Genomic DNA, 144,179 nt, shown 5'->3' with positions numbered 1-144,179 from the left:
TTATAAAATCACATCTCTAAAAAATCTTTGCATAGATTTTTTAGAAGTACAATCATCTTTAGCCTTAAATGTTTGGCTCTTCAGACATATGTTTTTTTAAATAAATCCTTCAAAAGAGCACCCTTACCTAAAATACACATTTTCATTTTAATTACTATAGTAAAAAAACTTGCTTCCAAAGTCCTCTCTGTCCATCCCTTTTTCCCTTCAAGCCCCCCTCTCCCCCCCCGCAGTTGAAGAGAGACCTTAAAGGGACAACATCCCTTTTCTTCCAGATAGCTGGACAAAGAGTTTCGTTTTCTTTACTTCTGACTATCTGATGAACTAGTTTTAAGAGATCACTCCAGAAAAATCAGTACCTTAGTAATATATAAAATCCTTTATTATGCCTAAAATCTTTGGAAACATACTTTTTAAAGTTGGTGAAATTTCATAAATGTGTCTATTGTTAGGGAGATCACACAAAATAAGTGTTCCCTTTTTCTAAAAGCAATGAACGTTGTTATGAACATACTTAACCTCTGTGCCTGATTAATTTAAAATAATGTCTTTATTTCAGGGAGTTGAATATATAATAATCTGGAATGATTACTTTATGAAGGCTTAAGAGTACATTTAAAATATAAAATCAGCTTAGAAATACTGATTTAAGAAAATGTAAAGCAGAGAAGAACTGCATCATCTGTTCCATGATATTTAATGGTGTATTCAGGAAGACAGCTTACCCTTACTACAAAGATTTTGCAAATAAATGTCTGAGAAACTTCAAGGCATATCAAAAAACCTGTGACTGACATTTTTTATTCCCAAATTGAGTGCTTTTAATTACGTATCTTCTGCGCGTCCATTCTGCATGAGGGAAAGGGTACGGGGGTCTCTGCGGGGAACTGTGACTGTGAGGTGGGCTACGTGTCTTGCTATCCTTTGCTGCCTTGTCCACCCCTGCATCAGGCTGCGAGCCCAGGCTGCCATCGGGCGTAGGGGCACTGGTTTAATAATATTGCATAGGGCCCCATAAATCCTAAGGATGGCCCTGCATCCACAACACTTGAAAATGAGAGGAAAGAAATCTCAGCGCTTGTCTACATGGCACCACAGTCTGGTCTATGGGAGTGTAAATTGTAGAGAACTCTAAAGTGTTCCCCATATTGTGATAGATTTATGTTACCAATCTGTCTGAGGCATCAGGCGATTAAGGTGAGGCCATAGGATTATTAGGGGAGGAGATGAAGCATGGCAGGCAGGCTGCCTTCCGCGGTTGCCTGCGGAGGGTCCACTAGTCCCGCAGCTTTGGAGGATCTCCCTCAGGCACGCCTGCGGGAGGTCCGCCAAAGCTGCGGGACCAGCGGACCCTCCACAGACAAACCGCCGGAGGCAGTCTGCCTGCCATGCTTGGGGCGGCAAAATCCCTAGAGTCGCCCCTGCTTCAACCTCTCACAACCTGCAAAGGTTTCTTTCACTCCACAGTCACACCTCCAACCCTTCCCAAAACCCTTTCCAATGTGTGTAAAAGCATTAGCAATATACAGTGCTGGTGTTTACCCAGGGGACCCCCTGGGGGCGGGGCAATTTTATTGTGACATTCCCCACCTAGACCCTGAATCAACATTCTGTTTTGAGAGGTCACCACTTAGGTTTCCATCCTCCTTTCGACACCAGGGCCAGTGTTACCATTGGCCTCCTACCCAAGCAGCAATATAATCCAAACAAAATTATTAGAGCAGCAACAATTGCACACACAAGCCAGTAATGGCTTCTGGCTTTAGTAACACAACATAACACATTCCCTTGTTGACATAGATGCTCCATCCAAATGGCGGTGGCAAAGGCAGCTTACTCCATATTGAAAGTGTGCTGCAACACTGTAGAGGAGGAGGCGTTTGTCTGGAATATGGCGAGTTGCTCCCAGACATGCGTCAATGCAGGGCCGCCCAGAGGATTCCGGGGGCCGGGGTCATCGTCGGCGGGGCCCTTCCTTCCGGGACCCACCGCCGGTGCCCGAACACCAGCGCGGGCCCCGCCTCCGAATTCCCGCCGACGCGGGACCCGCTGCCCATGTGCAGCCCGGTCTTCGGCGGAAATTCTGGGGGGGGGGGGGCCGCCGCGGGTCTTCGGGGCACTTCGGCGGTGGGTCCCGGAAGGGAAGGGCCCCCCGCCGCCGAATTACCGCCGAAGACCGGGCTGCACTTCGGCGGCGGGTCCCGCTCCGTCTTCGGCGGTAATTCGCCAGCGGGGGGTCCTTCCGCCTCGGAGCGGAAGGACCCCCCGCCGGCGAAGACCGGGAGCGAAGAAGCTCCTGCGCCCGGCCCCGCAAGACTTTTCCGGGGCCCCTGGAGCGAGTGAGGGACCCCGCTCCAGGGGCCCCGAAAAACTCTCGTGGGGGCCCCTGTGGGGCTCGGGGCCTGGGGCAAATTGCCCCTCTTGCCCCCCCCCCCTCTGGGCGGCCCTGCGTCAATGAGAGAAAAACTTTGGGCATAATCCATGAAAAATTAAACACAATATAGTTAGAAATATTAACCATACGTTGCATAGTTGCGGGCCAGTGCATTGAAAAAATTTGCACCTGAAAGTGTAACAGCAAATCAAGGGGCACCCTGAGGTAGGTGGTCCTTCAAACACACGCAGAGGTATTGATAAACATATGTGCCTCAGTGGGGGCATATCCCGATTCCTCCTGTTTTCAGCAGATGTGTTGACGCACCTCATAAAAGCGACCCTTGAGGGGGCTTTATAGGCCATAGCTGCCAAGTGTTGCCCTTTGCAATTCATATGTGCTGATAGTCAGAAGATGTCATCAGTACATACCGCTTAGCCGTGTTATTGGGGGGGCTCTACCTTCCACACATCATGATGGACCACCCAGTTGGATTTTTATAGCGGGGGCCCACACTCCTTTTATAGGGCCAAAGGCCATGCAGGAGCAGGCTATGTCTGTGCACTCCCAGTTAGTGAGCCTCCAGGAATAGTGAAAAGGCCATTGCTTTCGGGAATCCCTGAGTGGGAATGGATTTTCCCAGGCCAGGCTCCATGGAGCACATCCTTATGGCTGCTACAGCCTTGTTGGGTTAACTATTGTTGGAGCTAGGAGCACACCAAATCCCACACTAGTTGGTCCCTGGCTTCCATTATGGTTTTAATCAGTCCCCTCAAGGTGTCCCGCGTGTGGAGGGCCAATTTCACAGTATGTTTGAGTGTGGAGATGGCCACTGTAAGATGGATAAGAGCCGCATTTGTGACCAGCCCCATGGCCTTTTTTAACTGTTTGTTTTTATGGCCCCTTGCTGAATATTTTAAATACTAGCCACTGAATCGGCCCCATCTCACAAGGAGCTTACTCAGGTTTACCTTTTGCGGGGGGGCAAGGACAATGTCTGCGTAAGGAGGGCAAGTTTGGGGGAAATTCTGGGCCCTGGAAGCGTGTCTGGAGCAGGTGAATGTTTAAAGCTTTTAAGGTGGCATTGAGGAGGATTTAGCATTGAGTGGCTGCTTTGTATTTGGTGGCTGGTAACATTTACCATCAATTATGTCAAGTATGCCGAGCTGGTGAGGGGAGATGTGGAAGTGCTTTTTTAGAGTTATTTTTGCAGGGATAAGCGGAGGAGGCTACAATTTAAAAGGGATGCTGGAAATTGTTTGGGGCATGTAATATTTACCTTTTTACACTGGCAGGATGTGTGTGTGAATGAGTGGGTGATATACTAACATTTGGAACTCCAGGGGCCAGGTTGAACCCTACACCATCCGGGGACCAACACTGTAACTACATCCCGATAACAGCTGTTAATATTGAACTTTTTTGTGACATTGAAAACCTCCTCATGTACCCTCCCATCGGTGGTTTATTTGAGCCATTGCTTTTAGATTTTTCCTGGTTTTTTTGGTGGAACCACAAGTGCTGGCAGTATGGATATTGATTTTTTGGTTTTTTTTAAAGGTAGGAGCCATTGTTTGCAGGTGGAAACAAACTTTTTGGGAGGGAGGCTTTAAGGGAGATGGGACGCAATATTGGTTTGAGTAGTGCTATTTTGTGGGGTATGGCGTTTTTGGGTTAACCCCATATGGGACCCAATTGGGAAGGGAGACACAGGGCCAGGGGACCTGGGGCTCTCGGCAGGGGGCCGTCCCTGGAAAAACACCCAGGTAATACGTGGTGCCTCACTTCCAGGATGACGCGCCGCAACTGCCCCCTTGCCAATGGACAACAGACCTTGTTTTGTTTTTTTTTTTTTTTTACCAGGGCCAATTTTGGATAATGGTAAAATTAACAAAGGAGGACAAAAACATCAGAAACCCAAGGAATTTTATAAAAATATGCCACCATAGATACATTGTATTACAATGAAGGATTTTGAAGTCTTGAAGCAGCAAGAGCAGTTTTACCATTTTTGTTTGGGGTGTTCCTGGGCTTTCGCTATTACTGCTTGTTCTGTTAACAAAGCAAAGGAAAGAAAAAGGAGAATGTAAATGCACCTATTGGGGAAACTGAGACACATACAAAAACATTTTAAGCCATTAGTTGTCCTCTTTCAGCCCACGCTGGCTTCCGTTATGGATGTTGTTTGCCTGGTTTAGGAGGTTACAAGAATGATATTGCACTTAGGGCTTACTACTTGCTATTACCCACCAAAAGGTCTTTTATTTTGCTTCAGGCCACCATATGAGGAATGGGGTCTGCCCCTTGGGGGTCCATGGGAGGTCTGGGGCCACCCACCAGGTATTTTGCTGTGGCCATGCTGTGTTTATTTGGACTATGCATTGCCTTTATGGCTCCTCCCCTCCAGCCTTACGCCACACTGGGGCTTGGGCCCTATCAGTTGCTTGAACCAGGGAGAGCCTTTGGAGGTACTTTCCCTCCCCATAATTATAATTATCCAGATAATCCCATGAGCAGATGGAGACCCAGCTAGTCCAGGCAGATGGCAGGTCCACAACCAAGGCCCATGATGCCATGACCAGAAACCTAGGGAGAAGCATATGTTTTGAGCTGATTGGCATACACCCATTTTAGTTTACCTGGTAGCTGAAGCAGGTACACTACCGGGGAGATGCGATTTACAATGGAGTACAGACCCACCCACTTGGCGTTCAGAGTGTGGGCCGCCTTCCCCAGCTTTTGCAACATTACTTTGTTTTTAATTTGCCATTTTTAGATGTTTTTAACTACAATATTTTTACACTTGGCCTTTTATTTTATTTTTTTTTAATTTAAAGTGGCCTTTAAGGCTTTGCTGGTTTTACATAGCTTTTTCTTTTTTTTAAACTGGGAAAAGCTGAGACTTTTTTGGTTGTGGCAAACAGTAAATGTGATTATTGGTAAATACAGCATTTACATTACATTTACATTTGTTTGCTAGCGTGTTGCTAACACTTTTTTTTTCTTAGGAATTAACACATACACATTGCCCATTATACAGTACTTTGGTTTTATTATGTAATTTATTTTATATACAGAATTTTAGTAAAAAATTTTTACTAAACAACAGGGAAGGAGAAGCACACCCACTTTTGAGGAGTTTCCTTGGTACAACCGCTGGTGTTCAGTAGCTTCCCTCCCTCCCGAGCCCACTGGCTTGAGGTTTGGGGTAGTCAGAAGGATTTTATGTGCCATATAAGGAGTGGGCTAACTTTTTATATTTTTGCTTTTAGAGCTCGTTGGTGTGCGTTTTTAACAATTTTTTTAATTAAAAGGTTTGGCCTTACTATGCTAGAAACATACTGCATTTATTTGTATTGATAAGTATTAAATAGTGATTTTTTGAAATTTTTTTTTGCTTTAACAAGTATATTAAAACCTTATTATTTGTTTATATTACCCAAAACATTTTGTGTTTTAAGGTGGATAAAGAAAGTATTTGCATTTTAGTACATTTTATAGCTATAGCAGTATGTTTTTTATTTTTATTTGTTTTTGTATTAGGCTGTTTTGTAGCTGGGACAGAGAGCTTAATTTATTTTTAATTACCTTTAGGTATACAATATTTATAATTTTTGCTTTAAAACCAATTTCTCCTAACATGGTGTTTACTACCTGAGGATGTTTTTTTGCAGTATTTTTTTTTAAATACACAATAGTGCTAGCAACAAGACAAACACCACAAGATAGAACATAGAACACAAAACACAATTTTTATTGTGACCATAGATTTATGGTATTTTGGGTTGCTTTTTAGATGATATTAGCTTTTTTTTATTTTTTTGAAAGACAAAAAGAAAATGTTTTTACCCCTTTGAGGGTGGCAGATTATTTCTTAAAATATTTTTTTTCTTATAAATTCCCTTGCTGATTGCAGGCAAAACAGAGGAATTACCCCCATTTTTTGTGTGTTTGTTTTATAGGCAGGTGACGTTTTAATGGTTTTTACCTTTATTAGTTATGCAATTTGCATTAACCCAAACGCTTTTTGGCTTGTTTTTGGAGTCAAAACCATTACCAGCTTAGAGACTTTGTTTTAAAAGGGATACAATTAACTTTTATCAGAGTTTTGATTACTTTTTACTTTTGATTTTAAAACATACAAAAATTTGAAAAAGAAAACACAACCTATTGTGGCTTTCTTTGGAGCCCTAAAAGGATTTTAATTAACTAGCATGGTACGTTTGCATTTTTTTTAACCTCTTCGACAATACGCACTGCACATGTTCTGGGGAAAATGCACATTTTTTTACACTGCTTTGTTTTTATATAGCTGTATATAGTTTATATATATATACATATTTGGGGCAGTTATGTTTTAATAGACCCCCCTTATATTTTTTTAGCAAATTTGACTAAATTCTTCAGACTGGCTTCAAAGAAACCAAGGTTTTTTTTTAAAACTGCTTTCATTTTTTTAGCCTTTGTAGAGTTCACTTTTTACTTTTTTTATAATTACTTGCTTATTTTTTAAAATGATACCTTACCTAACTTAGATGTTACCATTTTAAGTACTATTTTAGGGATTTGAATTTTCCGTGTCTGCATTTACTCCTTTCCTTACTCCTGCCACTATGCCCTCAGGGCTTCCAACCTGTTTTTTTAAAATTAATTAATTTATTTTATTTGTTGCCTGCATGCTTGTTTGGGGCCAATTTGTTGTTGTTTGTGGTGGTGGTGAACCGTCCCTTTTCATGGGCACATTGGGTTGCCGCCTTGGGTTGCCGCCTGGGTAGTAATTTGCGCTTTTAGTTGCTTAATTTTTACCAGCTGCTGGGTAAATACTTCTTCACTTTTCTCCAACTTTTTTTTTATTTTGACAACATTTGGTACCACATGGCCGCTGCAGTTTATATCAATCCCATAACTGCCCCTAAGTTTTCACCCTTCTGCCTTTCATACTTGGCATACAGGTTTAACAAATTGTGCCAAGTATAGACGCTTTTTTAAAGATTTGCCACGGAACCCCAGGGATTGTATCCCACCTTGGTGAGGTTCTTACCCCCACCCCTTGAAAGAGTCAACAGAGTCCCATCCCTTCTTGTCGCCCTTTCCATGGCTCGGGCTTCAAGTCCACCAGCCTCCCGTGACACCAGCAGGTCAGGCAGCGGAACTCCCATGTCCGAGCTCCCTAATGCCTGTCCGTCCAGCCTTGAACCCATTGTTGATACCATCACACATGCCTGCGGGACTTTCAAGTCTGCACTTGTACCCTTCTGTTTCCTGAACATGTTGTCACAATTCATTAGTACAACTTTTCAGGTTTTTTTAGTTACTTGAGATTTTACGTTGCCCATGCCAGCACCGGGGCTCACAATGTTAACCCAGCCTGGGCCAGAGGGAGAAACGCAAAGCCTTCCCCTGTATTACTTGGCCTACTACCACCGAGGGTCCATACACCAAATACAAAACCCTTCCCGGGCAGAGCGAGAAACCCTAAGTTCGTCTTTATGCTTAGTTATGCTATGGCTGAGGGTGTATGCACCGAGGATTTTTTTTCCCCACTTGGAGTGGGGATTTTTAAGGGTTTTTTTTATTGCCCCTCACTTTTACGACTGGGGGGATACCCACCTGCAACTGTGTCCCATGCCGCCTGAAGTGGACCGGGATGGAGAGAGGAATGCTAAACCTTTTTTTTGTTTTTTTTTAGCCCTGCTACGACTTAGGGTGAGTATACCTTTAATTATAGAATCCTTAACATGAAATACCAACAGTGCCGGGCAGAGGAAGCATGAAATACCAAGGGCAGAAGAGTTGGTGCGTTCAATAGATCATTGTATGAAAACAGACCTCCAATCCACTTTCTAAAGCACCGGAGGTCTAATATTGTCAGAGAAGGGATGCCTGTTGGAAACTTTTATTCTTTATCATAGCAGCAAACCAACAAAAGGTTACGCTTTGTATAGCGTATGAAAGGTCATTTACTATAAAATTACACATGTTTTTACTGCTCTGTACTTTGTTTGTTTAGCCCTTCCTCTTTTCAGTCAGACTATATGCTATCAACACAGGAGGAGGAGAATCATCAATCAGTTTTGGAACTACTTAGAAATACTAATATAAAACTTCCTGAAGTGGGTCATCGAGCAAGAGATTATGGCTGAGTTATGTCAGGTCAGTTGTAAATAATGTAAACACTTTCCATGACTACCCTTAATGTAAATTTGTTTCTCTAGTAGCGTTGCCTCCCTCCCTGGTTATCGTAATGAGAAACAAGGAGTGCATTAGGTACTGTAATTGAGACTGAAATATTTCTAGATAAACAAACACTAAAAAGAACTTGGGGAAAAAAATCCAGCTCCCAATTTTTTTTTCTAATCACTTTAACTTCATTGGAACTGGAAAGGGACTGTTAGCTGCATCCACTGTATTTTTTTTTGTATTAAACATAATACTGAAGACTTGCTAAACTACCCCATTGTTTCAAAAAGCTGACTTATAAATGCTGACAATTAGCTAATGGACTCGTAGACCTAAGCGACTAACTTGGAAAACATCATGAGAAATGGAACTACAATACTACAAAAGAGGAAAAATGATGTTACTGTGCCCTCAAATGGTGAGCAAAAATAAAGTAACATTGGATAGGCACAGCTCCAGCGAGGAAATATAAATGAAATATTCCAGCGAAGAGTAAATGTGCTGTCATCTTCAAATAGTCATGCCCTTACCATCAGCTTTTAAAGTTCTTTGAATAAGGGTCTCTATTCATGTGCACAGTCATTACTTGTGCCTAATGAGACACAGCTACAATAGGCATCATACCATTGGCATTCACCACACAAACTGTTTGAGCAATTCATTTCCTAGAGAAATTGGTTTCATAGTATTTTGCAAACACTACGCTGCCTCTCAATCAGAACCAGGAAACAATAGAGCCAACACTACTGACAACATGACACTACAGACAGAACACTATAGACAACGTTTTACATGGCACTTTATCTAGACACTCTGGTGTGGCAGGCCAAAAGATAAGTCATTTCAGCCAGGTAAAGATAATTCTGCCGAAGGGTCAGCCTCAACTGTTCTGCCTTCCGTTGTGGAGCGGGGTGTGGGGTGTGGGGGGGGGCAGGGATATCTCCACACAGTGCAGTTTTGGAGCAAATACACATAAAATACCATGGAGCAGAGATCTCAATATGCTTTACTGGGTTAGACCCGTGTAAACTAGACTAATACAAGAATGAATCAAGCTCTCTAATACAAATTTTGTTGCATTTACATCTCTGAGAGTTTTGCCTGCAAGGACAGCTGGCTCTAGACAGGCAAAAAAAGGAAACACTAATGAGCTATGATAGAGTGGTGTGTACAGACCGCACTGAAGATCTGCCTCCAATGAATGCCACTGTTTTTCAGCTCCAGCCAGTAGTTGTTTTTGAACGGCTTTTGGCTCCAGCCAGTTAGAAACATGGGACAGCAACATTGCTTTCCTTTCACTCACACGCAGAACTACTGAGCTGCTGTTACAATCTACGGTACATACAATGTACCACTACATCTGATCACCTCATAGTCTTTAATGGGGATAGTATGAGACTGCCTACAATGGTATGTAGCCGATTTGCGACTGCTAGCAGCAAGTATCTCCAATGGCTAGTGATGGGAAAGCTCTGAGTTACTACAGAGAATTCTTTCCCAGGTGTCTGGCTGCTGGGTCTTGCCCACATGCTCACGGTCTGACAGATGGCTATATTTGGGGTCAGGAAGGAATTTCCCCCTGGATCAGATTGGCAGAGACCCTACGGTTTTTTGCATTCCTCTGCAGCCTGGGGCACGGGTCACTTGCAGGTTTAAACTAGTGTAAATGGTGAATTCGCTGTAACTCAAAGTCTTTAAATTATGATTTCAGTAACTAAGCAGAGGTTTGGGGTCTATTACAGAAATGGGTGGGAGAGGTTCTGTGAACTGTAGTGTGCAGGAGGTCATGCTAGATGATCATGATGTGTCCTTCTAGCCTTAAAGTCTATGAGTCTAATTCACTGATCCTCACAATGCACCTGTGAGGTAGGGAAGTGCTGACATCCATATTTTGCACAGGGGGAACAGCAGCACAGGGAGACCAAGTGACTTGCCCAGGGTGAGACAGGAAATTTGTGGTGGAGCAGAGAATTGAATCCCTGTCTGTAGCGGTCCAGGCTAATGCCCTAGCCATACTTCCTACCAGGGAACAGAGCATGCTCCCTGCACCATCTCTCACTGAATACATAATTCTTAATAAACATATCAGTTTAGAGAATCTGTGAGATCTGTGATGTCATTGCTGATCACAGTGGTGTTCCATCCTTTTTTCATACCCTCAGTCCCTATGAAAGTTGCCTCTTATTTTCACCTGAATCACTCCATCAACCTGCCTAATCTTTTCTTCAAGCCCTATTCAATACCTGGGACAGCCAGGCTGCAATGGTTAGAAACTAAGCTTAGTAGGCCTTGCCATCTCATAAATCACACAGAGCCATTGTTGCTCATGGGGATGATGTTAGAAGGCCACCCAGACACTGTCCAAGGTAGCAGTGAAGATGTCCGACTGCTGAATATTCTCTGGTTGTCCCAGCCTTGCCCCATCTCTACAACCAGTCCCACCACCTCTTGGGGATAGCTGGGTTCCTGCTCACTCAGTTGCTCACTAAACTACATGGGGAGATTTAAAAAAAAAAAAAAGATGGTTACTCACCTTGTAACTGTTGTTCTTTGAGATGTGTTGCTCATATCCATTCCAATTAGGTGTGCACGCACCGCGTGCACGATTGTTGGAAGATTTTTACCCTAGCAACACTCGGTGGGTTGACTGAGGTGCCCCCCTGGAGTGGTGCCCTTATGGTGATGGATATATACCCCTGCCAACCAGGGCCGCCCAGAGGGGGGGGGGGAAAGAGGGGCAATTTGCCCCAGGCCCCGTGCCCCACAGGGGCCCCCACAAGAGTTTTTCGGGGCCCCTGGAGCGGGGTCCCTCACTCGCTCCACGGGCCCCGGAAAAGTCTTGCGGGGCCGGGCGCAGGAGCTTCTTCGCTCCCGGTCTTCGCCGGCGGGGGGTCCTTCCGCTCCGGGGCGGAAGGACCCCCTGCTGGCGAATTACCGCCGAAGACGGAGCGGGACCCGCCGCTGAAGTTCAGCTCTGTCTTCAGTGGTAATTCGGCGGTGGGGGGCCCTTCCCTTCCGGGACCCGCCGCCGAAGTGCCCCGAAGACCCACGGCAGGGGTCCCCCCACCGCAGAATTACCGCCGAAGACCGGGCTGCACTTCGGCGGCAGGTCCTGCTTCGGCGGTAATTCGGCGGCGGGGGGGGGCCCCGCCGCGGGTGTTCGGGGCACTTCGGCGGTGGGTCCCGGAAGGGAAGGGCCCCCCGCTGCCGAAGACCCCGGGCCCCCGGAATCCTCTGGGTGGCCCTGCTGCCGACCCAGCGCCCCCTCAGTTCCTTCTTGCCGGCTACTCCAACAGAGGGGAAGGAGGGCAGGTTTGGAGTGGATATGAGCAACACATCTCAAAGAACAACAGGTACAGGGTGTCAAGTATCAGACGGGTAGCTGTGTTAGTTTGCATCTGTAAAAGCAGCAAAGAGTCCTGTGGCACCTTATAGACTAACAGACATATTGGAGCATGAGCTTTCATGGATGAATACCCACTTCAAGTTACAGGGTGCAAGTTACAGGGTGAGTAACCGTCTTTTCTTCTTCGAGTGCTTGCTCATATCGATTCCAATTGCGTGACTCCCAAGCCTTACCTAGGCAGTGAGGTCAGACTGAGATGTCGTGGAGTGAAGAACCGCGGAACCAAATGCAGCATCAGCCGTGGACTGCACTATTGCATAGTGGGAAGCAAAGGTATGTACCGATGACCAAGTTGCTGCCCTACAGATCTCCTGTATGGGCACATGAGCCAGGAAGGTGGAGGATGAAGCTTGAGCCCAAGTGGAGTGGGTGGTAAGTTGCATAGTTGGGACACCAGCCAAGTCATAGCATGCATGGATGCATGATGTGATCCAGGACGAGATGCGCTGGGTGGAGACCGGAAGGCCCTTCATCCGGTCTGCCACAGCTACGAACAGCTGGGTGCTCCTCCTAAAAGGTTTTGTTCGTTCTCATCAAGAAATGTGCGGCTTTGTACAGAAGACCAGAAGGAAGATGTCTTGGTTGACATGGAAGGCAGACACCACCTTAGGAAGGAAGGTGGGGTATGGTCGCAGCTGTACCTTGTTCTTATGAAACACCATATACGGTGGGTCCGACATGAGGGATCTAAGCTCCAACACACGTCTCACCAAGGTGACAGCTAAGAGGAAGGCTGTCTTCCAGGAAAGGTACAGGAGCGAGCAGGTGGCCATCAGCTCCAACGGGGCACCCATGAGTCTGGATAGGACCAGGCTGAAGTCCCATATAGGAGCCGGATGCCGAATTTGCGAATACAGATGTTCTAGTCCCTTGAGGAACCTGCTGACCATGGGATTGAAGAAGACCGAGCGCCCATTTTCGCCCGGGTGGAAGGCTGAAATCACTGCTAGGTGAACTCTGATGGATGAAACTGCCAGGCCCTGCTGTTTCAAGGACAAGAGGTAGGCTAAGATGGTAGGTACTGGTGTCTTCAGGGGGGGCAGTATTGCTCAGAGCACACCAGGAGGAGAAGCGCTTCCACTTGGCCAAAATACGTGGACCTAGTAGAGGGCTTTATGCTACTCAAAAGTACGTGCTGCACCGAGCGGGAGCAACGTAGCTCAGATTGAGTTAGTCATGCAGCATCCATGCTGTGAGATGGAGGGATTGCAGGTCCGGATGACAAAGTCGGCCATGTTCCTGAGTGATCAGGTCTGGCCACAACGGAAGTGGAATTGGAGTGGTCACCGACACATCGAGGAGAGCGGTGTACCACTGCTGCCTGGGCCATGCAGGGGCGATCAAGATTAAGCGGGTCTTGTCTCTGTGCAACTTGAGAAGGACCTTGTGGACTAACGGGAATGGAGGAAAGGCGTAGTACAGGTGGTCTTTCCATGGTATCAGAAAGGCTTCCGATAGGGAACCCGGGGAGTGACCCTGGAGAGAGCAGAACACCTGGCACTTCCGGTTCTTCCGACAGGCGAAAAGGTCTATGAATGAATAATGTCCGGGCGAATCGACCACTCGTGAGCCAGAAAGGATCTGCTGAGGCAATCTGCCAAGGTGTTTTGGATTCCTGGGAGAAACAATTGAGTGGGCTATGCAGAATTCCCACAGGCGAAAGGCTTCCGGATAGAGGGGGGACGATCGCGCTCCCCCTTGTTTGTTGATATAAAACATGGCCGTTCTGTTGTCTGTGAAAACTGCAACACAACGGCGCTGAAGGTGTTTGTGGAACACCTGACATGACAGGCATACTGCTCTCAGTTCCCGTACGTTGATGTGCAGGGATATCTTTTTTGTGGACCAAAGACCCTGTGTGCAAAGGTCCACAAGGTGAGCGCCCCAGCCCAGAGATGATGCATCCATGGTTAGGACCAGGGAAGGCTGCGGGGCATGGAATGACATCCCTTCGCATACCAAGTTGGGGTTCAGCCACCAGACCAGGGAGGTTAAGATTTCCGTCGGTACTGTGAGCACTGTGTCTATATTAACCCAGCCTGGGCAGTACACGAATGAGAGCCAGGCCTGAAGTGGATGGAGGCACAGTCTGGCATGTCTGGTCACAAAGGTGAAAGACACCATGTGTACCAGTAGACCGTGTGTGCTGTCGAGGTTGGGAAGCTTTGGAGGCCATGGATAATACTCGCCATGGACTGGAAGCGGGCATGCGGTAGGCACACAAGGGCAAGATTTGAATCCAGGACTGCTCTGATGAAGTCTATTCTTTGGGTGCAAAGTGGACTTTTTGACTTTGAACAGCAGGTCCAGCTGTCTGAACAAGCTCATGGTGAACTGAACATGAGATTGCAGCTGGACCTTGGAGCAACCCCGAATGAGCCAGTCGTTGAGGTACGGAAACACTTGGATCCGATGTCAATGGAGTGAGGCAGCTACAACGGCCATACATTTTGTAAAGACCCTTGGTGACATGGATAGGCCGAAGGGAAGGACGGTAAATTGGAAGTGCTGTTGGTTGACCACAAAGCGAAGGAAGCGCCTGTACGGCAGGTAAATCACTATGTGGAAGTACGCGTCCTTCACACTGAGGGTGGCATACCAGTCTCCAGGATCCAGGGAAAGAATAATGGTCCCCAGGGAAACCATGCGGAACTTCAACTTTACCATGAATTTGTTGAGTCTATGCAGGTCCAGAATGGGCCGTAGCCCTCCCTTTGCCTTGGGGATTAGGAAGTAATGGGAGTAAACCCCCCTGCCCCTCAGTTCCTTTGGAACCTCCTTTATAGCTCCGATAGTTAGGAGTGTTTGCACCTCCTGTAGGAGGAGTTGCTCCTGAGAGGAGTCACTGAAGAGGGGCAGGGACAGAGGGTAGGAAAGGGGGGAAAAACAAATTGAAGGTGGTATCCACTTTCCACCATACATAGGACCCAGCGGTCTGACGTTATGCAGGACCATGCAGGGAGGAAATAGGAGAGGCAGTTCGTGAAAGGTGGGGAAGGATCCTGGAAGGAGACTGGTGCTCTGTCCTCAGGCGCACCTTCAAAAGTTTTGTTTGGGTCCCGCTGATGGTTTAGGGGGTCCCTGGTTCTGGCCCATCTGAGGACCAGATTGCCTCCTCCTACCGCTGCAGCCGCATCTTCTAGAGAAGTCCTGTCTTGGCCAGGGGTTAGGGTAGGTGTGCTGTGGTTCGGGTCAGAAGGACCTACGTTGCGTCATTGGGGTATGCATGCCCAATGAACGCATGATGGCGCAGTTATCCTTCAGACTCTGGAGTCTGGAGTTAGTTTTGTCTGAAAATAGACCATGGCCATCAAAGGGTAGCTCCTGAATAGTTTGCTGCAGTTCCAGTGGGAGACTGGAAACCTGCAGCTACGAAATGCAGTGCATAGCTAGGCCCGAGGCTAGAGTCCTAGCCGCCGAGTCTGCCACATCTATTGAGGCCTGTAAAGATGTCCTGGCTACTTTCTTGCTCTCCTCTAGTATGGCCCCGAACTCCCCCCTGGACTCCTGAGGAATAAGCTCTTTGAACTTTCCCATTGAGTTCCAGGTGTTATAATTATAGCGACTCAAGACAGCCTGCTGGTTAGCCACTTCTAGCCGCCAGTAGAACAGATCTTGCGCCCGAATAAATCCAGGAATCTAGCGTCCTTGGATTTAGGAGCGGGTGCTTGTTGGCTGTGTCTTTCCCTCTCATCAATGGACTGTACAACAAGGGAGCACGGTTGGGGGTGAATATACAAGTACTCATAGTCTTTGGAGGGGACCAAGTACTTCCTCTCCATCCCTTGGCAGTGGGAGGAATAGACACCGGAGATTGCCAGATCATATTGGCATTAGCCTGGATGGTCCGAATAGACAGCAAGGCTATACATGTCGAGGTATCGGCAGATAAAATGTCTACTACTGGATCCTTGACTTCCACCACCTCCTTCACCTGGAGGTTCATGTTTTGTGCCACCCTGCGAAGTAAGTCTTGGAGTGCACAGAGGTCTATAGGTGGGGGGCCAGAGGAGGACGTACCCGCCCCTGCCTCGTCAGGTGAAGACGAGGATACGCCAGGGACTAATGGGTCCTGGGACAAGTCTTGCTGGGGGGGATCTGGCTGCCCTAGGTCCAACATGCTAGGGTCATGGGCCTGAGCTGAGGTTAGGGCCATCGCTTCTGAGCCCCCTGGGGGGGGCATGACTGACAGTGCCCTCCGGGACCCGGGGTTCTGAGTGGGCAGAGCAAGAAGCCCCCAAGGGGACACCTTGGGCCTGATGGTATGCCCAAGGGGTCCAAAAGGACCGTTGTGGGGGTCCCAGAGCAGGGTCCTTCCCCTCGTCGTGCCATGGGCTAGCACCGTCTGCATCTTGGTCGTGGATGTGGTAGCCACTTTCTGCTTGGGATGACCTCGAGTTGGGGTGGGATGGCCAAGGTGGAGCCGATCGCTCATGCTGGGTCGCACTGTCCTGCATTGTTGCCCACGCTGCGGAGATGTAGAGGGCGCCAAGGTCTCGAGGGATACCACGACCTGGATCGGGACCGAGGGTCGTATCAGTGCCGGGAGGCAGATCTGGATCTTGACAAAGATCTACAGGTGGAGAGGTCCCGGGATCGACTCGAGTAGATCGGTGCTGGGAAGAAGATCTTCGCGAGGTGGAGCGGCGCCACGAGTGCAACCGGCGCCTAGATGGTGATCGGTGCTGGGACTGCGAGCGGTGCCATGGACGAGACCAGCGCCTGGATTGAGACCGTGACTGGGACCGGAATTGCTGCCGTCCCGTCTCGCTCTGCAACGGAGAGCACATCATGGAGGGCTTTCCTGTCAAGGGAGCAGCCCGCACTGGCGGTACTGAAGGTTGCGACGGTCCTGGCTCAGTGAGCGCTATCAGGTTGCATGCTGTGGAGAAAGTCTCTGAGGTGGAAGGTAGGCCGAGCTCGACCACAGTACGCACCAGGGAGCTTACATGCACCGGACTCAACGGCACTTGTGGCGCCAGAATCGATGGTGCCGGAGTTGGAGCCTTTGCGGGGTGGTCCAGCATGGGACGTGATTCCAGGGGAGGCAGAGGCAGTGCCGGCAACTGCACAGGAGCAGGTTGCTTGTGCTGCTTCTTGGGTCCCAGAGACAGCGAACTATGTTGCTTCCATAAGGAGCTGCTTCAAGCAAAAGTCCCGCTTCTTTTTAGTACGAGGCTTGAATGCCTTACAAATGTGGCACTTATCTGACTGATGGGATTCCCCCAGGCACTTCAAACAGGAGTCATGGAGGTCTCCTGTAGGCATTGGCTTAAGGCAGGCTGAGCACGGTTTGAAACCGGGGGACCTAGGCATGAGCCCGGGTACCAGGAGGGAGGGAAGAGGAGAAGCCCCTTACCCTCAATTACTATATACACTAACAACAATAACTACTATTAACTACAACTAGAAACTACTAACAACTATTCTATAACGTCTATCTACAGGTATAAACGAGCTAAGAGCTAGGGAAGTGGAGATCAGCTAAGCCGCGCTCCACAGTTCCAACGACTGTCACGGGCGGTAAGAAGGAACTGAGGGGGCGCTGGGTCGGCAGGGGCATATATCTAGCGCCATAAGGGCACCACTCCAGGGGGCACCTCCGCCGACCCACTGAGTGTTGCTACGGTAAAAATCTTCTGATGATCGTGCACGCAGCGTGCGCACACCTAATTGGAATCGATATGAGCAAGCACTCAAAGAATAGGAAATGTAGGAGCTTAAGTTCCACTGGGACTTGGTAAAATTTTCAAACACATCTAAGCAATGCAGGAGAGGAGCCTAAGTCCTATTGAAAGTCCCACACAGTTACTCCTGGTTAATAAAAACTGTGAAGGAGATATTTAAAAGTACTTGGGATTCTAAATCCTTTAGCTGCTTTCAAAAATCTATCTCATGGTATTTACTAAGCAGGAGTGTTAACTGGAGAAATATTATGTTAAGCAGGGAAAGAAGATCTTGCTGTTTCTACTTACACATTTTTGTTTTATCTCCTTTTTATTCAGAACTGAGTCAATGAAGCTGTGGTAAGTTCAATGAGTCAGGGAATCTGTGGGCTTGTCTTTGGTGGAATTGGGGGAGTAGCATCTTGGACAACTGGACTGGGAAAGAGGGAAAAAAACCTCCCTCCAAAGTCCTCTCTCTTTCCTTGGGCCATTATTAATCATGTCCAAATATTGTAAATTAAAAATGTTAATATTGCCTCGTTATTTAATACCAAATATGAGGGCAAAAATGTACAGTGGAAAATAATGAATAATAAAACAATAATCTTTTAGGCCTTAAAACTAATAAAAACTGTTCCAGATCATATTAGGCACAAAGTCACAATCATAGCATCAGCCATCGTTTCCTTCATTTAAAGCTCACTCAGAAAACACCTTCTTTTGGGTCCCAATCCAACTCCCATCAAAACCAATGGAAAGATGCCCAGACTTAAAGGGGAATTAAATCGGGGGCCTTAATTAACTGTTAACTAAATCCACAGGATTCAATGTGTGTTAATATAACAATATATATTATTTTAAAATCTAAACCATTATTTCTCTAAGATGAAGCATGCTTCACATAATACTAAATACAAATTTTCATACTTTGCCCATTTGATTTGGGTTGATTTGAGACAACTTGAGATGAATGCGATTCTCATGACTTCACTGCCCTCCCTTTTTCAAACACAGGCATTTTATTTTAATTTTAGGCAATGTCTCTTCACTCCCCAGTCAGCACAGTTGGAGCACCCGGGGCCTTTTAAGGGTGAACTGAAAAAGTGCCACAATGAAAGAATGATCCCCCAATACGTGAGTCAATTTTATCAAATACTGAGTATTGTCTTTAAAAGCCACCTTTGATATACATTTAACAAAAGATATGCATGTAGATATGCATGAAGATATGCACGAACTAAATGGAGTACCTGTGTGATCCTATTGTTGTAATGCTCATCTTTCCTTGCCCCTTCACCTTCTACTGTTTGTCATCTCATACATGGTGTCTTTTCTTATATTATATTTTACGCTCTTCAGAGAAGGGACAATGTCTTTCTCTGTGCTGCACAGCACATAGGATATTTGGCACTAACATAATAAATGACATCTCAGGACATACTGCTGTACTGTCAGTAGGTGTGACAGAATTCTGTTGTGAGGTTTAACAGCGTCTTCAATTTTCAGTGGCACAAAGAAATAGTTAAATAAATATTAAACAAAAATGGGAAGAATGTGGGTGCAAATTACATGCAAACCAGTTCAAAGAAAATTACTTATGGACAAGTAAGAATGGACATTATAAATTAGAGACATTTAAGTAGGATATGGATTAGCCAGGCTACAAGTCTAAATAGCAACACGTTCAATTAGTTATTTCAAATAGTTCCCATGTGTGAGTGTGTGAAGTTTAATATTTTATAGTATACCCAAAATATGTAATAAAATATACTTGGGCAGGGCACAAAATTAAGACAATTAGGACTTTTTATACTCACCCAAATAAAGGAGAACTTGCTTTCCTTTAAAATCCACAATATTTCTTTCAAGCATAGAGGTTTTGCTAACAGTAATGTCTTTTCTTGGCTAAATACTAAGGTGATTATTTTCTAGTTACGTGAAAATGAGTGACCCCACATCTCTGCCATGTTTACTTTTATGTACCTTGGTATGTGCTTTTCAATCTTTACTATCTAAGGATCTTATTTTTATCACTATCTAACAAAGTGCTACTGTCACAGCTATCTAGTTTAGCACTTATATGGTCTCATTAGTGTTGTTACTGAAGCCCAGATTCTCAAAGATATTTTGCTGCTGATTTCAACGGGAATTAGGCACCGAATAGCTTTGAGAATCTGGGCCTGCCTTCCAAACACTAATGAATTTATCCTCAGAAGGAAATTTGGAATGTGGGTGATTGATGTGTATTTGCTCTAGAAATAGCATAGAGCCATTTAAGAGCAGATGAAAGGACTAAGTGATGCTCTTCCCCCACCCCTTCCAGCTCTAGTCAGAATCTAATGAATTGTTAGAAGAACACATCTGCCAGCAGTCCTGGATTTTACACTCCAACCCATGTAACTTCACTATGTTAAAATAAAGCAAAAGTAAAAAAATATTTACAGAACAAGAGCAGAGACTTTCCAATCCCTCATGTTGAGGTCTTCTGGAAGGAAGCCTGGAATGCCACCTACATCTCCTACCTCTGTTCCAATCAGCCCCATAATCCTATGTCAGATACAGCACCAAACGGAGAAAGTTTGCTAATAATTTCAAAGCCCTCTAAACAGAACAGATGCCATCCTCATTGCCGAGAATCCTAACTGTGTCTGGTGCCAACCAACCTTTTTTTCCTGTGTGTGTTTTCCTATGCCTAAAACTGGGTTTTAACTGGAAACAGCATGAATGACAAGCTGCCCAATGATTTAATTAAATGTCCCTCACTTTCACCATTTTGCGAAATAGATCAAACTTAATGTATAAAATTATGTATACGGCACCATAGCTATGCATAGAGGTTTGCTGCCTAGTGCAAAGCTCTGTGAGGAGTATGCAGTCTAAATAAGGCAAAAAACTCATGATGGGATGACAAATTAAATATGTGGGTGGAGGTTCGAGTACACAACATAAAGAAAGAGTGAGGTATGCTTATTATTACTTAAGTTACACCATGCAAAATTTATGCAAGCATTGATGCAGGCCCAATATTTCACATTTACACATATTTGTTAGAACAGCTTAGATGCCTGCCTTTGAAAAGATAGCCCTTACAGATTCAGACCAAAGATCTCATCTCTGTTTCCTATCTGCTTGCAGAAGTCCCATTGACTTCACTTGTGGGTTCTATCTGTTGTACACTTATAGGATACCCAACACAGACTTGCACTGCAGATAATAATGTGGTTGGAATGCAGTATAAGAATACCTATTAGCACTTTCCTTTTTCAAAGGACCTCACAAAGGTTGATCCAAGATCCAGTTCTAAACAGGTTGCCTGATATTGCAGAGGCCCTGGGTCCTACTCCTAGTGAAGACTATAAACGTTTTATCATTGACCTTAAATTTGTCAAAATACCTTCTCCCAAATGGAATTGCATTAATGAGGAGTTAAGTGGAAACTTGACTGAAAAACTCTTATCAGCTAAACAGGACTTGATTTCCCTTGGGGACCAAGAACAGGTAGGTCCAGTCAACCTTAATTTCTCCTCATTACACTTTATCAGTGGGAACTAGGTCCAGGCCAAACTTACGTGTTTTTAACAAGCCTTGGTCTGCAACAATAAGAAAAACAATAAGAACTGAGAAAAAAATGAATTGAGTGAAATACAAACAAACAAAATTGTGCAATTTTTGAGTTATCTAAGGACAAATAAGTATCTGATTTTTTAAGCATGAAAAATTGGGCTTTCCTTGAAAGAATAACTCAAAAATAACCCAATGTAAGATTACTAAATGTACCAAAAATTTCACCCACAGCTTGAGACCAAATATGAGATTTCAACGCAATGGATTTTTTTTCATGAAAGTTGGCAGTGTCTGAAAATAAAGGTTAATAATAAAAGTGCCTTTTTCAGCCTCAGTGCTCCAATATAATGGCACGTACCAAAGCTGTTTTACAGATGTGGATATTTTCAGGGGGACCCGGGCATCTCAGACTACATTCTAATAAATGACTAGTGGTTTTGGATGCCTTACTTTCTTTGTGTCCAAAGTGACATGTCTTGGAGGGGCCTGATTTTGAAAAAGGGGCTGAGCTCCCACCATCTGAAAACAAAGCCATTTTAAGTTGTCTTAAATTGGACACTTAAAATCCCAAACACCCCACCTAACTAGCCATTAAAAAAAATTTAGACCAAGATATAATTTTGAGTAGCTCAAAGCACTTCCCCTCAAGACATATATACTGTTTCCATAAGAAAACAGTTACAACTGGGTCAACTATTCTTTCTTATCAAACTGCAAATTACAAAATACAGTGAGAACCCACAGCAAGTCAAGTCTTTTAGGGGCATTATCACACTACAATGTTACCAGGAGATTTCATAGAAACTCTCAGCTGCTGACTGTGCAGTTATTATCCCTTGTCATTCAGAAAATACATATCCAATTCCTAGGGAAACATTTAATTCTTTACAGACAATATCATAACTCATGGTCCATGTTAGCAATGTGCGGAGAAAGAGAACCCTGCCTCCATGATAGTGGTGGTTCTAAGAGCTGATATGGCTGATTCAGTCAGAATTCCTCTGGGGGAGCACACATCAGAGAGGGAGCTGCAATACAGGGTGCAACATATGCCTTATGATGGGAGCTCTGCTCTCCCTTGCTTCCACTCCTTTTCAGTCCCTTTAGGTTGCGTTTGTACTTGAACCTGGGGAGCACAAGTCCTGTGACAAGCCCAAGCAGAAGTGCAGAGGGATGGGAAAAGGCTTCTTGCATCCTTCTCTACTCTGTGAACTCTCTTGCAGGGCCAGCAACAATATTGCCCTTTACTTGTATTGTAACTTCGCATATTTCCAAACTTACCATACACACTGTATTGCACTATGAAACGGGGCTGGTTTGGGCACTTTTGGTATTGCGTAATACATGATCTACAACTTAGTAATCTACCATCCTTGTAGTGATGCACTCTTTCTCTAAACATTGACTCATGGAGCGGTGCCTTTTACTGCGTATTGTGCCATTAATGTCTATATACAGAAGAGGGTGGCTAGTACATTGAATTTCTCAAGCCTGGAATTTCTCAAGCATGTGACAGCACCAGCACAGTCCATAGGAATATTCATCTTATTCACATTTTTCTGTCTCAAATATCATAGAATCATAGAATCTCAGGGTTGGAAGGGACCTCAGGAGGTCATCTAGTCCAACCCCCAATCTATTTTTAGAAGATGCATTGAGTGGGTTCTTGCACATCCAGAACATCTAGTCTGTTACTCTCATCACATTGTAGTCATTTACTTTAAAAAATCCATGTTAATTAAATCTATCCTTAAATAAAAAACTACCAGAATGATCACATTAAAACAGTTTATATAAGTTCATCTAGCCAGCCACTGGATGGCACAATTGCTCTACTTAAATAATGACAAACCAGTTTTTTTTTTACTGAATAAATAACGTGACCAAATAACATGAACAGTCTCAATTTGAACTATTTCTCTTAAAAACAATGTAAAAATGTAAATCCAACGAGGTACAGCAAGGAAGAAGCACAGTGTTTGAATCCATAAGTGTATAACATTCTGCAAAAACTACTGATTTTAACAAATAAAAAAAATCAATTATTTGAGCAATAGACAAATGGCAGAACTCTGCTTTTATTTACACCTGTGCAACTTCATTAACTTCAAGGGAGTAAACAAAAGCAGAAACAATGACAGGTAAGTCTTCAGTGGCAATACAGAAGTTTAACAGAATGAAATTTGGCCTGGTTATTATCCTAAAAAAATATTAAAATTCGTAGGACCTAATTCTGCTCTCATTGAAGTCAATAGGAATTTCACAGTTGAGTTTACTGACACTAAGATTCGGCTACTCATGTTTCCAGGACATTATTTATTATGCAATACACAACACAAACTATTGTATCTAGCTGCATAGGTGCTGGAACTAGGAGTGCTGGGGGTGCTACGGCAGCCTCCTGGCTTGAAGTAGTTTCTATCATACACAGGGATTGAGTTTGGTTCAGTGGCTTTCAGCATCCCCACTGTACAAACCGTTCCAGCGCCCGCCTTGCTGTGGTTCCCTTTTTTAGAAAAAAGTAAGAAAGATGTGAAATTGATTTTACATATGCAATTATATGGAAGCTTTAGATTATAGGCTACTACAATCTGGTGGGCTATTGTGTTATTGGGAATGGAAAATTCTATAGGGGTGACAATTCATCCCTGTGTAGCACAATGTCCATGCACCACAAATCTCACATAAGAGCTCAGGTTTAAGTGTAACTAAAGAGGGGCACAGTCCTTGTGTTGAACCTCCACACAAGGGTGAATTTCACCATCAGGCCCTGCTATTGGAAGTTGTATCTAATGGGTAAGGTGCAGGGGCGGCTCTAGGTATTTTGCAGCCCAAAGCACGGCAGGCAGGCTGCCTTCGGCGGCTTGCCTGGGGGAGGTCTCCGGTCCTGCGAATTCGGCGGCAGCCTGCGGGAGGTCCGCTGAAGCCGCGGGACCAGCGGACCCTCCACAGGCATGCCGCCGAAGGCAACCTGCCTGCCGCCCTCGCGGCGACCGGCAGAGCGCCCCCCATGGCTTGCTGCCCCAGGCACACGCTTGGCATGCTGGTGCCTGGAGCCGCCCCTGGTAAGGTGCATGAGAACAGGTGTCTCCTCACACAAAACTAGGCACAGAAGTGGAGTCTAAGTGTTTATGACTTTAAATTGATTGGTTTTAAAATTTGTAAGGCACCTAGAATCCCAGACAGGCCCTGTAAAAACGAATGGAAATATATATAACCATGAAGTTGTAAAAACACAAAAGAACTATGGAGATTGAGAATAACTTGGAGTTTGCATGTGGAAACAATGGCACATGGCCAGTTTAGATATACATTTCTCTCTCTCTCTCTCTCTCTCTCTCAATCAAAAAAAAAATCAATTTCTTGGAATTTCCCTGCTCTATTGGCACAAATTGAACCTGAAGCTGACAGTGCTGGCATTACTCCAGCTTTATAAATAGGGTCAATCCAATTTTTGGCCATGAAAATCATTAACAGACCATGAAATTTGGTCTCCTCCATGAAATCTGGCTTTTGGCTGCCAGCTCTGAAGGCAAAGTGGAGATCAATGGCTGAGGGCAGGCACCTAGCGCTGAAGGGAGCACCGCTGCCAGCAGAAGCATAAAAGTAAGGGTGGCAGTGCCACTACCCCCTAATAGGTTTGTGGCCCCCCCTTTGGGTCAGGGCCCCCAGTTTGAGAAATGCAGCTGAGAAATCACATGTTTTTGTGGCTTGGTCATGGCATAAACAACAAATTTCATGGACATGTTACACATCCACAAAATTGCTATTTATGCTGTGACCCCAACCCGTGAAAAATGTGGGATTTCTCTGAAATTTAAGTAGACCCCTATTTATAAATGGAATTCACACTGATATAACACTGGAGTAATGATTCTACTCTTTAACTTTAATCTTTAAGTGTTTATCTTTTTAAACATTCACAATTATTAACTATTCAAAGAGTTAAGGATTTTCACTGACTCCATGCTCCACGTTGCCAGGGAAAATGAATTGCGGATTTTGTCTTTCCCACTGTTGTCTAAGAAATAAACTTACTGGCATATTTTACAAAACACAAATATTGAGCAATATATTTGGGGCTTATCATCTAGGCATTTTGCCGCCCCAAGCACGGCAGGCAGGCTGCCTTTGGCGGGACCAGCGGACCCTCCGCAGGCAAGCCACCGAAGGCAGCCTGCCTGCCGCCCTTGCAGCGCTGGCAGAGCGCCCCCCGCAGCTTGCCGCCCCCTGGAGCTGCCCCCGCTTATCATCTCTCTCCATGTGCCAGTGCAGCAAGTGAACATTCTAATTATCCAGCAAATGTACTTAGTATCCACAGTTACTCCTTATATGAGCTTCCCCCTAATATGGCTACACCATTCAGGCTCCTGTGCTGAACTAAGCCCATTATAAATATTGGGTGAAATCCTGAGGTCATTGCAAGTCAATGAGAGATATGCCATTGACTTTAATGGGAGCTGTGATAACACTCTCCAGCTTTATTTATAATACAAAAAGTGTTAGATGGCTTTAGGACAGGCACCTCATCAATACAAAGAATGTTGTGTTCCCAAAAACAAAAATTAGGCCTGGATCCAACAACTGATGGCATGGACTGCGCACACCTCTGCACCCAATTGCAGGATTTAAAAGGAGAAACACTTTTTTCAGCAATCAGTTTGTGAAAAGGATTCTATTTCTGAGAAGTTTCATCACAAGACCAGAAAGTTCACCTGTGATCTTGAATTCTATCATGTCCCCATATCAACTAATTCAATAAAGCAAATGCCATGGTCTGATGGCTTATTGTTGTGAATCAAATGTCCGAAGATGGAATGTGGGCCTCACCCTTTAAAATGTGGCCGTGAAAAGGAAATACACTCGGCACCTGCCCAAATCCCACATTTGCACATGCAGTCCATGAGATCACACACCTACTCCAGCTACCCAGGAGTACATGCAAATTTTTGGCAGGTGTGGCCATTGCATCCATGTTTGGAAATTTGGTCCAATTCATTTTAAAATACAAAGAGGAAGGTTCAACTTAATATACAAATCAGGCTAATGATACAGATTTCCAGGATACGTTCAGCTTGTGCACTAATTTTAGACTCCTAGCTTCTTCCTTTGTCATAAAATTTCCTCGCCCTATATGTCAAATGAAATTTAAATGCACAAATAAACCCCTAAGTAAAACACAATCACCAAGAAATTAAATACAACTAAAAATCTTTTCCCATCTCACCGTATCCAGTATTAGTATTATACATTATGAAATAAACAGTAAACTGAGGACTCCTCCACTGTACCACATTGACATATGTCATTCACTGAGTTCTTTACTTTTTTCAAAATACTGAATTAAAATTAGTCCAGTTTCAGTTTAAATTGTCCATCAGTCATTCACTTTAAAACAAACTATATTAATTTTGTAAAATATATCCACTTCATGTTCTGTTTGTCTGTTGAAGGAATTATACCACTGTAATTGCTGTTATATCTGAGTGCCTATTTGTTTAACACTACTGTAAGTGGTACCATGTTTTACAGTTTATAGAACTCCAGTGTTGGAATCTTATGTTTAATATTAAAGGTAGCTTTTACCTTGTAATTTGATGATTAAATAGAGTAAAGTGTTGTACAATGGATTAAACTTTCTTGTACTTATACTTTTCTCGGCCAGAATGGATTTTTTTTTTTACAAACCATCAGTCAGCAACTAAAGGCCCAACACTTCCTCCCAATTACACAGGTGCAGTTGCTTTCACCTCTGAATTTTATGAGAGAAGGGTTTGCCCCTTACAATTCCATTTCAATAAGCAAGATGTTACTTCTACATTACAATAGTTCAAGCAATGTTGCAGATGCGCTGGAGAAAAAAAATCACTTTTCTATGACCTTGGGCAACACATACGCAGTTCTGGTTTCTATTGTGTCTGGCCCAAGGTTTTTACATGGAAAAACTAAACTGTTTTTTCCGAGTCTTCTCAGTGCATGTTAGTTATGGCTTGCAGCCATACCATCCTGGATTGTGACCTCCCCAGATCTTAATGGGGTCGGTCCTGTTTAACACCGCAATAAGAAGCCACCAAGAAAACCCATCATTCCGTAGGAAGTGATGTTAGCGTAGGTGGCATTCTTCCCTTTGAGTCAGTACTATTACACAAAATGTCCCACTAGCAGAGCAGTAGGGAACACTGTGCTGATGAGATGAAAAGCTATGACCCTTACCACTTGTGCTCATTAAAGCGTCAATATCAGTTTTCTCAACATCAGAGTTGTTAAGCCCAGTGTACTCCCTACATTTCACTATGTGTAATTATATTCTAGCTACTTAAATTCCATCTCTAGTTTCAACTGGATAAGCAATTCTTCATATCATCCTGTCTTGAAGTATTGTGTAGTGTTACTATGCATAAACAGCTGTTGCAGTCCAATATATAAACATCTGTATTTGAGTAGGGGGTGAAATAATTTCTGTTAAAATAAACCAAAAAACAAAAACAAAAACCCAAACAAAAATCCCTGACACAGGTATTATATCCAGGCATAACTCATCTGAAGACAACAGTGTTGCTATAGATCAGTGGTTTCCAACCTGTTGTCTGCAGACCCTTGTGGGTCCGAAGACAATGTCTAAAATTTCCAAAGCGGTCTACAGCTCCATTTGAAATTGTTTAGAGGTCTGCAAATGAAAAAAGGTTGTAAACCACTGTTAGAAATTAACAATGTCACAGAGAGCAGAATTTGGCTTATAATTTGTAAAAGTGCTTTGGGTTTCTTTGGGCTGAGAACTTGCTAGCTATATATATATATATATATATATATATATATAAAATAACATTCTTGTAATGTCACACACACACACGAGTTTGTTGTATACAAATTGAGCAAGACATAGACAAGTCAAATAAAAATAGTTAAAATAATGTCATTCTGATTGTAAAATTTGACTTTTAAATTCTCCCATTGGTGTATGGAGATTTAAGCACAGATAGAGGAAAAATAGACTTTTTTAGGCCTTGTCTACACTAGAAAGTTTTGGTGCTTTAACCATGGTGATATGGTACAACCTCCCCATCTAGTGCTGATGGAATTGCACCACTAAAAAGTGCAGACAAATTCAAGTTAGAAAGAGAAAGTTACTCACCTTGCAGTAACTGAGGTTCTTCGAGATGTGTGTCCCTGTGGGTGCTCCACTCTAGGTGAATGTGAAGCAGTACCCATTATGGCAAGTGGGATTTTGGAGTTGTGAGAGGGACAACGGTAGACAGTACCATATGGTCGACTATGGTGTCTGCCGTGGTATCCTGTGATAGCATAATGTTTGGCAAATGTGTGGTTAGAGGTCCATGTGGCCGCCTTGCATATATCTGTAACAGGTACGTTGTGGAGGAAGGCAACGGATGTTGACATTGCTCTAGTAAAAGGAGTCCTAACACCCTCTGGTGGTTGAACATTCTGGGTCTGAAAGCAGGATCCCCCCTTTCCCCTGCAAACCAGCAAAGTTATAGTGCCATACTTTTTTTGTGTGGACCATGCCTAAGCAAGCAGTTTTACCCGCTGAAAATTTGGGAATCCAGATTTATTTATTATAAATTATATTTGCAGCCAATCTAATAAGATGGAAAAGCCAGGGACTGCTTAACCTTGCATATGTGGATAGTGTCTAGTACCTGCCCTAATACAAATAATAAAAAGTAACTATCATGAAATTGCAGCTTTACAGAGATTTAACTGCAACAGATGTAATTTCAATAAAAATGGCAAGCAGCTGAGTAAAATCCTACAGATTTGTTTTTATTGCTGCTGAAGATGGCAATAGAAATTACCTTGTTTGTATTGAGACTCGGGTGAGAGGGGCTGCATAAGTGAAGTTTTCTCATGTGCTCGAAAGGCAAATATTATGCGATTTATCCTCAGAGCTATTTGGCAATTCCAGAGATGCTGGAAAACTTTACACTATTACAGAGAAACATTTTCTACATATTCTCATAACGATGTGAGTATATATAAAACTTCTTAAAGTGATACACATAGCATTCCTGACAGATACAAAACCAGACCACAATCAGTGTAGCCTAGTGCACTCTTTCTGGGCCTTGTCTACACTGGAGATCTGTCCTGATTTCAGCCATTAGTGGTGTAACTTCCCTACCATGGAGACAAGGAAAGCCACTATTTGCACCAGTGGCACTTACCCTTGCTGAAACTGACCAACTATATCAGTGGCTGGCCACTGATGGCTGAAATAAGGACAGATCTCCAGTGCAGGCAAGACCTTATTTATGAGAGGGGTGAGCTACACGCACAGCTGGCTACCAATGGCTGGAATTGGAGCAAATAACATTTGGTCTTATTTTGATGTGTCATGTTTTTGGCTAGAGGTGAGCCTGTGGAGTGGTATTTCCATCGGGACCTAGGTCTTTCTGCAGAAAATAATAATTATAATAATTCTGCTTCAAAGATATTCCCAATAAGGAAGATGACCACTGTAATTTCACCAGATGAAATTACCCTGGCAACTCTGGGAGGCAAACTGATGTATGTTATGAGAAAAACATGCAAGATAAGGAGCTGGCTACCTTTTAGGAGAACACTATGGACTAAACCCTGCCTTCAGCTATGCATGTGCAATTCCCATTGAGGTCAGAGAGATTTGTGCATGCCTATCAGCAGAATATCGTCTCTTGTTTAGATGTCATTGTGCGGAATTTACTTATTTCTTCAAATGGGCAGGATTTGGCCCTTTAAGTAGACTTTCATAAATGCAGGCCCTCAGCTGCCCCTTCCCATTGTTTTCATGCTCAAAGTAAAACAAAAGTGGAAACACATTGATTAAGAGTTGTATTTAGGATGGTATTGCCTCACCTTGCAAGGGCCTCCACACTTTAGCCCCAAGTTAATTCCTTTATGAAGACTCAGTGGTTTGAACTGCAGAGAATCTTCTAAAGGCCTTCTGCATGGGGATGAGATTTGCCCTCATGTGAGCACCACCAGCACTCTGGGTTTTTTTCTTTTTCTCGCCTATCCATTTCTCAGCACAGTATCACTAATATAAGCTATGGTGTTTTGGACCCCTACTGTATAATACAGGCATACTGTTCTCTAATGAGTGAAGTGCTTTGGGATCCTGCGTGATGAAAGGTGCTATAGGAAAGTGAAATATTATATTGGTCTATATTAATCTGCATATTTTAAAGGGTACTATAATCAGCCAAAGAGACATTTCATGGTGATTTAACTAAAAAAAACACACTTTATTTAATAGTCTTACTTTGTACCATAATCTTTGGGTTTACTGAGATTTCTGATCTACTTAGAGAGTTTATTCTGGATGTTTCAGGGATACCTAGTTATGAGTATCACTTGTGATTTTACATAGGATATAACTGCAGTAATCCAGGCACTGTAGTCATAACAAAATTATAACACTGCCTTCACTGCCAAAGTTTGCAAAAGAATAACAATTCCTTTATCTCAAAGGCCACTGCAGGCTTCAATTTGCTGGCAAACACGCACGTTATGCTAAGAGAGACATAGTAACCAGGTACTGATCCAATAAGCAGAAAGAATTTGGCAAGTTAAGGTACTTACATTCCATGTGAACTAGGTCACTACTACTCAGCATCAAATTGCTCATATGAGATTAATTACATTTAGTGACACCATGAAGATTTCTATAGTGTTGCTGGAAGCATGGCCCATTTGATGAATTTTTATTTTTCAAGAAAATAGAACTGTATTTATTTCTTAATATACTTAACAAAAAGTAACTAACCAGGAAAGCAGGATCCTTTTAGGAAAAAACCTGAATGACTAAACTGCACATTGCATTACAGTTTCAAGTAGTTCTATTCCAACCTCTCAGTTTTCAGTGAGACAAATAGAGATAAAGCTAAAATGCAAGAACCGTGCGAGTGGGGAAGCACAAATGAATGCTTCCCAATCCAATCAGGGACATCAAATTAGCCAACAAATGAAGTTTTTCATTTTTTGGTCTGCAAAATAAAAATAAATATTTAAGAATTTTACTTTTTATATCATTAGAGGCTCTCGAAAGGTTTTACAAATATTAATTGATGCCATCACTTTTGTAAATCAGATAGAATTACATTACACCCATTTTCAGAGGTGAGATTTCAGGTGCTAACGTACTAATAGTTCTGACTGACTTCAACTGGTATTTTGGGTGGTCAGCAATTAAATCTGGCTTTATTAAGTGGTTGCCCAATCACACAGAGAACAGTCAGTGAGCAGGCCAGAATTCCCAACTCCTAATTTCATGCTTCAACCACTTGATAAGAATTTTCTCCGTTGAAGCTTTGGAGACACTTGAAACAAAACATAGAAGAAAATCTTAAATCAAGGCTAATATCAAATCATGGAAACTAAAAGGGCCTGGTCCTTTGGCTGGAACTTGATCCAACTAATTTTTATTTTTGATAATGTAACACAGTAGATGGTCCATTTTCCCTCTTTCCTACAAGAATGTATTTTCTTAATAGGAAATTCAAGTTTCTGCTGGTTTCCAGAACAGTCTGCATAAGCATTCTCCTTCATACCTATTCTTGAAGAACAAGAAAACATTGACCTCCTAATTGTTTGTCATATACCAGGTCACACTTTCAAAGTCCTGTCCAATAACTGAGCCATGGAAAATATGCATGTACCCATTTCACATGCAAAATGATTTTTCCTGTGAGTGAGTAAACTCCATGTATTCCCATGTGCACAGATACACAGAGAAATTTCATAGTTACACAAACATGTTTATGCTCACTCACAACTATGGTATTTGATGGGTACTGTGCACATTGTGTGGCATATCCATTGCAGACACCATGAAACAATGGGACCCACAGACTATAACTTAGCTTGAGAACCCCTGTTTATTTTAGGCTGGATAATCCCAAAAGAAACAAGTGTGTCTTTTCCATGCTTCAAGAGACCCAGAAGGCTGTGGCTGCAGAGCAGGTCAAGTTGACCTATTTGAGAGTCACTGTGCCCGGCACAATAGACTTCCTTCTCACGAAAAAAATAAAAAATGAAAAAATAATTACCAACATTGCTGAGAAGGCCCTTTGTGTCAATGGGTGAGATATCTACAGTGAGGAGCCCTCAGTGATGGATATCACGTTCTCTATTAGCCAAATTCAGACCTGTTTCGAGCGCAGTTCTGTTGATTTCAATGGAGCTGCACACTCTTTTACAGCAGTAATGATTCCGGCCAAATGTGTTGGTTTCTGTTTGCTAATTAAAATTTGACTGAATTTAAAAATATATTGGAGAGCGTCCCTTCAGTAACTGATACCTGAATGATTTGTTTTGCTGGTAATAGTTTTATTGCATCTCTATTTACATTCACTAATGTCATTACAGAACAATAACATTCATACTTCGGGACATTGTTTGGTCTGAAGTCAAGAAAATGATGAAAGGCCAGATGATGATCTGGGCTGAGTGGAAAGCACAGGAGCTGAAGTGGAGCATGACACACTCTCGCCATGCAGCCTTGGTAGGCTCTGGGTCCAGGTATTAGAGGTTGGTGAGTGCTGTGCACCCACTACTCCCCATGATGGGGAACAGCTCTTATTTACTGGGTTAGCTAAACATTTAGGGGTCAGTTCTTTGGACGTGCGCACACACGCGCTCTCTCCCAACAGCGCCAATGGGAAGTAGCAGCTTCAGTACCACAAGCTATTCACCCTCTCAAACAGTTTCAGGCCAGGCAAGTTTTCTATACAATTAAAGTTTTATTTATTTTGTACATTTTAAATGTTTTGTTATAAACCCAGCGTTGCAAGCGCATATTTCCAAGGTTCTTTTCTTTATTGTAGATCAAGAAAATAAAACTCCCCAACACCCTTCAAAATCCACTCTTCTGCTAGTAATGCTCAGCTCGATAATGGCTTCTTCTCCTCTCTCCCCACTCCCATTGATCCCTTTCCGGTTGCTTTAGTGCCACCACGTACTCCAGATCTTTACTCAAACCATCATTGTGCTTTTCAAACACAGATCTTTGTGGTCAGCTCTCTCTCTCACTCACGCGGACACAGACGACTCTTACACTTCTTTAGGTAATGTTGGGACAAATCTTGCCCTTAGCACAATGGGAATCATGCAGAGACTGAAATTACACAATAGGGAAGTACACCTGCATCACTGTTGTCAAAGAAGTAGTTGATGTCAGGGCCTCTTTCATCCCTAGGCTTTAGAGGCTGTAAGGTAGGTTTCCCTCCTCTTCTGAGAGCTTGAACTACAAGCTTTTTTCTTGTCAAGGGGATCTGCAAAACAATATGAGTAGCATTAGACTGGGGCCAAACCACGTTAATCCCTATTAGGGTCACTGACTATGCAATGAGGTGAATGACGTGAATAATTATAAGACATTATATGCTAGAATGGTGCCAAAAACTATCACTATGTGGACAAATAACTGTGTAATAGTCCGGTTTAATAGCTGCATTTCACATCCTATGTGGAAAAAAAGAAAGACTTCATAAAGCTCATTTACCATCATTCCACAACAGGGGTGAAGACTGGGAGGTGCACCACATAGCTTGGTACCAGGACCACTGTTGTTAATGGGGAGAGGGCTTTGTAGGTGCATAAGTTTATTTGCTATAGCTCATACTTTGCCTCTAACAGTTCCTCAACTTCGTCCTCTTCCACTGAAATTATGAAAATTGTGGTCATCGTTCTAACTTTTGAAAGAAAAAAAAAAGGTAAAATGATACATTTTTCCTTTTCTTAACATTTAGAACATTCTCTTATGTTGCCCTATATCATTTCCAAGGTTTATCTCTTGCGTTGCTGAGTCCAAGGGCTCATGTAAGTGACATACAGATTGTCATGAACACAGCAGCCCTTACTTGACTGCTAATTCCTGTCCAGGCATTGTTGTGCTATTTTCAATTAAGCAAAAACAGTACTTGCCAGAATTAGCAATTTATGGTCATGATGAAAGAATGACTAAAGGGTAGGAAGTGATTATGTGAAACAAAACAGAGCTAAAAAGGTTAATTTTGGTGGTGTCACATCATGGACAAGTTTTGAAAACAGCTCTGCTCATTTAGACTTTCTTGGCCCCCTGTCGGTCTCTGTAGGTGATCAGGTATGTTCTTAAAGCATAGAAGTCCTTTTCACGTCAACGGTTTGTCCTAGAATTTTGTAGGAAAACTAATATGACCAGAATCAACACAAGAACAAAGTGCATGTCCCTTTCACAATTTACAGACACCATTTTGGCCAGTGTTAGAAAAGCAGCATAACGTGTCCTATGAGGGTACAGATGTATGCTCAAAAGTACAACTCTATTCCAAGCCAACCTCAACAAGCCAATTCTTACCCAGAGTAGGAACAATGTGTAGAGACAGGGAGGAGGAATATTCATAGCCACGTATTAATATTCAAATCATGCCTTCATGCCCGTTGCTATGCTATGTTACACTTCTCTGAGGTTCAGAGACAGTTTACTGAGTAGTGTCTCAGCATGTGCTAGTGAGCTTCCCAGCCCAGGTCCACAGACTTGTGCCAGTGGGTCTCAAGCTAGTGCTCTAAAAATACACGTGTAGACTTTGCAGCTCAGGCTGGAGCTCAGGCTCTGTAACCTCAAAGCACTGTCTACGAAGCTATTTTTAGAGCACTAGCAGGAGCGCTACTAGCACAAGTCCGGAAGGCCCACTTCCAGATGCAGCATAGACATGTCCAAAGGGGAGTCAGATACTAGTCCAACATACTCAATGCTGCCCATATGTTTGCTGATAAATTCCTAGCTACACTGTCAGAGAGAGTTCTGGACCATCATATGCTTTCATATGTTTACCTAAACCCAATAATCATGCTTCTTGAGATTTTGGTCCAGCACTCCTTATGCTGTCCTATTTCATCATAGACAAGTTTTAAGCAAACTTCTCTTTCCTTAACACAGTCCTACAGACTAATGAACTACCTTTATATTCCTAGAGGAAGTGTTATAGTGAGGATAACAAACATTTTTCTTAAAGCACCAATGATAAAATACGAGTGTATTACAAAACATGACACTTCACAGGGATGAAATACTACTTTTTTATTTTTTTAGAGAGCAAGTACAATAATGTTGCATTAACTTAATGCTATGTCATAGCTGTTACAGCTCTGATAGAAAAATAAACATCTCGCAGTACACTACAATGTCAATTCATTAATAAATATAATCAAAATAGAAGTTAGTAGTCAACTGAAATGAATAACCAGTTACAAAGTATATTATTTTAAACAAAATAGTCAGAACATTTTCAGACACATTTAAGTAGTGATTTGTTTAAAAAATGTCATTTCAAGCTGGAAATGAACAATAAGAGTTACAAATCTATTAAAAACCTGCTTCCCTTCCTAAAATGTTCTATGTATCAAACTTTTTAAATCTAAAGAATCATTATATATCCACATCTTTTTTTTAACGAAAGGCAGCACATTAAACATGAAGATAACCCCCATATTGTATTAGTAATTTTATCACTACTTTGCTAAATGAGACACTTTAAAGTAGTTTTATTTTTTGAAAACAGTAGTAGTAAGTGTGAAATAGATCTCAGCACAGTGAATGTGTCTAAAACTAATGTGTTTGCAAACAGGAAAGAAAGGAAGGTAGCTGAGGTGAAGCTGTGGCCCCAATGAAAACTCCCATTGGCTTGAAAGGGGACAGGATTTCAACTCACATCAACACATGCCAGACATTTTACTCATTTTTTCCTAGCTACGTACCTTGTTTCAAGAGTGTGCAACAGAAAAATAAAGGAAAGAGGAAATGGTAGCTGAAGAGGAATTTCTAAAGCAAAATAACTTCCTGGACATTTATTTTCAGAAAGAATCATCTTGAACAACATGAAAATATACTGGGCTCTAATTCTAAGCTAGCTTGCACTCTGTGCAACTGCACTGATTTGTCCCATTATATACAAATTATTTTTGCTAGGTAATTTTAACTTATTGCTGACATCAATGTACAGGACACTCAAATTTCCCTTGACTTCCATCAGAGTTCTGGGTATAGAGCAATAGCTAAAAACAGTAACATTCTTCCTAACTACTGCTTCATTATTGTTTACTATGTAAATCTTATTTTTATATTTTAAATGCCTGGCATAAACGCTATGGATACATTTCATTTCTAATTTGATTGGACAGTTTGTATCATTCAGCATTGATTGACCGATAAATATAGTGCAGTGAATCAATAAAATTTCTTGCTCCACACCTTGGCACTGCCAACTAAAAATCAAAGCGGATGTATCTTTCAGATGTGCATTTTTCTAACTGTGAATTGTGCTGCTTACTTAGGGCCTGCTCCAAAGCCCACCGACGTCAATGAAAAAATTCCCACTGACTTCAATGGGATTCAGTTGAGGCTCATAGGTCCAGTCCTACAACCCTACCTCAAGTCATCCATCTTAGTCAGTCGCCAACATTGTCCTTTGTGTTTACATCAGGGAACAGGGTTAGGTACAGAGAGTGCAGCCTTCTCATCTATGCAGGGGCTGGACACAAAATGGCCCTTACACTCTACTATGCACAAGGAATACCTTGTGAGTGCCTCTGCCAGTCTAACCTCTTCAAAGTATCTGGGAAGGGACATGGTTTCCTGCACTGGCTAGCAGAACAGGTTGGGCACAGAGGATGGATACTGCACTCTCTTCAAGGACTGCACTCAAACCTCGCTCCCCAAAGCTCTTGGATGAATTCTGCCTGCTTTAGACACTGCGCCTCATCAAGCCCCAGCTAAGGCAGTACATTTCTGCACGTCCCTCAACCCTGAGCTCTGCCTTAAAGGGCATCATAAAACCCAACGTGGCTAGTTGGAAGAGTTGGTGTTGCCTGAAAGTAAGTTTCACAGGTTCACTGCCATAGTTAACAACACAGTCACAATCACACACGTATGGGAAAAAAGAACTAATTCCCCAGTGTGACTTGAGAAAGCAAGGGTATCATAATATTTTACCATGTACAGCAAATTATTTCTTCTAATACAAAACCATACTTTGCATAGGAGATTTTTGAGCCATGACACCTAAAAAAATTAATATAATTCAAATAACTGATAACATGTAAAGTATGGCTAGACAAATGCGGTTTCTTTTTAAGGTCTCCATTAAACACCGCTTGTGAATATTTCAATCTGGAACAATGAAAATTCCACATACATCATGTGCACATTTTCTGAATGAACAAACCATTTCCCCATACTCATTTGTGACACTGTAATAAATGTATTCATAGAGCTTGGAAGTAATTGACACTGAGTCACTGTAATTCTATGAATGCTTTTTTTTAAATTCAGAAGTAATGTGCACATTTTTAATGCATAAGCATCTCTCCTTTCTAAAATACACATGAACGAGTAGTTAGAGATTAATAGGATTCAGCTCTCTCTATGCTCAAGTATCTAGTTTAAGAACTAGAATAATTAAACCATTCATAGAGATGTTTAAACAAGGAATAACAATTTTTCTGCAGATGCTCATGTAAATATTGTGCTTATGGGGCATAAAGTAAAACAAATAAAATAAAAAGATCCCCAAATGACCAGTTAACCATACAAATATAGTACCTGTGTGTATTTCTTAAATGAAGTGTTCCATATTTTGGAGCTGGCCTACTGTCAAATTATTTGAAATATGATTCATTTTTCAGTGGGCTTAACTTTCTCCCATAAGCCTGTAGTGACTTTGGTTGAGGCCAAATGTTATATTTTTTGTTTGGAGGGAACACCTTAGAGGCACAATAGAGAGAGAAGAAATTGTGATATGAACTATGTAGAACGAACTTGTTTACAATAGCTCACACACTAACTGCTACACAAAGCACAGCCACAGTACCGTAAGTGCTGATCAAATTTCTTGTGAATTATGGGCTAAGTGCTTTCTCATTTAAGGTTATGTGCAAATGGGAGCACAGATCTCCACCACTGTGAGGCTTTTGTTGGGTCATTCCTCCTCTGCACCATCCCTTCTGAAAAGCAGGGCCAATGGCTGAGGGGAAAGCTAGCAGGCAAGGCTACAGTTTCTCATGCATGGCAGCCATCCATTAGAATCAGGCACCGTCTTGAGGATCTTGTTCTGTCTGACCTCCCCACAGGCCTTCTAAAGATTAGCTCTTGGCCTTCTGCATTGCTAGCAGCTAATTCTTTGTCAATAGCCCACTCGTAACCTCCTCCATGGTACATTAACACAGTGGAAGGGGGAGTTACAACTACTCAGGACAGCAGCAGCTTACAATGACATTTCTGTTGCAAAGTTCACTGACAGTGGAACATAATGCATTGAGCAGCTGTTCTGATGGCAACATGCTGGCCATGCCCCCACTGGAGTAGAGCTGGAGTTCCAACAAAGTGCAACCGAAGGAGAGAAACAGCGATAGGAGGTATTTTGGAGGTAGGGGGAGATGTTACCATAAAGACCCCTTTCTCTCCTGTATATGAAGTCCCCAACTCCATTTCTGTTCCATAATTTGAGACTTGTGAACAATGAAGAGAAGTTATTTTAAACAGTTATAAGTTATTTTTACCAATTATATCACTTAGCTATATGTTGTCTTAAGGGCTATTATATTTCATTCCAAGAGAATTAGGTTAAAAATCATATTCCATTATTTAAAGAATAGGTTCATATCTTTTGTGAAGCACATGAAATCTTTCAATTAAATAAACAGTTACTGATATCCAGACAGTACCCTGTTTCCTCCTCTCTTTAGCAAGTTGTGACCAGAGCAATATTAAATATGTTTATTTCACATGAGCCTTTATTCTGTTCCCAGTAAAGTCAATGGTAATCATCCCGTTAACTTCCACGGGAGGAGGACTGAGTCCCACACTGTGCAGTATAAAGAAAAATAATTCACGTTAAATATAGTATAAAGTTGAAATGATTCACTGTAGTTTACTTTTCAATAATCTATAATTAACAAATAAAAATGAAGGCTATCACGAACACAAATAAAATCAGTGTAATGTATTCCAATTTCAAGGAAGACTTTTTAAGCTGTCTGAAATGAAGTTCAGATACCACTGTGATGTGTGACATAGAAATACTTAATAGAGGAGTTTAAAAGGTGGCTTATTAGGGGAAGTATGTAGTGACTACCACTGATATCTAGAGCTGTTAGAACAATGACAATGGAAATTTTGAGCCATTGTCTTTGTAGGATTTTTTTTCAAACCTCCATTTGATCAGTGTATTAGGGAATGCAGTCTGTGAAACACAACCCATAAAGCTGATTATCAGTTCCAAATCCTGCATTCCTTTCACATGCACATCGTTCCCAGATTTCAGTGGGACTTGTACAGAAGGAATGCAGAATTGGGAGAATTCATTTTTCTCATTTCTTATAAGTATCTCAACCATGTGTCTATTCTGCTTTTTTTTTTAATAAAGACCCCTTTGTTTCAGTGAAGCAAATACTCTCTGCAACAGGCACAGATTAGTATTGAGTATCAGTATTTAGCACTGATAACATATGTCATCTCAGATAATTTTTTGCCAACTATTTTTAGTGCATATTTCAAAGAGGTTACCAGGACTTCCTAACTTTATGACAATGTAAAACAAGCCAGTCTGACTACTAGCTGTGCACTTTATATGGCATATAGCAACAAGACAACAGCCTCCACTGTTGCAGAGTTTGTTTTATGGAGAAGCAGAGTAGCTTTGCACAGTTTATTCTGTGGTACAAATTCTGCCCTCAGATGCATCCATATTGGTCCCATTGAATCTAGGAAGGATCTTGATGACTTCTGAAGGCAGAATTTGAATCTACATTGGTCAATTCAACTAGTTCTCATGGGAAAAATTCTCTCCTCTTTTCTGTATTCTTTTTCTTTTGACACCTTCACATCCTACTGGATACATATCTCAGTGCACTACAACAACAATTTAGGTGGTTAAATAAAGGATTCATGCAAACTGATTCTCTCAGCTAAAAAGTAGCAGATGTGGAAAAATCAGGCATATCAGATATTTAACAAGAAGAGAATCCTTATTTGGCAAAACACTGAAATGTAGCTAGCAGACCAAATACAGCCCTGGTGTAATTCAACTGACTTCAATGCAGTTCCTCTTGCCAACCCCAGAGCAGAATTTAGCCAGTGTGTTTAATTATTATGTAGCGTATTCCAGTCAGCTAAAACAAAAAAACAAAACCACACTAGAATAACTCTCTCCCCCCTTCCCCTTTTTATATTGACTCAGTTCTCACATATCTTAAAATATATATAAAAGTCTCTATTTTGGAACAAAGGGAATACTAAAATGTATACACTTTATCACATAAGAAGAATAAATCCTGTTTAAGTGACATTATAATCTGTAGATTTTAAAAAATACCAGTAGTAACTAAGCACTCATTAATCCAGTTATTTTTTTATAAGTAACTATAAGAAGATAAACTGATGTCAAAGCAGACAAGATCAGTGGAACTTTGAAAGGAAAACCATAAAAGTTTTAAGAAGTATCGTTTCTACATGTACAAGTACTCCAATAGCTCCATCTATTACCATAATGTATAGGAATGTTAATATTTTAATCACAGTTTTGCCCATTCCCACAGCGCACATCAATACTAGCTACATGTAAAGTGAGATCAGTGCTTTGTCCCCCCATGTTCATATCTACATTCTATGCCATAACTAAATAAATTATTTTACATTAAAGTGCTACACCAACACTAATGGTCTTGAACAGTAGTAATGCACATTTCTCTTTCATAAAATACAGCAGCCATAACTTCAAACGTAGTCACATTATGTGACTATGCTCACATGTTGGTTTGTTACAGTATTCAACAAATGCATGCCACAAAAACAAATAGCATCAATCAAGACTCTTACACAGTAAAAATAAGATAGCTTTTTAAAAAATGATGGAAATAGAGATTTTCAGAAAATGGTCTTCAGAACTCGCACTTGAAAGTTTCATTTAATCGTAACTTGCTGATGTCGATATTTATATCTTCTGGTTTGTCACGTCTGTATGTTACTGTTCTCGTACAAACAGTAGGCAAAAACATCTTATCCTTGAAGGAGAAGATACAGATTAGTAACAAATAGCTAACACTTATATGCAAGCAAAAAAAAAAAGTACTGAATATGATTTTCTCTGAAATCAATTACCTTCTTTGTTGCAGATGCTCTGTAATCTGAGGAAGATTTAACTTTATTGCTATTCCACTGTAGAATTATCTGCCTGATGATAAGTACAGTAAGCAATCCAATCAGAAATGTAACGATAAAGATTATGAAAAAGATTCTAAAGTAGTTTGGGTCAGAGAAACATTCTGCAATAAAAGGAAAACAAGAGTGTAAAGCTAAAATATTGATAAGGGGCACCCATTAAGCCAAGTTTGAATTTAACACTGCACATTAATTTAGCTTCATGAAATCAAATTCCTAAAATAACCCCAAACGATTGTACATGTGAAAGTATTTAATGAAGAAGGCATAATGATTCAGATTGCCATATGCAAACTATTTTTAAAATAGCTTTATCAAGAAAAAAAAATTCCAATTAGAAAGATCCAGATATAGGGTCACAATTTTTTTATTCTTTAATGTTACAGTAGCACCTAGAGGTCAGGACTCTATTGCGTTAGGCACCATAAAACACAGGTTTCAGAGTAGCAGCCGTGTTAGTCTGTATCCGCAAAAAGAACAGGAGTACTTGTGGCACCTTAGAGACTAACAAATGTATTTGAGCATAAGCTTTCGTGGGCTACAGCCCACTTCTTCGGATGCATCTGTAGAAGTGAGCTGTAGCCCACGAAAGTTTATGCTCAAATAAATTTGTTAGTCTCTAAGGTGCCACAAGTACTCCTGTTCTTTTTGCATAAAATACAGTATAAGACAGTCTCTGCCCCAGACAAGACAGACAGAGGGTGGAAGGTAAAAGTCAGGCTTGTCACTTTCCCTGCTGGTCAGTAGCAAAGTCAGGAATAGAACCCAGGTCTCCTGACTCCCAGTCCCATGCCCTATGCACTGCACCGAGATACTTCTCTCAATAGTCTTGGCCTCTAATGGTTTTAAAAATCTACAGATCCTTCTCATAAATCCCAAATAGAATCACTGTTACTTTTATATGCCTCTTTAAAACAAAATGTCTACGTAAAGCTATTAACTGACAAAAAATGATTACATATATGTAATTTTCTTTGCCATTTGGGCCCTGTCACTTGAATGGGCTTTGGATGTGTTTATTAATAGAGAAAGACTTTTACACACCCTCATTACCTTACAGCTGTGTATACTTAAGACACATTAAAATGTTTCATTGAGCTATGTGTTCTACTTCATTTGTTCAGCTCTTGTAATGTGAAATAATATAAACATATGAGAAGTAGTAAAACATATGGCTACTATAATAAATTTCTGTAAATCTTTCTTTAAACATTACTGAGGCAAGATTCACTATTGGATGCAACTTCTCAAGGATCCTGGAAATCTGATCTAGCAAAGCTTGCCAATCACATTTCCTGTTATTATTTATCTTTCATTTTCCCTGAAGCAAAACAAACTTTCTTCAAACAATCACCATCCACTCTTGAAGGAGAATATAAATGCTAACTAGAGCAAGTAACGTTATTACAGAAATATCTGTGCATCAGTGCCAATTTTTAAATACGTCATTCATACGAATATTTAAGCAGGACGATATCAGATTTGATTTTGTTACAAAATAACACGTCAAGATGTAGCACATTTTGTAGGGCTGAGGAAGGCATAAGGGAAGGGAAGAGTGGAAACTTTTTTACAATTAAGTATTAACTGTTAACTAAGGGGAAAAATTCACCCCAATGCAGAGGGCCTATACGAAGTCCTATACATAACTTACACTCAATTTTAAAGAATTAAGTGGTTCTTAAGTGATGCCTAATGTGTTGTGTGGCTCCTCTACTATGAATTTTGATGGTTTTCATACTTTTATTAAAGTGATTAGGCAAAGCTAGGTTTTTACATACCTGATGCTGGATCAATATAATGCACCATATAAGCACATGAGGTTTTGCACTGGTCAGGTGTAGTTTGTGATGCATTGTTAGAATAATGGCACTGAACACAATTCCTGAAAATGAACATATAAAGAACCACCACTATAACTTCACTGCATTTTCCTTAAACGATTAAATCAACAGAATAATTATTGTGTTCAAATAATGTTCTCTTGCTGCTAGAAAAATACTGAAGCATTTATTTATTAACTTTGAGACATATTCTCTCTCTCTTGCAATATTTTAACCCATTATTACTTGCAGTGTTGTTGTAGCTGAGTTGGTCCCAGGATATTAGAGAGACAAAGTGGGGGAGGTGATATCTTTTATTGGGCCAATGTCTGTTGGTGAAAGAGACAAGCTTTCAAGCTACATAGAGCTAATACAGTGACCAGAAGAAGAGCTTTGTGTAGCTTGAAAGCTCGTCTCTTTCACCAGCAGGTCCAATAAAAGGTCACCTTGTCTCTCTACTTTAGGCCAATGTCGTTTTTCAAAACTATTTGGTGAAAAGTAGTGAAGTAAAATAGTTAGACTGGCTCAAAGCCACCCTCCCCTGGCCCTGGACTACACCTTTCATGCTGTACATCTAAGATGTTGCAGCACAGAATCTACCCCATGGTTTCTTTAGCTATCAGACCCACAAACTCAACATGAGCTACTAAAATAAAGGTGGGTTCTTTCTTTTCATGCATCATCAATAATAATAACGCACCCTTACACCACATTTTCACTGTGTTCAATGGGATGCACAGGAATAATTACAGGGAAACATTTAGCCTTGCAAATGGAATTCTTTTGATGATACATTAGGAAGAATAGACAGGAGCACCTTCTTTGCACAGGACTGGGTCTGCCGTTCCTACAGAAGTAAAGTAGCAAACAACTTGCTGTTGTCACTAAATGTCAACAGATCAGACTCTGAATACAAACGGAGTAGGTAGTGCCATTTTTACTACTACTTTCAGAGTAGAACTGAACTTTAAATGACTAGAGAAGACAAACATCATTAGTATTACAAGAAAAATGCAATTGATTTTTTAATTAAGTTGAGATAGATTGTTCAAAGGCATGGGCACTAACTCCCTTTGACTTTCAGATATAACCCAGCTGCTCTATCTTCATATCATTCTGCCAGGTCTTAGCATTCACCTCTTCAGACATGGTCTGGGGTTTTCCTCCAACTGCATGTATACTAAACAGCTCAGAATTCAACTGACAAATATCAATTCTTTCTATTCTTACTGTTTACTTTTTTAGATGAAGGGTTAAATTGCCCACAATGGAGATTGCAGAAAGATGTAACATTCCTGCAAGAGCTTTTGGCAGAAGTGTGCCTGAGAGATTGACAAAAGCCTTCAGGAGCCTTGCTTCAATCTTTGAAAGAGTGGAGAATTTACTCCCCCTTGTTAGCCCAGCTCTGCTGGCTAGTGGGGAGGGAGACACATGGCTGAGGCCTGATCTACATGAGAAAATTAGATTGGCTTAAGTATGTCCTTCAGGGGTGTGAAAACTCCACACCCCAGAGTAGCGTAGTTTAGTTAATCTAAGTCCCTGCACAGACAGCACTAGGTTGACAGAAGAATTCTGTCGACCTAGCTACCGCTTCTGAGGGAGATAGATTACTTACACAGATGGGAGAATCCCTCTCGTGTGCGTAGGTTGTGTCTACACTGAAGCGCTACAGCGGTGCAGATGCAGCAGTGCAGTGTGTTGCTTTCATGTTTTGACTGTAGACAAGCCCTTTGTCTCCAGGCTCATTCTTCCTTGTCTTATTTGGGGAGAGAGCACAAGGAAAGGGTTGTGACTAGTCTCTCTACAAGGGCCAGCATGGCAACAGGATTGATGCCTTTCTACCTCGTCGCACATGGGAGCGGAACTACTCACCCTAAGTATTTATCTTTAAAACTCAAAGCTGCACCTTTCCCCCCAGCCCTGTAGATGTTGTATTCAGAACCAAATGAATGAATATACTACCCTCTTTAATACTCTGTTCCCAAAACAACAGTGTTCCCTTAACTACTTATGAATAGCCTTGTTTTCATTGGCAGCAACGTTATTTTTTTATGTTTTAACCTTCCTGATAAAGGGTTAGTGACAGATACAGGGTTAGTGTGTAACAGATACCACTTTCAGACCATCTCTAAATTATTCCAGTTTAGTAATAATGCAGTGGAAATATATGTTGCCATGATAATCCTGTATTTATGGAGAAATATATAAAACAACCATCTTGATTACAATTACTGGGATACTTCAGGTAAAAAAAAAAAAAAAAGTAAGTTTCAGTGTATTGCATGTGGATCTGGGCATGTCAGCATGAATACCTCAACTGCAGATGAACTGTACAGTCCGAGCCTCAAGTCGAGACTCAAAGCTTCATGTTTAAGTAAGGCTACATTGAGAATAAAATTCTAATGTATACAGCATCTGAATGGGAATATTCTGGGAGAGGACAACAACATTAAAAATGGAAATTAAGTCACATATTAGAAACATACCTGTTTTCATCACAGACATTGTTACAAGTAGGGCAATATTCACAAAACCGGCCAAAACTCCTTGGATCAGTACACTCGCATTTTCCACATACACATGCTCCTCTTCCACTGCAAATCTGGCCTTTGGAATTCATGCAGTGTTTTGCTGTCAATAGTGAACACTGACAGCGGTCACCTTCCCAGCCGCGAAAGCATTTACATTTACCAGCTTCACATTCACCATTGCCTGCAACATCAGAGAGTATATAAGTGTTCAGTTAAATCCCCATCTGCCATAGTAAGTGCGCGTCTTGACTAGAACATATTCAAAATCCTTAGCATTCTCTAGATTTCTCAGAATTGGAAATGAGTAGAGTTAAATTTAGAAGTGTGAAATCCCTATTCAAGTTGAGAATAGAAGATATTAATAAGTAACTGTATATGGCAGTTGTTTCTATTTCAAATGTCACCTTAGTTTTCCCTTATTAAAAAGACTCATGGGTATGCCAGATATTTAGACAGTCTGTTTAATAACTCACTAAGAAGGGCCTTTACAGTACTCCATTTCCAAACCATGCAGACAGCTTACTTAGATGGTCGATATACTGACATGGAGAAACATAACTGTCGCTGTCCATGCGGCTCAGGATAAGGGGAAGATCTACCCCATTATTGATTAGGTTGCATTGACATTTGAGGTCAATATGGCTTTCTGTGTTTTTGTCTCAGATGCCTTTTTCTATGATCTCTCAGAAATGAGAGAGTTAGAATGGAAAAACTAAGTCAACCTAAGCACATGTTTTGCTTATATCTTATTGAAATTTTCACCTTTCAGGCTGAAATTTCCCCAGTATGATATAGACCTATTTTTTTTTTGTTGAAAATCTGAAAAAAAGCAGTTACATTGTTCTCATCAGACAATGTTATTCTGAAATTTTCTAAACAGGTCTCACATTAAAGCAGATAGGGTTAAAAAATGCACATCTAGAAAGGAGACAGTCTTTAGGGATGAAAAATTCATTTTAGTACTTTAGTGAAAAATAGTTTGATTTGGCCAAGCTCTAAAGGTTTGAAAAAAATTATGTACGAATGGTAGTTCATTTTTGTTTTTAAAGACAGGACTATAACAACCTCTCCTAGTGTTCTAAATGAAAGAGGTCTGTATCTAATTTAGAACCACAGTAACAACAACAACAACAACATGTAATGAGCTCTGCTTCATTCAGTGGGAATTTAAGCATGCATGCTAAAGGAGTAACGGGCTATACAGAAGCCCTTATCTCCTTTAGAGTTTTCTATGTGAAACTGTGGCAGCCTGAGGCAGCTAAAAATGTGTTCAGGCACGTGTTTTCCATGTTGTAGACACTTGTATAGTTTCACTTTTGACGTCTGGTAGTGTCTATTCTGCCCCCACCTCCCACCAAATGTGACTAAAGATAGTTTTAAACTTTGCATTTTTGGATTGGGGGGGGAAGAGAGAGAGAGGAGGGGGGAAGAAGACCATAGGCATATACATTATATTCCAATATATAAAGTACATGTTAAGAAAACAGTAAAGTTGCAAAGTTAGGCATTCAAAAATCAGGAAAAGTGAAAAGTAAACCTTAACTCCCTCCCCTTGTGCATATGCATTACAATACTGTAATTATTTAAACGATCACACACTATTATTTCTACTTCATCTGAGCAAAGTTATGTTCATAGTTACTGTGATGAACTGGGAACATGTATTTTTATGAATGTATTATAAGTTTGTTTTCTTGTTCTGTTTTGTATTGCTGCCTAACTGAATGCACACAGCTATATCAAAGGAGGCTGTAAAGAAGCTGTTACAGAACTGAACAGGAAAGGTAAAACAATGACACAGGTAAGACATTCTCTCAGGTATCTTGGTTTTCTTCCATGGAATTAATATACCGGATGGGCCCTCCAGCTAGCGGGAGAATTTGCCTGGCTGGCTCCATCCAGGTTAGGATGTTTAACTCTTCCCAAGACTATGCCTGGGATCAAAAGAGACCCTACAAGATCAAAAGACTAGGAATGCTTTAAAAGATGCCCCTGGAAAAGGAGGGGTTTTTTTGGAGGGGAGAGAGGGGGTCAGCTGGGAGAGGCAGCCCTGGGTGTGTCAGGAAAAAGCTGACAGGCTGTGAGGTCTCCAGTGAAGAAGGCTGTAAGCAGTAAGGGCTGGTTCTCCCAACTTAGAGATGGGGAACAAGTCAGACCAACCTGAGCATTGGATAGAAATGTTAAGCTTAGATAAGGGAACTTTTGTGTAAGTCAGTTATTTTAAATCTACTTCTCTAAGGACTGTGTACCTGTTGGGCAAATTAAAACATACTTTGGTTTGAAGAAACTGAATAAATGGACACAAATCTGACATCAGGAATCATAACATTAAAAAACCAGTAGGAGAAAACTTCAATCTTCCTAGTCACTCAATAACAGACCTAAAAGTGGCAATTCTTCAACCAAAAAACCCTTCAAAAACAGACTCCAACGTGAAGCTGCAGAACTGGAATTAATTTGCAAACTGGACACTATCAGGTTAGCCCTGAATAAAGACTGGCAGTGGTTGGGTCATTACAAAACTTAAACCTAATTTCCCCAATACTAATTTTCCTCTACTGTTACTCACACCTTCCTGTCAACTGTCTGAAATGGGCCACTTTCATTACCACTTCAGAAGTTATTTTTCCTCCCTTGGTATCCTGCTGTCAAATGAATTGTCTCGTTAGACTGACCTCACACTTGGCAAGGCAACTCACATCTTTTCATGTATTTATACCTGCTACTGTATTTTCCACTCTATACATCTGATAGAAGTGGATTCTAGCCCCCAAAAGTTTATGCCCAAATAAATTTGTTAGTCTCTAAGGTGCCACAAGGACTCCTGTTTGTTTTTATTGAAAATGTAGGCTGTCATAGGTGCCCAGAGAAAAAGATCTTGTAGGTGCTAAGCTCACTGAACCTGCTAAATAACACGGCTGGCAACCAGGGAAGTAACCCAGAAACTCAGCTGGAGAGTGGCTGGATTGCATGATCTCATCCCAAAGAGAAGTGAATGCCTGACACTTGAAAGAGCTGCACTCTCAAGGGACTGGAAAAGGCTCTCAGTGTGGGCAGCCTACTCAGGTACTGCAACAATTACAGTAGCGTTAAACCAGAATAACTCTACTGAAGTCAGAGGAGTTCTAAATTTGCACTACTGTAAATGTGACCTAAGTTTGACCATCAATGCACAGGTTGTGCACCATACAGTGAAGTGAAATTAAATATATGGACACATTTCATTGAACAGTGAGGACTACAAAAAAGATATTTACGTATTAAGTTATTTTAAAATAAAAAAATAAAATAAAAATTTAAATTTTACTTCCACTGAGAAAGAGAAAATAAATTTTGGCTGACAGATAACAATGGTACTGGGCACAGTCTGCTTCTTTGCTTCTGTTGTAATGGTGTTTTGGCATTCATGTCACACTCCTGCCTCAGGCAAAATTTTCATTTTCACACTTCTTTGCAAACAGAATTTCACCCCAAGAATGGAATGAAGGTCTCAAGTACCAAATCAAGAGCTCATTTGGTTTCATACTGCTCACATTGTCCTGTTTTTGGCTTGGTTGTTCTGAGCTACTTTAGTCTGTTTGTTAGCATATGAAATTGAACATCAACCTAAGGCCTGATGGCATTAATTTGGGGTGACTTGTAGTTATACTATGCTATGCACTTGCATCTTCTTCGGAATCCATGTCATAATATAACCGGAGATGAGCCTGAGACACAAAATCAGATCCAGAAAGATATTTTCCAAAGTTTGGTGGTGTTCACACAGACTCATATGTAGAAGTTGCTTCTCTTCTTTTATAGAAATAACAATATTGTTATCATGGATAAGCTATCTCTGGAAAAATGTATGAGTTTAGTGTTGAAATTCTTGAATTTAGAGATTGTCTAAGTCCAGTGTTTTGGTTCAGACAATCTCAAAAGCGTATGAGATTTTGAGACACCTGTAGTTAACAGAGGACTTCAGTCTCCAGAGCTACAGACACTCTACCAGGCTTTAAAAATAAATAAATTAACTTAATGGAACATTTAGTGTTTGACAACCATATTCATTATTGTTAGACTACATACTGTACATAAACACACGGTTGAGAAAAAACACACTTAAATTCTGTAGCTTACCAGCACACAGGTTTCCACGGTAATATGGGCAAGAAAAGTCATCCATTTCACAGTATTTGCCATACACTTTGCCCAGCCTGGTTTTGTGACAGAGACATCTTCCACCTATGCAGTCTCCTTGACCACTGCAGATGGGCTGGTCCGGGTGCAACTTACATCTCTCAAAAGGAAATGTATCTTCACTGGAAGTACAGTTAGTGTCTTCGCAATGGGTGCTTTCACCATCGATAAAAGTTTCATCGACACATATTCTTTTGTGCCTTGCACTGTCCTCACACTGACAGGCACAGTTTTTATATATATTAATTATGGTGGTTTCATTGAAACCAATAGGTTTGATTATCACATATTTTCTTCCTCCAGTTGTACCACATCCTTTCATTGAAACTGATACATTAAAAAGCACCTAAGAAAAAATAAATTCTGCATTTATAATGTAGTAATTATTTCCTGTAAATTGTTTCAACATTCTATTATAAATTAAACAAGAAATCATACCACTTATAATACTTACCAAGCAATAAGACTGAAGACACAGTAGCAATTGATGAATGCATCATATTTTAGTAATGGCAAAAGTAACAAGCATAGTGAAACCCAATAGTACAAGACCAACAACAGCCTACATTTCGTGTTGAAAAGGCATTGTAAATAATCTGCAGAATGCAGATTTAAACAAAGGAATACAGCATTTGCAAAGGTAGCTGTTCTATTTCTAACTTCTGACAGTGATGTCAGAAATTTCCTTCTCTTATTATTATTTACATTATGACAGCCCCTAGAAACCTTTATCATAATCGGGACTCTGCACTGCACAATAGACATATCCCTGCCACAAAGAGTTTACAATTTATGCCAATACAAATGTATAAACCTTTCAGAGTAGCCTAACATCAGTGAGTTAACATATTGGTAACCATTGTGTCACTGTAAGACATAAATAAAAGTATTTGTTTGAACAACATATACATGCCTATTGCACTGTTAAGCCTGTAACACCACTTACACTTTTTGGCATTTCACCAACACTAGCTCAGCAAATAAAACAAAGTTAAAATATTAAATATTTGAAGGTTCACTATGTAATCTGAATAATACCATATGTATGTTTCCTTGGAGACCTGATCTGGTTTTTAGGACTTCTGCATGAATACCTTGGATTAGACCATGCATGACCTCTGCTACTTGAGGACTACATATGCTTAGTTTCCAATATGAAAAATATGATATCACTGGGACCCTTAACACTGTGTGTTGCTGGCAGCTTAATGAGTGCATGAGTAGGTTCTTTCCTTCATGACTTATAAATGAGCAAGGAAAAAAATAAGGACCGTAGACTGTACAGAGTGAGATCTTTCTGGCTGCTAACTCATTCCTGCTATAAGCAAACAGAAACCAGGGACTCATCAAACCTTCTTCCACCGGACAAAAAGCCAGCTGGAGGGGATGATGGAGAAGACCAGCCTCTAAGGAATCTTCAACAATATATTCTCACTACTTTCAAGTGGTTAGGCGTGGGAAAGACCTCCCTCCAACCCCCTGGATCCTATACAAATGTAACAAAAACAACAACAAGAACCAGCCTGAAGTCTGAGCCCAGGGCACATCCAACTCTTGCCCTGTGGTGCAGAGAGGGCTATGGGAGCTCTCGGTGCTATCCAGATTCTAACAGGGGGCAGGAGAAGGACAGAAAGATCGAGGACATAGAACTGGAGAGAGCTAAAGGCAGTAGTAGTTCTGCAAATCACTTCTGCAGAGCTGTCCTTTTTTCTTCTGGTCCTTCTGTCATGGGATACCCATCTTCTTTGATATGCCAGTCCACTGATGAACTAAAACCCATGGCCTTTGGACACTTTGAAGGCAGTAGATATTTTCCCATGGGTTGGATCAACCAAGTATTCAAACCTTTACATTTGGTGCTTGTCTTTTTCATTGGTAGGGTACTGCCTATGAAGGCAACCAAGCACAGGGGCCTCTTTTGAAAAGCTGCTCAGCCTGCTGATTGGAAAGGGAAAACTCCCATCCGTGTTCATCAGAGCAGGAATATAAACAGAAAGAAGGGGTAGCAAACGAATTAGGGAAGAAGGAGATGTTTCCTCCAGTCTAAGGAGGTAACTAGGTCTGTAGACTTCCAAATCAAAGCCCAGATTCAGAAAATAAGAAACTGACTATTGTATTACACAAGAAGTTGGACTAAGTAAGAGAAGCTAAAACTGCTTATTATTTCTCCTTTTTTTTCCCTCCCCACCACCTCTCTGACCCCCACCTGGAGAAAGCCAGACTTTGTTTGGCAGTTACCTCTATCTTGGGATCAGACTGAAGAAAGCCTCAGACCTGATTTGTACATGGATAACAAGGAGAAAAGCTGTGCCTCCAAGCAGCAGGACATGGTATTTTGTCTTTCTCCCGTGTTTTTTTGATGCATGAGCCTAAAATCCTGGGCCACCACTGTACAACATTTAAAGGAGTAACATGTTTTTAGGACACAGTGTGAATACCACCAAACATTATGACCAGCCTTACTAGAAAGACTAGCTGAAGTGCTTATACCCTGAAGAGATCACAGAATCTTCCAAAGCATAGAACAGTTTTGTGTTTTGGTAGGAGGAGAAAGGAAGGAGGATTGTGCAATGAAAGGAATGTGAGAATTAAGGAAAAGCATTCTCCAAGTAAACAAATACTGAAAGGAAGATTTACTGTTAAGAAGTTAACCTCTTGAAGAAGGCTAATTTTCAGCTGCTGCTGGTTTTGGACCACATTTGCTTTGTTTTAATTAAAAGGAAACAGATAAATATTAGACAACATAACTAATTACAATGATACTACCTATGACAAGCATAGGTGGGAACACTGTAGCTGAGCTTAAAGGAAAAAACTAGCAAGCTCATCTGAAACTAGTCACACAAACAAAATCTACACAAGTATAAAGCATGGTGTAATTTCTAAATTTCACACAGCAAATCCACTGATTTGTGACTGCATACATCCATACACATGAGTGACTTTAGCTAAGCTACATAAGCTTGGTAAGAGGAACAGAACTCCTTGAACTTACACTCCAAAAAACACAGAACTCTTCTTAATGAATTAAATAAATTACTTTGCTAATTTAAGCAATAGAATAAAGATATAAATGCACGCACAAATAGAACCGATTACATCCACTAAAGGATAATCCTCCAGATGGACATAAATTGACACTTTAATCTGATTTACACAATATACCAATTACCAGGATCTCTGGACATGTGTAGGAGACACACTTTTTAAACAAAGAAGCAGAAAAAAAATGCCCCAAGCCATGGCCAAGCAGTTGTCAATCTGCCCCTAATGACTCTTCTCGCATATCTGTAAGGCTCTTCAGCTGAAGAGACCTTTCATATAGAACATGAGCACATTCAGTGGTGGACTGTGGGGAATGGTCCTCATAAATATTATTTAGATGGTTGACAACAATGCTTTGAACCTTATCTCCATGAAATCAGTGAGAACAAACAGTAGCTTTTGGTTTTAAATAAGGTTCAGGAGAAATAATGCCAAGGAGAATGTGGAGAGTTGATGATCAAGAACACAGAAATCTACTTTCAGTCTTAAAAAAGCTCTAGAAGATACCATACAACTAAGAAAAATACAATAAATAGCTCAATTCCTTTGCAACTCAGAAACTCAACATACTTCTTCATTATAGGCCACATTTTTGCATCCTTCCATGCCTGTTTTTCTACTTCCATCAGGGCAGAGTGCAGTTATGTTAAAGTGTAGATCTTGGATCTGGTTATCCACCTGAATTTTCACTTCAGAGATTAGTTTCTGTAAGGAAAAACAATTTTTAGTTACATTGCATTTCAACATTTAATATGCATTAGGGTCTAAAACATGAGCATGCTTGACTGAGAGGCTTTAACTGAAATGAATAAATCTTGTCAGTCTGTCTGAATAAAGGAATGAATTAAAGCATTCTTTTCCATATAAAGACCCAATTATATTCCAAATACATACAATCAGTTAGCTAGTAATCCTGAAAAAGAAAACATGGATACTAACCTTTCTGTAACTATTGTTCTTCAAGATGTGTTGCTCATGTCCATTCCAATATAGGTGTGCATGAGTTGGGTGCACCATTGCCAGAAGTTTTCCCCCTAGTGGTATCCGTCAGGTTGACTATGATGCCCCTGGGAGCGGTGCCTTCTTGGCGCAGTATATATTAACTTGCCGCCTCCTCAGTTCCTTCTTGCCGGCAACTCCAACAAAGGGGTAGGTGGGCGGGTTGCGGAATGGTCATGAGTAACACATCTCGAAGAACACTTACAGAAAGGTTAGTAACCGTTTTTTCTTCTTTGATAGCTTGCTCATGTCCATTCCAATATAGGTGATTCCAAAGCAATCAGTTAAGTAGTGGAATTGGAGTTTTGCTGAAACACAGACTGGAGGACCGCTGTACCAAAAGCTGCAGAATTTCTGACCTGTTGAGTGATGGCATAGTGCGAGATGAATGTGTGGACAGAAGATCAGGTCACTGCCCTGCAGATATCCAGGATCGGGACTCGAGCCACAAATGCCGCTGAAGAGGCTTGTGATCTTGTGGAGTGTGCTAGCAAGCACAGAAGTGACACGTAAGCTAGGTCGTAGCACATGCGGATGCAGGATGTGATCCAAGAAGAGATTATCTGTGATGAGACAGGATTCTCCTTCATCCTCTCTGTGATAGTGACAAAAAGCTGCGTGGTCTTCCGGAACAGCTTGGTCCTTTTCTATGTAAAAAGGTGCGCATCTAACGTCCAAAGACTGTAGCCTCTGCTCTTGCCTATTAACATGAGGCTTGGGAAGAAAAATTTCCTGGCTACTGTGAAAATAAGAGACCACTTTTGGAAAGAAAGATGGATGTGGTCGAAGTTGGACCTTGTTCTTGAAGAAAACTGTATACAGCGGTTCAGAGGTGAGGGCCCCAATTTCCGAGACTCTTCTAGCCAAAATAATTGCTACCATGAAAACTGTTTTAAAGGACAAGAACAAGAAGAGGCATGTTGCCATTGGCCATTGGTACTGTCAGTCTTGACAGTACCAGGATGAGGTCCCAAGGAGGCAGAGGTTGGCACCCCTGTGGATACAAATGCTCTAATACCTTCAAGTATTGGGCACAGATTGGGTTTGAAAATACCGACCGTCCATTCACTGCTGGGGCCAAGATCACAGCTAAGTGAACCCTGAAGGACAATACCACAAGATCTTCCTTCTTCAAGTAGAGCAGGTAGTCCAGGATAACAGGCAGTGGGGCTCCAAAGGTAGGATCTTTCTCTGCAGTGACCACAGCATAAACCTCTTCCACGTAGCCAAATAGGCCGCTCTAGTTGCCTGCTTTCTGATACCCATAAGGACAGCTCACACCAGTGCCGAGCAGTCTTCCTCTGCCTCACTCAGCCATGGAGATTCCAGGCCAACAAGTGTAGGGACTCCAGGTTCGGGTGGAGCATATATCTGTGCTCTTGGGTGATCAAGTCCGGCAGCCTGTGCTATAAGGATTATGTGCACCTTCTCCCTCCTTACCTTGAGTAACACCCTATGGATGAGCAGCGTGGGTGGAAAGGTGTAGAGAAACCTCCCTCTCCAGGGAAGGAGAAAGGTATTGGAGAGCGAGTCTGAGCTGTGCCCCAGGTTCAAGCAGGACTGGGGGCATTTCCTGTTAAATCTGGTTGCAAACAGTTCCACCTGGGGAAACCCCGACCTCGGGAAAAACTGCATTCAAGACATCTGGTCAGATGGACCACTCATGATGATTGGTGAAAGATCTGTCAGCCTGTTCTGAGTGCCTGGTAGATAGGAGGCTTCCAGGGAAATGGAGTGGACTATGCAGTACTCCCATAGTCTCAGCGCTTCCTGGCACGTGGGAGAGGAGCGAGCCCGCCCCCACCCCTTGTTTGTTTATATAAAACATTGTGGTTGTGACACACATTTGCCATGTAGGTTGTGACAGAATGCCTGACAGGCTAGGTGCACCACTCTTAATTCCCTGACATTGATATGTAGGGCTATTTCCTCTGGCGTCCAGAGGCCCTGAGTACTGAGGGGCCCCAAGTGAGCTCCCCATCCCACGTCCAAATTGTCAATGACCAGCAACATTGAAGGGGTAGGCCTTGTAAAGGAGATACCGGCACACACTGTGTCTCAGTCCAGCCACCACTGGAGAGTGAGCATTCCTGCTGAGGGAAGAGTGATCACTTTGTCCACTGGGTGATGGCCTGGTCACCCAATGCCAGCCAGGCTTGGAGAGACTGCAGTCTAAGCTGCGCATGCTGCACCACATAGGTACAAGAGGCCCTATGTGCCAGGAGCCTCAGGCATCTCCATGCCCTGGTGATGGTAAAGGATTTCAGGCTGTTTATGGTCTCTTGGATGGCCCTGAAGCAGTTCTCTGGCAAGGAGGCTCTGGTCTGGTTTGAGTCAAGAACCACTCCTATGAACTCTATCCTTTGAATAGAAGAGAAAGTCGACTTGTGCTCATTTATCAGGAGCCCCAGGTCCCTGAAAGTGGACTGTACGAGGTTCATATGCTCTTCCACGACATCTCTCGACCAACCTTTGATCAGTCAGTCGTACAGGTAAGGGTAGACCTGCACTCCTTGCCTCCTGAGAAAGGCCCCCACCACTGCCATGCATGTCGTGTATGCTCATGGAGCTGCTGATAGGGCAGCAAACCAGTCCCCTGGATCTTAGGGAAGAGATATTAGAGGCCAGGAAGACCATACAGAACTTCACCTTCTTCAAGAACTTGTCTAGGATGAGTCTGAGATCCCTGTTGACCTTCAGGATCAGGAAGTAGTGTGAGTAAAACCCTTTGCCTCTTAAACTCCACAGGAATCACTTCCACGGCTCCCACCCTTAGGAGCGAATATACTTCCTGGGCCAGAAGTCTCAGGGTACCTGAAGAAGGACAGGGAGGGAGGATGGGAAGGAAGGGAAGAAATTAACTGCAGGGTATATCCCACTTCTACCGTGCAGAGCACCCAGTGCTCCGAAGTCAGGTTGATCCAGGCACAGTAAAAAATGGGACAAATGGTCCACACACATAGAGGTAAGATCCAGACTTTGGTCTGGTGTGCCATCCTCGGGCGCACCCTTAAAAGGACTGATTAGACCCTGCTGGTTGTTTTGAGGCACAGATGTGGATGCTGAAGGGGCGTGAGGTGTATGCCTCCTCCTAAAGCCCTTGTTCCTCCGCCGACCGAAATCCTGCCTCTGCTGTTGATGAGGCTGGTAGAATCGACCCTTAGGTTGGGGTTTATAGCTGACGCCGGTTTGTGATGTCCTAACGACTTCAGAGTGGCTCTGGAATCCTTCAGATTATGAAGATGGGCGTCCATCTAATCTGAGAAGAGGAAATTTCCCTCAAATGGCAGGTCCTGAATTGTTTTCTGGACCTCATGAGGGAGTCCAGAGGACTGGAGACAAGAGCTCAGTCTCATCACTACAACTGTGGCCATGGCGCAGGCTGCTGCATCTGCAGCATCCAAGGCTGCCTGGATGGATGCGTTGGCTACAGGTTGACTCCAAAACTGCGAACGCTGATCTGGACTCTGTTGGTAAGAGCTCCGTGAATTTTAACATGGCAGACCATGAATTAAAGTCATAACAACGTAAGAGCGCCTGGTGGTTCAAGATTCTCAGTTGTAGGCCTCATGTAGAATAGAACTTTCTCCCCAGTAGGTCTAGTTTCCTGGCCTCCTTTGCCTTAGGCGAGGATCCTTATTGTCCCTGTCTCTTCCGCTTGTTTGCAGCAGCCACAACTAGGGAACCCAGCGGGGGACGGGTATATAGGTACTCATACCCCTTCGGGGACACAAAGTACTTTTGTTCCACTCACTTAGCTGTGGGTTGGAGAGATGTGGGGGTTTGCGTTGATGGCTGTAAAATGGCATAGTTTAAAACTAGAGCCACTCTAGATGGACATGAGGATGTCAATATGTCCACCAAGGCCAGGGCTAACTCCCCTATCTCCTCCACTTGTACATTCAGGTTCTGAACCACTCGATGCAAGAGCTCCTGATGGGGCCTGTAATCATCTTGCATGGGCGTTATGGACATACCTGCCACTGCCTCGTGGAAGAAGACGATGAAGCGGCTTGGAATGTCATCTGGGCCTGCATGTCTTCTGTGGCTGGTGGGTCCCTTGTGGGGGTGTCCTAGGCCTCCTTCACTTTTGCCCCTGGAACTGAACCCCTCTCCGAAGGGGAAGGTGGAGGTACCCTCATCTCCGAGGGCGCCAAGTGGGACTGGCCCATGTGGGAGGCTTGGTAGGGTTGCGCTGCCTACGGAGTCCACATTGGCCACTGTAGTGGCATCTGCCACTGGGCAGGTGGCCATGTCGACCGGGACAACCCCTGGATCACTGGCATAGGATGCCCAAGGTCCATCTGATGTCTGCTCTGTCGCGAGGTATAGACCCTGCCAGCAATTTTGGAGCCTGAGGACCCGCTCCTGAGTGATCATGATGGTGCCGTACCCATCAGTACCATGGAGTGGAACCACGTTGAGGAGCAGTGCCTCAATGGTGATTTGTTCCAGGAAATTGTCCCTCAATGGGGAGCAGTGCCAGGGTGGTGACCAGCGCCGGGATTGTGACTGGCACCGGGGCTGCAATTGTCGAGGAGTGGAGCCCCTAGAGGATGAACGAGATGCCAGGTGATGTCTCACCATCATTGTTGGCTTGCCTAAGATAAGCATTTGCCTCTGTAGGACAGGTTCCTACATTACCGGGGCTGCACCCAACGGGCCTCAGCTCAGAGAAGGCGCTGGAAGGGACAGAAGGCCTTTTACTGCCTGTAAGGGTCTGGTGTGGGGGCTCGGCCCTCTCAGGTGTGGCTGGGAGTCAGGCCGCCTCACTACACATGTCTGCGATCGGCGGTGCGGTCTGATAGGACAAAGGACAGTCAGGGCTCAGGCCCTCAGGTGGGGCTGAGCCGGAAATTAGTCTCTTTAGCCCGGGCCCTGGCTCAGGGCGAGCACCAAACGGTAAGGTAGGGCTCAGGCCTGCAGGCAGGGGCTGAGCGAACAAGCAGTCTAATTAGCCCGGGCCCTGACTCAGGGCGGGGCGACAGCACTACAGTTCAAGGCTCAGACCCTCAGGTAGGGGCTGAACAAACAGTTCAATATTAAGCCCAGGCCCTTGCTCAGGGCGGGGCAGCAAACAGTTCAGGGCTCAGGTCCTTAGCGTTGGGGTGAGGGGGAGACTGCCAACCGTGTGTAGGGGTGGCAGGGGGGACGCAGGCCCACCCACTCCACTGCGTCCCAGCCCAGGGCCCTAACAGCGGCAGGCCGTCTGCTGCTGTGTCAGTGGGGATCCTGGCCGCAACACTCTGACATTGGTTCAGGGTCTCCTGCAGCCAGACTAGGGTCGGCTACCCCCGGGCCACTTCCAATCTCCCCCTCTGTTGGTACCTGTGTATCACCAGCATCTTCCGCAGTGTCCCACACCATGGGCTCCTCAGGATACTGAGCGCTGGCTAAGCGGGGCTGTTCCTCAGGATACCGGGCGCAGGGAAGTTCAGGCAGCTCCTCAGGATACCAGGCGAGTGGAAGCTCAGGCAGCTCCTCAGGATACCGGGCGATGGGAAGCTCAGGCAGCTCTTCAGGGTAGCGAACACGGGGCAGGCTCAGCCAGTCCTCCTCAGGGTAGCGAGCACGGGGCAGGCTCGGCCTAGCAGGAGCTAGAGGCACCAGCGTCTGTCTTCTCCGGCGGCCAGCGGTCAACTGAGCGCTGGGGCTGGGCTTTTATACTTCCTGTCCCGCCCCTGGACTTCCGGGAACAGGCAGTGGTGGCTCCGCCCACTTCGGCATCTGTTCTGGCTCGGCCCTCTCAGGCGCGGCTGGGAGCCAGGCCGCCTCACTACACTGCCTCATATGCCTCTGGCGTAGTTGACACGGCCAGGGCTGAGTCACCTCTATCGCTCACCCTAGGTAGGGAGTCCATGCGCACCGGACTCAACGGGTCCCTTCCCGTGGCTGAAGTCAACGGTGCAGCCTGGTTGCTGCCCATGTGAGAGTGGCCCAGCACAGGTCTCACTCTGTCTGTGGCTTTTCTCAGGGGAACTGTTCCCAGTCGGACTTCTTTGTCCTTTACTTCTGCACTGGTGATGGGGAGCAGTCCCAACCAGTCAGGGTTGACTTCTTGGCAGTCGGGGAAGTGTGTTGGTGCTGCATAACCAGTGCCAGGGATCCTGGGTCTTGCTGAGCCTCTCTAAATGAGGCCAGGGAACTTCTGACAGAGGAAGTGCTCGGAGCTGGGTTGGGTTTCGATGAAGGGTGAAATGCTGCCTCCATTAAGAGAAAATTTAGTCTATTGTCTCTCTTCTTCTTAGTCCAGTGCTTAAAGTTCTTACAGATTCGGCACTTATCCTGAATGTGGCTCTCTCTGAGGCATTTCAGACAGCTATCATGCGGGTTGGTTACCGGCATGGGCTTGTGGCATGTTGCACACTGTTTGAAGCCCTGAGACCAAGGCATGCACCAGGGACCCTGGCGGTAGGTGCCCTGGCGCAGGAGCTTACAAATACTCTGTCTTATCTAACTATTTGCTAACTACCGACTAATTTAACTATTTACACTCTATTTTACAGAGAACCATTAAGGAGTATTTGCATGCAGAGCAAGAGAATGAGAGTGTTCCAGTGACTGTCATGGATGGGAAGAAGGAACTGAGGAGGTGGAGGGTCAGCAGGTGCCTATATACCACACCATGAAGGCACCACTCCAGGGGGTACCAGAAGCGACTGGACGGATCTGACCAGGGGAAAAACTTCCAGCAATGGTGTACATGACGTTCATGCAACTATACTGGAATAGACATGAGCAAGCACTCAAAGATGATGATTAGGGTATCCACATTCAAGTTTCCTGCTGTTTTTACATAGTTTTGTGACTGTGTATTTATGACCACTGAAAAACCTATTCTAATGACTGTGTGTAACAAAAACTGGTTATTACAGCGACAATGCTGTCTTAACAGCACTCTTTAAATAAAAGAGCAAGTATGCATCTAGCAGGAAAGGTTCCAAATTAGTTTGACAGTTTCCTCTTCTGACATTTTGCATCTACTTAGGAAAAAATTTCTCAGGACAAGCCTCAAGTTATTCTAAAAGTTACTGGATTATACTAACTGATTTATTCAGGACGAATGGTATGAAGCAGGCAACTAGCCAATCCTGATTGGGGCATTTGAGTGCTACCACGTATGAAACAAAAACCCATCATCATCAAAAATTGTTCTACTGTGCAATGAGTCCGCCTGTTCATTTTAGAGGGAATATTGCTTGTATTTGGCTTATTACAGATTTATTCAAACTGATTGCTAAAAGCTACTACTATCTGTACAAAAGTGGTATATAAAATTTCCCCTATTTTAGTAGGTTTTAAATATTTGTTTAATTGGACATTTTCACTGTTACAAATGGAAGATCAATTACATGAATCTGAAAACATGTTTTGTGACCTCTGAAAATTAGTGACTCATCTATGTTTTTTTAGCCAAGGATTTTCAGGCAGTGTTTTCCATAAATAAGCTGACAGATTTCCCTGCTTAGAACACAAGTGCGAAAGGCCCACTCTCTAACATTAACATTTATTTTCTTATATTAAAATATTTGCTTTCAGGAAGGCAAAACATCCAAGGCCAGTTCACAATGTATTTGTGTAGCACACATGCTAGAACCATGTTAAAAATGGAAAGTACCAAATCCACAAGGAAGGGAGGAGGGAAGGAAGAAGAGAAATAATGGATATTAGAGAAGTAAAAAACAGGACAAGAGAGTGGGTGGATGGAGCAGGAAAGTCCCAAAGAATCTTCAAGGAAATAAAAAGGTTACATTGTGAAATTTTCATTTCTTCTCATTACATATCTGTCCAGGGTTATCTTCTAGAACAGGGGTCTCAAACTCAAATGACCCCGAGGGCCTCATGAGGACTAGTGCATTGGCCCGAGGGCCGCATCACTGACACGCCCCCTTGCTGCCCCTGGCCCCACCCCCAATCCACCCCTTCCATGAGGCCCCGCCCCTGCCCTGTCTCTTCTCCACCTCCTCCCCTAAGCGCGCGGCTCCCCGCTCCTCCCCCCTCCCTCCTGGAAAGTGCTAAGCGCCACCAACAGCTGTTTGGCGGCTTGGCGGAAGGAAGCGCCTGGAGGTAGGCAGAAAAAAAATGAAGAGTAATATAGTAGTATAGTATTAAAATATAGTATGCTATTAAAAGTCAATTTATTAACTTTTTTATTAACTTCTTTAACTGTAATGTGAAACGTCAGTGCTAATTTTGACAGTCATTTCATTTTTGGCCACTTAGCTGGCAGCGTTTTGCATCAACCAGAGCATCAATATTAGGTTTGATATCCTGAGACGAAACCAATCTCAGTGTTGCTTGCAAATGTTCATCAGTGAGCCTTGACCTTAACACAGATTTGTTAATCTTCATGGAAGAGAAAAACTGTTCACATATATATGTACTTCCAAACATTGCCATTATCCTTGCAGAAGCAGAGAATAACATGGGAAATCTTTCTCGTGAAAGAAACCTGTAGAATACTGGAATTCCAACATCTGTATACTTCTGCTTCAAAATCGTGTCACACTGAAGCTCCACTAACTCCATCTGCATTTCCTCTGCAACATTGTCAATTTCAACAGCAAATGGTGTGGAAAAAAGTTGAAAATGTGGTTCAAGTGCCTTGAAATCTTTAAACCGCACATCAAACTGTTTGTGTAAGTTAGAAATGATCTCTGCATATTCTTTCAAGGATTTGGGTTCAACTTTTCCTAAGGAATTCAGAGTTGAGAAATGGACCAAATTGCCAGCAGTCAGCTGTTTCCCCCATAAAGTAAGCTTGACTTTGAATGACTTAATACTGTCATACATCTGTGTTATCACCTGTTTTCTACCCTGAAGTTTCAAGTTCAGTGCATTCAGGTGATCAGTTACATCTGTTAGAAAAGCAAGGTTGCAGATAAAAGTGGAATCAGCAAGCTGTGGAACCTCCTTGTTTTTCATTTTCATGAAGGAATCAATCTCCTCTTTAAGTGCAAAAAAACGCTTCAAAACATTTCCACGACTCAGCCATCTAACTTGAGTGTGATACAGAAGTTCCCCATATTCACTGTTCATACTTGCTAGAAAAGAAGTGAACTGTCTGTGATTCAGCCCTCGTGCACGTATAAAATTAACAGTTTTAACAACTACATCCATAACTTCTTTCATTTGTAGACTTTTACTACACAGGGCTTCTTGGTGCAAAATACAATGTATACTGGTGAAGCTAATTCATGGTATATTGAGGCTGTTCAGTTTGGTCTTCAATAATCCAACCACACCAATGTTTTCAGAGCACATTGATGGTGCACCGTCCGTAGCCAAAGATACGAGTTTGTTCCATAGCAGCGCAGCTTTTTCAATGCACTCTTCCAATCCTTGAAATATGTCACGTCCCGTTGTGGTACCCTTCAGTGGCATTAAGTCTAGCAATTCTTCAGTTATATTCAAATTGCAGTCCACACCTCTAATGAACACTGCACACTGTGCGGTATCTGATACATCTGTACTCTCATCAAGAGCAATTGAAAATACTTCAAAGTCTTTTGCCATTTGAATCAATTGTTTTTGCACATTATCAGCTAAATCCGTTATCCTGCAGGCAACTGTATTTGCAGACAAGTTTATGCCTTCAAAAACTTTCTTTCTATCAGGACATAAAATTTCACTGGCCTTCATAAGACATTCTTTTATGAATAAGCCTTCTGTAAAAGGTCGCGATGATTTAGCTATCATTTTGCTTATCACAAAACTTGCTCTTACTGAATCTTCGCTAGACTTGTTAATCCCTGAAAATAAATTTCTTTGCTTGGCAAATGCTGCTTTAAGTTGCTGAACTTTTTCCTCTTGGATTTTTCCGGTGAATGCATCATATTTTTCACGGTGCATCGTGTCATAGTGCCGACGCACGTTATACTCCTTGGGAACAGCAATCGTTTGCTGACAAATAAGGCATTGAATTTTATCTTTTACCTCTGTGAAAAAATATAAATTCTCCCATTTGTCTTGGAAAACTCTTTTCTTCCATGAGTGTTCTTTTTTTTTTGACGAAGTCATTTCCAAGCAGTTTTAATAAATATATACACTCAGTAATGCACCTCACTCAAAGGACAAAACACGCACTTAGATTTACTGCCTAAGGCTCTGGGAGGGAGTTTGGGTGGGGGTGGGGGTCTGGAGTACAGGCCCTGGGCTGGAGTTTGGGTGGGGGAGGGGGTCTGGAGTGCAGGCTCTGTGCTCGGTGCAGGCTCCAGGCTGCGGCAGGGGTGCAGGCTTTGGGACGGAGTTTGGGGATAGGAGGGGGTGCAGGGGTGAGGGCTGTGGGGCTGAGGGTGAGGGGTTTGAGGCATTGGAGAGGCTCGGGGCATTGGAGAGTCTCAGGACTAGGGCAGAAGGGCAGGGGAAGGGCAGCCTGCCCTGGCCCTAGTGCAGGGGGGCGCTAGGACCCTGCGGCAGCAGGTGATGCCGGAAGCCGGCATAGCGGAGGAGTGGAGTCAGCGTGAGCTCCTGGGCAGGCTCCCGGGCGGTGAGGGGGCAGCAAGTGGGGGCCGGGAGACACTGGGGGGAGGCACGTGGGGGCGGCAGCTGGGGCCAGGGGAGAGACCCGGCCCCAAACATTGGGGAGCAGCGCGCGGGGAGCTTAGGCACAGAAAATAACTCGGGGAGAGGGGCGGGGGTGAGGGGAGTTTGGAGGCGACAGGAAGTAACTGGGGGAGCTCCGCGGGCCGCAGGGAAGAGCTCCGAGGGCCGCATGCGGCCCGCGGGCCGCATGTTTGAGACCCCTGTTCTAGAAATTGGGGGAGGATATTTGATGACTAACACATACGTGCTATGTTACTGGTCAGAAACTGTGTAGCAAGAAATAATCCATTGATAATATGGAATGCTAAAGAGGACAGTGGCCTTAATCAAATGATGCTTAGCACAAACCTTGGACGTTTTCTGGAAATCAGCTTTCAAAGTTAACGTTATGAGAGAAGACACAACACACAGATTAAATTCTTTGAAATAAACTGATTTGTATTAATTCAACTCCCGCTATTTTGTCTGTCTTTGGCTATTTCATAGTGCTTGCCTTTAACAGCACTGCAAGCTAAATGTGCACTGACATACTTTAGTGACTTATTTGGTATGCCTTGACAATCCTCAGACCTCAAAAGACAATGGTTTGTAAAACTTTTTCTTTACACAAAAGATGGAAATTGCTCTGAGATCTCCTTGCAAGTCCAATTTTAACATAGTTATTCTGCTATGGCAAAACCTACTTTAAGACTATATCACAAGTGGCCATCAGTAAACAAGACACTCCCAACTCCTACAAGTTAAAAAATGTTGTAATATACAGCCATATCACGGTTGCAATGTCTTTAGTTTTGTATTACATTTCTGAGCCTTTTTTGCGAAAAACAGCTAACAAAGAAAGCATATGTGTGGGAAAATAAAATAGGTAAAAAGGAAGAGGATAAAGGAGAAAACAGAGACAGAATATAAAACTAAAAGGGAGAAATAAAGAGAGACCAAAAAGGAAAAAATATTAGAGAAGGCAGAAGTGACAGAAAACAGTTAAGGAAGGTGGAAACACAGAAATGCACCTAAACCCACAAACCACTTCCTAGAAAATAGCATAGCAACCAGTGCAAAGGATCCCCTGGGACAGTTAGGAGCAATTAAGGCACCAATAAACTGAGAACTCATCCTAACTGTCAGAGCATTAGGTCACTTAGAATGTTCACCAGATATGGACCTCATGCTAGGAATTACAAAGGAGCCGGGCACCCAACTCCTATTGACTTTCAATAGGAGTTTGGCACCTAATTCCCCTAGGCACCTTTGAAAAGCTCAGCCTTGGGCTGTAGTTTATTCTATGTAAGAAAACTGCACAAACAAGAAAAAAAATTCCATGATCTTCATGGGAAACATACCTGATAGGCGTCTACCACCAAATCATTCAGATTAGCTGCTTGCGATTCTATTTGTCTTGCGACAGTACCAGGCAACAGAGGCAAAAGATCCTATGAAAAATGCAATAATTTATTCACAATCATAATCTAAAAATTGCACTTTTAAAAAAGAAATCAATTGCAATTATGACTTTTATCACACCTTATACCAATTAAACTGGTTTCCTTGAACTGCAAAAATAACATTGATGTTGTTGTCTATCAGTTTTTCAGAAAGTTGCCCAAGTGATGGATGTTCCTGAAAAATAAAATAAATTATAAAGAAGACTTCAGTTTTGGTAGACAAAATCCATGTTAATCATATTCCGTGGTCTCTGAGTAGTAAAATAAACATACCTGGGAGTTATTCCAATCTTTGAATACTTAACAAGAATTAAATTAAACACATATGATTCCTGGGAAAGTACAGAGAATTAATCAAGATTTGGTTCAATGCTTCCCAACCTTTTGATAGAGACACCATTTTCCATTGTATTGCTTTATGGGCCCTGATCCACTGATGCCAGGCCCTGGTACCACAGTTGTTACCTATTAACCTTCCTCCCCCACACCTTTCTTGTATTTTTCTGTGCCTGTTTTCTCTTGCCATTACCCATCTAGCTCATCTCATTTTTCAGCTTCTTTTTCATTATTTGTTTCCGTTCTTCTGTTTGCTCCAAGCTTCTACATTCCCTTGTTCACCAGAAGACAACATGCTACTCAAGATGATGAAAGGGGCAAGGACATAGAGGGTGGGGCATTTGTTGGTGTTTCTATAAGGGCAGGCTGCGTATGTCTGTTATTGACAAATGAGGTGGCCATGGAAGCAGAGAATAGCTGTGCTAGTGCTAGCTGTGCTAGTGCCAGCAGCTGCTTTCACTTGTGGCAAGGAGGGAAGGGAGGAAGTTCATAATTCAACCACAGGAGGATGCACCTTACCCATCATTGTTGGAGTAAGATAACAGGAGTTATAGATAGGACCGACGAGAGGGGGGGAAGCCGGTACAAATTATTGGGGCCCGGCGGTCCAGAAGAGGGTCTGGGGCCTGGCTTTCCCGACTTCGTCGGCCCTGTTTAGCTGGTCCGACCTTGCTGGGGGGCCTGAAAATTTTTTTTCACTGGGGCCTGAACCCGCTCTTGGCGGCCCTGGTTATAGAACCCATCCCTACCATTGCTTTCTTCCTATTCACATCACTCCCACACACCCCAGACTAATTTAGCACCACCCCTGGGGACCTACCACTCAGGCAGACACACACGGGCTAGATCAAACTCTTAAGTCCAGCAAGGAAATCAGATCTAACAAGGACAAGTGACTTTTTTGCACATATTTGTAGCAAACTTTGGAATAGAAGTTATTTTGGTAACCCCATGTGGCATTTCCACAAAACTCCTACTATATAGACTACACCTCTACCTCGATATAACGCGACCTGATATAACATGAATTTGGATATAACACAGTAAAGCAATGCTCCGGGGGGGGGGGGGGGGAGGGGGCTGCGCACTCTAGTGGATCAAAGCAAGTTCAATATAACGTGGTTTATTTTGGCTCCCGAGGACAGCGTTATATCGAGGTAGAGGTGTATTGTATAAAAACTAAATAAAATCTACTTATAATAGGTCTTTGTGCCTTTATAACAGAACCACCCAAACAGCACCGTTGGCCTGTATGGATGGGGGGAAGGGGTGGAAGTTGTGGAGATGTCATTTATTAGGATCACCATGGGATATCAATGGGAAGACCAACTGTACGCTTGCAGCTGCAACAGCTCCTGTTTATATTGGCACAGCAGCAAAACATGATGGGTGAAACAGTGCTTAGCTTTACTCAGAACAAGTGCAGTCACAATAGCAGACTGAAAGCCCATTCACCAAAGGAGGAATTGTGTGAGTGGATGCAAGGTGCTTTTTATAGAGTTGCAACACCAAAATGCTCTAGTGTAGACAAGGCTTAGTCCAGCTGGTGAAATGCAGTTTATGAATTTGGGTTGAATTCAGTTTGGGCTGAATAAAAAAAAAAATGAGGAAAACAATTTTGAAAGGATCAAAACAGTTTTGAACTAAAACTGAATTTTTTCCAGTGGGGGGGGAAATAAAAAAATCAACTGTGGTTCGAAATAAACTATTTTTTTCCAGATTTTTTACTTTGACCACTGAACTCAAAAATCAATTATTCACTCAGCTCTATTTCTGAGTTTGTGAGGCCCAGCCCAGTAGTCAAACTGCAGGAACAAACATTCAAGCAAGGTCAGCCAGAGGCAAATCTGAAATCAATGGCAAAAGCTCTTAACGAGTTCTGTGGGAGCAGGACTGGGCTCCTAGGCCTGATGAGACAAACTCTTACTCAGATGGGGATCACTGAAGTCTTATGCAAGTAACAGTTTGTAGCATTGGGTACCGGGTCTATGACTCAGCTAGTTAATTTATAAGTGCAACTACAGGTTACCTATATTTTCATTTTAACTCATTGTAATGTCCAAATATGTTATGTCATGTATTAAAATATCATTTTAGATGAGTCTGAAAACCTATTTCTTATTTTAAAAAAATAAAGGCCAAAGTAAAAAATGTCATCTGAAAATTCCAGAGAGAGCAAATTTTCTATTATATTACAAACATATTACAATATCATAACAAGGCACAGCTGGCAACAGGATTAGTCATCGACTCCATTCTGCTTCCTGTAAGAATCTTACTATGTTTTATGTATTTTATCTTATCTTTTCCCTCTACTAGCCAGGAAAATGTACTCCCTTTTTAGATAGTGTCTAGTTTTAGTTACATCATTGCTCTTTCCCTACTCAAACCTACTGTTTTCTTGAGTTTAGAAGATAATGATCAGAGATGTTAAATATTTCAGGGGAGGGAGTGAACCAAGGACATTTCTCATTAAAAAAGGAAAGAGTCTTCTTTCCTCCCATCACTCATGCTTTCTTGGGGACCTTTAAAAGCCACAAAGAAGCAAAGGAAAAAAGTGACAAACTGGAAACAATTTCTGTCTTAAAGGCAAGTATTTGTATATAAATACAGCGGAATCCTCTTAATTAGCACAGCCAAGTGAAAACAGAAACACACCAATTATGCTTTCTTCTGTTATTCCCTAGTTTATTTCTAGAGTCTAGTAGGAATATAGCCTGATAGCAAATGGTTCTTCTACTTTGTAAAAATATTGTTGGAAAGTGATCTATAAGGGAGAAAAATAAAACCAAACACAAATAGGTGTGAGCACTTTTTCTTTTGTAGGATGTATTTTCAAGGAGGAAAAACAGTCATGCCTTCTTTCTGTGCCAAAGCAGAAGTTTCCCTGTTGTTTTTGCTTGTTTTATTAGAAAGTCAGGTCTGTGTCTATTTTTCTTGGAAGGCTCTCTACGTGACTAGAGGATAAGTAGGATTATCAAAGGTATCAAGAAAGTAAAACTTAATCAACGGTGAGGAGGAGGACTTTTTCCCCAGATTTTAAAATATCTTATTAAAAAGTGAGTCCCTCCAGTCCCTTAATTAAACACAGAATAAAAGGAAACCTCCATCAAAAACAGGGTAGACAAGATTTGACAACCCTGTTCCTACAGTAATTAGAAAACCAGAATCACCTAACCAACTAGTCTGTCCAGGTGTCTATAAGCAATAAACAACATCAGTCCCTATCTCTCCCAACACCTTGCTGGCCATGCTTAGAAGAAGCCACAACAAATTTGATTTATTAAAAGGGAAGGGAAGCAGCCTGTAGTGCACAAATGAGGACCTAATGATCTCCTAGATCAGCAGTTCTCAAACTTCATTGAACCGCAACCCGCTTCTGACAACAAAAATTACTACACGACCCCAGGAGAGGGGACTGAAGCCTGAGATCGCTTGAGCCCCACCGCCCCAGGCGGGGGTGAAGGGGAGACCAAAGCCAAAGCCTGAGCCCCACTGCTCCGGGTGGTGGGAGAGGGCAAAGCTGAAGCCCAGGGGCTTCAGCCCCTGGTTGGGAGCCTGTAACCTGGGCATCGCTGCCCAGAGATGAAGCCCTTGGGCTTTGGCTTTGGCCCCAGCCCCCAGGCAGTGGCTCGGGCTTCAGCTTCAGCCCTGGGCCCCAGCAAGTCTAATCCCAGCCCTGGTGACCCCATTAAAACAGAGTCCCGACCCACAGTTTGAGAACTGCTGCATTAGATCTTTTCAGTCTCCAAGATCAGGCTGGCAGGGACCACCAGACATGTCATGTACTCTGTATGGAGAAAAGCCACAGAGAAAAAAACAGCAGCGATTTGTGTAGGAAACTGCACAGCAGCCCTGCATGGATAAGCGTTAAACTGCTGCATCACATCTATTCCAAAAAGTCTGATATTGTGAAAGATCCACAGTGTAGAGAAACTCTTTCCCATGTCTGCAGCTACACAACTTCCCACATATCTGCATGCATCAGCCAATGGCAAAACTGGAAAGAGGGTCAGCAGAGCAGTTGTATCAAAACATGCTTCACTGTAGGAAATCCACTGATGACTTCGTTTGGGAGGCTAAACCTACTGCCCATTCCACAAAAACTTCACCACAAAAACTCAGGGCAAGGTTTGATGCCATTTGGAAGTATCCATGCACAGAAGAGTATGACTCCAAAGCCTTTAGTTCTTGAAGAACATTTAAAACCCTGTCTGCAATCAGCAGCCATCCTGGCTTAACAGAGTAGCTCATTTTTTGTTTTGTTTTATACTGGTGATGGTTTTCAGTTGAAAACTGAAGTATTCAGTATTTCAGTTAAATTCTCAACACAGAAAATAATGGACTTGCTTTGTAACAGATGGACTATCTAGAACATCAGAAGAGTCTTTGGCACCAGATAAAAGATCTATATTTAAAGCAATTGTTTAATATAGAGAGACAAATTCTCCTCTGTTATAGTAGTGCAACTCCTCTGAAGTAAAAGGGGTCACACACACCAGTGGAACTGAAAAGATACTATAACTCACAAGTATATAGTCTTTTGTTCTGATGAAGGGATGCCTGTGGATTACTTTCATGAAACAGATTAAATGGAACAGTTGTTTACATCATTGGAGCAGTACAACAATACTGAAACTAAACAGGCTAGCCGAAGGGGAATAAACAAGCCTGATAAGCGAGGGGAAATATAAAAGGTGACAGAAGGAGTAAATTAATGAAAGGACATTAGATAATCTGAAATCCAAACAGCCTTCCAGTCAGTCTGCCAAGCTTCTAAACACCCACTTGTTCCGAGAAGCATTTCAGCTTCAATGTCACACAACACAAAGTGGCTGTTCTGGAAGGTATTCTACTGCTTTTGTACATACACACTGTTAGCATTATTGTGCCATTCCTGTGTACACTGGGCTTTTGGGATCAAAGTCAGCCCTGGCATACACAGATGGAATTCCTACTGAGTTAATGGGGACGACTGCCATCTTACACTACAGCTAAATGTGTGTCTTACAGTGTGAGCTCCTGGAGGCAGCAAAGTGCCTGTTGGCAATGTTTGTCTCATGGACAATGCTGTGTTGCAATGGCACTGCATAAACCAAAGACCCACCTGTCATTTCATATTTCCGGTATCTACTAATCAGGGCTGGCTCCAGGCACCAGCCAAGCAAGCTCGTGCTTGGGGCGGCAGATTCTAAGGGGCAGCATTCCATCCAATGCTAGGGCAGCACAGCCGCCCTTTTCTTTTCTTTTTTTGTTTGCCGCTCTGGCCGCCCTGTAGGGGGCGGTGGCACGGAGGAGAGGAGGGCCCTGCTGGGAGCGGGCTGCACCCTCCATCTGCCCCAGCCGGTCTGCAGCAAGCCCGGCAGCCAGCGTCCTTCCCTCCCTGCCAACTAGGGTGACCAGACGTCCCGATTTTATCGGGACTGTCCCGATATTTGCTTGTTTGTCCCGCGTCAGGTCGGGACACTGGACAAACAAGCAAAGGCTCCGGAGCCCGAAGGGCTCGCGCCCTCCCCTGCCCCGACTCCGCCCCCTCCTTCCCCCATTGGATCCTTCCCCAAATCCTCGCCCCCATCCCCGCCCCCTCACTGCCCCATTGTCTCCCTCCCCAAATCCCCGCCTCTTTCCAAGCATGCCATGCCCAGGAGACTCAGGGGAGTGCGGGGCCGGGGTGAGTGTGAGTCTGGCCTGGCCCCGAGCAGGCAGGACTCGGTACCTGAAGGGAGAGTAGGGGGGCGGCCCGTGGGGCTAGGTGGCGGCTGTTCTCCCCACCTGGGCAGGGGACTCGGGAGCAGCCGCTGCTGCAGCTCCCACTGCTGCGGGGGGAGGAAGTGGCCAAGCACGTGGCGCTCGGCGGCTGCGGCTTTGGTGCCCGGGCCCGAACCCCCCGAGCCCGGGCCTGCTGCGGGGCAGCGCACACACTGCGCTCAGCCCCTGGCCAGTCCTGTTTGGGCTGGCTGCCCGGCTGGTGCAATCCCGCAGCGGAGGCATCGGCAGCCCAGTCCCGTTCGTTCCCCTGCAGGACCCGAGCGGGATGCGGGGGGCTGGGGCCTGCTGCCCCCACTCCGAGGCCGCCCGCAGGATTGCACCAGCTGGGCAGCCAGCCCAGACGCGAGTGGCCAGGGGCTGGGTATGCGCAGCGTGCGCGCTGGGTCCCCGCAGCAGGCCCGGGCTCGGGGGGTTCGTGGGCGCCAGAGCCGCAGCTGCCGAGCTTGGCCAGCGGCCGCTTCTTCCCCCCGTGGCAGTGGGAGCTGCAGCAGCGGCTGCTCCCGAGTCCTGCTGCCCAGGTGGGGAGAACAGCCGCTGCCTGGCCCCGCAGGCCACCCCGTACTCTCCCTCCAGGTACCGCACCTGAGTCCTGCCTGCTCGGGGCCAGGCTGGACTCACACTCACCCCGGCCCCGTGCTCCCCTGAGTCTCCCGGGCCTCCCTCCAGCGCTTGCGGAGGGAGGAGGAATCGGGGGTGGGGGATTTTTTTTTTTGCTCTGCCCCCGCCCCGCCCCCCCGCGTCCCGATATTTGACCTGGGTGATCTGGTCACCCTACCACCAACCGGAAAGGCATGGAGCCCGCCCGGCAGACGGTGCAGCGGAGGGACTGAGTGGTAAGCGCCCTGGCTGAAGGAAGCCCTGGCCGCCTCCCTTCTCTCTCTCCCCCCCGTCTGTCCCCCTCCCCCCTTGCTAGCTGGGGCACACACTCCACTGCCTGGGGCACGTCTGCAGGGAGTCCTGCTAGCTGAAAGTTTGCACCCTGCCCCGCAGGGCTTTTTTTTTTTTTTTTTTTTTTGCTTGTGGTAGCAAAAAAGCCAGAGCTGGCCTTGCTGCTAATTTATGGTATTGTATCGGTTAGGCGGTGATTCCTATTCCCTCAACTGAACTAAGATTAAGCAATTTCACTAAACCCTACAAATCTGACAAAAATTGCTTTCCAAAACTATAGAATCTTTCATACATTATTGAAGAAGACTTCTGAAAGCTAAAACAAGCCTGCTGAATATAAACAGATTATCATTGCATGCCAGTGTATTTGATGCATTTTTTGCACGAATATATAAAACAGTAAGTCATGCCGGGTGGAATTTAGATGTATCAAAATGCATGCTAGCTCTTTAAACCCCTCTGGCACAAGACTCCTTTTAGTGTGCCAAGATCGAATTAGTTTCTTGCTATCATACATCATCCTTCCTGCGTGATTTCTATAAGGCCCTATCCTTTACTCCCTTCAATGCCACAAAGCATCCTCCCTGACTTTAAAGCACTATCACTGTTTGATTTACTAGAACGAGTCCCTACCATATAATGCAAGACTTCTGCAAATTGCTAGCATATTCTCGTGCAGAGTAATGCAACAAAATGATGATTTCCCTCCTTCCCTTTTACATTCTATACAACAGATGCAGGAGATCTATCAGATAGTAACTTTCCTCCTAAAAATACCTTCTTATACTGTGCTTTGCAGAACACTGCTGACCTCACCAAAATGGATTATTGAAATATTTTACATTGGCTAGAAAGGATGTCAATAATTTTACTTCCACCACACTTCTTCTTGGTCCTACATCCTGCTTACTAAGGCAAATATTAATGTTTTACTAATTTGAGTAGAAGTATCATAGACTCATAGACTTTAAGGTCAGAAGGGACCATTATGATCATCTAGTCTGACCTCCTGCACAACGCAGGCCACAGAATCTCACCCACCCACTCCTGTAACAAACCCCTAACCTATGTCTGAGTTACTGAAGTCCTCAAATCGTGGTTTAAAGACCTCCAGGTGCACAGAATCCTCCAGCAAGTGACCCGCACCCCACGCTGCAGAGGAAGGCGAAAAACCTCCAGGGCCTCTGCCAATCTGCCCTTGAGGAAAATTCCTTCCTGACCCCAAATATGGCAATCAGCTAAACCCTGAGCATGTGGGCAAGACTCACTAGCCAGCACCCAGGAAAGAATTCTCTGTAGTAACTCAGATCCCAACCCATCTAACTTCCCATCACAGACCATTGGGCATATTTACCTGCTAATAATCAAAGATGAATTAATTGCCAAAATTAGGCTATCCCATCATACCATTCCCTCCATAAACTTATCAAGCTTAGTCTTGAAGCCAGATATGTCTTTTGCCCCCACTACTCCCCTTAGAAGTCTGTTCCAGAACATCACTCCTCTAATGGTTAGAAATCTTCATCTAATTTCAAGTCTAAACTTCCTAGTGTCCAATTTATATCCATTTGTTCTTGTGTCCACATTGGTACTAAGCTTAAATAATGCCTGTCTCTCCCTGATATTTATCCCTCTGATATATTTATAAAGAGCAATCGTATCTCCCATCAGCCTTCTTCTGGTTAGGCTAAACGAGCCAAGCTCTTTCAGTCTCCTTTCATAAGACAGGTTTTCCATTCCTCGGATCATCATAATAGCCCTTCTCTGTACCTGTTCCAGTTTGAATTCATCCTTCTTAAACATGGGATACCAGAACTGCACACAATATTCCAGATGAGGTCTCTCCAGTGTCTTGTATAATGGTACTAACACCTCCTTATCTTTACTGGAAATACCTGGCCTGATGCATCCCAAGACTGCATTAGCTTTTTTAACGGCCATATCACATTGGCGGCTCATAGTCATCCTGTGATCAACCAATACTCCAAGGGCCTTCTCCTCCTCTGTTACTTCCAACTGATGTGTCCCCAATTTATAACCAAAATTCTTCTTGTTAATCCCTAAATCCATGACCTTGCACTTTTCACTATTAAATTTCATCCCATTACTATTACTCCAGTTTACAAGGTCATCCAGATCTTCCTGTATGATATCCCAGTCCTTCTCTGTGTTAGAAATACCTCCCAGCTTTGTGTCAGCCACAAACTTTATTAGCACATTCCCATATTTTGTGCCAAGGTCAGTAATAAAAAGATTAAATAAGATTGGTCCCAAAACCGATCCCTGAGGAACTCCACTAGTAACCTCTCTCCAGCCTGACAGTTCACCTTTCAGTATGACCTGTTGTAGTCTCCCCTTTAACCAGTTCCTTATCCACCTTTCAATTTTCATATTGCTCCCCATCTTTTCCAATTTAGCTAATAATTCCCCATGGGGAACCGTATCAAATGCCTTACTGAAATCGAGGTAAATTAGATCCACTGCATTTTCTTTGTCTAAAAAAGTCTGTTACCTTCTCAAAGAAGGAGATCAGGCTGGTTTGGCACGATCTACCTTTTGTAAAACCATATTGTATTTTGTCCCAATTACCACTGACCTCAATATCCTTAACTACTTTCTTCATCAATTTTTTTCCCAAGACCTTGCATACTACAGATGTCAAACTAACAGGCCTAAAGTTACTCGGATAACTTCCCCCACCCCCTTTTTAGAAACAGGACTATGTTAGCAATTCTCCAGTCCTACAGTACAACCCCTGAGTTTACTGATTCATTAAAAATTCTTGCATCAGTTTAGTGCCAATTTAAAATCTTGATTTTTAAATTTGACAATGCATTGGCTTCCCAAAGGTAAGAGTGTATGACATATACCTTACCATACTTGTAGCTTTGATGTACACGTTATCTTTCAGATGGCAATTTCCATCATTGGGAATTACTATCCCGGCCAATTTACTATCAAGGGCCAGATGAGAGGTCTGATCTGTCATCACAAGAAGTAATCGCTTTGCTTCTTTGCGCCAACCAATATGGCTCTAAAAGAAAAAAAAGTAGGCATGAGAATGAAATTTAACTCTTTTAATTCTATAATGGTAAATATGACTTAGAAGTCCAATGTAAGTCTATTTTCAGGTACTGCACTGCTTAAAAATAAAACATAAGCACTGAAGCTGAGTGTTAGCACACACTCGAGGCAGATGAAGTAGTTAAAGCACTAATTCTTTACACATGGAGCTTGGTATTTATCCTGATCCTGCAAAGCACTTATGTGAGCAAAGTCCTGCACATGTTTAAATGCTTTGCAGGATTGAGGCATAGGGTTAGCAAGTCCACAAGAAGTGAGTTCTGTTAGTTTCAATCCACCTTGGAGCAGATGGATTTATTTTCCATTGACTTGTCTCTTCTTTTTAAAAAAGGGGGCGGGGGAGAAGAGACATCACCCATAAAAATTGAGTCAGAAATATGTGTTGTGCAATATACATGTTGGTATAACACAACTGCAAAATTCCATTTGTGATGTTAGTACCTATCAACTCAACTGCACAGTGTTTGTAAAATTCTTTGATTTGAGATCATTACATACAAGAAACACACAAAGCAATTCTCTGAATGAATGCAACACATTTTTTAATATACTTGATACCAGAGTCAAAATAAGAGAAACACTGTTTTTTTTGCAAATTCCTTACACTTCTCAAAAGGGACACAAAACATAGCATCAGTTAGGCTATTGCACGCATTCTACTCAACAAAATTTAACATGAAAAAAAATCACAACTCTCAATCATGGGCACCACCTTTGTGTAATTTTTGGTGGTGCCCAGAACAGATCCAAGCAGAGCCATTCCGTCCACAGGACGGACCGCAGCAACCGCCCCAGAGCCTGCACTTTGTGGGGCCCCACACTTCAGGAGGACACGGGGTCAAGGGCGGCCTTGACACGGGGATTAGTGGGGGGCCTGGTGTTGGCAGCAGTAAACAACCTGGCCCCAGCCCATTCCACCCCGCCTGCTCCCAGCACTGCTTGGGGAAGGGACGGAAGCCGGAAAGAGGTGGGGGCTTGGGGGAAGAGTTGGAATGGGGGCGGAGGCAGAGCAGGAATGGGAAGAGGTGGGGCTGGCTGGGGCCAGATGGCTCACTGCTGCCGGCAGCATCATGTATGACATCAAGTTCAGCATCAGGTCTGACACCCAGGCATTTGTCAACCCAGGCATATATTCAGCTGGGCTGCAGAGCTGGCCTGTGGCTCCTTCTAGCTGCAAAGGGGTGCTGTGGTGCCTGCTCTGCCAAAATTTGTGCAGCTCCATGTCCTAACCTGCCACTGCTTAGGACAGGGTACGGCGACAGTCAGATGAAGTTTATGGGCATATGCAAATGAGTCCATTACATAATTGGATAAAATGTCACATGGAGCTGCATAAAACCAATTAGCTATGATTCTGAGAAACACAGACCAAAGGATGGCGAGCTGTAGGATGGGAAAAGAGTGGGCTGTGAAGTATTATCCTAAATCAGGGGTCAGCAACCTATGGCAAGCATGCCAAAGATGGCACGTGAGCCGATTTTTAATGGCTGGAGTCCCAGCAGGCAGCAGCGTGCCATTAAAAATCCTTCCCAGCCCGGCCCGGACCGCTCTTCTCCGCCCTCCACTCCCCCCCATGGGGGGCAGAAGCATAGGCATGTGCACGGGGTGTGCCGGGTGTGCCCAGGCAGGGAGTGAGCAAATGGCCCCACTCTCCCGGCGCAGCAAGCCGCGGGGTCCGTGCTCCTGGGCCGGAGCGCCCGACCAAGCGCAGCAAGCCCCCGGCCCCTCCCCCACTTTCCCCGCTCCCCTGGAGCCATGCCGCCACACACGCAGCGCTCTGAGGGGCGGGGCTGCCCGCTCCCATGGGGCAGCGTGTCTGGCTCTGCGCAGAGGAGAACATGCTGCTAGGAGCCTCATGATAAGGGGCCCAGGGCTGGGGGGGTTGGATAAGGGGTGGGGGCAGTCAGGGGATAGGGAGCAGGGTGGGTTGGATAGGGGTGGGATCCCGGTGGGGTGATTTGGGGTGGGAGGTCTCGGGAGGGGGCAGTCAGGGAGCAGGGAGGTGGATGGGGCATGGGAGTCCCGGGGTCTGTCGGGGGTGGATAGGGATCAGGGCAGCCAGGGAACAGGGAGCAAGGAGGGTCCTGGGGGGCAGTTAGGGTGGGGGGTCTCTGGAGGGGGTGGTCAGGGGACAAGGAGCTGGGGGGGTTGGATGAGTCGGGAGTTCTGGGGGTCCTATCAGGAGGCAGGGGTGTGGAGAGGGGTTGGGTTGGCAGGGGACAGGTAGGGGGTAGGGTCCTAGGGGGGCAGGCAGGGGACAAGAAGCAGGGAGCTTTAGATAGGGGATGGGATCCAGGGGGCAGTTAGGGGCAGGGGTCCCAGGAGGGGGTAATCAGGGGACAAGGAGTGAGGGGTGGGAGGTTCTGAGGGGGGCAGTCACCCAGCCCTCTGCCCTGAGCCCGCACACCCCCCACGCCCCCGCCCTGAGCCCTGTACCTCCCTCATACATACCCAGCCCTCTGCTTGACTCCTTCACCCCCCCCATCCCCAGCCCTGACTCTGGCACCCCCCCATCCCCAGCCCCCCCATCCCATGACCCCCCACATCCCCACCCCCACTCTGAACACCAAACAGGAACTCCTGCACTCCCTCCCCCCACATTCCCACCTGCACCCCTCACATCAAATGGGAGCTACTCAGGTAAGTGCCCCACACCCAAACATCCTGCCCCAACCCTGAGCCCCCTCTCTCATTCTAGCTCCTGGCCAGACCCTTCATCCCCAGCCCTGTGCTCAGTGCACTCCCACCCTCAGCTCAGTGCAGAGAGAGGAAGAGAATGGGCCAGAACCAGGGAGAAGGTAGGTACCCACTGTATGTGGGCAGGGACGGGACCTCAGACTGGCAGCGGGCTGAGTGGATCCGGCACTCAGGATCCCAGCTGGCAGGAGCCGGCGGATGGAACCCCTGAGCAGCAGTGAGCTGAGTGGCTCAGCCCACTCCCAGTCTGGGGTACCGACTGCCGGCCCCGCACAGTCTGCTGCCGGTCTGGGGTTCTGGCTGCCGGACCCTTGCCAGCCGGGGTCCTGGCTGCAGGCCCCGCTCAGCCCGCTGCCAGCCTAGGTGAACAGAGCCCCAGACCAGCAGCGGGCTGAGTGGGCCGGTGGCGTAAGATCAACATTTTAATTTAATTTTAAATGAAGTTTGTTAAACATTTTGAAAACCTTGTTTATTTTACAATACAACACTAGTTTAGTTATATAATATACAGACTTATAGAGAGAGACCTTCTAAAAAACATTAAAATGTATTACCGGCATGCGAAACCTTAAATTAAAGTGAATAAATTAAGACTCAGCACACTACTTCTGAAAGGTTGCCGACCCCTGTCCTAAATAATTAAGCTCAACTACACTTTACACTCTAATTTGTAAAAATGGTAATTGGCAACGAATCTCCTACTCAGAGCAAATTAGAAAGTTCTGCTCTATGAAAAATTAGTTCGTATTAATTAACTTACAGCTCACACTTGTTGTTATGAAATGCACATTGTTCTCATCCATTTTAGTCAACAATTCAATTAACGGGAAGGACTGTCTATACTCATGAATGTTTCCATTCTATTATTTTTGGAAGCATATAATCCCTTTCGAACTTGAATGGCAGAAGTATGGAATGTATCCAGTGATCAACATTTAAATGCAAGAAATCCTTTCAGTGCTTCAAAGTAATTTTTGTAGCAGCTGTGAACAGAATATCTATGTTTTGTGTTTATTTTCCCGCTTTACACTATTCAGCTTTTAAATATAAAGAAGCCCACAGTTAATCTGTTTTTGGTGGGGTGTTTTTTGGGTGATTATTCTCTCAACTCATTCCCCTGTCCTAAAAGAAAATGTATAAATGGATAAGAGAGAAGAACCATGAAAAAGAAGCCTGATCCTCTTGACATGAACAGTACCATTGTCCAGAAGTCCTACCTGCTAAGCTCGACAAGCATTGCATTGCTTCACAAAGCAAAAAGCAAGAGGACTGGATGGACACTCAATTTTGTGTATCATGTAGATCTTTCCTCATTCTTTTCTACTTTGAGGAGTATTAAGATGTTTCTGTAAGCATGCAGTAAGGTGGGTTTTTTTGTTTTTTTAAAGTACAAACTCTTTACAAGATTGAACTGACACTGAAATGCATCTGTATGCTAAAACCATACAAGGCAATGACAATTTAGTACTCAAATATTTTCGAAAATGGAGGATTTTAGAAAGTTCAAACCACATGTGCAGCCCTCAGAACAAAGGTAGAGGGAGGATTCTGTATTGCTCAGTGGGATCCTTCTTTGGTTAGCTAAAGAGCAGGTCCGCTCTTTAAAGAGCATAAAACTGTTACATGGGATTTTATCATTGTGTCTCAATGATTTAAAAATATCAGCTGTTCAGTTTATATATTTACAGTTAGTTGTTTCTAACTGCCAACCCTGAAAATCCAACCCATGATAGGAGAATCAAGATTGGAATTTTCCATTACCAATAATAAAAGTTTTCAGGCCAAATCTGATCCTCAGTTACATTCATTCAACTCCTGACTTTAAATTACACCTTTAATAACTTGTGTAAATGCAACTGATTGGAGCTTAGTAAACAATTCTGTTGATGCAGGAGAACTTGCTCCCAGCTCTGTCTCCCACTGTGTTGTTGACTCTGCTGTGCTAACAGGAATAAGACACAGTAAAACTTTTTTTTGTCAATGAAATCAGCACTCTTGCATCGGATCACAGACACACGGACCAAATCTGTTAAGTAGGAAAGTGCCATTTTTACTAGGGCTGTCAAATGATTAATAAAATGAATCATGATTAATCATACTGTTAAACAATAATAGAATACCATTTATTTAAATATTTTTGTATGTTTTCTACATTTTCAAATATATTGATTTCAACTACAACACAGAAAAAGTGTAGTGTTCACTTTATATTTATTTTTATTACAAATATTTGTGCTGTAAAAAACAAAATGAATAGTATTTTTCAATTCACCAAAAACAAGTACTGTAGCACAATCTCTTTATCATGAAAGTTGAACTTAGAAATGCAGAATTACGTACAAAAAACAACACCACCTGCATTCAAAAATAAAACAACTTTAGAGCCTACAAGTCCACTCAGTCCTACTTCTTGTTCAGCCAGTCACTCAGACAACCAAGTCTGTTCACATTTACAGGAGATAATACCGCCCACTTCTTGTTTACAATGTCACCTGAAAGTGAGAAAGGCATTCTCATGGCAATGTTGTAGCCGGCACCACAAGATATTTACGTGCCAGATACGCTAATGATGTCCCTTCATGCTTCAACCACTATTCCAGCGGACATGCGTCCATGTTGATGACAGGTTCTGCTCGATAATGATCCAAAGCAGTCTAGACCAATGCATGTTCACTTTTATCATCTGAGTCAGATGCCACCAGCAAAAGGTTGATTTTCTTTTTTGGTGGTTCAGGGTTTGTAGTTTCTGTATCAGAGCATTGCTCTTTTAAGACTTCTGAAAGCATGCTCTACCCCTTGTGCCTCTTAGATTTTGGAAGGCACTTCAGATTCTTAAACCTTGGGTCGAGAGCTGTAGCTATCTTTAGAAATCTCAAATTGGAGCCTTCTTTGCGTTTTGTCAAATCTGCAGTGAAAGTGTTCTTAAAACAAACAACATGTGCTGGGTCATCATCCAAGACTGCTAGAACATGAAATACATGACAGAATGTGGGTAAAATAGACAAGGAGGCATACTATTCTCCCCCAAGGACTTCAGTCAAAATTTAATTAATCTATTATTTTTTTAACGAGTGTCATTGTCATGGAAGCATGTCCTCTGCAATGATGGCTGAAGCATAAAGGGGCATATGAATGTTTAGCATATCTGGTAAACACAAATACCTGGCAATGCCAGCTACAAAAGTGTCATGTGAATGCCTGTTCTCAATTTCAGGTGACACTGTAAATAAGGAGATGGCAGCATTATCTCCCGTAAATGTAAACAAACTTGCTTGTCTTACATAACTTCACTCAAAAATAAAACAATGTAACAAAAAAATAAAATAAATCTATATCTGTAAGTTGCATTTTCATGATAAAGGGTACTTGTTTACCTGTTTCACATTATGGTACTTGTCTGAGGTGAATTGAAAAATACTGTTTCTTTTGTTTATCATTTTTACAATGCAAAGATTTGTTATAAAAATAATAATATAAAGTGAGCATTGTAAACTTTGTATTCTGTGTTGTATTTGAAATCAATATATTTGAAAATGTAGAAAATCATCTAAAATATTTAATAAATTTCAATTTGTATTCTATTGTTTAACAGCGCGATTAAAATGGCAATTAATCGTGATACATTTTTGTAATCATGATTAATTTTTTGAGTTAATCGCATGAGTTAACTGCGATTAATCAACAGCCCTAATTTTTCCATAACCTTTTTTCCCCATACAAGAGACACATCAATTGTGAGCACTGAAAGGGATGTTCCTAGTCAGTCCTCCTCCAGCAAGAGGACATTATCCTTGATGATGGCTTGGAGACTGGAATGGCGCTGTGGGGAAATGTAATGCCTCTGTCAGGCATAAAGTTGATAAGGAGCATGATTACTATAAGGGCTCAGTATCATTGAGAACAGAAACAATGATAAATACAGATCTGTTGCTGAACTGACATTCAGTTGTTTGTTCAGAAATCTTACCTGGCACACAGCTGCCTGAAGCATAGCATCAAACCCCCCTTCAGGTGTATCAATATTCCCAGAGATCTTTTGTTTATTCACTGCATTTTTGAACTCTGCTATGTTGTCAGTCAGGGACAGCACATGAATGTAGCCATGAGGTGGCATACAATCTAGATTATAATCACTGTAGGAGAAAACAAAGCAAGCCCAACATATTATATTATTATTTAAAAATAATTTTAATAACTCCAATACTGAATGGGTTTTATGGAACATGTGAATATCGACATTTTGAAAAATAGAGAGAGAGAGAGAGAGAGAGAGAGAGATTTTTTTATACAAGAATCTTTATTAGACTCACTTGAACGAGAAATATTTCTAGTTCATGTTGAACAAAAATTAGCGCATGTTTTTTTTCTTCTAGTTATTTGAAAAGTGTACCCAATCCTAATTCATGCAATCATAACAGAAAATGAGCAATGCTGAAGTATCGAATTTAATGTACAGCAAAATACGACAAGAGACGATATAACTTCAAACAGCACATTATCCCTTTGGAATCCCTAAGAAAGGGAACAATTAGACTTCACATTCAAATTTTTTGTGTCCTGATAAAAAAACTACTACATACTAAGGACCAGATCCCGTAACAATTTCACATGACTATGAGCTACAGAATCAAAACCTAAAAAAAATCAACTCTAAAGGGCATAAACATATGAATATATCTCACATTGAGATTAATAATAGTTATATAGCCACACAGATGGAAGACTATGTTCTCAAATTCTCAGAGGTTAAACAAATTTTACCACTTTATGTTAAGGAAGCTTTGAGTAAGAGATAGCTGAGCTAATTCCAGAACCCACAGATTAGGCCTTTTTTCTGCAACACAGTTGAGCACTGACTTCAGTGGGACTGAAGCACATACATAAGTGCTTAAATGATTCAGAGAGACAGTTCCTGATCCAAAGCCGATGAAATAATTGAAAAGATGCCCATTGATTTAAATGGACTTGGGTTCAGGCCCTTACAGTAGAGCTAATATGTAGCAAAAAGTACAGTAACTCCTCACTTAATGTTGAAGTTATGTTTCTGAAAAATGTGACTTTAAGCGAAACGATGTTAAGGGTTAGGTTCCAGGGAAATTTTTTTCACCAGACAAAAGACATATATATATATATATACACACACACACACAGACACATACATATACACACACACACATACATATATACACATACACACACACAATATATATAAGTTTTAAACAATTTAATACTGGTACACAGTGATGACGATTGTGAAGCTTGGTTGAGGTGGAGGAGTCAGAGGGTGGGATATTTCCCAGGGAATGCCTTACTGCTAAATGATGAACTAGCAATTGGCTGAGCCCTCAAGGGTTAACTCTCACACTCTACAATGCAGCAAGAATGGAGGGAGGGGAGACAGCATCACAGACAGAGACAGACACACACACCATGTGTGTGAGAGATGCGCATTTCCCCTTTAAGTACGCTGACCCTACTCTTAAATACACTGCTTTGTAAATTAGATCAGCTTGCTGAGACCACAGCTGCTGCCAGCAAGCTCCCTCTGTCCTGAGCCCTGTCATGTGTTCCCCTGCTCTATGGAAGATGGGGTAAACGGGGTGCAGGAGCAGGGGGGAGGGGGACACCCTGACATTAGCCCCCGTCTTCCTCCCCTCTCTCCCGCACAGCAAGCAGGAGTTTCAGGGAGCAGCTCCAAGGCAGAGGGTAGGAGCAGTACATGGCAGTGAGGGGAGGGACAGCTGAACTGCAGGCAACTGATAGCCTGCTGGGCAGCTGCTGCACAGGGAACTTAGGGGAGTGGGGAGCTGATGGGGGGCTGCCAGTTCACCCAGGTTCCAAGCCCCCACCAGCTAGCTGCAACAGGCTGCTCATGCTGCAAGCTGTGGACAAAGCAGGCAGCTGCCAAACAACGCTAGACGGGAGCATTGCACTACTTTAAACATGCACGTTCCCTAATTGATCAGCAACCTAACAACGAAACAACGTTAACTGGGACAACTTTAAGTGAGGAGTTACTGTATATATGATGTAAAAAAGATTAATATTAATTATTCACAAACAATTTGATTTACATATAAGGGTATTTGGATGTGCTATGTGGAGTCTTGTTCTGTAGAGGTTATGGAAAGTGATCCCTCACCTTACATACATGTTGAATACAAGGAATACGGTCTGTGACATGCAAAAATAATTGGTCCAATCCTGTACTTCTCACTTGTGGAAAATGGGGGTTTGACCAAGTAAGAATGGCAGAAGCAAACCCCAAAGGTTCTTATTTTGTTCGTTAAATAGATTGGGAGAAATATGTATTACAGGGATGAAAGGGAAAATTTCAAGGAAAGCATTTTAACACACAAAGTTTTGAAAGTACTGTTACTAGGAAATAAACATGCAAAATAATCAATCACAATATCTGACTGTTTTAAACACAAAAGCATATGTAAAATATACAAAACATATGCCTTGAGTGGTTCTGAAATTTTCAAAATAATCACCGAATACTGTGTGAAAGAAGCCTTTTTTTTTTCCCTTGGGAAACCAAGCTGATATCAAAGAGAAAGACTCATAGTGAAGTTTTAAAAAAAATTATAATGTAGCATAACCTGTTAAGTTATTATTTATACCATTTTTGTCACTTGGCATTACCCAAATAAACATACATCATTACATACCTGCACTGGTTGTGGATTCTTTCTGGGTGAATGCTAATGTAGGGTGACACAGTCTTGTCCACATATGATCCAAAACCAAGTCGAAAATCAAGGGAAATATTTGCCATCTTTTTAGATAAATCAAATCCAACAGAATTTAATTTTTCTATGTTGTTGTGCATAGAAGCTGAGACATCAACTAAATAATAAAGGTCCACCGGATACTTCTCTAGAGGATGGACTTTTAACATAAAGCTTGCTTTACCTCCTGGTTAAAAGGAAACAAACAGGTTTATTGCATATTTTCAAATGTACCCTTTTCAAAATACTGCAAATTTACCTTTAATGTTGCAGGCACCATAAACATTTGCAGGCAAACAGAAAAAATAAATTAAAGTCAACTAGAGTTTTAAATGTACATCAAAAACAAATCCAAAAAAAGGGCCTGTTTATAAAACTTATTTAGCCGGTCTCCTATATGGGTTATTGTTAAAAATGGGCCTTTTCCTATTATCTTTTAAATTCTTGATTACACAATTCATTTGGCATTATACCAGACAGGAACCATGACTCAAAAACTGAAAGAATTTCAATCACTTCAAGGCTGATAGTTTCTAACTGTACCATTTTACTTGGCTAACAAATGGGTCTGTTATTTCCATGAGGGGTGTGTCTAACTCTATAGGTATTATATATACACATACCCCAAAGAGAACAGGACCTGAAATGCCTAGTTATGTAGGGCTTCAAGTTTTCCATTACATTAGTGCTAAAGAAGTCAATGAGAAATCTTTCAAGGATTAAAGAAAAACTAAATGTGAGTTTAAGAAGAAAAATCCCTACACTGACCTCAGACAAAAACAAACACAGGTAACCCTTTATCTCAGGATGTCAAATGTCTGTCTGTCCCACAGAGCCACATTACAATCTCTTATGTAACAAAAATCACTAACCTTTAAAAAGATCAGCCTATTGCATTATTATTTGTTGTTTTTGCAATGCCAGCAAAAAACAGCAACATGAATACACAACTTGGTAGCATTTAATTTTAACATTGTGAGGGTTTACGTTATTTGTTATTTCACAGCACCCAAAAATATGCTAGACGCTTCACAGAACAAATAAGATGGCATGATCCCTACATAAGGATCTTACAATCTAGTATGACATGACACAGTGAGGAAATAGCAAACCAATAGCGAGGAACAAGTGCAGGATAGAGGTTACAGCACAGATTATTGTAGCTGCTCAACAAAAGCTAGTGTGCAACATGCTTGACCAGAAGCTATTTAAAAAAAATATATCATAAAAAATGTGGCTATGCATTTATGCCAGATATTAGTCTCTAATGACACTGCTAGACAAGATCCTCAGCTAGTTTTAATTGATGAAGTTCCGTTGACTTTAACAGAGCTATTGCAATTGACACCAATTGAGGATCTGCCCCATTGAGTTAAAATGAAAACTGCAAATATATCTATTTTAAAGGCAATTTACCAGATGATTTTGGGGGGGGGGGGTGAAGGGCAGGGAGGGGTATATGTGAACATTTTCCATCTGGAAATTTCAGCTTTTATCCATGACCAGCTCTTGTATGAATAAAAGAAAATGTCAGTATGCTGAAATTCTACCTATATGCTTCCTACTTGCCAATGAAAACATTTTTTTTTGAAAATGAACCTCACAGTCTTTAATTTGCAATGCAACTCCCATGATGTAAAATATTTTGTCATAAATAGAGCTTTTATTTTCTTCCACATAAAGCCTGGCTTTTCTGATTACGTAAGTGAATCCTAAAAGCCGGGATTAAAAACAAAACAAAAATCCTTCCCCCCCACCCCCCCGCACACACTTTTATTCTGCATAACCTACCATACAAATGCCATACAGTGAGCCAAATTCCTTCCACAGTTATACCTATGCAACATCACTGGGTTTAATTAAGGGCAGACTGTGGCCAATCTGCTCAATTCTGAGTCTTAGCACCGTGGGCAATTTCAGTCGTATGCTTCTCTTAAGCAAAAACCGGCAGTTGCTCTAACTCTGTGAAACTTTGTGACATGGACAGATGTTCATTTAGGACTAGGACGAGATCTCTAAGCTCCTTTTCATTTATAGAAAGCAGATTACTTAAACCAGCTTTTCAGAAGGTTGTGTTGCACATTAGCCCAAAATATTTCAGAGCCCCTAAAAGAATTTAATTACGGCTGCTGGAGGGGCCCAGATTCCGAGACCCCTACTCAGCCTGAATTCCACCTTACTCTACAAGTAGTCCTACTGCACTCAATGGGATTTTTAGAGAAGTAAAATATGATTCAGTGTGAATAAGGGTATCAAAATGTGACCCACCATTTTAATAATTTGAGGGTGTAAAAGGTGGATGGCTAATATTCACTTGTGCTTCACACTTGTAGTAAGGCTTGAAGATGACTCAGATCTTAATTCCCTTAGTGCTTTTCTACACAAGACCCATCTTCCTCATTAAATGTGGAATTGTCTTTGTGACGGTGGCTATTCTCCTTCTGTAGACTACAGGGAGTTGAAGGACACACGATCACACATATTTGAGTTGGTCAGACAGTGACTTTCCATTCATTCAAGGGCAAGTTTAGGTGTACAGAGGTACCTGGGAATTTATTCCCTATATCAACTTTAGGCACCTTTGCAAGCAGATAGTAAATGTGAACAAAAAAACCCAAACAAAATATAGGGCCATCAAGCGATTAAAAGAGTTTATCGTGATTAATCACGTAATAATAGAACAACATTTATTTAAATATTTTTGGATGTTTTCTACATTTTCAAATATACTGATTTCAATTACAACACAGAATACAAAGTGTACAGTGCTCACTTTATATTTATTTTTATTACAAATATTTGCACTGTAAAAAACAATAGAAAATATTTTTCAATTCACCTAATACAAGTACTATAGTGCAATCTCTTTATCATGATAGTTGAACTTACAAATATAGAATTATGTACCAAAAAAAACCTATTCAAAAATAAAATAATGTATAACTTTAGAGTCTACAAGTCCAGTCAGTCTTACTTCAGCCAATCGGTCAGACAAACAAGTTTGGTTACAATTTGCTGGAGAACATGCTGCCCGCTTCTTGTTTACAATATCACCTGAAAGTGAGAACAGTAGTTTGCACGGCACTGTTGTAGCTGGCGTTGCAAGACGTTTACATGCCAGATGCACTAAAGATTCACATGTCCCTTCCTGATTCAACCACCATTCTAGAGGACATGCGTCCATGCTGATGATGTGTTCTGCTCGATGATCCAAAGCAGAATGGACCGACACATGTTCATTTTCATTGTCTGAGTCAGATGCCACTAGCAGAAGGTTGACTTTCTTTTTTGGTGGTTCGGGTTCTGTAGTTTCCACATCTGAGCGTTGCCCTTTTAAGACTTCTGAAACCATGCTCCACACCTCGTCCCTCTCAGATTTTGGAAGGCACTTCAGATTCTTAAACCTTGGGTCCAGTGCTGTAGCTATTTTTAAAAATCTCACATTGGTACCTTCTTTGTAGTTTGTCAAATCTGCAGTGAAAGTCTTCTTAAAACTAACAACATGTGATGGGTCATCATCCGAGACTGATATAACATGAAATATATGGCAGAATGTGGGTAAAACAGAGCAGGAGACATACAATTCTCCCCCAAAGGAATTCAGTCACAAATTCAATTAATGCATTATGTTTTTAACGAGCATCATCAGTGTGGCAGCATGTTGCCTGGAATGGTGGCAGAAGCATGAAGGGGCATATGAATGTTTAGCATATCTGGGACGTAAATACCTTGCAACACCAGCTACAAAAAAGCCATGTGAACGCCTGTTCTCACTTTCAGGTGACACTGTAAATAAGAAGCAGGCAGAAGATTCTCCTGTAAATGTAAACTTGTTCAGCTAATTGCTAAGACAAAGAAGAAATAGGACTGAGTGGACTTGTAGGCACTAAAGTTTTACAATGTTTTGTTTTTGAATGCAGTTATATAACAAAAATAATCTACATTTCTAAATTCAACTTTCATGATAAAGAGATTGCACTACAGTACTTGTATGAGGCGAATTGAAAAATACTATTTCTTTTGTTTATCATTTTTATAGTGCAAATATTGGTAATCAAAAATAATAATATAAGTGAGCACTGTACACTTTTTATTTTGTGCTGTAACAGAAATCAATGTACTTGAAAATGTAGAAAAACTTCCAAAATATTTAATAAATTTCAATTGATATTTTATTGCATAACTGTGTGATTAATTGCAATTAATTTTTTAATTGTGATTTTTTTTTAGTTAATCACATGAGTGATTCATTGACAGCCCTACAAAAAAACAAAACCAAACAAATCTACAATCTAGGAATATTAGCTCATAAATGTATTGTACGGGTTCATAAGTAATACAGATTATGTATTCTCAAAGGAAGATTATTTTTATAGAAGAATCTAAATTTAGATGATAAAGGAAGAACACAAAACAGAAAAGACCAGAAAAAAAAGAAGTAGCAATTTTAAGGTTAGACTGCCAAATTCTGCAGTCTCTGGTGAGAGTTTTCCTTAGTCAGGGACCAGAGAATTTGGCCAACAGGAACTAGGAAATGAAGGGACATATCAGAACATCTAGTTTATCTCCTGCCAGGGCAGGTGTTCCCTATGGTGCACTGTCTACTGCTTTGTCCAATCTAGTTTTCCACCATTCCTCTCAAAAGTCTTTTTACAACCTCAGGGCCGCCATCTCCATTAGAAAAACAATCCTGTTTGAACATGACTGTGAAACATGGCTGTGGCCCAAATCAAAAATAATTCTTCTGGCCTGTGTGAAATACTCCCCACCCAATTAGATTACAAACCTGTTAAGGAACAGTGTTTAAAGTCAGGTAACACCCTAGGTTAAAATTCCACAGTATAGATATAAAAATTATGGTTTGGTCTATTCAGTAAAGAAGAAATATTATTTTAACAAAGTTGAGTCCCAGCCATATTTCAAAGCAGTGCTTAAACAAGTTTGTTTTAGTATCATAGATAGGACCTAACAGATATCACCATAAGAAAGTCTCTTCCATATATTCAGCCTAAATCTTCTCATTCTTCATTTCACTACTCCAAGTTATACCCTCATGTTACAGTACTAGAAATTATGAGTTCTGCAAAATAAACAGACATATCACATGTCATTCAGATTCTTGTATGAAAACAGGAAAAATAAAATAGGTTTATTGATGCATCCGCTAAGGGCAGTGCAACTAACATTGGACACTCTTCTCTTTGTTGTGACAGAACATGTGTGAGAATATAGCTGTGGGAGATGATTTAATATCATTGCTTCTCCCAAATATGGTGAGTGTTTAACCTGGGTCTATGACAATGAGTTTCTATTATGCACTTTTAAAAATCTACTGTTACGCTGGGTTTCATTCTAGTTGTCCCATCTGTAAAGACTTCCTCCCATTTCTTCACCAGATAAAAGAGAGGTACATTTTATAAGCATTGTATCTAAAAAAAAAAGTATAACTTTGCAGAGTTTATCCAATATATTTATAAGGAATAGCATCTCACAGTTTATAACATTTATTCTCTATTTTTCATCTCTGCTCCATGACACTTGCACTGACAGCCAACATGATCCAACAATACCATTTATTTGGGAAGTACGAATACAATATTTTGCAGTTAAAGTTGTGTTAATTTGGAAATATATGGCTTTTCTGAGAGAATAAAGGCATATTTTATAATTGTGACAGACCATAAACTGAGAGACAAGGTTCAGTAAGAGAGTGGTGTACCACTTCATTGGGATGCATAGCAGAGGCATATAGTATTATCAATTTTCATTCAATTGTGTTATCTCAGACGTGGTCTGAAACAAACAGTTAAGTAAAATGCTAATTACTGAATTTTTACAGTCACTTGGATTACTTATTAAATACAATACATGTGAAAAAGCCTGCTCATATAAGTGCACATAATCCATTTAATGATTTATGAACCCGAAGTGTACAATAAAGCTGAAGCGTACATAATGGCTTGGATTTTCAAAGGGAGCAAATAGAAATAGGAGCTAATTCCCACTGAAAGTAAATGGGACTTGGAAGCCTAACTCCCTTAGGCCCCTTTGAAAGTCTCAGGTGATGTCCCAAGCTTCACAACAAGCAACACACACCTTAACAAAGTGGCTACTTTTGAATATGCACATGTGCCAGTAAGGTGAGGAAACATATCACCTGTGTGAACTGCATATGAAAATTGTGTAGAAAAAGGAGCAGCTCCCTTTCCTCTAAGGTATCAACATCCCTTTGGTACTATTGTTTTGCAGGTGGGGGTTGAGACATTGCTACCAGGAAAGAATGTAGCAGGGGTTGCAGCTCTTGCTCTAAAGAGCATGTACCACTTGGAAACTCATGGACTTTCCCACTGATGACTTCACTGGAAATTAATGCTATTCAGACCAGTATTAATCTCTAATACATGACGTCTATCCCCTTGTGAGAACAGGGGTAGAGCGGATGGCTGTGGGGCAGGGATGAATTGAAACATGGCCACTGAGCTAGCCAGGAGCTTGGGGCTGAAGGAATAGAAAGATGGCTGGGAGCAGTCTAGAGGGGCAGGCATTCCAAGCTATGCTCCAGGATCCACAAGGTTGGGGTCATCCATACAGAGCCTTCTTGGGTGTTCATGATTAGAAGACCTAAAACCACTGCTCCCATCCATGAAACCACAAGATTCTCCACTCTCCCTCTGGACGAGGCAATTTCTGGGGTGTCTTGTGGCTTCTAGTTAGGTATATTTTGTATTATCTTTTCCCTTTCTGGGTAGTTTTAATCAAACGGGATGACATGGTCATATGATATGGCATGGTTTAGATTATATGTGGGAAAATAACTATATTACAATAATACTACTGAAATTTTAAATTGCATGAGAGTCAGGGAATTCAATGAGGGTTTTTACAACAACCCTATTACTGTACAGTCTTCTATTCTAACACAATATACTCCAGCATTCTCACTTAGCACTTATGTGCATTAAATTTACACTACAGAAAAAAGCAAAAATCTGATTTCAAGATGAGTGTATCCAAAAAACATCCTAAATGTCTTTTTTGTGTTTGGGCGCATGAACTAATAAGTCAGTTTGTAACAATTTTGTTACATAGTCAACATTATGGACCAAATAATGTTTTGGTATTTAGTTTAATGAGGTGGGTTTCATTCTTCCAATTCTGGGATAATTCAAGCAACAGAATTATAACCTATCTTTTGAGAGTCGCTAGAATTTAACCTGCATATTTCCAAGTGCAAAACTCCATTCTTGACATTAACTTGGTGGATCAGGATGGAAACAGCTAAAAAATAAAAATGAGACAAAACACCGCAAAAAGTTTTCACCTTCACCTCCATGTCACTGTTTGTGAAACTCAGTGGCAGCCCTAATCCTGAGTTAATGGGCATAGCTGCCAATAGATATAATTTTTAGCTATACACATAGGAACATTGCAGTTATACTTCTACAAATAGTTTTATAAACGAAAGATAGTTTCATTCTTCTAAATAATAATTACAGCCATTGCCTCACAAACTGGATTGAATCGTCCCTGTATTTAGTTTAGGTTTAATACAATAGCAATGTTTTAGATAACCAAACCTGGACGCAGTTGGATTGAAACCTCTCCCGGTGTTACTTGTGTATTTGCCTTGTGGTCGCTGGGTATTGTTACACGAATCGTGGGATTTTCTATAAATTCTGTTTGGCAGCCTTTTTTTATTAAATTAAAAACCATGTCACATCGTCCCTTCTGTGTTGCTCCTGCCATGAAATCCTGGTTGAAAAGAGGCAAAAAGTACAAACCATTTTAAGTTAAAAAATATAATCTTCAAAGGAAACCAAGTTACCAAATAACAAGTGTTTCAAACAATAGAACATGCTACTATAATTGCAAAGACTGTTGTGCAAGGCCATGGAAGCCACATGTTTTTAATAAGGACAATAACAAGCAAATATTTAAAATAGAAGTTAAAGAAAAAATAATTTTAGATTTAAAGGACAAAACTTTTTGAATAGAGAGAGGATTTTGCACTATTAGAACAAGCTGCCTTTGGAAAAAGGATGGTTTGCACTGTCATTATGTCACTGTAAAATCGTTTGTGCTACGTTCACTAAAGCAGTTCCACCAAAGTAATGTGAGCCACACTTACTATTTTACTTCAAAACGTACTGCTCATTTCTCAGAAAAAGTCTACTGGAAATTTTGTTTAAGACAATATTTTCAAAATTAGGACCAATATCTGTGGTTAGTTGCTCAACAAGTGGCCAGGTTTTCAAGTGTGCTGGAAACTCAGCAGCTCCCACTGATTTTTGAAAGTCTTTTGTAGGGGGTACGAAGTAGGGTGACCAAACAGCAAGTTTAAAAAATTGGGACAGGAGGTGCGGGGGTGGTGGTGGTAATAAGAGCCTATATAAGAAAAAGACCCAAAAATCGGAACTGTCCCTATAAAATCGGGACATCTGGTCACCCTAGTATGAAGGGTTATTTGAGTGTTTGCTGAGGAGGAAGCCTACTGCGTCTTCCTAGCAATTGCACAACTGCGGATGAGCTGTACTGTGCTCAAAACAGGGGTGAAGTTCTATGACCCATGCAATACAGGATGACAGACTATATGATTTAATGGTCCCTTCTGGCCCATTAAAAATCTACAAGCTGCTGAGCCCATCTGTTCCCCCTATATAGTGAGGCCAGTATCCTCTTGTTTTGTGGTTGCCTGTGTATGAGGCAGGAAGTGTTTTAAATAGGGCTGTCGATTAATCGCAGTTAACTCACGTGATCAACTCAACAAAATTAATCATGATTAATCACAGTTTTAATTGCACTGTTATAACATACGGAGATATACCCATCTCATAGAACTGGAAGGAACCTTGAAAGATCATCAAGTCCACCCCACTGCCTTCACTAGTAGGACTAAGTACTGATTTTGCCCCAGATCCCTAAGTGGCCCTCTCAAGGATTGAACTCACAACCCTGCATTTAGCAGGCCAATGCTCAAACCACTGAGCTATCCCCCCTCCCGATGTTAAACAACAGAACACCAATTTAAATGTATTAAATATTTTTGCATGTTTTTCTACATTTTGAAATATATTGATTTCAAATACAACACTATACAAAGTGTACAGTGCTCACTTTATATTTACTTTTATTATGAATATTTGCACTATAAAAATAGTATTTTTCAATTTACCTCATACAAGTACTATAGTGCAATCTCTTTATCATGAAAGTAGAATTTACAAATGTAGAATTATGTACAAAATATAACTGCATTCAAAAACAAAACATTGTAAAACTTTAGTGCCTACAAGTCCACTCAGTCCTACTTCTTATTCAGCCAATCGCTAAGACTAACAAGTTTATTTACATTTATGGGAGATAATGCTGCCGGCTCCTTATTTACAATATCACCTGAAATTGAGAACAAGCATTCACATGGCACTTTGGTAGCCGGCATTGCCAGGTATTTATGTGCCAGATATGTTAAACATTCATATGCCCCTTCATGCTTCGGCCACCATTCCAGAGGACATGCTTCCATGCTGATGATGCTTGTTAAAAAAATAATGTGTAAAATTTGCGACTCAACTCCTTGGGGAGAATTGTATGTCTCCCGGTCTGTTCTATCCGCATTTTGCCATATATTTCATGTTATAGCAGTCTCGGATGATGACCCAGCACATGTTCATTTTAAGAACACTTTCACTGCAGATTTGACAAAACACAAAGAAGGTACCAATGTGAGATGTCTAAAGATAGCCACAGCACGGTTTAAGAAGGTTTAAGAAGCTCAAGTGCATTCCAAAATCTGAGAGGGACGAGGTGTGGAACATGTCTTCAGAAGTCTTAAAAGAGCAACACTCTGATGCAGAAACTACAGAACCTAAACCACCAAAAAAGAAAATCAACCTTAACTGCTGGTGGCATCTGACTCAGATGATGAAAATGAACATGCATCAGTCCGCACTCCTTTGGATTGTTATTGAGCAAAACCCGTCATCAGCATGGACACATGTCCTCTGGAATGGTGGTTGAAGCATGAAGAGACATATTAATCTTTAGCGAATCTGGCATGTAAGTATCTTGTGACCTCATTCTCAGGTGATATTGTAAACAAGAAGCAGGCAGCATTATCTCCTGCAAATGTAAAAAAACTAGTTTGTCTGAGTGATTGGTTGAACAAGAAGTAGGACTGAGTGGACTTGCAGGCTCTAAAGCTTTACACTGTTTTGTTTTTGAATGCAGTTATATTTTGTACATAATTCTACATATGTAAGTTCAACTTTCATGATAAAGAGGTTGCACTACATTACTTGTATTAAGTAAACTGAAAAAAACTATTTTTTTTACACTTCAAATATTCATAATAAAAAATAAAGTGAGCACTGTACACTTTGTATTCAGTGTTGTAATTGAAATCAATATATTTGAAAATGTAGAAAACGTCAAAAAATATTTTAATAAATGGTGTTTCATTATTGTTCAATTGTGCGATTAATCCCATATTTACTTCTTTTAATTGCTTGACAGCCGTGGTTTTAAATTGTTAAAATATTGGGAGATGTGGATGACAGCAAAAGGGAGCTTTTGTAAAGGAGCTCTCCTTTGTATATAGATCCAAAACTTTTTGACAGAGGTGGGTTTGGGTTTGTTTCTCCTGCTCCCCAATTCCACAATCTTAGGGATGGCTTGCGTGTCAGACTAAGCAAACTATAGAATGAGATGATCTTTCTGGAACCTTACTCCATTAACTTCTGGGGGCACAGATTTTTTAATGGGTTACTTTCGCAAAACAGGTGGTTTTCAAAGAACAAACTAAATGTATGAGAACTTTTTTTTAAAATATCAAACAGAAGTGGATCAATTAATTTGTGTTTTATTGACAAAGAAACCCAGGCTTTCTTTGCTGAAATTCATAAAATACTCCCATAATAGCACACACAGTTAACAAAGAAATGCAGAAAACATAAAATGAGAAAGAAAAAGGGTGTGGTTGCAAAAATAATTCTCTTACACAAAGCGTTTTGAAAGATGGTTTTAACAGGCACAGACAAAATTTAATAATTAGTGTTGATGCCAGAAAGTTTTTTCATTTAGTAATGAGAGCTAGTTGAATAGTTTCATTTTGTGTGTGTTTACGTGCAAATAATGTAGCAAATTATCATTTCTGGGTATGTTAATTGTTGTTCGTGAGTATGGATGCCACCAGTTATTTATGAAAGGGTTGACAAATCCAGAACGTATAATGAATTTTAAACAGGAATGATGATTCATCTAAAATATTCATACTGAAAGTGTTATTCATTATTTGCTAGTCACTATCTGAATTCTCTTCAGCAAAAGAATAAAACAAGACAATCATTCAGCCGAGGAGCAGAAACAACAACATTCAACTCAGATGACCAACCACACATGGCAATGAGAAATAGCACAAGGCTAAAAGACATTGGCCTGTTCTACATTTAAAATGTAGATTGACATTGCTATGTTGGTCAGGGGTGTGAAAAATCCACTCGAGTGCCGTAGCTATACTGACCTAACCCCGCAGTGTACACGCAGCTAGGTCAATAGAAGAATATTCCCATTAACCTAGCTACCATTGTTTAGGGAGGTGGTGTTCATACAGTGATGAGTTATGGCGGAAAAGCTACAGCACTATACCTATACCAGCACAGTCTCTAAAGTGTACACATACCCGGAGTGAAAGAGAAAGGGTAAGATTTGTTCACAAACTACTTGATGAACACTTGGGGCTAACAAATACACTTGTAGAAGTTGCAGTCAGTGCATAAACAGAAAAAGAAAAATAGCACCATCAGTTCTAATTAACAGCTTTAAAACAATCAAATTAGCAATGTTTGTAGCATATTGAAGAAATATAAAAATATACACTTTAAAATTGCATATACAAAATGGAAAGTTTAAAATGATTTTGTAACAAAACAATAGGGAAAAATACGCAAAGATTAAATGTAATAATGTAGTATTTTAACTGACCCACCATTCAGCCTCTAAAATTATGCTGGCAGGAAGTGGAGAGAAAGAAATCCATTGGCTGCAATGTGAGCATCAAAATAAACAAACCCTTGTGAAGTCAGTAAATGACATCTTATGCTATTACTAATTGCCTAAATGTGTCCTTAGAAGTTTTTGTGAACTTCTAATTGCCAGTAAACAATCTTGCAAATAAAATAAAAAAAATAAAATAAAATAAAAACCTACAAACCACCCTTAACATCCTTCAGAGACATGAAAACTCATAACTGGGTATATACCAATTGAAATTAAGTGGTTGTTTCTCAAAAACAGAAACCTTGCTGTTTTCAATACAGTACTGATTTCAGAATAATTCAACTTATCACAAAAGCATTACAATCCCTGGTAAGTCACAACTGAAGGTTTCTTGTGTCAAAAATAGCAAAAGCATCAGTTTTTCCATATGTGACAAAGGAAATGATATATGATTAAATCAAATTGACTCCAAGAAATTCAAAGCCAAAACATTACTAGTAAAGTAACTTGCTGAAATGTAATAAGCACAGATATGAAAATGATTTGCTTCTGATATATAATGAGAGTGTTTAATAGAAATTACTGATAAGTAATTTTGTATTGCTGAGGCCAAAAACTTTTGAACTCCCCAAAGTTACTTTTAATCTGCCAATGCTGTGTATAAAGTAGATGGAAAACAAACTGGTTCGCACTTTATTTAAAAATTACTGTAATTTTCCAAATAAAAAGAAAGTAACATTTTCTCTTTTGGCAACCAAATAGATTTCACATGATTTCTCAGGTGCTGTCTCCAAGAATAAGTCTAAATAATTTTTCCCTGTTATTTCTCAATATCTTTCTTTTTCATATTCTGGAGTTCCTTCATCTGCATAAGGGTGTTAGAAGCAGCTAAAATAAGGAAATACAACAAAGAAATAGTTCACCTCTTGAGAACACCATCCACACTCTGGGCCCAGGGCAAGACACATTGTGCACGTTAGTGCATTTGAAGTGGCACATCTGTTTTCCGCTGTAATGAAATATAAAAACAAACATTAGTGATTCATGATGGTATGTGGGAACTCTGTAAAATGCCTAATTTTAAACTCTGATTAAATAAACTACTGGTTAGCAGATTAAGACTGATGACAAAGTTTTTTAATAAGAGAAGAACAGGATAGCAGACGGGCAAGTAGAGAGCACCTATACAAATCTTAATGACTATATTCAGATACTGGAAATATTCTTCCCACCCATCATTACACTGCTTAGCATATTGCTTCGTGCCTGTGTTTTTGGAGGGCACAGTGTCAACTCTCACTATTCTCAAACCTTTGATACAGAACATTGGCAGTTTGCCTCTGAAAGGAGATCTGTTCCTTTTGAGCCTGTCAATCAGCCCTCTCTGAGCATTAACAGACTCTTTCAGCATATTCAGTCTAAGGCTATGTCTACACTGTACTTTCGTTGTTAAAAAACTTTTGTCACTCAGGGGTGTGAAAAAAAGTTTTAATGACGAAAAGTGCCAGTGTGACCAGCACTTCGTTGGTGGAAAACACTCTCCTGCTGACAAAGCTACTGTCCCTCATTAGGAGTGGGTTTATTTTGTCATTAGCAGAGCTCTCTCCTGGCAGAAGAGAGTGGCTACACTGCGTACCTTACAACACCATGGCTCTGGCAGCACAGCCGCACCAGTATAAGGTATGCAGTGTAGACGTAGCCTAAGTGACTTTCACATCCAAGCGTATGTCTGTGGCAGCAGAGAATCTTCCTGACAAGAGGCATTGGAAAGTGTATTTTATGGCTCTTCAGTACTCAGCGAAGTATATTTAAATTGGTGTGCAGCTGACACAGTGATCAACACCACTGCCAGCAAATGTCACAATAAATTTGCACAGAAGCCGGCAGAGACACTAAGGCTAAAATTTTGGAAGATAGCATCTTAGTTTCATATGGTCCAAATGTTAAAACTGCAATTTGTACTGGCAACAAAGTCAGTAAGTGCAAATGTAATAAATTACTGCACATGGGATCCACCAATACACTGCGGATAGTATAATACACAATCTTGCATCCATTATAACAGGTGCATGCTGCTTTAAGAGACACTTGTTTTTCATTCAAGATTTTAACTTTGTATAAACCAGGGGTTCTCTAACTTTTCCATAGCATTGACCACACCTTAATAAAGATATTGTCTCACAGATCACCTCCTTCCCATTCATTATCATGCAGGCCACTTCCCCTTCCAGAACAAAATCCTTGTGACAGTCAAAACAGCTCACACTAAAAATAATATTGAGAAAGTATTTTATATTTTAGCTTCTTTTAATGTGATTTTAGCAGCTGGATTCAAGGAGGAGAACCAGCATTACACAATCAGCCAGCTCTCCACAGGCAACTAGCAAGAGCTCCTTGCATAACTGATGCTTACTTGATAACAGCTTTGGAACTATTGGTATAAACAAAATAGATCAATGTCTAATAGAATATTACCTTAAGGTGTTATCCTGCTAACATTTTTAAGTTAGTGGCAAAACTCACAATGACTTAAATAGAAGCTTGATCTGCCTTTTATTTTATACAAGCTGTATCCAAAATGTTTTTTTTAATAAAATACAATAAAATAATAATAATAATGCAGAGAGAGAAACTAACACATATTTGAAAGGGAGAAAATGTGCGTTATCAGATGATAGAATATTGATAAATTGAAGAGATACAAGAACACAATTTTAGATGGCAAGAGATGCAGAGAAGGTTCTTGCAGCAGAAGAGAAATTGCTTGAAGGGACAAAGAGGACGTCAGTCCTAGGTAAGTGGAGGGAGCATCAAGAAAAGTAAAAAGAGCAAAAACTAGTCTATATGGTGTACTTTAAAAAAAGAAACATGGTAAATTTGGACTAGACCTGAAATAAGTGCAAGGCAGGGCAGTGTTGTTCTTTGTTACCATCAAACTTCTTTGCATTTGTGAAAAGAAGGGCAGCAGCATTATCCACGTGCTGAAATCTAGAGAGCTGGAACTTGGATGCCGCGGAGAAGGTGGCACTAAAAATTGAAAGGGTGGGAGAAGACAGCACAGATGAGGATTTCAGTCAAGGCAGTGCACTGGCAGGGCTGTGAAGCTGAATAAGAGGGCCCAGGACGATGCCAAGGTGTTGGAGGAGGAAATCAAGGGGATGGAGTTGCATTTGAGGATTTTCTTGCTCAAGAGAATCCCTTCTCTCTTCAATTCAACGCCTTCAGAAGCAGAGATGAAGCCAGAAGTTTATTTGGTCATGACAGACAGAGAGAGGAACAGAGAGAAGTCATTAAAGGTACCAAAGGGTATAGAATGGCTGATCATCAGCATAAGTGTGGCAACTAACAGAAAAGGTAGGGAGAAGCTGGATAGAAGAGAAAAGAGGCTCAGACCTAAACCTTGATGGGCTCCACTGAGATGCAGCCAGTTCTAGCAGACGAGTTGTTTGACAGGTAAGAACAGAAAGTTTACAGGCAGAAACCGCAGGAGAAAGTGATCCACAATACTGAAGGCTGCACTAAGGCCAAGAAGAACCAGGAGGGAGAAAGTGCCTTCAGCAGAAGTAAGAAGAAGGTTGCTAGTTACATGGAAAGGATCGATTCTGCTGTTGCCATTTCCCTTAAGAGTTTTTAATATGGTGTATTGGCCTGTATGACTAAATAGACAAAAATTGGCCAAATTAATCCTTTGTAATCAATGGAGTTAAACCAGAAATGAATTTGATCCAGTGAATTTCTTATATTCATTTAAGAGAGAGTCTCTACTATAGCTGTAGACTCCAATATGAATAATACAGGTAATTTACTTGCAGAGTTCTTGTATGTATTTCTTAAACATTTCCCAGAATGAAATGTTACTGCATGTGTAACATGACTCCTCCCACACACACACCCGCCAAGAAGGATAATGAATGTCAATCATCAACAGGATAAGTGGACAGCATCTGCAAGCTGAATAGACACAAAACTTCTTCCAGATTTTTTTTATTAATGTTATTGTTGGTTATGAATATAGCTAGAGTCTATTTTGTTAGAAATAGCCAGGAGTGAAAACAGCCAGAAAGAGGAGAAGGCCCTAAAACTCCAGTTGGGGTTTTCCATGTGATAGTTAACACATGGAAGACTGTTAACAAATGAGATCTAAAGATCTTTTTGCTGACGATTCCTCGGCCTCAGAAGTTCTGTTTTCCAATCATGAAATTAATGACTGGCAATTGAAAGGCTTGTTGCCACTGGCTTAAAAGATTAATTCATTTGGAATGAGGAGGAGGGAAAACTTGAAACTGATTTATTGATACCCAAAATAGACTCTGGCTATATTATTAATGTCATTCCTAAATTTGTCTCAATATGATCTCTTATAACAGTTACATTTATGGACATGTTTTCATTCACAAAGTATTTATTATTTAGTTATAAGTCTATTCTAAAACTTTAAAATGAAAAGCTTATATAAAACAGTTTAAAAAAATATCTTATTCCAAAAAATAAGAAACATTTTTATGAGTTGGCTCTGTAAAAAACGGAGAATTTTCTTGCCACTTCACCAACAGAGTCCAGACAAGACTGGCTTACTATACAGCCAAAGTTAAGAGCAAGTTTCTATTGGCTTAGTTAGAACTGATGTATGCCAAAAGGTATTTTAAACAAGAAGGGCCAAATTTTGGCTTGAGAACCACATAGTTTTTATTATATGCATATGCCTAAGTGTAGCAGGTTAAACTGCATATATCCAGCCACACATACAAAGAAGAAGAACTCCCCACACAAGTCATAATTATCACACATACTGAAGAAGTGAATGCACTGCTTTCTGGAGGGCACACTCTTAGGATGGCAAGCCAAAAACATAACCATCAATGTGTACCCTCTCAGATTGTTTAATAAATGAGTACATAGAGCTGAAGGTGAGAATGAGAATTTATGATCATGTAGCCTACATAACAGAGGTTACAGAATTTCACCCAGTCACTCCTGTATCAAGACCAGAAACTTTTGGGAAACTAGAGTATAGCTTTTAAAAAGACACCCAATCTTGTTTGAAAGACTTAAATACACCAACTCCTTATCTGGGCCTCTTTGTAGTTACTATGGTCCATAATAGCCATTATGTGGCAACACTTTGGAAGAAGACCACAGGTTTTTCCTGTGCCTGTAATGCAGTATACTAAAGTTGCCTTCACCCTTCTATTTTATTTGACAGGTCAGACAGCTTCATTCCCATAAGTAGGACAGCCAGCAACTGCCCCAGATAACAGACAGTTTCCTAGTTTATTTTGACTGAAAGTGCAGATGCACACTGAAAACTACGGAACAGGAGGGTTTCCATTATGATTGTGTCTAACGCTTCTTGCTCACTTTCCAAGCGGGAAAAAGGTTTGTTCTAATTGCCAATCCTGAAAACTCCTCCTGGAATCTGAAAGTCAACATGAGTTCTTTCCTGCTTGCATTCCACCATAAACAATATAGTACAGGGTAAATTAAGCTATCAGGATATGTCTACACTGCACACTAAGTCCAAGCCCTGACTCAGGTTTGAGCCCAAGCTCCCATTTTGTCCACACACAAATCATTCTGACTTGGATCAGCAAGCACTCAGGACCTAGGACTCAGCTAGTGTTGTGGGTCATCGTCTGACCCACTATCACTTGGGTCCAAGCCCTGTTGTTCTGCAGTCTGGATGTAGCTCAAGTGGCAGACCCAAGTCAGAAGGTGGACACACCAGCACAGCCATGAGACCCAGGTCCAGCAATTGTAAACCCAGGTTTACAATACAGTGTAGATCAGGGGTGTCCAAAGTTTTTTGGGGGAGGGCCAAATATAGAAAAATAAGGAAAGGCCCGGGCCACACACAAGAGGTGTACCGGAGCCCGGGGCGAGCGGACCTGCCGCAGGCATGACTGCGGCGGGTCCCGTCTTCCCGCGGCTCCGGTTGAGCTCCCGCCGGCCTGACGGCGGCCGGGTCGCGCGTCCCGGGCTCCGGTGGACCTGCCGCAGGCATGCCGGCGGGAGCTCAACCGGAGCCGCTGCGGGCCAATAAAAACTGACCCGCGGGCCGCAGTTGGCCCGCGGGCCGTAGTTTGGACACCCCTGGTGTAGATGCTAAAGCACAGGTTTGGAAACACTGAGTCCAAAAGGCTGGGTCCTACAGACCCAGGTTTACAAGACAGTGTAGACATATTGGCTGTTTCCAGGGAGTTGCACCTATGCCTTTAAATTAATTTCTGCTACACCCAATTTCCCAATAGGATAGCACAGGTGTAACAAAAGGACAGAATTTCAGAGTAAAGGAACACCAACTTGGAAAAAAAATCACATTTCCTTATGAAAACCTGTGTATCTGCTATTTTTACAAGTAATCCCTCAGATTACTAGAAAGGAAACATTAGAGCAAAACATTTTTCCTCTGTTTTTTCCCCTGTACTTTGTACAGTTGACAGTTATTTGAGTTTAGTCTGTTTCACTATTTTATTGATGGTCACTTGCATCACTCTCACACTTTGCTCTGATGGGATCTAGCTGCATGCACCTCCACAGGATGTGGAAGAGGGTGCTTAACAGCAAGAAGAGCAGCAGCAAACCTGCAACTGAACTGAAGAGGTAGCAGGCAGATGCATGCACAAAGAGAATGGTAATGGGGAGGAGAGCAGGATTGAACAGGTTTGGTATTGCTGCTCTTGGGTTCCACCAAAGAGACTTTTGTCAACATGGTAAGGAAGTAAAATCCACTCCAATAACCATTAAGATTTATTCCCCCATTTAAAATGTCTAGACTTTTTTTTTAAACTGGCTAATTTAAAAACTTCCTTATTTTAAGGAACACTGTCAACTTGAATGAAGTGTTCTGGCAGTGTTCTGAAAGAGATCAAACCATAAGAGTTAAACGCACACATCTAGATAAATACTGTGGAAAGCATTGCTAGCGAGCAAGACTGGGAGCTGGATTTGGATTCTAGTCCTAACGCTACCATTGTCTTGCTGTGTGCTGTTGGTAGGTCAGTTAACCTCTCTGTCTCTCATTTACTCCTAAATGGAAATAATAACCTTTATAAGTCACTTTGAGATCTAGGAATAAAAAAGCACTACTTGCACATGCACAGCATAGACTGACACAGAGTCAGGATTTAAAAAAACTAAGTACTTGAGATCCTAAGTGAGAACAATTTCTGAAGACTGTAAACTTTATTTTTAAATAAGCAGTTACTAAGCCTCTATGGTCGCAAAGAAAATCTTCAAAATGTTACGTGATGCAGCATTATTTCCATGAATCTTTGCTGCTCATAGGTTTGCAGGTCTCTGAGATGTACATTAGCAAGTCTAGAAGATTTAAAAAAAAAAGAAACATGGTAAATTTGGACTGGACCCTGACATATGGCTCAGCTGTGCCTCCGTGGCTGCTACCCCTCCTATCATGGCAACACTGCTCTTTATATGATGATAATGCAATAAGACCTAGTGAGAGTATACCTACGTGAGATGGGGAATCACACCCCTCCCTCATAGTTTAGACGTTGCCAGAGAATTAAGGAAACCGGTCACTAGTCATAACCCTGTGGGCAGCAGCATTCAAACAGCAAAGACTCACCTCAGTTTCATACTGCATGGGAAATCTAGGAGCAGCAGCAGAGGCAGTCATAGGAATTATTAACTGGGAAGATCAACCAAGGACACGGAAGTTAGGGGAAGAGTAACCAAGATCTCTTTCCATCCCTCCTTGTAGCCAGAGGGCTCTGGGGTAGAGGTAGAGCAGCAGAGACTTCTGCCAACACAGCATCCAAGAGGCTGTGAAGGAAAGAGAGGACACAGGCAGTTGGGGACGGAGGGACTAGAACAAGTTTATCAGAAATATACTACCCTAAGGCAGAGAAGCAGAGGCGTAGCGAGCGCCCTCCGTACCCTCCGACCGGAGGGGGCCCCGCAAGGAAGGGGGCCCCTAAAAGTGGCAAAAAAAATGTTTCTGCATTGTAAGGGGCCCCGGACATATGTTCGGAGGGGGGGGCCCGCAAGGAAGGGGGCCCCTAAAAGTGGCAAAAAAAATGTTTCTGCATTGTAAGGGGCCCCGGACATATGTTCGGAGGGGGCCACGTTCTTTGTTGCTACGGCCCTGCAGAGAAGGAAAGATGGAACCACCAAGTGGTGCCCAGAGAGAGCACCTTCCCCCTCTCTAGCAGCAGGGCGATGACATGGATGCTGACCTTCATAAGGATGCTGCCTCTGGACCTAGCCTTGGCCTTCATATCTTTCTCTGTCCAACAGGTTTAATCCTACAGCTAGTAGGTGCCTGGAACATTTTTCAAGTCATCCTTGAAGTTGGTGAATATCCCCATCATTCATTTTTAGTCCTTCTTCTCTCCCTGCATTTTCTTGTGGAGCTGTCTGCCTTTAGACAAGATGGCTATAATTCCTTGGTGTGATGCATGCCTGTAAACACTGAGTCAAAGTATATTCTGTTTCTGAAGCCATCTTATTCTGAATCTGTCTCTCACAGATACAAGTGTACACAGTAATTTAAGATGATCATATCGCTTGGAAATACTCATCCCACAGCCATTAGCTGCTGTGTCCTAAATTTGATGGATCTACTCAAGTTGCTCTGCACCAAAGTGATGGTATGAAGTACCAAGAAAGCTGCCTTAACTGCATCCTTTAGGATTACCCTTGTGTAAAGGGGACCTCAGGATGCATACAGCTGGCTTACCAGCTACAAGAAAACACCCTTGGCTCCTGCTCTAGGGGCATTCCTGGAAGGGATGTAGATGTGGGCGTCTTTATGCCCTGATCTCCAGATGCTGGAATCATCCTTTGCAGCTGCGCATAATTTAGAGCAGACTGAACTCTACTCTGTGTTGCACTGGGAACCAGGAGCCAATATCTCAGCTACAACAAAGTTCCCTCTCTAGCCTAATATCTATGAGCAGCATTTCCATTAGTACCTCCTCAACATGGAAATAATAGTAGGTCCTTTGCATGTAGTCTAGAATAATATGGGGAAATACATGTTTTAGAATCACACACATTTAAAAACCACTATTTATACAAAAAGTAAAATTCATATCAGACAGGCTAGACCCCATCGTTCAGGGACTCTGTGTTCAGTGGCAATATTTAGCCAGATATAGTCTGTTTGTGAGGCTATTTTAATGTTTTTGTTGACTTTTGGAATACAGAAAGAAAAAGGAAAAACAGTGCTTGGTAATTTTTCAATGGAATTTTGTAATCTTAAATTATGGTAAATGATTAACATGAATCTCAGGGAGTATGGTAAATAACATTTCAGGAAAAGAGTTTCAGGTGTGAAACTTTTTTGGTTTGGCTTCGCACCCTTTGAACTTAGACTAATTAAAAAATATCCTCTTCAATTTGTGGTACACCAAGCAATAGACAGTGCCTGCAGTCGATGAATTGCCTAAGCATAAATTCAGAAAGATGAGCTAAGGTACAAAACTTTTGTAAGTGTATGGCTTAAAATTATTGAATACACTATTACATCTTATAACACAATACTGTAAAGTCGGTTCCTTTTATTGTTCTGTGAAGTTATGAATTCAGTATTTGTGCTTTTGTTGCAGCAATTTTTGACCTCAAACACACCTAAGAGCAGGCAGTTCCTGTGTTCTGTTGTAGGTTTTTAGAATCCTCTTCTCAATAAAGTCAATTAGGTTTGTCATTGCTTCCAAAGGGAGAAAGATCACATTCCTGAATGCATGACTTGACAGATAAGCGAAGGAACAGATTACAAAATTATTTTTTTTAATTGTATTTATTGATAACGTTGAGGCCAAGATTTAAAAACAAAAGCAGAAAAAGAGAAAAAAAAGACTTAAGTTGTGCCCACAAAATATACAGACTCATACGCTCATTGTAATCGTATGTGCAAACACATTTTTACATGCAATTTTCCTGTTGTGCTTCCAAATTTTCATTTGTTCATTCCTATGTTTTGCAGGTACAGGTTAGGTATCCAATGGGGGGAAAACAGACAATACATTGCCAGACTTTAAACAGTTAATTAGTGTTTTAATGTTTCAAAACCACTCCACAGCACTTCCAAGGCAAAATGAAAATTTACAGTTGTTTAGATTGGAAGAGCACACTTAGTTATGTCATGAGCTTTGTTTTAGTTAAAGATATTCTGTATCATTCTTGCAAAACTTTAAATCCCTGATACACTTCATATTTCCTGGGGGATGAAGGGGCATGGGGGTCTCTGTACAAGCACAGTGGATCCTATGCTTTCCCTGAAACTTACTAAGTTCTCCATTAGGGGTCATGGAGTGACAAGGAATTCCCATCCCATAGAAATGTGCTTTTGTCACAAAACTGCAAAACTCTATCAGTCTGAAAAGCTGAAACCGGGAATGAAACCAGGTGTCAAGTACAGCAGAAATGTATATGACTCACCCCAGTTCACCAGCACAGATATCTGTATGCTAGAGGGATTCAGTCTGGGAGAGGGGACCTGCTTGGTTGAATCAGCTACTCCTCTAAGTGCCCTCACTTGGCCCAGCTCCACCCATTTTTGCAATGGCACTGGCCAGCCACTACAAAAATGGACAAAATTATCCTGAATTTTCAAATAGTGCCAGAATATACTGAAGGGGGAGGGAGGGAGGGAAGGAAGGGCCACTGTTCTTAGCAGGATAACTGCTATGAATTTCAGAGACAATGACAAATTCTTGGGCCCTACCAGTGTTGCCATCTCTGCAATAAGAAGTTTGCTGCAGCTTAATCAAATCTTTAAGGAACCCACTCCACCCCATTGCAGCTACCCAGTCCCAGACCTGCCTAGAGATGGTGTTGGACTCCACTCTAACTCTGAGCTGGAAGGGATGTTTTGGAGCCATTGACAACACAGAGAGTCCCATCCCAGCTTAGCAGAAGAAGAGGGTAGGTGCCCAAATAACTGACAGTCTAGGCAAGACTTCTGTCAGCTGACATCTGAAACGGAACAGAGTACAGGCAAAAGTAACCCCTTCCCTATATTGATTGGGGTTACTACTGCCCTAACATGGCAGTAACCATGGCTCCCATAACCTGGTAAGGGAGGAACTTATATTTGTGGAGGACGCTGCTTGAGAGGAGAATGGGAATTCACTCCTTCACCCCATGGCTCTACAAATCCCAATGGATTCCTTATACCAGGTCCCAATGCCCTCAATATTGCCTGACTGATACATGCCATGGTGAGGGGCTGTTGTACCTTTCATTATTGCGTGAAGCAAAGTCAGGCTGTTGTCTTACGTTTGCCCTCATCTATTTTCAAATCTGTCCTTTTCCCAATACCACTGTAAAATATATAGCTATTAAAATTACTGGGCACAAATTAAACCATGAGCCTCCATTTAGGCTTGATAATGAATAAATAACTGAAGAACCATCCATTGTACTGGCTATTATAGTACACCTGTTTTAGTCCAACAGGAAATTGTTTATGATTTGTTTAACAGCGTGGAACAGTGAGAGAGAGAGAGAAGAAAGAATTATTCATTACCGGAGCTGAACTTTCCTGAAATCCTTTTTTGTTCTACAGTGACCTTAAACTAACATAGTTTGCCCTCTGTATTAGCCCAGCATATCCTTTTTAAGTATTACGATACAGTTCCCATTATCAATATAGACAGGTATTTAAAATGTCTATGCTGGTTTCAAGTCAACAAGATCATCTTTTACATATTCCCTTGGACAAAAGTGAGCAAAAAGGTAATAACATTTTCATTCCAGTGAACAAGCTACACAGTTTGATTCTGGTGTTCTCACATCATGTCGTTTGTGCTGGTCCAGCACAATGTACTATAATTGTTCATTGTTAAATAATTTTATTTCTGAAGTTGCCAAGATGATAGAAAATGTAAAATAATTTATAAAATAAACAAATTACAGCAACTAAAAGAAGTTTATTCCACTAGTAATACCAAAAACACTAACCATTCTTATGGAAAATGAACATAAAAACATAGAAATATTTCTCTCATAGCACCATCTACCATATATCTGTGCTAGAGTACTTATATATTTTATTGCTGTACCAGAATCAGGCAGAAAACACACATATCCTGATGGACATCAGCAGGCAATGCAGTGGGCTAGTTTCAAAGATGTTGTGGGAGATAGGATCTTGTTTTTAAGGCACTAGATGCGCTTAATTCCTGGCTCTGTCACAGATTTCCTATGCAAATTGCAGTCTTAGTTCCCCAAGTAATACTTTCCCCACCTAAAAGGAGGTGGGAGGCAGTACTGGGAGGTGCTCAGTTACAACAGTGATAGGAAAGAAAGAGAAATACTAGTAAGTAGGTTTCAGAGTAGCAGCCGTGTTAGTCTGTATCCGCAAAAAAAACAGGAGTACTTGTGGCACCTTAAAGACTAACAAATTTATTTTAGCATGAGCTTTCGTGAGCTAAAGCTCACTTCTTCGGATGCATAGAATGGAACACACAGACAGGAGATATTTATACATACAGAGAACATGAAAAGGTGGAAGTATGCATACCAACAGGCAGAGTCTAATCAATTGAGAGTCTCTGCCTGTTGGTATGTTGATTAGACTCTGCCTGTTGGTATGCATACTTCCACCTTTTCATGTTCTCTGTATGTATAAATATCTCCTGTCTGTGTGTTCCATTCTATGCATCCAAAGAAGTGAGCTTTAGCTCACGAAAGCTCATGCTAAAATAAATTTGTTAGTCTTTAAGGTGCCACAAGTACTCCTGTTTTTTTTTAGTAAATAGGTGTGATTCAGAGTATTTTACATATGGAGTCCAAAGGTTTTAAATTAAAATAACGGGTGGTATACTTTAAAATTTACAGTTTCCTGTTCGCTGCTCTTCTGCTAACTCTGTCTGCTCTTTCAATACTTCAACAGACAACTTCTATTCACCTTTTAACTTGTCCCATTGTGCATGTACATATATACACAATTTACTGCAGAAGCGAGATGTGCTATATATCACTTATCAGTAATGAGTGGATCTTTCAGCATAAAGTAAGTTATGCAACCAAGCTACGAAGACCTGAAAATGGGGTGTGACGGTGCACCCCATAAGGCTTCATGGAAATACGTTTATTAATGTATATATACGACATACCTGGAATATGTTTTATGCTACATATGCCATGTAACATATCTCTGTAAAGGTTATAATCTACTGAATCTATTCATCCTATTTGCATGCATGTGTCATTGTTGTATTCTAAGTTATGAATATTGGCTATGTACTTGCTTGATTTCTAAGTAGCCTTAGTAAAGCATTTGGTCAGCTTCTTGAGAATGGAATGTGCAAATTAAGTGCCCAATCAAGAAACACTTAAAGGACAATGAATCTTGGTAAGTTCCAATCCACATAAGAAGTCTACCTGAGGACATTCAGGGTAGCATGTAAACAATGGCTGCTGCCTGTAAAAACTGAGTCATGCATGGACATGTGACTTGCCCATGTGACTCCAAAACTCCATCTTGGAGCTGGACTTTGCATAGAAGAGAGGAGGGGGTCTCCATCCACAAGAGAAATTCTATTTGAACCCCTTGGAGACCCCTCTATTTGGTCTTCAGCTGGCTCAAGAGACAGTCTCTCCACCCCCACGGATACCTGAAAGAAACTGGAACAAAGGACAGTAACTACAGGGGGTGTGAGTGATTGCTGGACCCAGACTAGAAGGAGACTAGTCTGTAAAAGGAATCTTACTGGAACACCACTCAGGGTGAGATTTTGTCTGTATTCAGTTTTCTTACTGTATTAGACTCAGACTTGCATGTTTTGTTTTATTTTACTTAGTAATTCACTTTGTTCTGTCTGTTACTACTTGGAACCACAAATCATACATTCTGTATTTAATAAAATCACTTTTTACTTATTAATTAACCCAACGTATGTACTAAAACCGGGGTGGTGGGGGGGAACAGCTGTGCATACCTCTCTATCAGTATTATAGAGGGCGAACAATTTATGAGTTTACCTAGCATACGTTTTATACAGGGTAAAACGGATTTATTTGGGGTTTGGACTCCACTGGGAGTTGGGCATCTGAGTGTTAAAGCCAGGAACACTTCTTAAGTTGCTTTCAGTTAAGTCTGCAGCTTTGGAGCACGTGGCTCATACCCCGGGTCTGTGTTGAAGCAGAGACTGGCGTGTCTGGCTCAACAAGACAGGGTGCTCGAGTCCCAAGCTGGCAGGGAAAGCAGGGGCAGTAGTAGTCTTGGCACATCAGTTGGCAGCCCCAAGGGGGTTTCTGTGAGCCAACCCATCACATGGGGTTTATTAAAAACTCATTCTGTATTTTCACACCAAGGTCCCAGATTTGATTCCCAGTTCTGATCTTTACCAAAACAAACAGCTGCCAGCGGCCTTCATCTCCTGAGGACACAGGTATCTTAAGTCATTCAACAGTGATCCCATCAGCCAGTTAAGCAACAGTTCTGTTGTGTAGAGGAATATAGGCACCACATATGGATGCGGTCTGAAGGGAAATCAGTCAAATGGCTGAAAGGAAGGTGGCCATGACATGGGGTTTTGAGGACAAAATATAAAGCAAAATGGGGGGAAAATGGGGATCCTCACAACTCGGACAGAGATATTGAGGACCTTCAGCGGGGGGAATGTTAAGAGGAGACTCCTCCTTCTCTTCATGAACAGAAAAGGGAACATACTTATTTTAATTACACTTTTACTAAAGCATAACATGCAGCTATACTTATACAAAAGGTACAAAACCTACGTGCCAAAAACTTTGGGTATTTTAAAGCTTTGAGTCCAATCCTGCAAGGCAATGAGCATCCTTAACTCCCAAAGAAAGCAAGGGGAATAGAAAGTACTTTGAAAATTTTGAAAAATCCAACCCCTAGAAGTTACACCCTATTGCCTGCAGCAAGGGCATATTCCTTACCTGAGCCACTAATTAAAGAAAATTAAAGAGGAGGGAAAACTGCACAGTCTCTAGCTTTTTTTAATAGTTATAAATTATTCTTACTCATTACTTTTGCCTAGTACTAGTAATAACAGGCAGAAACTACTTTAGACCCATAACAATGGAGCAATGGAAAATGCAGAAACATATGAAGAGAATGCTCAATTATCAACTTTGCAAATACTTGAACTTAGGCAAACACAGAAGTTGTTTCTTGGCAGCTTGCTGGTGCTGTAAATTCCTATCCTCCTGAAACGCTTATATTTTGCTCAAGGGGTTATTCTTAATCTGCCACCAGAACAAGAGAGAAACCTGAATGGCTGGCAAGGCGTTTGCTTTTCTTCCCGAAAGGTTCCATTACAATGGACAGTACAATAATTCATTAGAGCTGTTCTTCCCTCTCAAAAGGCCGCACAAAATAGCCAAGTCCATTTATACTAACAATCAACTTCAATATTGAACTGCCAGAAATGGAATTATTTTAATTAACAACATCCAAGCATCTTAGAACAGAATAATACAGCATATTCTATTTTGTTCATCATAACTTATGCCTGTTCTAAGCAGATGCGAAGGAGGCATTGAGTCTTTTAATTAGGCTGGAGGGAAAGCGGAAGTTAGGACAAGAGCTTTGACTTTAAAGTTGGCTGGGAGGCAGATGTATGATTTGGAATGGAGACTTAGATGCTAGAAGTTTGATAGGAGTCCAGTTTAAAAAAAAAATCACTTTTCCCTCCAGTATTTTATTTTCAAAGCATTAAGCTTGATAAGCCAGATTTACAACAAAGCATCTGGACTACCAGCCTTCAGTAGAAGCACAGGGTATTTTCCATACATGGGGCTTCTGATTTTAGGTTTTAACCCCCCCCAAAAAAAAACAACAATAAAAAAACCCTGATAAAACACCCTCAAAATAAATAAATAACCCACAAACAACAGAAATATACCAGAAATAGTTACTCCGGCTGTGCTGATTTCACCCCTTTTCAGTGCAGTTTGTTTATTCAGGCGCTACCTAGGCTCCCTGGCTTTCACCTAAGGGGTTGTCTACACAGAGGATGTGATTTCCAAATCACACTAACCTGTCATACATAAAGCCATCCCTGTGAACCTTGCTGGTGCACACTAAAGGTCCCCTAGTGTGCTTTAACATAATGTGTTACAGTACAGTAATAACGTATAGTACATGTATATACCAAGGGAAAGTCCCCAAAACACCTCAATTTGTGGACACATCCACAGAACTCAAAAATTGCTAAAATATACCCCCTCCTCAATTAAATTAACCCTCCCCCACAAAAAAAAAAAACAAAAAACCAGAAGCCATATCCATGGAACACTATTAAGCATATTATATGGCTTTGGGTCTTTAATGTTTGTACAAGTGCTTTCGAGATAAGATATACAATGCTCACAATATTTATATAAATTATTTGATCTTAAATACTAGTGTGGAGCAGCTTTTAAGGTTTATATCCATCATGCAAAAATATTCCACGTTTGTGAACCATCATTTTTCTGCATTGTGGGTTGAACATTTGTGAGCCTAGTTTAGTGCTCAAGAAAGGAAGTAAGTCTCCATTCACTACAATGGAGTTACAATCAACTATGCTAATGATTAATTTGGCCTCGTGACTGTAGTCTCAAAAAATGCTAGCAGCCATCAAATAAGAAATATTTTCCGCTTACGCAATCTAATTATACTGTCATATGCTTCCTCCCTCACAGAGTGCTCAATATCTGATAATTAGCATATTAATGGGGATTATTCACATTTTGATTTTTAATTTTTAAGGTTCTATTGTTTGTGGCTTTATATTTTGTTATACTGTATTTGTGCTTATTTCTGGTACTGATGTGTTTTCATCTTCAGATGTCGTCTTTGTGAAGGGTGTTCCTAATATTCTTACCTTACGATTCTTAATTCTTCTCTTTAGGGACTTGTTTGTAAAATATTTCAAGCATTCAAGCCCTTTGATAATTCAAAGGCAGATTATAATATTCATTGATTCCATGTGTTAGTCTCCTTTGTTGAATGGCTGAGCAGGTAAGGGTTTATTTGATGCAGATTTTCTTAATTCTGTTAAACATTCTGATAAAGAGCACACTGCAACATTTTACTTGTGCTCTGGAGAGGATGTTTGACCTGGATTCTATTTTAATGACGAGAGCCATCCATTTCAGATCCATTGATTGGTAGAGAATGATTGTCATTTATAACAAAGGCCATGGGACTGCAGCTCAACCCTTTTGCAGCTATTACTCCAGTCCAGCCTAAGAACCAGAAAACCAACTACTGTCCCTTGGAAACATGTAAGGGTGTTCCTGGCCAGTGCAATCCACAGCTTCCATTCAATGCTCCCTTCTTCAATGGCATGTTAGTTACATGCAGCTAATCTCAGTGGCACATAAGGAGTACAGAGGGCCCCCTTCAATAGACACACATCTTACACCCTACCCCATTCCAGAACAAATCTATTATAAGGCTTCTGTAGTGTAGAGAGCTGTGCATGGACCCTCCTCAAAGGGGCTAGTTTCCTTCATCATGGACAAGCAACAGAAAGAACATAGAAACTAGAAGAGAGTGCATTAGCAGCCCATGTGAAGTGGATATCCTGAAATTGAAACAGTTTCAGTAATTCATGCCTTTGGTAAAAGATATTTATCAGGCATAGTAGAAGGGAAATAATGAATTGGTGAGCAGAAAAAACAGAAGAACTACATGTCCTAGAGCAGGGGTCGGCAACCTTTAAGAAGTGCTGTGCCGAGTCTTCATTTATTCACTCTAATTTAAGGTTTTGCATTCCAGTAATACATTTTAATGTTCTTTGAATGTCTCTTTCTATAAGTCTATAATATATAACTAAACTATTGTTGTATGTAAAGTAAATAAGGTTTTTAAAATGTTTAAGAAGCTTCATTTAAAATTAAATTAAAATGCAGAGCCCCCAGACTGGTGGCCAGGACCCGGGCAGCGTGAGTGCCACTGAAAATGGCATGTGTGCCATAGGTTGCCTACCCCTGTCCTAGAGTAATTTTTTCTCAGTTAGGCTTGTTTCCCTGAGAAGGGTCAAGTCTCCTCAAGAAGAGGATCACTCAAGCAGGCTCAAGGAAAATGAAAAAAGGATTTTTCTTCTTGCTGGATTGTTTTCATTTAAGACTTAGGAAAAGCAGAGCTGTCTGAATATTGAGTATTCTATACAATACAGCTTTCACTGAGTCCTCAATGGAAATGAGCCAGCAAAAAAAAAAAGAAAATCAACAGGCAGGCCTGTCCACATGCTTAAAATAACTACCAAAATACACTAATTGCTTCAATTTTTTTCTTGAGGGACTCCTTTTAAAATATATTTCCTTCATGGGGGGCTTGAATAGTTTTCCCTATACCTTACAGAAGTAACACAATAATGAAGTAGGAAACATTCGGTGCTAGAACAGACAGACACCAGAATGAGATGTGATAAGACTGGCAAAACACCAAAGGAGCAGGAGAGAGAACACTTGACCATTATATTTGGAGTTAGAAATCATTCTATTGGGACGGACCAATAAACATCTGTCCATACTATGATCAAAGGGTCTTCCACTCTCCTACCCCCTCACAACCAGCCCTTCCACATGAAACTTGAAATAAAGAGAATATAAACTCCAACGATCAAAAGTTTTGTCAACCCTGGATGCTGCAGCAGAAGCCATTGTGCTCCAAACTTCTGGCTCCAAATTAGAGATAAAGATTCCACACCATCCAACCCTTGCGTGGGTAGTCAGGGTAAAGCCTACTTACTTAAGGTTAACACAGGGATCATAATCTAGGTATTTCTAAGGCTCCCACCAAGACCAAAGTATATTAATTCCAACAAATGAGCCACTGCTGGGATTTAAACCCACAATCTCTTGTTAATCTTTACCAACTATTCCTCAGAATTGAACTCTTTTAAAAGTTTCATATATGTACTTAACTGACAAACTGTAGAATTATTGTTCTATATAGTTTGTCAACAAGATGAGTTAACTGATCCTGTGTCTCTATGGAAGTCAATAGCATTAGCTAGCTGATTAACATGGCCCAGTATAGCAATGTCTTGTATTTACCTTTTATTCTGTTCAGCGGTTTACTTAATTAAGAGGTATACGGTTTTTAATATTTTATAAACCCAGGATCTGTGTAAATTGCTACTTGGCAAATTTCATTTTGCAAAAGTTTCATTCTCGTGTCAGGTATTTGTTTTATTTGGCTTAACGGAACTGCCATTTCCTTTGGTAAAAGTTTCTGAACAAGAGATCCTTTGTCAGTGGCAGGAAAACTAATCTTTTATCTGTGCTTAGAGGACATTTAGTGAGACGTGCAATTTTGCAGTATTTTCTCTGATTTTATTTTGTGCTCCAACCTTAATTCAAATGAAGGATCAAATTCTACCTTCATTTACACACCCATGCAACTCCCCATGTCACAGACTTTCATGGGTATTTGGTGCTATTTTTAATGCAACTGTTTAGTAGAATTACAAGCAATAGTTAAATAGAATAAAATAGTATATTTTTAAATCAATAATACATGACAAATATGTCAGCAAGAATGAGTGAAATTCTGTGTTTTAAAATTATGTATCTCTATGTAAGCATGTTTATTTTTCTCTTTCACAGGTGCAATACAGCAAATACACAGGTCTGGATGGTTGCCTCCATACACCAGCTCTGCAAACAGACAAAAGCCACAAACCAGATGATCTCCTCACAGGGAATACTCCCATTGGAACAGGACAGTATGGCAGGATGGAAGTAAGAAAAATGATCTACCACCCTACCTGACATAAGAGCATACCAGGGAGGTAGCAAAGAGGCATGGCTGCTCCAATTATTCTTACTGCTGGATGTCTCCATAGGGAGCTGTTGCAGCACAGTGAGAATTATGGCAGGGATGCAAAGAATTCAATAGTGCAAAGATGCCTTAGTCACCCTAGCCACTCCCTCAAACCCAGCCTATGTTGAACTCAGCTCAGTCCTAGGTCAAAACATCAGGGCCAACGTGCTCATTCATATTATGGAGAGCAGTGATCCCCAACCTTTTTCGTCTGGCAGGTGCCAGACGATGAGCCATGGAGGACCGTGGCAGGGGACGAGCATCCACCGAAATGCTGCCGACAAGCGGCAACATCAGTAGGCGTCACCGCCAAAATGCCGCTGACAAGCAGCGTCATCTGGAGGCGTCAGACGACACTGCTTGTTGGTGGCATTTCTGCGGATGCTCTTCTGCCGGCCAGTATGCGGGCACACTTAGACACCCCAGCGGGCACCATGGTGTAAAGAATACCAAATACGGGCTGTCTTTGTTTCATAAGAAACTTGATAGTAAACTTTTTTCTCATTGTCGTTTAGTTTGGTTCATTTTTAATTAAAAAAACAAAGCCAAAAACAAAAAAACAAAAAAAACCACACCATGAAAGTTAACTGAAGTTATTCCACTGTTATGTCATTTAATAGTACTGGGCAAATCTTATGGAATTAGACATTAGCTTGTTACATATTCAACAATTCATTAAGGCTAAAATGCTGTTCCCATCATAAATCTTATTTTATATGATTATAATTTGGATATTTTAATTAACTCCAGGCTGAAACTTGGCATACAATTTAATGCAGAAGAGTATATTGTAGTCTACAAAACTACTAAAAATTGATTAAACCCTTTTCTAGTGCAGGAGATTAAAAAAAAGGGGGGGATATAATTTCATGAATAAATTGCTTTATGACTTTAGAGCCATTTGCATGCAGAACACCTATTGAAGTAAATGGAACTTCTGCATATCAGTGCCCCATAGCCTGCACTTTTGGGCTAACGCCTGTTTGTAATACCACCTGTAAAACGTGTGTAAGGAATTTAAGTCCTCTCTCAACATTAATGTTCTTTTCTCTTTTTTTTTTTCGGGGGGGGTGGGGTGAAGTATGAGGGGAGGAAACAATCACCCTTTACCTTGATCAGATCCTGCCCCAGCACTGGGCTGAACAGTATTGATGAAACAGTTAATGTTTTCATTCTGACTATAAACTCTACCTTTGCTCCATCATTTAGCTACAATGACCTGTATTATCCAAACTGTAAACAGCACATAGGAATAACACACTGAACGTGCAAACAGAGGGTGGCACCATTAAACTCTTTATGTGAGTTTCTCTCCCCCCTTAACCTTATGGCTGATCCCACGGGAACGTTGCTCCTCCTGCAGTTTTCTAGAGAAAGTCAATTCAACGTCAAGGGTAGAAATTAGGTTAAATGGGCCAGATGCACCTGGCCTCAAGGGAGAAGCCCGTTCCAAAGACACATCGGGAAGGATCCTGCAGGATTAACCTATCTACAACCCTTCAGCTGTCAAGTGCAAGTTTCCCAAGACTTATGGGGGCTCCTGCTGGCAGTTTCTATTAGCCAGGAACCCTGCGCCTTTCAGGCGCCGCTTTCTCCAAACCGGCCCGGCTGCTGCTCACCTGCCCTTGGGCGCCTCATTCAACCCACTCACGAGAGTGCAAAACACCCGACCCAAAACAAAGCCCGGCAACTTACGGCGCTGGCACAGCCCCGGCACAGCTGCGAGCACACGGGCTGCCCGCAGCATGGGGCCAGGCCCTCGTTGGCATTTCTGCAGAGAGACGATTCCAGCAGTAAGAAAAGCCAGGAGCGAGATCCACATAATGCGAAGCAGACGGCACCTCTCCCTGTCCTGGCGGCCAAGTCTCGGCTGAGCGGCTCGCTCGCTCTCAGCGCCGCCGGGGGCTCGGGCGGCTGCGGGGGAGGAGGCGAAGCAGGAGGAGGGGCGCACCCTTCGCAGGTAGGAGGCAGGGCAGGGGCAGCGTGCGGCGCCGCATGTCAGGGGGAGCGTAGGGACCCCCGAGCCCAGCGCAAAGCCACTTGGCGGCGGCAGGAGCCAGGTCCTTTCCGCGCAGGGACGGCGGGCGCCTCCATCCGCCCCCAGCCCGGCTCACAAAGGGCTTTTGTCTCCCTCTGCCCGGCGGCGGGGGAGGCACTTGGCAGAGCCCCAGAAGCAAGACGTTAAGCGGCCCCCCCGACTCACTGCACCACCCTCGCCAGGGGCCCGGCCCGCCAGGTGGGCTCTGCCGGGGCAGGGTCGGTGGCCCCGGGCTGCCCCTCCCCGGGAGCGGAGAAGGCTCCAGCCGGCGCGCGGCGTGTGCGGCTCGCGGGGTCCCGCGTTGCTAGGAGACCACCAGCGGCAGGCAGGCAGGGCAGGCTCCAAGCCAGTCCGGGTCTGGGGCGCTGAGCTCCGGCTGCGGCGCGCGGGGCGGGGCGGCAAGACTCCGCCCCCCGCCCGCTCCCTTTTGTTGCGCTGAGCTGCAGAATCCCAGCGCCCCCCTCCCAGCTCTGTCTTCGGCGGTGCGGGCTGCCTGCAGTGCCTCGCTCCAGCGGGGCCGAGCGGGCGCCTGCCTTGGCACAGCGTCCCTAGTCTCCCCCAGCCCCGCCGTCCCTCTGCCATTGCACTCCCGGGACCCCCCCACCACCATCCGGAGTCCTCCAGCCCCCCGCACCTCCTCCCCTCGCCCCACGGCACCTCCCACCTCAGCCCCCGCATCCGTCCCCTCCTCCCATCGCCTCCCCGGCCCCACCACAGCACCTCCTCCCATCGCCCCACGGCACCTCCCCTTTCACCCCGCACCCGTCCCCTCCTCCCATCGCGCCCCCAGTCCTCACCACAGCACCTCCTCCTCGCCCCACGGCACCTCCCACCTCAGCCCCCCCGCACCCGTCCCCTCCTCCCATCGCCTCCCCCCGGCCCCACCACAGCACCTCCTCCCATCGCCCCACGGCACCTCCCCCTTTCACCCCCCGCACCCGTCCCCTCCCGGCCTCACCTCGGCGTTCCCAACACGGCACCCGTCCCTCCGGCCCCCTCCCCTAGCCCCTCGGCCCCCTGCTCCCATGCACCCTCCAGCCGGAATCCTCCATCCCTCTGCACCTCCTCCCCTCGCCCCAGGGCCGCCCAGAGGGGGGCAAGTGGGGTAATTTGCTCCGGGCCCCGCAGGTGCCCCCACGAGAGTTTTTCGGGGGCCCTGGAGCGGGGTCCTTCACTCGCTCCGGGGGTCCTGGAAAACTCTCGCGGGGCCCAGGACCCCGGAGCTTCTTCCGCGCCTGGTCTTCGGTGGAAATTCAGCAGCGGGGGGGTCCTTCCGCTCTGGGACCCGCCGCTGAAGTGCCCCAAAGACCCACGGCGGGGGGTCCTTCTGCCCCGGGACCCACCGCCGAAGTGCCGGGTCTTTGGCCGCAATTCGGCAGCGGGAGACCCCGGCCACCGAAGACCCCAGGTCCCCTGAATCTTCTAGGTGGCCCTGCCTCGCCCCCCTAGCACCCGTCCCATGCATGTGAGGAACTGCAGTTGTCTCCGCAGCCCCCAGATCCTTCGAGACTCCCGTTTGTGCAAAGATGGGAAGATGGCAGTACATCTCAGTCAGAGCCTGCATGGTAGGGCAGATCTGGCAGCAGTGGGTACCATGCTCACTCTAAGGCATCCCACCTGTATGAAGCATGAAGCCGGACCAGGGTACTTGTGCTGAATGTTGGCATCTGCCCTTGTACACACGCACTCTCTCTGTCACACCCCCGCCCTCTTTTGGATAATACGTGTGCTCCCATATCTCACCACATGTGCTGCCCAGTTGTAACTCCCAGTTCACCACCATTTGATTGCCTAGCTCCCTTTTCTCCTAGGATTAGGGTGACCAGACAGCAAGTATGAAAAATCAGGACAGAGGTGAGGGGGTAATAGATGCCCATATAAGAAAAAGCCCCAAATATCAGGACTGTCCCTATAAAATTGGAACATCTGGTCACCCTGCCTAGGATGCCTTGTCCCCATTGGGAATGCCTGTGACCCTATGAGAATACCCTGGCCCCCTTCCATCCCACTCTGTGTTGGTTCTCTTTTAATACTTATTTTACTCTACCTCAGATCAGGTAAAAACAAAAATATCTTAGTTTGTAACCCTTCTTTTATCTCCTCCTGTCATCCCTCTCAGGCAGTCTTCTAGTCTGGGTTTCCGCCCCCTCAGGCAAAGTAGGAGTGTTCAAAGGTTAACACTACTCCTGAGTGAGTTAGTAAGTGAGCGGAAAGTACCTTGCTTTCAAGCAAAAGTTAGGAAACTCCCTCCCTGTCCCCAGGTGCATTCTGTCACTTGTACCTATCACAATAACATCTCAAATCTTCTGAAGAAAATTTAACTCCATTCAGTTTATTAAATCATTTATTTTGGGGCTCCATTTTCAAAAGATTACATGTTGCTTTGTTTACATCTGAGAGGACCAGGATTTGTGCATCTAATCAGCCACGTTTGGAATTAGACAAGCATGGCACTTTTCAAGCCATGTAGATACACATGCATATCCGTACAGCTTGTTCTGTGTCAGTCAAAAGTTCAAGGGCCAATAAATACAGTCATGTTCTTTTGATTTTTGTCTGTCTTGATTATTTAGATTGTAGCTCTTCAGGGGCAGAGACTGTCTTTTACTTTGTATTTTTAAAGCGTGCCTAGCATAATTGGACCCCAGTTCTCATTGGGCCTCTAGGCACTACTATAATACAAATTAAGAATAATCTAAACATTTACCATCACACTTAAGCTTCCATTATTGTTGACCAGGCCTCAGTGGACATGAAGGACAGGGTACTTATCCAGAAATGGCATCAAAGTTTGTCTGTGTTATTGATTTGTATAGAATTAATAACTCATTCAAATGTAACTGAAACATAATTCTTGACAAAGTGACACCTAACAGTACTTTTCACGTCTAATGCCTTTAAAAATGTGAGGATCTCAAAGCTTTTCCAAGCAATGCACTAAGCCTCACAACATTGTGAGATAAGGATATTTTATTATCCCCATTTTAGAAATTGGAGAAAGTAAAGCTTAGGTTAAATCACTTGCTTAAGATCACAGAAGAAATCTGGGGAAGAGATGGGAATGGAACCAACATCTCCATTGCCAGTCTGGTGTTTTAAAATGCTACACTATCATTCTACCTCAAAATTTCCCCCTTCCTAAAATTAATTTTGGGTACCAGACCTCAACCTGTGAAGGCCCTATTGTGGGATGCAAACAGACTCATAAATTATGGGAACAAAAATTATTAATTCAAGGAGCTTAATGCAGCTGGGATCCATTCATTTGGCATAAGATAACTCTACAATTTCAGTTTTAGATGTAAATTATGTAAAACAATAAAAGCGAGGGACTGCCAAGTTTGTATGGAACCTATGTAATTTTGAGACTGAAATGAGGCATGTTAGGGACACCCTAAGCTTGGCTGGCTCTTATGCACAATGTCTAAATCATTGTGTCAAGACACTCCAAATAAATCTGGAATATTTTAATTAGTTTGCAAGACCTAAAAAATCCTGCAATGGCGACCTGATAACAGGTGATCTGCATTATCAAAAACCTGTTCAAAGTTGTCTCGGTGGCTAACATCTTTCTGAATGTAGTCTTGGAGTTTTTATATACAAAGAAAAGCTTGTTTTCTACTTTCAAGTAAATATTGTAAGTCAGAAAGTTCCATTAGAAGGGAATATAACTTTGCAATTTTATTTGTTTGAGGATATGTCACAGAATGTTCACTCTTTGGGTCTCTAGCACAATATTGGCTGTGAACTCTAACACTCTTCAGTTGTGGGAGGCCTGCATATCCCGCCCCATCAGTATGTGGAACATGTGAGTGGTACAGCCCACTGGTAACCTCTTTTGTCAGTTTCTTTTTCAAGTAAAATAATGAAATACTCGCTTGTGCGCAGCTATAAAGACACAACCTACCACTTTAAAAGCAAAGTTTCTAAACTCAAAGGGGAGGTGGGTGAATGAAAATTTGTGTTATGGTCTCTGCAGACGAGGAGAATTACAAGGTAAGAAATCTCCCTTCAGGAGATTCTTACTGTAAGGATTAGATAGTATGAGGAAAAGCAATACTACTCGATAATTCAGGCAGTGATGAAGATACAGGGCCCTGCTAAACAAGCAACTGAAACATTTTTGGTTGAACCAAGGAAGGGATCAAGTACCTCCAAACAGTATGAGAGCTAAACTCAAAGAGCTTCAAGAATGTATTCCATAAAAAAGAAAAAAGTTCATAAAAGCAAAAACAAGGGACATGCCGAAAGAAACAAAAGCTCTAGGGGACTGAGAAAGCTTGAACCCCTCTGCTTTGGAGATTGGCCTCTGAGCTCTTCATAATTAAAGCCCACAAATCTGCAGCTATCTGCTTTATATCCGTTGATATCCATGATGCAGATATCCACGGACCATTTTTGTAGCTCGCGGCTCAGATGCGAATAAATATTCTGTATCTGCACAGGACTCTATCCATAATCCAAGTGAGGTTTGCCCCAGGGAAAGAATACCAACAATATTGCTTTATGAGCATATACCACAAGGGTCACATAGCTACGTGTATCTGAACAGAATGAAAACATCTATAAGCATGACAGTGAAAACTGCTCTACATTGGATAGCAGGAACCATTTTGTGAACTTTATTTATATATCAGAGGGGTAGCCGTGTTAGTCTGGATCTGTAAAAAGCAACCAAAAGTCCTGTGGGACCTTATAGACTATCACAGGGGTCTCAAACACGTGGCCCGTGGGGCTATTTCTTGCGGCCTGCCAAGCAGCCCACGCCCACCCCCTCAGCCTACCTCCAGGCCAGGGGTGGGCAAACTACACCCGCGGGATTGCCCCCTCAAGCCCCGTGCTGCTCCGTGAAGCGGCTGGCATCACGTCCCTGCGACTGGGGGGGCGGGGGAGCAGAAGGCTCCTTGTGTTGGCCTGGCTTCTAGGCACCGTCCCCCCGCAGCACCCATGGGCCGGGAACGGGGAACCGTGGCCAATGGGAGCTTCAGGGGAGGTACCTGGAGGCATGGCAAGCAGCGCCCGGACCCCTGCAGCCCCTGGGGGAGGGGGCCACAGGGACATGGTTCCAGCTACTTCCCGGAGTGGAGCGGGGCCAGGGCCGGGGCCAGCAGCCTGCCCTGGCCCTGGTGTGTGCCACTGCTACCCCAGAGCCCGAAGCCCTCCTGCACCCTGCCCCCCAACCCCCTGCCCTGAGCCTCCTGCTGCATCCCACACCCCTTCTGTACCCCAATCCCCTGCCCTGAGTGCCCTGCCTGCACCCCAACCCCCTGCAGCAGCCCAACTCCCTGCCCTGAACCCCCTGCTGCATACCACACCCCTCCTGCACCCTGAGCCCCCTGCCTGCACCCCAACACCCTGCTGCACCTCAACTCCCTGCCCTGAGCCCCCACCACACCCCTCATGCCCCCTCTGGGGGCAGGGAGGGGGCAGAGTTGGGGTGGAGACTTCAGAGAAGGGGTTGGAATGGGGGCAGGAAAAAGGCGGGGCCTCAGGGAAGGGGTAGAGTAGGCCAGGGCCGGGGGCAGCGAGGGGTGTGTGTGTCAGTGATGCGGCCCTCGGGCCAATGAACTAGCCCTCATGTGGCCCTCGTCGTCTTTTGAGTTTGAGACCCCTGGACTAACAGACATATTGGAGCACAAGCTTTTGTGAGTGAATACTCAATTCGTCAGACTATAATTATATAGTTATTCATCGCACTAGTGAGAAATGAAAACACAGTTGTCTTTTTGACAGTGAGATCCAAGGAACTCGTCTCAGAAGAAACAAAGCTGGATAGACCACAAATGCCTTTAAGCTAAGAAAAAAAAACAATTGTTTTAATGTCGAATTTGGTGAGAAGGATTTCACCAAAATGAACATATAGGCACTAATTAAACACTGAAAACATAGAATAGTGTGGATCAGCCACCAGAGCCTGAAGACCATTTGCTGTGCAGATTGATGTCATTGTCACCAGGAAATTAGTAAATCTAAGCACAACAATATTTTGTCCAGATGGATTATAAGAGCTCACAGTGCAGGAGAGTTTTAAATATAGGTTTCCTTGTGTGAAATGGACAGCCAAGAGCTACAGAAACACTGGTCCACCTTCCATTTAGGTCCAGAGATGCCAACATATCTACCCCATAAATAAAGTATGTAATTTGTCTGAAAACTAGGCAAATGAAAGGTGATCAAGCAGTTCATGCGGACCAGTTAAGGAGACCCAAAGGACCTGTGAGTACAACACCACAAACCTTCACCTGAACTATAAATATTTTTGGCAGACTTCTTCCAAGAAATAAACATCTGAGACACCTTCACGGAAACACCATGCCCCCCAGAACTCTGCATTAAAAGGGGAGTGTTCCCAGGATGAGATGGAGCAAATGCCAAAGGTTTGTCCTTTTATCTTAGGGTATCACCTTGCCATCTGCAACAGGGTTGAGAACTATGGTCACTACAACTTGAATTGCTGGCATAGCACTCCCACATATAGATATGGACAATTCACTGAACCTGTAGACCTCATGCAACTCAAAGCATGCACAGACATCATAACTGCATTATAAAATCTGACATGCTAGCAGAATAACCTAGTATGTCTAAAAATTATGTCTGAAATTAACTCAATCCTGAAACTCAACATGCATCTATTGAACAGCAAGTCAGTCTCTGGTACAGAATAAATTATAGTAAAAATATTACATTTCATATGGTTATGGTTTTCAAATGCAAAATAATAGAAACGATTAAAAGTAATATATTTTAATATACCAAGAGCAACTGATCTACACATAAGCAACATATGGCTTTGGAAATACAGTTTGTACTTATTTAAAATATGAAGATTAGGTTTTCATGTATAATTTCAAACATAATGAAAGTTACACAAGTCAGCTTCATTAATATAGTGTTTACTTCATACACAATTAAATTAAAGAACTTCTGATATAACTAAACTAAATTAATTCTAAGTTTTCTCCTGCTTCTCTACATCTCCTATTTCTATACAACCTCACTATGAATTACTACGCTCTAAATAATAGTTTACTGTCTTTTTAGACTATGGTAATTAGTTTTACATTTTAGGCCTTCTCTTCCTCCCATTGACATTAATCTGAACAGGTTCTGGTCTTTTGCCATACAACTGTATAGAAGAGCCATATATTTGTCCGTACAATCATACTTATTTTGCTTTTTTTATGCTATATTTGAATTTAAAAGGCATCTTGTGTGTCCATTATATCAAAGAATAAAGAAAATCAGTGTGTTAACTTGTTTTCTTGCTCCACAAATGTGCAAAAGCTGGACTATTCAAACTCAACAGCTGGTCTCATAGAATAGAGGTACCTGTAGCTTCTATATAAATAGCACTTCTCCACTGACTCACAAAACTTATCTACCGACCCACAAGGATGTGCGCCCATTGAAAGTTGTAGTTCTCTGTTTTAGTGATACAGACTACATGATACACCATTTTTCATGCCCATCATAATTATGCATACAATTCCAATTATCCTAATCCAATATGGTTAATATTTTTAATATGCTGCACATCTTTGAAAAAAGCTGTGATACATTTCATTATAAGATGTAAACATTTTGCACATTGGCACTTATTTTTCATAGCATAACACTGGTTAGTAATAATTTCTAGTTTTAGAGGACAAAATGCTAGGTATTATTCATGAAAAGATACATAAATAACTAGGTCAGCATCATTGAACTTCATAATGCACGTGTGAGGAAAAGAAAGTAACTCTCTGTCAGGAAAACGAGTCCCCCCAAAAAGACTGATTACCTTTTTAGAGGTGCACATGAAGACTCCCACTCACTTCAGTGGGCATGGGATCAGGTCTCAAATAAAAACTAAATCTTGCCCTGCTTCACAACCACAGTGATTTCCATAGTTTTAAGTGTATATCTTGCAAAGATTTGATGTACTATGTAGAAAATTATGGCTCTGGCTACACTACAGAGCTTACAGCAGTGCAGTTGAACTGATGCAGCTGTCACACTGCTAGTGCAGATACTATAAGCCGACAGGAGAGAGTTCTCCCGTCAACATAATGACTCCAGCCCCTGCAAGCCACGGTAGCTATGTTGGTGGGAGAAGCTCTCCCATCGACATAGGGTTGTCCATACTAGTGCTTAGGTCGGTATAATTTATGTCGCTCAGGAGGATGGCTTATTCATACCCCTGAGTAACATAACTTATACCATAAGCTGTAATGTGTACATAGCCTATCTTCTTGACTTCACTGAGTATATGTGTCAATGGCTATTGTCATGCAGGAGACAGGTTTAGTAGCAACTTCCCTTTCCTTGCTTCTCAGCCCAATGGAGTCTGGTATGTTGCATTTGTGACTGATATTGTTCACACTTTATTTGGATTTAAGTATAACATGAAAAATCTCCTCTCCTTGGTTCTAAGTACCAGGACTATTACTTTAAAATAAATAAAGAGGTACAAAATCATTACAAACACCCAAACAGTACATTTCTTCCCTTTACTCTATATATCCATCAGTCAATCAAATTATATGTATGAATCTATGCATGTATATTACAAATCAGAACTGTGCGCTCTTCACATCCCCCTAATTCCCAGAGGGGAATTCCTCCTACGTATTGAAGATTATTTTCCCTATTCGGCTTCCCTCTTTGCTTTCTCTATTTATTTTACTCTCCTTTCCACTGTTTTCTTCCCTATCACTTTAACCGGACACCTTAGTTATTCCCCCAAACCTGTAACAATATAGGGTTTGGGGGAATAACTGTATGTTATTCCCCACGGAGCTTGAGGGGGCAATCCCGCGGGTGTAGTTTGCCCACCCCTGGCCTGGAGGTAGGCTGAGGGGGTGGGCGTGGGCTGCTTGGCAGGCCGTAAGAAATAGCCCCACGTGCCACGTGTTTGAGACCCCTGTGATAGTCTATAACCTGTAACAATATAGGGTCAGTTTTAGCACATAAAAGAGAATGGTGTCCAAAGGATCCTTATAGTATCACTACTGTTACTAGACAGGCTACAAGTACACTGCATACAGGATGAGTGACTGACAGACACAATTATTTTCCATGCTAGATTCGTGACATTTGGTGCACTCAATTATGGACTGACAAATATAGGTAAAAATCCAAAGGCAAACTTTAGTTGTTGACTTTTCCATTAGAGGTCACCAAGAGGTTATCAGTCTAATGGGAGGCATTTCAACTATTCAAGTGCTATGTTTAGAGTTACAGTCTTGAAATTTGGTGTGCTCATTATGTATGGAACATGCTCTCTGACCTGATTCATAAAGCTGCTATCCTCTCCTCCTCCAAATCCCATCTCAGGACTCACTGAGGCTGTGACAACTACAAGCAGTGAAGAAATGCTTAATGGCCAGGCTGAGGGATAATGGAGTTCAGCAGTTGAGGAATATTTGGAAAAATCATTTATTGACTTATGTAATATTACAAGTGTCTGTTTATATAAAGTGTAGATATATTTACTTGCCTCCCTCTTCTCCCCACCCCACCAGATGCAGGTTTATTTTTTTAGATTATAATCTCTTTGGGGTAGGAACCATGTTTGCAAGTATGTTTGTGCAGCACCTAGCACAACAGCTTGAAATAAGAATAATTCACTCATTACGGACAATTCTTCTCTGACACAATTCCAAGGGCAAGTAGAATGGTTAATATTTTAAAGAATGTGTTTCTCATTAGAGCAATGGGACAGTTAAGTCAAAGGTAGAGCCATGGCTCTTCTTCAAACAATGAGTATATTAACTTGTAGGACTCTTTGCTTCAAGATAAGGACTCTATGGAGTTTAAAAATACAAGACATTTATATGAATTTTATCTGCCACTACATTAGCTAAGATAATAGCTCATAAGGGAGATAAACTTTCAAGCACCAGAATAAAAAACAATCATTAACTATCTGGAGTTAGGGAGAAATGACCCCCATAGGCATATTATTGCATAATTGATCCTTATAGAGGTTTAATACCTTCCTCAGAAGCATCTGGTACAGATCACTAGTGGAGACAGGATTCTGGATTGGATGGACCATGGGTTTAACACTACATGGCAGTTCATCCATTCCTCATTCCTTTCTCCAGTTTGGCAGAGAGGCTTCTAGACATAGCTGGTGTGCGCATTAATATTTTAACAGGAAGAAATTGTGGGGACAAACTTACACTAAGTTCACAGTCAGTCCATTTCTGTATACATGGTAAAAGCCTACCCCAGTGGATTGCAACCTTGACATGTTGGAGCAGCTTCAGTGTTCCCATGATCCTGAGACCGATGTCAACAGGAGTCTTGCACTCCTGGTAGGGTCACTCCAGGCAGCAAGATCGAAGGTAAGGTTCCAGATGAACAGTGATTCGACACCTCCGCAAGTCCTCAGTGGCAGTGCAGGCAGATGAAGAGATAATTTCTCTCAATGCTTGTGAAGGCAGACAAAGGCTGCAGCAGGATGGTGGTTTCCAATCATCTTGGTTCCTCTGGCATTGGATAAAGATCCTCATCCTGTCAAGACCCATGTGGATTCTGGTGTGCAATGTGTCTCCACATTAAAAGATGCTCACCAAATTTTGTTGCTGTCCTCCAATTCCTCGACAACAAAATGTCTGCGATGTTCATCAGCAATGGATCTGAAATGGACCCGTTCCTAGTCAAGACAGGAGTCAAGCAAGGCTGTGTCATTGCTCCAACCCTCTTCTCCATCTTTCTTGCTGTCATCCTCCTCCTCACTGTTGACAAGCTCCCCTCTGGACCTGACATCCAATACAGAATGGATGGCAAGTTCTTCAAACTCAATCACCTCCAAACCAAGACAAAGACTATTACTAAATCAGTCATTAAACTCCAATATGCGGACAACTGTGCTCTATGCACCCATTAGAAACAAGATCTTCAATTAACAGTCAACATCTCTGAGGCCTACAACCAACTAGGCCTCATGCTCAACACCAAGAAAACTAAAGTGCTCCACCAACAGGTTCTGAAACACCAGGTTCCTGCTCCCACAATCAAGATCAACAAAGAGAACCTGGAGAACATCAAGCACTTCCCCTACCTTGGCATCTATCTGTCACAGACAGCCAATGTTGACTAGGAGATTCAACACTGTTTCCAATGCACCAGTGCAGCATTTGGACACTTGAGAAAACATGTCTTCAAAGATTGTGACATCAAGAATCAAACCAAGCTTCTTGTGTATCAGGCCATCATTATCCCTGCTCTCCTGTATGGTGCCGAAATCTGGGTGATGTACAGTAGACACCTCTAGGCTCTTGAACAATACCATCAACAGTGCCTACACACAACCTTCTGAATCAAGTCGGATGACTGACACACCAACATCAGTGTTCTGTACCAAGCCACAACTTCCAGCATTGAAGCTATGATCATTCACCACCAACTCCATTGGGCTGGCCATGTTCTTTGAATGTCAGACAATTGACTCCCAAGGCAGGTCATGTTCTCACAACTGAGCCAAGGCCAATGGATGAGGGTGGGGCAAAAAAAGCACATCAAAGACTCCTTCAAAGCCAACATGAAGAAGTGCAACATCAACATATACTCCTGGGAAACCCAAGCCCTCGACTGATTAAAGTGGAGAAGGACCCTGTGGCAAGGATCCCACCAGGAAACATCTGCCCCAACTGTGATAAGATCTGTGGATCCTGGATTGGTCTCATTAGCCACCTGCGAATCCACCAGCAATAACTGGCTATCATTTCATGAAAGACAATCATCCTCAAACTCTGAGGGATTGTGGACTACTATGTGATAAAAGCATATAGTTACTTGGAATTCAGGAGCTAGATCATGAATTCTGTATCTCAAACTGAAAGTACTTTAAGCAATTTTATGAGATCTAAACTATTAATAAAGCACATTAGAATTTAGTTAATGAAAAATATGACCAGTAAACAATCACTAGCTGGTGTACTAGACTGGAGAACTTTGGGGCACAAGTGGAAGTAAAAGATTGCAAAGAAATTTGTGAAGATGCCCCAAAATTTAACTATGGTAGAAGATAAGAACATCTTATTAGATTTTTTCTCTGTTCTATTCTCCATCACATGCAGTACTTAAACCAAGACTGGATATCTTTCCAAGAGATATGGTATGATTCAAACTGCAATTACAGAATTTATGCAGAAATTACTGAGTGAAGTTTTATGGCCTTTGTTGTGTAGGACATTATACTAGATGATCCCTTCTGTACACCCACCCCCCGCCTACCACCCCCCCAGGGGCGGCTCCAGGCCCCAGCACGCCAAGCGCGTGCTTGGGGCAGCATGCCGCGGGGGGGCGCTCTGCCGGTCGCCGAGAGGGTGGCAGGCAGCTCCGGTGGACCGCCCGCAGGCGTCCCTGCGGAGGGTCCGCTGGTCCCGCGGCTTCAGTGGAGCATCCGCAGGCACGCCTGCGGGAGGTCCACCGGAGCCATGGGACTGGTAACCGGCAGAGCGCCCCCCACGGCGTGCCGCCGTGCGTGGGGCGGCGAAATGGCTAGAGCCGCCCCTGCCCCCACCTCTCTCAAAAATCTATGACTCTTTTAAACTTCCCCTGTTCTATGAACAGTTTAGTTTGTTATCCTCATGTGAGTGCTGGATTGGATGAGGTGGGTGTGGCCAATAATGCAGGAATTCTGGAGTTTAATGATCATCATGTTATACAAAGTACTGAATAAAGACTACCTGGGGAGTGGAGGAAAGATAACATAAGACAGGATAGGTGCTGTTCCTGTGGGAGTCTGAGATTTCTTCCTTAGAAAAACCTGGGGTAGAAAATATCATTGACGTGGCTGGAGACATATAGGACCTGACTAGGTTCTCAATAGAGCAACACTAGTGTAAGATCAGTATAATTAAGAAGTCAATCAGCACCATAATCCGGAAAAAATATCATAGTGACAGGTACCTTATACGTAACAACAAAAATAAAGAAACAAAATGCTGTAGTAGATCAGGCTATCAGGATAAAATATAACCTGTGCATTCATTCTGAGAAGTGAGTAAATATTTTTAGAAGACACTAAGGCAAACACGATCTTATGCATTTTTTTTTCATCATGAAAGTTTAGACACTGTTCTTGTTATGTGGAGCACAGGTAAGAGAAGAACACAATAGGTACTTTTTTTGCTCTTTGCCATTAACTGACTAGGTATAAGAGATGGACTAGAACATGCTGTAACCACCAGCATTTGAAAATGCATAGCTATGCATTTATTGGAAACTTGTGGATTTTAATTTTTACAACAGGGGTTAAAGTGAAGATGTCAGTACTCCCCTCCCACAAGTGGGTGAAAGCCATCAGTTCTCTGTGGCATCCTGATTTATTTCTTAATACAACATCATTGCCAGATGGTTAACCCACTTTCTCATAAGAGCACGAGAGGTGTCATTCCTGGAGGAGGAAAGAGTAAACTAAAATAATGAATCAGTCTCTGTCGAGAAGCCAAGTAGATTTGGGTTTGTGAATCGGGATTAGTTTCACAACCAATATTATGCTAGACAGAGTCTGCAGTGGTTGACAGAAAAAAGAGTTCTTAGTTCTCCAACAATTCTTTTAACCTATGACCCTTTGTCTTTCTTTCTTTCTTTCTTCTCTAAAGCATACTACCATGTAAATTACCCAAACATTAAGACTGTGCATTAAAATAGCTCTACTTCTGTAAAGGAGAGTATAACTTTTATAATAAACTGTAGATTAGCTCAGTGGTTCTCATACTATCATTTTGTGGATAATATCATGGGCAGATCTCCTCAGGGACTTTCTTTCCAACATCCCAGTTCCCCATTCAAAATTCTACAGTCCACTGGAACAGCTCTGTGGGCCACTGGTGATCAAAGGACCACAGGATGAGATTCACTGTATTAGATTATCCAATCTAGAGAGATATCTATCAATTTGACTGTATAATCTGAATAATAACTGTAGCATTGCCCACAACAATTTTTATAAGTTCTTCTTCTTAGTGGATGTGCAACATGCCTCAGATGGCACATGATCAGGATTCATCAGTGAATTTGGTCCGCTGGTTGGATCATTAGCTTCCCTGGCCTGGGCTGGGTACTGACGGTGAGTGCAACATGAATGCTGATCCATGGCCCCTTTTATAAGTTACCTATATGTATAAGATTCCACCATATAAAACTGACTTTTTATTGAAATGTCCTAACTTAGAATGGATTTCAGATGCCTCTGAAGTAGGCAGGTATTATCCCCTTACTACAGATGGGGAAAATGAGGTACAATGAGGCTAAGTGGCTTAACCAGAGTTACCAAGGCAGTTAGCATCAGAGTGGAGACTGGAGTTCTGCAGGAGAGTACATAAGGGGACCATGGCTATGGTCCTGCCTCCTCTGAACTGCTGGAGTGTTTTGCATTCCAGAGGATATATGGAGAGAGCAGTCTATGGGGAATGCAAGAACTGCAACTGTGCCTGCCTGCTGCGAGTAGTGGTGTTTGTTCCATGGGGTCCCTATCTGTTCAGAAGATACAATTTTTCTACAAAATGGCATTCTCCACATAGGTAGGGCGCATTATGGCTCCACTTTCACTGTGTTTGTCACCAGGTTCAAGTAAATGAGTCACTATGTCAGAGGGCCCCTCACTGCCCCAGGGCTGCAGGTGCCTAACTCCACCATTGCATACTGCCCTCCTCCTTTGCACAACCCATGAGGTAGTTGGACACACTTTGGCCCTCAATTACCTCAAGAGCCATCTGTTGCTTAAAGGTATGGGGTATGTTTGTTTTTCACTAAAGCCAATTGGTATGACCCAGAAATATATCCTAATTTTTAGATCTGTCATCACAAATCCAGAGGATGTGCAGATGGGAAGAGTCATACTTTTTAGAGGGCTGCCAGATGCGTACAAGATTTATTTTTTTCAATTCAGTTTTGTCCCTCTAATCTCTTGCAGCTACAGTGACCTTAGCTGTTGCTTGTAACAACAGCAGGAAAACATTTTCCATGCATAAAGTGTGATTTTTTAAGCTGATGGTGTCCCTTTAAAGCAACATATGAAACCTTTAGGTGGCAGCCAAGGGCTACAATTTGAACTCCTAGATTTTCTCTTGTGTGCGGTTTATAGATTCTATTTCTAACAATGTAGAGAATACCTATAAGAAGAATGAGTTTCCAGTCCACCCAGAGGCAAAATTAAATAGAAATTTAACACTTAAAGCAAGACATCCACTAAATATAGATTTGGACATTGGAACATAATTGGGACCTTCCTTCCTGGCCCAGCCAGCCACCATGCCTCCACTCTGTTCTCCTGCAAATCACTTCTGAAAAAACACTTCTTCCATGAAGCCTAAAATCCTAGTTGTTCTGCTAATCTGGCCTTCTACCTCTGGTCAGGCTCTTATTAGTCCTGGGGCATGCATCCATGGGTGGGGTGGAGGCATACAAGGTGGTATCTCTCTCCTCACCTCCTTCCTGCACCCTGCCCAAGGGTCCATAGCAATAACAGTTATTGTGAGCTGGGACTGCCTGTCCTCTCCATTCCTCCAAGTCATCTGGAAAGGAGAAGAAGGAGGAGGGTATCACTCTGCCTTCACTCCCTGCACTGGCCAACAGAGCAGGGCTAGAGCACAGTGATTTATAAGGAATAATGTAACTATACTGAACATTATGGCCTTGTGGTCTTGGAGTGAAAATGAGTCACCAGGGAATCATGTGTCTCAGTGCTGGCCCATTCAAGTGGGAGGGAGTTGTCACCCATCCCTAGCTAGCTGCTTATGTAATGTATTGCTCAATTGTCTACTTTTGCACCAATCCAGAAAAGTCAATGGAAAACCATCGAAGATAAACGATAAACATCAAAACCACTTGGAGGTACAAGGGAACATTATAATAAACAGTGGATCACCCTTTCTGGGAAGAAAGACAAAAGACTGACTCAATATAGCACAGGGTGAAGAAAGAGACTCTGTATCCATTCACTGAGGAAATGTCTAGTTGAGCAAAGGTGTTTCATGAAAGATTGGATCCTGGTTCTTAGGGAGCCAGCAAGCTCTGCAGATTGAACTTTGGAGCACTACTTTATTAGATAGGAAAGGTAACTGTTAGTAAGCATAGGCCCTAGTTTGCATTTTATGATTTTGTTTTGGATTGTTATAATTTGTTTTCATCATTCTCTCATTTCTAGTATTCTTTCTAAATAAACCTTCTTTGGCTTTATTATAAATCCTCACAAGTACTGTGCATTATACAGGAGCAGTAATTTGAGGTTAAACTGGTAAACTGGGGTACACTGTTCCTTTGGGAGCAAAGGATCTGGGATTTCTGTGAGTAGCCAGTGTCAGGGGCTGGAAATCACAGAAGAATGTTTCAAGGGGACTCAAGGACTGGGATGCACCTACTGTTAACCTGCAAGGCAAAGACAGGGGTAGCACAGCCCAGACAAGGAGTGGCTGAAAGGCTAATGGTGTTAGGAAGGTAGCACCCAGTTACCGCAGATGAGACTCCCTCTTGCTAGAGGCAGGGGTAACAAGGTAATTCATAGTCCTGGGTACCCAAGATCTGTAACAATAAGGACTATCATAGTACCATTTTCACATAAGAAAATTGGTGACTCTGCAGTGTACACGCTGCAGTTCTAGAAATAGGAAATCTGAAAGACTTTCAAATAGCGGCAAATATTTATTTTATAATCTTCAACACGCTTTTCGTAATTAACAACTATATATGGAAAAGAATCAGTTTGTTTACTCAGTAGCAAAATGCAACTACCTCTAAAGTAAAATGCAGCATACGCTCTGTTGCCATCTCTAGGATAAATTGCAGTATTCATTAAAATGGTACTAATAACCTTACACAACAGGGATCAGTGATCCAAATTCAGTAGTGATATAAGTAGCTGTGTAACATGTGTAAGGGGCCAAGCAGTTTACACCATTTTAACCATGGCTGTGCAACTTCCATTTCAATGGCTTGCAACATTTTATGCTGGGCTGAATTTATGGGTATTTGTTAAAGTAAGAAGGGTTTGCTTTATCTGACACCTTCCACACAGTTGCTTTTTCTTGCTATTCCTTCCACTCTGCATATTGATTAAACTCATGGTGTACACCCACTGAATTCCCAATAACTGCAAGCTTAGCAACTACTTTGCTTTTATAACCCGTTACACTCCCTATTGGATCAACTCTCCCCACCTTGCAAGTCATTTCTGGATTTGGCACTGAGAATTCTGTTTATTCCTAGCTGCAATTGGCTGAAATTGGCCAAGGAAGTGAAGAATACCACATCTAATCAAAGTAACAGAGGAACTTAGGTAAGCAGAATGTTGTTATCCATTGTGGAATTTATCCAGGACACAATAAAAGGTTCCCCTACACTTACAAGAAGTGCCATAGGATATTTAAATTATTAGAAGTGGCTACTAGAGTCTTTCACCCAGAAGACATGACAACAGTTTCTCTCGTGTAAATTTTCATTGATACTGGCACTTTATGTTCACTCACATAACAAAACATTGCAGAATGAATTCGTAGGGCCTCTCTACATTTACAGCGCTGCAGAGATGCCACTGTAGCATTTAGTGAAGAAGCTATCCACAGCAAGAGGAGAGCTTCACCCATCAGCGTAGGTACTCCACCTCCTCAAGAGGTGGTAATTGTGTAAATGGGAGAAGCCCTCCCATCAACTTAGAGCTGTCTACGCTAGGAGTTAGGTTGGTATAATTACATCATTGGATTTTCCGTACCCCTATGCTGACACAAGTTTGTAGTGTAGACCAAGCCTCAGAAGCAGAGCTGTTAAATGCACTTGTTTTTAATTAAATAACTTATCACTGGGCAAACATTCCATTCAGGCATGTAGTCTCTCAAGGAATAATATTTCTTTTGATCCTTTGCTTCACATCACAGTCATAGTCCAAATACCTGTGATCAGTGGATCATTTATGTTCTCTCTCACACTGAGCTAGAATAAGTTATTGTGTGACACATTTAACTTCGTAGGGAAAGGCATGCCATTTGTTGTTATGGGTGATTTTAAAATGCTAGTTTGAGAAACATGTTAAAAATAATCTCCCAAGTTACAGTATTTCTGTTGGATTGTAAGATCCTGCTTTGTTTATGAGAGAACGGTACAGTTCTAGTGTGATGGAAAAGGAATTTGGCTGTCAGCTCACATAAATAATAATAGCAGTTGTGGGTAATTGCCCTGTGGTGAAAATGCCTTCTGAAGTGGCTACATTTGAATTTCTAAGCAACTCCTACTAAACTGCCACATTTTAAGTGGCTATGGTTTTCAAGTAATAAAATTCCCATGAAATACCCTACAATAGCAAGAAATGCTCTGATTTCATTTTTCTCCATTTTTCAAATCTTCGGTGACTGACTCACTTCAACAAATCCTTGTACAAGGTCTGCACTAATGAAAAAAATGGCTGCTAACAAAGCAGCACATCAAAAGATCACTATTTTGATCTGTTAAATATCATTAAATAGGTCAGGCTAGACACTTTCTGAACAACTCTTGTATACTCCACTGGCACAATGAAACTCTATAATAAGAGTAAAGTTAATCTGTACAGGAGGCAGAACTTTCTCATGGTCCAGTCCAAGACTGTGGAATGAACTCCCACAGCAACTAAGGACCAGCACAAACTTCACTACCTTCCACTCCAATTGAAAGGCACATTTCTTTGTCCTATCTTTAACATAAATACATAGCAACATGTATATTTAAAAAAAAAAACCAGAGCAAGATACTCCTCTGCACACACTTCTCCCTCTGCGGAGAGAATGAGAGAACAAACACCACATGACAGATGCTAGTCACATTACTTAACGAACTACTGGAAAGTGCTCAGATAAAATGGTGGTGAGCACACTGTAAAATACTATATAGAATAGAATAGTATGTGTGTCTCTATAAAATAGATATTGTCATAGTCTTATAAATAAGAGGATGATTCACTTTATTCAGTTGACTAGTTACTGTACATGTTTACCATCCTATATGAACCATAGGTACCCCAACCTTTGGTACACCATAGGTTCCAATATGACTACAGGCAAAAGGCATTTAGTTGTTATGTGATCCAAAAACACACAAAATTCCCATGGGCTTCTAATAATGTCTCCATACTTTTAGAGACAGTCGAAACAAGAGGAAGTTTATTTAACCATCACTCTACATGATTAACTAATGACCCTCCAATATTCTTTTAGCATGAAAAAGCTACTAATTCCTCTCCTTTTTACAAGGGAATCTCATTGCCGTGCATGCTCCTTGTTTCATTTTTTTTAAAATTGTAAATACAGTATATTATCCACCTCAGTTTTTTTAACATAGTCAGCCTATTGTTAATTTTGTTTTTTTCACATATTTCAAGACTTTGGGTCACCCTTTTTATCTACTTGTTTGTTCTACTTCTCCAAGTAACATAAAAATGTGTCTTTCAATGCTTCTCTGACCTACTTTTAATTTTGTTCTGTCCATTTGGTGAGTGTTCATGATTCCGCTCCACTGTGGTACGGTACATTGATGTTACACTGCATGAGATATTTGTGGAATTCAAGCATCAGGACATCAGAGACTCAAGCACTATGGGCTGAACACAACTGTAACTTCAGTTTCCTCAATTCTGCTGAAAATCTTTTAATTTTTTCTGTATTCTTCACATATCATTCAAACAAAGAGTTGTTGCATGACAAGCATTAAGTGGACTCTGCAAGAGAAAAATCCTTTTCTATACATTGAAGCTCAAATTTACAAAAACAGCTTCTAATTCTGAATATTTCAGTTTTAGGATATGCAATTTTAGATAGCTAGGGCCTGATTTTCAGAGATGCCCAAGCACCCTAAGCACCAACTAAAATAAACTGGATTTCAGACTTAAAACTTGAGATGCAGTGTACACACACTCTCTCTCTCTCTCTCTCTCTGGGAAACTGATGTTCATTCCTAACTAAGGCACCACTGCAGTTGCATGTATATTTTTTCCTAGATAAATGCTATTGATCCTCAGCATATTCTGCTTTAAATGATTATGCTCAAAGTTAGAAATCTTTCAGTGATATTTTGATTAACAATCTAATATTTACAAACAGTTGTCCATTTCCATTATCTTTAGTTTTCACACAAGAGGAAAGCAAAGGCACCTATCTTTTTTTATATCATCACTCTTCATCAGGATGAACAACACTATTTTCTTTCTTTATTAAAGATACCTGAATCATTTTCATACCATTTAAGTATACTGTCCTAATTTATATCCAGAAATTATTTTCAGAACTGTACATGTTTATCATATCAAGAAGATTTTAAAAACATTTCTCTATTGGCTGATGGTATAATACCTGTCTTGTAACTGATCATGCCTGAGAGAGACAATAGTGTCTCCAGACAGGATTTATCTAAAGTTATTAACTAAATCACAGACAGTTCATTTTCTCCTTTTTGTTCGTAGTCTATGCTGGAAATACAATAGTGTGATTCACTGTTATATAAAGCAGGTCCATATTTTCTTTTTGACTGTATGCCTCTTGTCAAAGAATCCACATGCCAGCACTAATGTGGAAGTGGCATCACTGGGAAAGAATGTGCAGACAGAATAACAGTATTTATTTCTTTTGCCAGAATATTCTACCTATTTAAAGATCTTAGAGCAGGCAGATGGGAAATGCCTAACAAAAATACAGGCCAAGAGGATGTAGAGAAAGAACAGGTTAAGATAGACCATCTGTGAAAACGTTTGGAATTTCAGATGTAAGACTTGAATAGTTGGCATACAAAAATGAAAGCCCCATTATTTCCAGATGATGCAGATGTTGGGTCTGTCTTAAACTATTACAGAGTGCTTTGAGTTTGTAGCAGTAACATAAGATAATGCTGGTAAACATTTACTATCATCATCTGAGTTGAATTCAATAGGTTAACACCCTCAGATTCCCCTGCCTGCACAAAAAAGAGGTCTTTCCTTTATGCTAGTTTATAGACAGCTTTTTCAGTGTCGGTTTATTGTGTAATGCAAGAAGGCTGATTTTGGTCAGACAAATTTGGCAACTCTATGTGAATTCCTGAAATCATTTTAGTGAAAGTCGAAGTGGATCATTTTACCACTAAACTTAGAAAGACTTCTAATTCGGTACATGAAATCTTACTATAAAATAACAGAGTATATAGTTAGAGATTCAGTTTTTCTCATTTTCATTGGTTATTTTTGTGCCTAGTAAGTTTAGAATAAAATAATTTTTCTGGGTTTATCTGAATTGTGACTGAATAAATTTAAGCAAAAAAATCAGTTGTTTCACTAGCATTGAAATAAACATAAAATGTTAAAAAGCAATAAAAGCTTGAAAACAATCTTACTATTTGCATCTCTCAAAACTGGGTGACTGGGCAACAAAATGGCAGATGAAATTTAATGTTGATAAATGCAAAGCAATGCACATTGGAACGCATAATCCCAACTATACATATAAAATGATAGGGTCTAAATTAGCTGTTAACACTCAAGAAAGAGATCTTGGAGTCATTGTGGATAGTTCTCTGAAAACATCCACTCAATATGCAGTGGCAGTCACAAAAGCGAACAGAATGCTGGGAATAATTAAGAAAGGAATAGATAATAGGACAGAAAATATGTTGCCTCTATATAAATCCATGGTATGCCCACACCTTGAATACTGAGTGCAGATGTGGTCACCCCATCTCAAAAAAGACATGTTGGAATTGGAAAAGGTTCAGAAAAGGGCAACAAAAATGATTAGGGGTATGGAATGGCTTCCATATGAGGAGAGATTAGTAAGGGTATGGCTACACTATGGAATTATTCCGATTTTACAGAAACCGGTTTTTGGAAACAGATTGTATAAAGTCGAGTGCACGCGGCCACACTAAGCACATGGTGTGCATCCATGTACCGAGGCTAGCGTCGATTTCTGGAGCGTTGCACTGTGGGTAGCTATCCCATAGTTCCCGCAGTCTCCCCCGCCCATTGGAATTCTGGGTTGAGATCCCAATGCATGATGGGGCAAAAACAGTGTCACGGGTGATTCTGGGTAAATGTCGTCACTCAATCCTCTCTCCATGAAAGCAATGGCAGACAATCATTTCACGCCCTTTGCCCTGGATTGCCCGGGCAGATGCCATAGCATGGCAACCATGGAGCCCGTTCAGCCTTTTTTCACTGTCACCGTATGTCTACTGGATGTTGCTAACAGACGCGGTACTGCAGCGCTACACAGCAGCATCCCCTTGCCTTTTGCAAGTTAGCAAAGACGGTTGCCAGCCATACTGTACCGTCTACTGCTTTGCAAGTTGACAATGATGGTTACCAGTTATACTGTACCATCTGCTGCTGTTATGGGTGCTCCTGGCCGGCCTCGGTGAGGTCAGCCAGGGGCGCATGGACAAAAATGGGAATGACTCCCCAGGTCATTCCCTGCTTTAAGTTTTGTCTAAAGGGAGAGTCAGTCCTGCCTAGACTATCAGGCAAGCCTACTAAAGAACCAGAGAGGCAAACAGCTGCTCCGGATCAGAGCCGCAGACATCCTGCAGAAATGATGAGCTGCATGCCATTCTAGGGGGCCCCTGCAACGACACCACCCGTTGCTCACCTTCTCCCTCAGCTCTCCTGGGCTACCGTGGCAGTTATCCCCCCATTTGTGTGATGAAGTAATAAAGAATGCATGAATTTGAAACAACACTGACTTTATTGCCTCTGCAAGCAGAGATCAAAGGGGGGAGGGAAGGACAGCCTCCAGCTGCTATGATATTCCAGGCAGGACTGAATATCCATTAGACAAAGCTTAAAGAAGAGAATGACCTGGGAGTCATTCCCATTTTTGCCCAGGCGCCCCCAGCTGACCTCACTGAGGCCAGCCATGAGCACTCATGGGACGACAATGACGGATACCAGTCATACTGTGCCATCCGCCGTCCGCAAGGCAAGGGAAGGGAAGGGGATGCTGCTGCGTAGTGCTGCAGCACTGCGTCTGCCAGCAGCATCCAGTAGACCTACAGTGACATTGGAAAAAAGGTGAGAAAGGATTTTTTTCCCTTTTTTTTCATGGAGGGATGGGGCGGGGCGACGACATATACCCTGAACCACCCGCGACAATGTTTTTGACCCTTCAGGCTTTGGGAGCTCGGCCAAGAATTCAAATGGTTTTTGGAGCGTGCAGGAACCGTGGGATAGCTACAGTTGTCAGTTGCCCCTTCCTCCACGAGCGTCCATTTCATTCTTTGGCTTTCTGGTACGCTTGTCTCAGCTCCTTAAGTTTCACGCAGCACTGTGTTGAGTCCCTGTTGTGGCCTCTGTCCATCATAGCCTTGGAGATTTTTTTCAAATGTTTTGGCATTTCGTCTATTGGAACGGAGTTCTGATAGAACAGATTCATCTCTCCATACAGAGATCAGATTCAGTGTCTCCCGTACGGTCCATGCAGCAGCTCTTTTTTGATTCTGGGACTGCATGGTCACTTGTGCTGATCAGCGCTCTGTGCTGGGCAAACAGGAAATGAAATGCAAAAGTTTGCGGGGCTTTTCCTGTCTACCTGGCCAGTGCATCCGAGTTCAGATTGCTGTCCAGAGCGGTCACAATGGTGCACTGTGGGATAGGTCCCGGGGGCCAATACCATTGAATTGTGGCCACACTAACCCTAATTCGAAATGGCAATACCGATTTCAGCGCTACTCCCCTTGTCGGGGAGAAATACAGATATTGATATTATGAGCCCTTTATATCGAAATAAAGGGCTTCGTTGTGTGGACGGGTGCAGCGTTAATTCGGTTATAAACTCGAAATAAACTCGTAGTGTAGGCCAGGCCCAAGACTGGGACTTTTCAGCTTGGAAGAGAGATGGCTAAGGGGAGATATGATTGAGGTCTATAAAATCATGACTGGTATTGAGAAAGTAGATAAGGAAGTGTTGTTGACTACTTCTCATAGCACAAGAACTAGGGATCACGAAATGAAATTAATAGGCACCAGGTTTAAAACAAATAAAAGAAAGTATTTCTTCACACAACGCACAGTCAACCTGTGGAACTCCTTGCCAGAAGATGTTGTGAAGGCCAAGACCATAACAGGTTTAAAAAAAGAACTAGATAAATTCATGGAGGATAGGTCCATCAATGGCTATTAGCCAGGATGGACAGGAATGGTGTCCCTAGCCTCTGTTGCCAGAAGCTAGGAATGAGCGACAGGGGATGGATCACTTGGTGATTACCTGTTCTGTTCATTCCCTCTCGGGCACTAGCACTGGCCACTGTTGGAAGACAGGATACTGTGCTAGATGGACCTTTGATCTGACCAAGTAGGGCCATTCTTATGTTTTCTGTTACCATACAATAAAAAACCATATTGGCCATATTGTTGCTATGTCTGACAAATAGTGAACCACAGAAAACATGAGCAGGAAGTGATACCAGCTGTAATTTACAGCGGACAATCTGAAGAGGACCTGTCTTATCTTGAAAGTCTTTTAAAAGCTATCTTGCCCTTCCCCCTCCTCTGAAGTTTTTTTAAACTAAGATCTTAATTTCTAACCAAAAATTGGAATCTCTGTATGATACCACAATCAGTGAATACAATAAGTGAACCTTTCAAATTGGAATGAAAAAACAAACAGATTTTATAACAGCTCCTAAAGTCATGTTTATAAAGCTGTTCCCAGTCTGAACAGGGAAAAGAAACACCAAAGGATTGTTTATAGCAAATATCTAGGATGGGGTGAAAGAAGCCCAGGCAAATAGCTGTATTTTCTGTCTTTTTATGCTCTTCTTGTCCAGAATTATTCCATAAAAACCAGAATCCATATTTTAAAAATTTCAGGCTCAATTCAAAATTATTCATCTTCTTTCTCCATGGGAACAAACATGTTGCTATGGAGATGGACTGTAGCAAAGACAAAATATAGATACAGATAGATTCCCTGGAGGAACTTAATTCATGACATAAGTTAACTACTTGAATA

General features: G+C 42.2%; 1 protein-coding gene across 2 annotated transcripts; it reads right to left on the bottom strand.

The window, feature by feature from the left end:
- Nucleotides 1-33,011: 33,011 nt before the first annotated feature.
- Nucleotides 33,012-119,548, bottom strand: ITGB8 (integrin subunit beta 8). Of its 2 annotated transcripts, none has more exons than XM_039525699.1 (14): nt 118,902-119,548; nt 98,371-98,456; nt 93,031-93,205; nt 85,394-85,640; nt 82,687-82,852; nt 75,814-75,972; nt 66,025-66,120; nt 65,844-65,933; nt 53,530-53,664; nt 49,855-50,260; nt 45,691-45,916; nt 43,163-43,266; nt 41,322-41,485; nt 33,012-33,459 (listed from the first exon to the last, which is right to left on the bottom strand). In XM_039525699.1, exons 1-14 carry the CDS (start codon nt 119,026-119,028, stop codon nt 33,292-33,294), a joined length of 2,349 nt encoding a protein of 782 aa, XP_039381633.1. In that variant the 5' UTR covers nt 119,029-119,548; the 3' UTR covers nt 33,012-33,291. The 2 variants fall into 2 exon arrangements, with proteins under 2 accessions (XP_039381633.1, XP_039381634.1); XM_039525700.1 differs by lacking the exon at nt 33,012-33,459 and adding an exon at nt 35,232-41,224 and having other exon boundaries at nt 118,902-119,544.
- Between the last annotated feature and the right edge of the window lie 24,631 nt (nt 119,549-144,179).

This window comes from Mauremys reevesii, linkage group 2 (genome assembly GCF_016161935.1).
Source record: "Mauremys reevesii isolate NIE-2019 linkage group 2, ASM1616193v1, whole genome shotgun sequence".
Classification (NCBI taxonomy): Eukaryota; Metazoa; Chordata; order Testudines; family Geoemydidae; genus Mauremys; species Mauremys reevesii.
Note: the sequence above shows the minus strand (reverse complement) of the source record. Positions and strands in the feature narration are given on the sequence as shown.

Bases quoted from the DNA above. Each gene is read 5' to 3' on its own strand.
- ITGB8 (XM_039525699.1), bottom strand. From the start codon at position 119,028: ATGTGGATCTCGCTCCTGGCTTTTCTTACTGCTGGAATCGTCTCTCTG. The intron at 65,934-66,024 runs GTGTGATAAAAG...CATTTTTCATAG, and splicing joins ACCAGTTTAATTGGTATAAG to GATCTTTTGCCTCTGTTGCC. The intron at 50,261-53,529 runs GTATGTTGAGTT...ATTTTTTCTTAG, and splicing joins ATGTGGCCTATAATGAAGAA to GTGCTTTTTAATGTATCAGT.